Source organism: Psittacula echo, assembly GCF_963264785.1.
Source record: "Psittacula echo genome assembly, chromosome: 2".
Taxonomy (NCBI): Eukaryota; Metazoa; Chordata; class Aves; order Psittaciformes; family Psittacidae; genus Psittacula; species Psittacula echo.
Window position 1 is genome coordinate 2,670,605 of NC_137737.1, and position 144,179 is coordinate 2,814,783.

At 42.5% G+C, this 144,179-nt stretch overlaps 1 protein-coding gene across 2 annotated transcripts; it reads right to left on the bottom strand.

Moving 5' to 3' along the window:
* Window positions 1-5,231: 5,231 nt before the first annotated feature.
* ARPP21 (cAMP regulated phosphoprotein 21) lies at window positions 5,232-101,684 on the bottom strand (the record flags this gene model as incomplete). Of its 2 annotated transcripts, XM_080611753.1 has the most annotated exons (20): window positions 5,232-6,161; window positions 7,296-7,447; window positions 41,432-41,558; window positions 49,172-49,435; window positions 51,614-51,718; window positions 53,185-53,354; window positions 57,529-57,759; window positions 64,204-64,433; window positions 66,275-66,334; window positions 68,403-68,440; window positions 75,000-75,101; window positions 76,853-76,961; window positions 92,279-92,419; window positions 93,215-93,274; window positions 94,581-94,659; window positions 95,894-96,038; window positions 99,703-99,792; window positions 100,709-100,750; window positions 101,140-101,181; window positions 101,517-101,684. In XM_080611753.1, the coding sequence occupies 20 exons, from the start codon at window positions 101,682-101,684 to the stop codon at window positions 5,904-5,906; spliced, it is 2,613 nt and encodes an 870-aa protein (XP_080467879.1). In that variant the 3' UTR covers window positions 5,232-5,903. The 2 variants fall into 2 exon arrangements, with proteins under 2 accessions (XP_080467879.1, XP_080467880.1); XM_080611754.1 differs by lacking the exon at window positions 101,140-101,181.
* Between the last annotated feature and the right edge of the window lie 42,495 nt (window positions 101,685-144,179).

Genomic DNA, 144,179 nt, shown 5'->3' on the forward strand with positions numbered 1-144,179 from the left:
TTTCCCTGTGCTTTCTGAATGCTTCCTCTCCGGAGCTCGTTCCACTGCTGTGTGACACAGCTCTGACGTCTACAACAGCTTTATTCACACATCAGCAGTAGCTCCTTCCACCACATGCCAACTACACATAACCCTCAAGTCCCAATGGACTGGGAAGACAAAAATCAAGAAACACTTAAACCAAACCTTTTCCCCCTCGCTCTCCTTCACCAGGACGGCAGGAAGGATCCAGATTTATCCAAGCATCCAGATTTACCCGACTGTCCTATGTATAATTTGGACCCCTTTGTACTTTCTGAAACACTCCCTGTTAATTTCAGCTTGGTGGAAGACGGCAGCGAGCCCCATGATGTGGTTTCTTGATATCCATGCCAATAAAAGAAGCGTCAAGCTGTGCATAGCCCATAGTCATGGGAATATGGTGCCCAACAGGCTTATGCACCCAGTAGGAAGCAGGGCTGTGGATGCCTGAAGCAGCTCTGAATTAGAGCACGCCGTGTGTTTCATCTGTACAGATGAAACAAAGTGAAAGAGTGGCCATTAATGCAAGCAGGAGCTTGGCTCAAGTGCCACATGTGAGCTCCATCCAAATTCATTCTGGCTTGCTCCACACGACAGAAACCTCACCTCAAGCTTAAGGGTGGTCAGGCCTTGGCCCTCACTGAAAATCTGGGTCAGGGAGATTCTGGATGCTCCCTGGCCTCTGTTTTACTTCCTGTTAATGAGATTAACTGAGAGTGTTTGTGTGCATTGCTCTAAACTGCTGTTTATAGGAAGCTTACAAATATCCAGCACTTACAGGTGTGATCTCCCTGCCTTTACAATGGACAGTGCAGGGTGAGGCACTGACAGTGATTTGTTTTCTTTTCCCTGTGGAAATATTCCCTAATGTATTTGAGGAGCTTTTTTATCTCAAAGGCAGAATTTGTCCAGATTTACCCTTTAAAGTTCAATCTCAACGTCAGGTTTTTCTTCCCTCCTTGGTTCTTAGATAAGATCATTTATTGTGCAAATAACTGCATGCAGTTTTGCACATCAAAGGACTGTACCGTGACCACCCACCTCCTGACAGCACGCCCCATGACTAATCATGCCTTCAACGAATCAGCAACACTGAGCATGAGAAAACAGGTTCACAAGGAATTCCGTAAACCCTTTGTTTTTAAATTAAATGCTTCAGGGAAAAACAAGCAGTCCTTTTTATTCCACCAGGAAAGTTCTTACTTTCACACACACACGCATGCACAGGAGCCCTTTTCCCCTACAAATTCCACCTGGCAATGAGATTTGATCCTGGTGAGATCAAAGTTAACAGGAGATAAGCAGAAAATTTCCAGCCTTGTCTACTACTGGTTCACTTGGTTTTCCTGCCACATTCAGCGGCCGCTACCTACAACAACAGAAATTAGCAAAGTGTTTCATGTTCAGCTGTTTGCCATGTAGATAAAAGCAGGTTTTTGTGATGGCGGGGATGATCTGGCATAAATCTGCAAGCAAAACCTGGGTATGGCAAGTGCCTTGATTCACACCCATATGATTCACCCCCAGGGTTAAAAACCCCAGGTAGCCTTAGGAGCTGTGAAGTCTGCTTTTTATCTCAAGATACACAGCACTCCAAGAGGCTCTTTTAAAGTGTTCCTCTAGGGAGGTATCCAGTAGAGTTCAGAGGAGATAATTTCTGTGGGGTGGGGGGGGGGCATATCTCTTTGCTATAACATTGTCTTCTACTTACATTTCCTTTCCATCACTGCCTTTTGCATCTGCGGCATTAAAGGCAAAGAGGTTTTGACTTATTTTCCTAAATCTGCAACCTCCAAAAATTATTCCTTAAAAACCCAAGGATGAACGGAGATATCACCATATAGCCCAAAGGGTCAGCATGTACCGTAGCTCAACAGCCCTGTGAGCTGAAAGAACACTGACCAGTGTGTGTTTTGCATCACTTTAGGGAATGCCAGTGAACAGCGGCACTGCAGGGCTCAATGGCTATGCCAGGGCCACACTGCACAGCAGCTAATGGGGCAGAGAGCAAGAGGCTCCGGGCATGCTACAGCCTCGCCACACGTTTCCATTGCTTGCTGCTGGGATAATTCATGCAGTCTTCCTTCAGTAAAGGAAGCTGTTCACACAGAGCTAAACAGAAACATAAGGGAATGCAGTTTCAGAAGGAAATCATTGACTTCTCAGGCAGCACAAAGGGCAAAACAATAGCAAATAGGATCTGGGTTCTATCAGGATGTACAGCCTCTGCAAATTACAGCCCAAATGAATTAGACCCATCTAAAAGGCTGATAGTGTCAACTGACGCAGGCAGCTTAATTCAGGATATGCCTCTTCCATTTCTAAATGCAATGTAACTTAAAAAAACAGTGGTAAATTAAGTCTGTGCGGGGCCTTGGGAGAGCTTTCCATCAGCTTCAGCATACAGAAAAGGCGAAAGCAATATACAACTGTCAAAGCAAGTACGCAGCAGGTAAAAGGAAAATGCACACAGTCCCTAGCACTGCAACAAGGCTGAGGCTGCCCAATTCCAAGGGAAGAGCAGAGAAAAACAAGGAGAGGAGCATGTCCTGCACATCACTGCTACGAGATGAACTCTGAATCTAAGGTGACCTATTGCCAAGTTGCTTGAACTAAGTTGGGCCAAGTGAGTGTGACAGCTCTCCTCTTACAGAGAGTGCTATAAAGGATTTCAAAGGACTGAGAACAATGGGCTGAGCTTCCCCTACCAGTTTTTGTTACATGGATTTGCAGGTCATTTTTAACTCCTCCTCCTCCTCACCTTTTGACAATGCTGCAACACCTCTGGTTTAAGAGCAGAAGGCCACCAAGCAACCCAGCTCAGAAAACTTCTATTAATGAACAAAAACTTTAGGAGAAAGACATGAAAATATCGTATGAATAAAAAAACCAGGGAATAATTTTTGTGCTTCACTTGATATAGACACAGAATTACTTCACTGCCTTCAAGTATAAATTCTTCAGCATAAAGCAAATCTGTGCAGCACCACGGGAGATTCTCCCCCATGTATATGATACCTGAATAATTAGGGCACTCTCCACAGCTGAGGGAGATCAAATTCAGTTTCCTCATATGCCTAAGGAGATTCAAACTCTTTGGAGAGATAGAGGATGTAGGCCATGCTGGGGTGGATGGCTGTGACCTTCTCCTGAAACTGCTCAATTTCACCTAAAATAAGTCTCATTTCAGCAAGAAGGTGCATTAATGTGTAGGCAGGAGCTGCTGCCGCAAGGCTGAGATGTCAATCAGCAGCATCCCTGTTCCCACAGCCACCTATGGGTTTTATACAAGCTGGTCACTGAACTGCAGAGACAGGTAAATCATGGGAGCTCATGGCCATCATCATTGTCAAGACCATGGTCAGTCATGGGATATGCTGTTCGCTAAGGGGACATGACCAGGAGTGGCATGAAGACACGAGGACGGAGATGTTCTCCTTACAAGAGCAAGATTCCTAGGCTCTGCTTTTTGACTCCCTTCCCCATCACTACCTGAGACCATCTACAGCCCAGCTTGTCATCGACTGATGATGCTGACAGCAGACTTTTTCCACCAGGCAACTCATTCATAGTTCTCTGACAACAAGGAAGATCAATAAGGTATCAGCAGTGCTTCAGAGAAGAGATGAGAAATAAATATAGTGATTAGCAATGAGTCTGTCCTCTCCAGACACTGCGTTCACAGAGGTTGCCCTCCCTCCGTTCTCCTTCAGCCTGGCTACACACAACCTGTCCTGCACAAAGTCACCTGCAGGTCCTTCTGCTGGACTCTGGAACCTGCATGGAGGAGAAGGTCACCCATTCAATCAACTGTCAGTCATTCGGCAGCAGCAACCCCATGATGTGTCATTACAGGACAGAAACCTCCATAGGATATAAAACATTATAGTATATAAATACTATATATATAAACATATAGTATATAAAACATTAAAAGGAAATAAGCCATACAATGCAGGGCATCTGAAACAAGAGATCGGGGTCATAAGCAAAATTCAAATGCAGTATCTCCATTTATAAAAGGAAAATCAGTAGGCTCTCCCAAGGCATTTCACATCTAGTTGAGGAGTGAATTGTGTTTACTTACCTGCTCATGTTCTCTACTGTTTCTTAGCAAATGATGTGATTACACTACATAAAATTCAGTGTTTCTTACAATCCCACAGACTGGATTCCACACCTTAAGACACATATATACAAAAAAACCTGAACTCTGGAAGATACCTGTTCATTGCATTGAAAAGGAATATGTTTGGTTTAATTATGGGTAGTAGCTCTTCCACTTTAACAGCAGAAGTGTGTAAAGGAAAAGCCACCCATCTTAAAAGTAAAGCAAAACCTGTTTCACATTCAGATTAACAATGATCAACAGCCTTGCAGGCTGCTGTCATCTTGGGTGCACCTAAACTTGTACTACCACACATAGAGATTTCACACATAGAAGGATCTCAGGCTTTTTCATGATGCATCTGCGTAGTTCTGTAGTGCTCAGCTCACATTTTAAAGGCATTTAAAACCGATCAAAAATGCAGCTCAAGTGAAAAACAACACAGGTTTTTGCCTGGTAAACGCATTAGAGACTCAGATGTTGCCATCACTGAAGCAGAATGGGGAATTCCATGCAGCATTTATGAATGAAGAATAATTTATCAGCACAAGCTGGGAATTGGAGTGAACATGGACATAATAATGAGAAATGCCACAGGAAATAAAAACAAAGCTCTAAAAATTCCTGGCCAACCACTGCGCTGCTTGTTTTAAGAGACATTGTTCATCCTCACCACTTGAACATGATGGACCAGACACCTGGGTTGCCATCTTTTTGCTGCAAAATGGCTTTATACTTGGAGTAGCAATAACTGGGTTGAGTATCTTTATGTGGCAGAAGAAGTGTGGTTGCTACATCAGTAGCAACCGATCTTTCAGCCAGTGGATGGGATATCATGGAACGTCTTTGTCTTCCTTCTTCTTCTTAGATACAATTGTTATACGGCCTCTTGGAGAGGTAGGACTTAGTAGAGGCTTGTAGCAGTGGTGAATTGTGTTTGTGACATTACAGGTCCTAGGGATTGGAAAAGCACAAACTTAGTTGAAGATGATCTGGTACATCCTGCACTGAACACTTTTTTAGTGTCTACACTGTAGTGGTCTTAGCTGTTATGGTACTGCATGCTGAGAGGCAGGCACATCACCTTCTCACCAAACCCCCATTGGCCCAATAACCATTAATCAACAAGACAATGCAGAACCAAAGGGAAGTTCACTCACTCAGAAACAGAGAGGAGACCAAGCAGGTGGTAGAAACATGACCTTTCTCCATGAGGTCAAATAGCTTTATTGTGATTAAGCACTACAATACAGTATATATCCATAAAAAAACCTCTATAGTGTATATAAATTATTCCTTCCATTCAGTAATTCTTTTTTTTTTAAATTTCTTTTATTTTACCATTTCCATTACAGCTTTGGTACAATGTGATTTTCTTATATTTTTAAATACTTTTAGCTTCACAAACTCAACACAAAGTACAAAACTAATCCGAATCGGGGATATTACAATCTACACAGTGGTGTTCAGTGGTAGGAAAAAATCTTACCTCAATGAATTCATGTCACTAGCTAAGCTATAAAGGCATACCTAGCAGACATGACAAAAATATGCACCATTAACCAGCAAACATCTTTTTTTTTTCTTTTTTTTTTTTTCAAAATTCATTTTATTTTTAGTTTTTTTACAGATTTTTCCAGCAGCAAATCACTTGAGCATAGTCAGTACTTCTGTCCTCAATCGATTATCCTGTTGTGTTCCTCTTCGTTTGAAGGCCATGAGTTATTAGTCAGATAATGCACCACTATCCTCGTGTATCCACACTGAGCCAGTGTCAGTACTTGACCTGCCACCCTGCACTGTTAATGCTCGCACAGTTTGTCCTGCAGCTGGCAGAAATAACTGGAACGTTATTGGAGGGGCAGTGTGGGGCGATCAGCCGTAGGTTGTTCTGTGGGGCAGGAGGTATGACATTACAGTAGACAGGCATTCCAGTGGCTGTAAGTGTTCCTTGACCTGATTGATTAGGTAGCATGATTGGTTGTTGGTATGATTGTTGCGGCAATCCTTGAGAACCCTGGGTCATTGGCACCTAGGCAAGAATAAGGAAAGACGTAGGAAACAGAATAGTGGTCACTAAACAAATTAAAGCAGGTCCCATGTGTTCCCTACCTTCCTTCTAGCTGAACTTGAGTATACAAGATGTTCTGTCAAAAAAGTGTCATTGTCTGCTGCTCAGAACTGTTCCCACCCCAAGGACTGTGTTAGAGAAGGGGTTCAGGAGAAATCCCTCTGCTACCTGCCCTGTCATGATGTAGCTGAATATGAATTTCTGGGATCAGTGCAAGCAGAAGACTCAACCCTGTTGTATCTAGGCCATCTAAAAGGTCTAAACCCTTTACCTTGGCCGTTAACCTTTAAAACACGTTTTCAACATGGCAATTCTGAAGATGTAAGGGGGAAATTTTACCCGCAAGCAACTCCCCCATCTCCACCTGGGTTGCTGCAGCGTTTTCAGAGCAGCCAGGGGAAAGGGTGAAAGGCTGCTCACCCAGTGCAATCTGTTAAAATTAATTTGATGCCATTTAGATTCTGAAACTTCCAGAAGGAGCAGCAGGAAACAAGCACAGGCCCCCTCTCAAGGGGTTCTTGGTGTATCTCACAGAAACCAGGTACAAAGTCTGGGTAAGAATCAAGCCACTGCCTTCCCTCTCCTCAAACCCCAAATAGCAGAATTCTACCTGCCTACAGCTTGTTATAGGAGGCACGGTGAGATCCTTGGCAGGACTCTCCACAGATGAATAATTTTTATTGGAACAGGAAAGCCTTCAGCTTCATTACAGGAAACAATACTGCACTGGCAAAAAAACCCTAACCAAAACCCCCAAACCAAACCACCAACGATGCTTTGCCTTTACTTTCTTTTAAATCCACTTTCTTTACAGGAAGAAGTAGAACTCCTTCATCCTTTGTGACGTTCTACCTGCACTGCAGGCGGCAATAAATAGTTCAGTTGAAGTATTCCCAACTCAGAATGAAAATCAGGAGTAGTAGGAATACACAGACAGGAAGCAAAGAAACCAGTTTCAGTGAGAAACCCATTTATCCAGAGGCCTCCTGCCACACACTGCCCTAATGAAGTAATAAAACCATTCTGTGATATGAAAGCTTGATTCAATTAAGCACTCGCCAAGAAAAGCGGTCTTCCTTTAGGCCCCCCGAGTACCTGATAAGACGACATGGCTGGATACTGCACCATCATGCCTTGCACCTGATTTCCCTGTTGATTATTCATCAGGTTCTGGCTTTGGGGTGGCTGCTGCATTCCCATGAGACCCTGGAACCCTTGCTGCTGGTTCGGCAGGACAGGCTGGTAACCTGGAAGAAGAAAAGACATCTTCAAACGTCCTGTTGCTACGAGGGGCAAGATTGAAACTGTTCCAAGGAACAGCAAGTGATCCCATCATTTCTCCCCGCATTCATCAGAAAGTCGCTCTGTTTCTCTTGAAGCGTTACTGGAAGTGAAAATGGAAGGGGAATAAATAAGTGCTTATTTGGCCTTCACAGTTTAATCTGGTAGTCTTCTTTCAGGCCATGTTTTTTCTCTTACCCTCTCACCTTTATGGTAACACAGCTCCCCGGCATCATGTAAACAGAGAAGGCTCTATTTAATCAAGAAGAACATCTGTATACTCATTGGTTTCTATTTGGCAAAGGCTTTTTACACTATTAGAGAGTATTTTCCATCCTACTATAGTTTTGTGTTTGGCAGAAGAGGAAAATCATCAATTGAGGAGTGTCTGTTCCTCCCCATTGCTTGGTGGGAACACTGCTGACACAGAAACGACTGCACAGGAATGAGAAGCTGATGCTTCTGCTTCAACCTGAAACTGGCTCTGTGGTCACCACAACACTGCAGGTTTTTTGCTTGCATGGCTCCTCTAGGTCTAACTGAGAAATGGACAAAGTCCGGATGATGCGAAGGGCAGGCTGATGTGCTAGTGAGGCAGGAGCATGGATGGGAAATGAAGTTTGAGCAGTGAGCTGCTCAGCAGCGACACTCTCCAGCCTGAGAATGAGCCTTGCTGGGTGGAAGTAGGCTGGTGGGGGATGCTGCTGGATAGAGATGAGGGATTTTGCAGAAAAAGTTGGAAAAGGGAAAGGGGAAAAAGGGAAAGAAAAGAAGGGGGGAAAGGGAAAGAAAAGAAGGGGGGAAAGGGAAAGAAGGGAAAGGGGGAAAGCCTGAAAAGGGAAAAGGGGAAAAGGAGGGAGAGGGGGGAAAAGGAGGGAGAGGGGGGAAAAGGAGGGAGAGGGGGGAAAAGGAGGGAGAGGGGGGAAAAGGAGGGAGGGGGGGAAAAGGAGGGAGAGAGGGAAAAGGGGGAAAAAAGGGGGAAAAGGGGGAAAAGGGGGAAAAGGGGGAAAAGGGGGAAAAGGGGGAAAAGGGGGAAAAGGGGGAAAAAAAGGGGGAAAAGGGGGAAAAAAAGGGGGGAAAGGGGGGAAAGGGGGGAAAGGGGGGAAAGGGGGGAAAGGGGGGAAAGGGGGGAAAGGGGGGAAAGGGGGGAAAGGGGGGAAAGGGGGGAAAGGGGGGAAAGGGGGGAAAGGGGGGAAAGGGGGGAAAGGGGGGGAAAGAAGTTTCCATCCTTGAAAAATGCAGCCAGCCCCAGGCACTACAAATCCATGAATAGTTTCTCTTTAAGACATCCGTGCCCTTTAGCACTTGTAGTTTTTTAACATGCAGCAATGCAGTGCACTGCTGACTCTTTGGTGGTGTTTTCAGAACAAGCATATTTCTGGCAAAGAAGAATTATCAGAGGGAGCAACGCTGTGTTATGCTATATGAAAAATGTGTGCCACGTCTGCTCCATTGATATTCATGACTACAGTGCACAGCCCAATATACTTCCCAAATTGGAAATCATCACCTGGGTATTTCTTCATTATGTAAGAAAAATAAAGCACAGAATATCTCTGTTTCTGCCAGCCTATTGTCAACTGACAGCTTCCCTTCAAAATCTCCCTGATGCCAGAGAAATGCCAGGCATCTCTGATCAATTTTTTGGCATTAAAGATGCTTTTCCTCAGATATGAGATCAATGTCTCCGGTCAACTGAGCAAAAAAGATAAATTAATTCCATGAGTGGTTAACTTGGCTGGGATATAGCAGCAAATATCTCCCAAATGCACCAGATTATTATACATTCAGATTTGCTGTTTTCCCATGCACAAACACAGTGTCAGCAGCTTTTTTAGTCACAAAAATTACCAACATCAGAAGTGCTGTAACTGAGTTTCCAGAAGGCTTATGCAGCAATAATAAAATTACAAGTTCTCTTCTGCTCCTGTGCACCAATTATGGGGGGGAAGGAGAGAAAGGACAGAAATAAAAGATTTAGCACTACTATTCTGGTATTTGCAAGACACGGTTTAAGCAGAGAGGAGTCAACTGACAGCAGAAGCAGCAACAGACAATTCATCTTGTGTCACATGCGGTTGTCAAAGTAAGCCCCAGATGTTGGAATGAATGACTGATGGTGAGCCATGGATCAAGTGATGCTAAGTTAGGGAATGCAATCAAACATTGGGTCTGGGCTCACAGAGTTGGATTGTGATGCACAGGCCCAGGGTACTCTGCAGGGACAGGAGGACACTGCTAGGGTCAATCAGAGAGAAGTCCTTCTGTTACTTCTAGTAAATATAATTGCATTACCATTACTTTAGTGATAGAAACATCATCATGGTATCATAGAATGGTTTGGGTTGAAAGCGGTCATAAAGCACATCCAGTTCCAACCCCTGCCACGGGCAGGGACCCCTTCCACTGGAGCAGCTTGGTCCAAGCCCCTGTGTCCAACCTGGCCTTGAACACTGCCAGGGATGGGGCAGCCACAGCTTCTCTGGGCACCCTGTGCCAGCGCCTCAGCACCCTCACAGGGAAGAGTTTTCAGTGCACAGCCTATCAGAAATCACTGTTTCCCCAAAATTATTAATCTTGTAGCTTCAATCCTCAAGTCAGCTCTGCCAAGCTTTTGACATGCGATCAGCTTGGGAACTGACCACAGTGCCTGAAAAGCCATGCGTTGCTGAGCAGAGATGGATGTTTTGGAGCTGGACACTGGTGTCAGGAAACAAGTGAGAACAGGAAGTGGCACCATGCTTTCTGCAGCAATAGTTTGCTTCCTACTTGCCTTTTGCTCATTAGCTTTCATACTACATAAAGTGCAATCCTTAAAAGCCTCTTTACTGTCCCCTGAGAACATACATACGTGGGTTATTTTCTAATGGCAGTACACATCAGATGAACCATCCTATTACTGCAAGCTCCAGGGCCTCTTTACTGCAATTATACCATCCTGCTGTATGTTATCTCTGCTACAAAGGAGGATTTCTTAAATCAGGGCAAACATGAGAGACATTGTTAAACAACCAGAGGAACAAATCACACATAGAATTTCAATGAATACCTCCGAGAAAAAATGAGCCTTGGATTGCAGTCAAAATGGAACACGCCGTCATTCCATCAAGGTAATTCTCTGAACCTCTACAGCCTCATCACCATGCCTACAGTCAGCTACCTTAAACATCCCAGGAGAGAAAGACCCACATATGCTTTAATATCCTAATGAGGCTACGGAGCTCAAACCCCAAAATGCAACAGTCTTATACCTCTGCCAGTAACGTCACCCTGAGCTGTCGTTAGAGCATGTTTGGTGCTCTGCTGGATGCAGCATACAGCCTTCCCGAATGGCATATCCCTATTTGGAGGGACTATTCCATTGCTCATTTTAGATTTGAAGCATATATTGGGAAGAGAGCTTTGCAGTATGTGTATCAGCACTCCAGGTAAAGAATAATCAGCACTGAGCTGATGAGCATAGCAGCCTGGCACGAGTCCCTGAACTCCAGATCTTACTGTACTCTGACCACTTGAACATAGCCCATGCATCTAAGCCCATGCAATGTAAATGCATAAATTCATGGGGGTTTTGATGTGATCTGACAGCTCACCTTCTTCCTTCCCACTTCTCACTGCAGTGCTGGGAGCAGCCAAGCCATTGCCACCAGCAAACTCCAAATGCAGGTACCTTGACCACGCATTGTAGTGGCTTAGGCAAGCAAAGCCCAGTAGAAACTGTAAAGGGAAACCTCAGCATGGCTAACTGGACTGGGTGCGATGCTACATAGACCTGGTCATGCTCCTGCCCGTTCTGCCACCACTGCAGTGCCTTCCTGGTGCCCCAATGTAGACCAGCTCAGCCTGTTCTGTAAGTGCTACCAGGAGCACCAGAAAGAGACTGAATCTGAGCTCCTATGGGAAAGCCAAGGGGAGCAAGCACCACCTCTTGGTGCAGGTGCAAGGGAACACCGTGTGATGTGCTGTAACCAGTGGAACGGTAGGGTCTGCATCCAGTGCTGGGTTTACATCTGCAGAAGACTCCCCAAAACTGCTAAGGGCTGAAAAGAGAGCTAAACAAATGATCTGAGGTCCGAAAGCATACCTCTTCCTGGGAGCCCTAATGAGCTCATTCTGCTCAATGCATTCAAAAGACGAAGAGGAATCTGCACATAGATACTTCTTGAACAGAATAGAAAATGCCGTAATACAATTAAATGGTTGGAAGCTAAAACTAGAACTCTTCAGATTAGAATTAAAATACAAAGTTTCAACAGACCCTATAATTAACAAGGAGGCAATTTATCCAGAGAGGAAACATATTTGCTATCACCCAAAACCTCTAAAATGAGGATGGACAGCTTGTGAGAAGATATTCATCAGTTTAATAGAAGTTCTGGGGATAAAGATATAATTAGAGAGCTGTGCCCAGTATTATTCAGAGCATTAAATTGTATGTTCCAGGCTTGAAATACTCATGAAAATGTTAGGCACTTAGCTCTTAACACTCTTATCATCTTCCAAGGAAAAGGACTAATCTTTTGCATGCGAGACAGGATCCTCTTCCCCGTCTCTCCTTCCTTCGGTCACATACTGACAATGACATTGAATTCACTGCACAAGCAGGCAGTTCATCTCTGTCTGTGGAATATCTGTGCAGATTCCAAGGGCAAACTCTGTCCTATTTTAGTTTACTCTGCCCTGGAGCAGTGCTCAGTAGGCTGCAGAATACGATTGCTATCTATTCCCTTTTGCTAGGCTATGGTTTTCTTTACTTTTTGAAACAAGCTATGGGTAAAGTATTAAAGTGGCTCGATGGAGCTTTTACTCTGTAATCACAGAACCTTACAAACCCCATGACAGTTACTAACCAGAGAAGAAACAATACTGTTGTAAAACTGTAAATCAATCATGCATATATCAGGTAAGTATGGTAAAGTTTTTGGCAACTCATTTGCTGAAAGCTCTGGGCTGGTCCATCCTAAAGTACTTGCAAAACTTCCCTTACTAGGTGAGGCAGGCCTTACTAGGAAGGAAAAAATGAAGCAGTTCAGCAAGATCAAACACTGTATCTTAGAATCATAAAATAGAATCATAGCATTGTTTAGGTTGGAAAAGACCCTTAGGATCATCAGATCCAACCGTTAACCCAGCACTGCCAAGTCCACCACTAAACCATGCCTCTTAGCACCACAAAGAACCTTTCAATTCTCAAACGGACCCTACATGTTACCTGTAAAATATGAGGAAGGGAAGCCACGCTAGGGAACTTTGCATTTAGGATAGTTGGCCAAGCTGTGGAAGGTGCATACTGCAATCCCTTCCCAGCAGGAACTTGAGGCAAGGGGTTTCCAGCAGCCAGAGCAAAGCCCTCTCTTGGGTATTCCAAGGGGTCCCTCCTGCAATGTTCCTTACCTCAAGCGAGCTACTCAAGTACTGTATTACAAACAGACGTCTCGCCTTCTACACGAGCATCAGGATTGCCAGCTACAAAACACACTGCTCACCCTAGAGAAGCAATGCCCCGGTGCATCGGGCTCAGGATTCAGTGTTCCGCACTGGCTTTGGGTGGCTGCTGAGAAAATGAGGGGTTCATTATGCACTTGGGTCATTACCCAGGCAGTTTCACTGCAAACGATGGACTAAAAGTCTCACGGAAAGCATGAAATTAAGCTATAAATTGAAGCTGATTTTGATTGTAGCCTCACCCCACAGTGTCTGCAGTTTGGAAGGCTCCCACAGAAGATGTGCTAATTAATGTGTCCCTACTGGTGTGTTATTTCCTATGTGAGTCTGAAGATTAAAACCGTGTCTTGTGCAGCTGGAATCCAAACCACTTTGTCAACAATTCTGTAGTTTAAGCTTGGATCTCACATCCAAGGCATGCTGCAAACCCAATCTGCTGCAGTTGATCAATCCACTCCTACTGCGTCTGCTTTCTCGCTGCAATACACATAAAAACGTCTTGACCTGGTAAGACAGGCTTTGTGTTCCTTTTGAAGACATCACTTAGAATTTATGGGCGTGAACTGGATACCATGTGAGCTAGAATGACAAATACTCAATAGCTTAATGCTAAAAATCCATCCCTTTCCCCTCAAAACATGCAATTATTTTTCACACACACACAAAAGAAAAGCCAAGAATACCCGTGCCTGGAATAAGAGTCTTAAAAAGCCACAACGAAGTTGGAGGTATGAGGCGGCAGCACACATCCTCCTTTCCCCACAGCAATCCATAGGCTCAGACCCTCCAAACCAAAAGAAGCCTTTTCCCATCAGTGACTTACAGTCTGCCTCCTTTCATTTCAGGCCAAAGAACGTCCCAGCCGAGCAGTACAGCTCCAGGGGAAAGCATGGGGCATGAACACCAGGTTTGTTTTCAGTATTTAAAACTAATGACATTGATCTTTCAAGTTGGGTGAGATCAAAACAGTTTTGCTGATGGCGCTCCAGTGACATCCCCAAAAACACAGTGATATATTCCTACCATGATTACAGTGACAGTGCCTCGAACCATCTTCTGCAGAGCTGGGGTTATAAAACCGCAGGATTTTGAACTCAGGGTTTCAACACATAATTGTTGCCACAATCGAGCTCCCTGGTCCCCTAAATTTGCTGTAGCTTTGCTAAGGCCACATTCGTGCTTCCCAAACCTGGTAACAGTTCGACAGCCACATCTGTTGGCAGACCCACAGAGAAAGAGCCATATTCAGCTGCATTAGGAACTCAGCACGATGTATATGCATCAGAGAGATGAGCCAGTAAGATTTGTGATCACAAGAAGAAAAGTACTGGTTAGCAGACAGCTTGTCTGTCTTCCTCTCCCCTCTCTCCTTGATTTACAAAGCTATAAATCCCACAAAAGCAATAGCGCAAAAATATCTTCATCCAGCTCCAGAAGAAGAAACCAGATTTGGAAATTTGCTGCAATTTTGTGTTATTTCAGAGTGACCCAGTTGCTGGATTTAGTAAAAACTGCTGATGGAAATGCTCTGATACACAATAGATTTTGTGGTAGGTGATGGCTCTGAAATACCCCATCTGGCTACTTCTGCTGCAGCAGGATCTGTCTTCTCTTTGCCCCTCTTTGTCTTCTTCATTTACTCTTCCTCAAAAAGCCATAGGAAATCCTGGTTTTGCTTGTTTTGCAACCCCACAGCCTGGCAGAAACCCAAAGCACAGAGCATCTGAGGCATGGCTGGTTTCATGTGCTACTTGAGACAACATTGCCAACTGAGGGCACTTTTCTACTGCTAACAAAATGGGAAGAAAATGAGGGGAATAACAACTCCCTGGGCAACGCAAACCCTCCCAGTTCAAAAGATGTGCAGGATCAAAGCCTCACAAAGCTGTTATTTTAACTCTGCCTGTCCTATATAAACCAGAATACGGTACACCTTTACAAAAGCTAAGAGCGAGTGCTTTGTGCACAGACGTCTCCTCGAGAATAGTCACCACATAAACCAAACGGCCTTATCCGGGTGGTGGAAAGCCTCTTGTTATGGTGGGTTAGATTCTGCTAATGAGGAATGATGAAAGCAGCTACCTTTAGGGCAAACATACAAAATCAAGGATACAATGGACTTAGGAATCGCATAGAGATGCATACCCAGCCCTCAGTTACTTTTCCACAACTGAAAGAGTTGTTTTCAAACTCGCTGACCTCACTACCAAGTAAAAAGGCTCAGACAAATAAGCAGCATGATTAAATACTTTCATTATACACCTAATGAAATCACATACTGTAACACCTTCTGAGACTACAGGTTTAATTAAGGCAGGCTGGCATTTTGGCTTCCCCCCCATCCCCATGTTCCGGGGGAACAGCAGGTAAGGTCAAACAAAAAGCTTATGTGATAAGATTGCATGCGAGTGCTCCTGGGGGACCTGGCATTATTAACAAGAACATGAAGAAGGGCACAGTTGAACAGTTCAAAAGATAAACGATTGCATTCAGTTTACTTTTCGCTATCAACTGAGAGAGCTGTTATTTGACAGGAAATGTATATAAATAGGCAGCAAAAGAACTTGAACGGACACAAATAAAGGCGATTCAAGGTTGGGGAAATGTTTTTCTTTGGTTTAAAATCTAGATCTATTCTTTTACTTCTCTGCACAAAGGATTTCCAAATTACAGGGACCGCTTTAAGAACAACATGCTTCTAGTAAGTGGCTTGATGCTGAAAATAAACCTGCTGTTGCTGACAACGTAAAACCATATCATTATATGCCACTTTAATCACTTATTTCATCCCCTTTTCAATACACTTTATGTTTTGAGACCATTGAGCACTGTTCCTGTTCTTCAGAAATTATGACACAAATTATTTGCTCTTCTCCTTGAAGATAAATCTGAGCTGAAGAGGGGCACCTCTTTCAGGCACGGTTTGGAGCTCACAGCTTCTGTAAGATTCAGAAAAGAAAATTCTATTTTTAAGACAAAATCCTTTTATCTCACTTCAGTAAAAATATAGAGGGAACAGCCAGCTGCAAGCCAAAATAATTGCAACACAATAATGCAGGCTCCATTACAGCAGCATAATTCTGGTAAAGCAGCTGATCCAGGATCTTGGCACTTACCCAGACCCTGGAGCCTGACTTAAATGCATTAACCCAAAGCATGTGCAGCTGTTTGGTAATCTGAGGCTTCTGCATTTTATAGAGTCCCTCAGCCAGCAAACGACACAGGTGATACAGAGAGAGGAGGGAGGTATTTAAGCCTTTGAACTAAGTTAACCCATGGAGTGACGCGAACAGGCTGGGCAGCTTTGGAGAGATGGGCTTTGGAAAGCGTTTCCCTCTGGCCAGCAAGAGGAGCAAGGGTTTACATTGGAGCACTGCATGCCCAAAGCCAGCTGAGGTGCCTGCAGGGAGGGTACTACAGGACCTGGAAAACATGGTTCTGAGAGGGGTGAAGCTGCTTCATCCCCACAGAGATAAGCACTGAAGGCATGTACTGCAAGCTGTCATGCAGTTCTCGTGGCATCACGGAGGTCCCGAATAGCACTAGGGAAGACCCAAGTGCTTTCAGCCCCTGCCCACCAACCCTGCTGATGTTAATGAGAATCACCCATGGGCAGACAAACAGATCACCCTGGAGAATACGTGGGTTGCTCTTAATAGAGCTTAACTGCTTAAAGACCGAAACAGATGCAAATCTTCTTGTAGTCCTTACCATGGACATAGACTGTTCTACTGCTGTAGTTTGTTGCTGCAATTCCTCTTGATGGGATTTTTGAGTAGCTAATATAGAACTAAATCACCAATGCAAAAACTTGTTAGTGGTGTTAGTGTTGATAGGAAGATTCCTTTGGCATGTGATGTGCTGTAGGTCTTGCCTTGGGTTGAAAAGTGGCCTCTAAGAGAGATGCCCTTGCCAGCAAAACATTCAAGTTTGCATTTAGAATGACTACATAGCATGAAGTTCACTAATTCTGCTGAATTCAGAGACAAAGTACCCACACATTGTCACAGAAAACCTGGATTTTCTTTAAAGCTAAGATTTTCAGTGAACTGGGATGAAATGAAGGATATGAGTAACTATTTTATTACTATCCTTTCTGGAAAAACCAACCAAACCCAAACCAATACCTTTGGCTAAAGGCTGCACAAGCAAATGTCTCTTCTCTCATCCCTCTGCCCAGAAAACTCTATTCTGCAGAGCTGCAAAACATAACTTTTGTTAAAGATTTATTCATTTTCAAATGGGATATTTTTCATGTGAAATGGTAACTTCCTGTAGTTCAGGGCAGGAATATGAATACTAGAGCTGGTGCAAATTTACACTTGGTATTAATTAAAGCCCTGATTTAAACCAAAATGGCACTAATATAACTCTTGGCATGCAGACACATACACACACCTGTACCTGAATCAGTGGAAATGAGCATCAGATATAATGTAGAGCTCAGAAAGTTCCGTAGCAGCCTGTTCATTGCGATTGCTGAGCTGTAACTAACCACCCACTTCATCAGTGGGACTTACAGCTCTTATTTCCAGCCAAAAGTACCTGCAGATATGAGTGACAGGGCTCAAGCTATAGGAAGATAACAATAAATGCCCAAGTTACTGCTCATCCACTGGGCTACGTGAACTGACTGTGTACCACTGCTCTGTGCTGAATGCAAAGCAAAGCAGGAGCTGGGTGAAGCCTTCATGCATAGAGCAGGCTGGAAAGACATATGATCAAGCCCATGTAGCTCATTAGATGAGCAGTACCCCATGTAATACTCCCTACATGTACCTGTGTCTGTGTTTGCAGTTACATGCAACAAATCCTGGTCATATTCTAACAATTATCTGCAATATCCATTGTGCTTGTCAACAAATCCATACAAAAGGTGTGCCATGGCACAAGCCACCCAAGCAAAATCAAAAGAACAAATACAAAACCAGCAGGATCAGATTTTCCATGCAAGCTGTGATCCCACAGATTCACTGAATCCCAGCAGGTTCATCCCTACATCACACTAGTCTGACCTGCTGGATTGTCTACAGATAAATAACAGCAGGTCTGAGCAAACAAACTGCTGTCCCCCATGTATTAATCTGTAACCAAGCTCTTGGTACTGTTGGAATATCTCCAAGCAGGAATCCAGTGAGAACCTCCACCATGCCAGCTACTGTGCAAACTCTAAGGAATAGCTGCAGTCCCTGCGCTAAAGATGGTGCATTCCAATAGACGAGAGAGCTGGAGATGGGGGGGGAAATCACCCAAGAGAAATAAATTGCCCAGAGGAAAACAGCACAAATCATCTCTGGAAAATACACCAGAACCTCTGTGTATTCAGAGATCTTCAGAGGGCACTAATGCTTAGAGCCCTGTGCTGAGCAGGCTGCTGCTCCCCAGCATAGCCACAGAGATGATGGTCCATGTGCCCTCACTGCTTCTGCCATGCTGTTTGCTTCCACACAGCTTCAGGTACAGGCTCCTGCGAACATCCTATGCCCTGGAGGAAGGCTGCAGTGGTGCACGGTTCACCATGCTGTGTTGCACTTTACTGAGGGCAGAATAGGGTAAATAACTATTTATTTAGTGGCACCATCCATTCCCACTAACAGTTTCTGCTTTTCACACTCGCAACCTAGGCTTTGTTTAGTGGCTCAGCCCCAAGAAGAGTCTCCACAAACACAACACCAACTGGAAATACCACCTGCAAGAAAGGCACGGCTTCTGTGTACACCTATAGGTTAATGTACCACAGTGCTGAGCAAAAGGACATGTATTTGTTTATTTACCTATAACATAAGGGCACAGCAAGTTATGGGCTACATCCCCCAGCTAGAGGCGAACAGAAGCAGGATGATACTGAAGCCAACAGGACTTTGATGGAGCATATGTCTGCCCATATGGGTCCAACTGCAAAAATCTCATCTTTTCCAAGTGTGCCCATGCAGAACGTAATCCAAAGACTATTGGGGTTAGCAATCAGCTTTAACTGGTGCTGTACCATATTAGGAGCACTCGCCTGCAACACAGTGATTACACTGGCCCCTAGACAGCAGGGCCCTTAAGCATTTGCTTAACTTTAAAGCATATGATAACCAATAAGCAATTTCTTGATTCAAGAGCAATGATTTGCAGGCTTGAATACACTTCTGGGCTGAGGCTAGGGAACTCAGCCCCTTAAAGGAGGATATCTCCAGCAGGAGAGATACCAGAACATTTATTCACAGTGTATTCGTAGCATCCTTTAAAAGGCTTCTGACAAACTTGACCAGGCAGGTAGCAACACACCTAAGGAGAGAGAGGCCCCATTCCAATAAAATTCAGTTCTACTCTTCTCAACTCTTCTTTTGCACAGATACTCCTTAATTCACAAGCTGGAAAGTGGGGCAAGATGGGACTGAATCTACATTCACACATGACCCAATACACATCTATATGACTGCATCTATGAAAGTGCCATTAGACTAAGCACTGGCTGTGTACCAAGAGGTACTGCCAAATAATAAGACAAATGGCAACCAGGGCTGAGTGTGACCTACTTCACTTCTGTGGCACAGGCACAGAGCACTCTCAGTTGTGTTTACCTTGCAATTAAAAAGCCTTCTCGTTTACTGGCAGACCTGAGTTTACTTCTCTTGTCTTGCTTAATTAAAAAGAGCTGTTAAAGAAATTGGGTTAGGCCTTTCCTGCTATTAAAGCAGTCATTATCATCAAGACCTTCCATTCCCATTACCCCTGGAAGTACAAGGCAAAAGCAATGTCAGGTACAGGCATGTACTTTGTGTCTCTGTTGGAGGCACCTACTCCATTCTGCACCACTGCAGAAATGTGAACAACAATTGCAATTGTGCCGTAGGTACAAAAGCAACGCCCCAGATCACTGCACCAAACCTGGGCTGTATCCTCCAGCTAAAGCTTTTTCTTGGAACGAAGTGAACAGCAAAACTTACAGTTGTAGTCACCCCAGTACCTGGTTTGCTTCACCTGTGCCCAAATCCTTTATCTTACGAAGGAGGGAATAAGTGAGTAAAAGCCAAAAATGTCCAAAAAAATATAAATATTCCCTTTTGACGCTGCAAATAGAATAGAACCAATTCCTAAAACCTCAGAAAGTTTGATTTCCACTTTAAAACATATTTTAAATGCAATGAAACAGTTTAATTGTCCATAGGTAATGTAAAGCTTTTGTTTCATCTTTCAGTTTGCTTTTGGAGGGGGCAGGGGGATAAGTCTCATTGCACAGGAATGTTAGGAGGTTTTGCTGTAATTGGCCAAGGGATCTGCAAAATAACTTGTTGATACAGCTTTATAAGGCCTTTTTATAAATCAGGCAGCTCAATCTGCAGAGCAAGCCTATGTGCACATCCCAGACAGATGGATGTTCAGCTCCTGCGTTGGGTGGGCAGAATAACACAAACATCTCATTAACAAAGGGAATGCCCTGAAGACGGAGACTTTTACCTCTGCCTTTTCTAGGAAGGGTTTAAGTGGCGCTTTTGAAAGTACGAGGGTTAACACCTGGAGACACAAGCCCCTTGTGTATTCACAGAAGAAATGAACAGATACCACACTGTCAGCAGCAAGCACCATGCTTTTCTGCAGAGCTGTGCCAAGACGTCTTCGCCCCAAGAGAGAAAAGGGAGGATTGAGGTGGCTTCCCAAGAGCCTGCTTGGTTTCTACGTCGATCCCTAAGTCTCTGCTGAGTTGGCCAACAGGCTGGCAGCGGTGCCTGGGACACGGTCACCTCACCAGTCCCTGCCTCACTTGCACTAGTGGCAGTCTTTCTGCGCACATGAGCAAGCCTGGAAGCAGAGTCGCAGTCAGTGGATGTCAGATATTCAGCCAGAGCATGGTTTAACTCAGCTACATGGAAAAAAGCCCCTCTCTGCCTTCGCTCATCCCCAGTTGTTCCGGTAGAGCACATTAGCTGGAAAACTCCCACTACAGCTAGCCCAGTGTTATCGCTGCAAGGATGCTTTGGTTAACCCAACCAGGGCACTAGCCTGAGAAGGCTGATCTGCCAAGCGAAAGCGTTTTATGCAGACTTGTTCTGCAAACCCCATAGGATCAGTCCTGATCCCCTTACCTGTGCTCAAAGTCTCTGCAACTGTGCAGCTGTAAATGATGCAAAATTCACTTCATGGGCAAAAACCCGAAGCATGGCACAAATGTAACGGTAGGAAAGTCTCCTGAATGCTTGTGCTCTGTATGCTGTGGGTCTCCCCAGGGTGATGCCTGCTATCACAAATCACTGGGGCAGAGCTGACACCGAGCACTCGCTGTCACACAACACACTTTTAATAGCCTGCAACCCTAGCAGAGCTGCATTTACAGTCTTCATGGCCAAAGCTATCTGCAAACTCTGAACTCGTGAGGGATGCCAGCTAAGCATCCAGAGCTACGGAAAATGCACAATAAAGACCATAAACATCTGGAGCTTTAAACTCAGCATAAATACTGAAGCTCAACCTGGGTGTGTGGCCAAGGTAGATTTGAGAGCCAGCAGCAGAACTTTTTCCTTGCATACACCATAAATTTTGATGGCTTTTTGCCTGCCTGGGACAGCGTATACCCTGCGAGCATCACTTCTCCCCGCATATTAGTTTTCCCATCTGTAAAATAAGGTTTTGAGGGGTGACTTCGTTGTGAGCCATTCTGAAATCCAGAACTGCTGAGAAGTGCTACGCACTTGCTAGATAAAGTCAATGGAAAAACAACTGATCTCCAATACAATATCTAATATGAAGAGACCTTTGAGTGCTGAATTTGCTTAGAGTTACATACCGAGCTTTGTGGAATTTTCAGTTGGATGAAGAACCCGACCTTGATCCAAAAAAGCACCTGCAAGGGTAGGGCTGAATTCCCAGAGCCCAAAGTCTGCCAATGCTGGCAGGAAGGCGAGGAAAAGGACAGCACAGTAAGAGCCATTTGCCAGAGAACAAGTCTTAACTACAGGTCTCGCCAGCCACCAATACAAATGGGCATTTTAAAATGAACCTGGAAGGGTTTGCAAAGGCTCTGCAATGTTCACTAAAGGCAACTGTCAGCTCCCCAGGCTCAGCAGAGAGATGTCATCTGTGAAAAGAGCAGGTTTCTTAGTGGTTTTCCACAGAATCACAAGCATCCTTCACATGTGGTTCCTGTGATCCCATGACATGATCTACGCATGTGGGCAGGAGTATGCATTCCTACACATGCAATCACTGAACTGCACACAGCACCATCATCCAAGTCGACCTTAGGCTAAAATACCTGTTTCTTGCTCACGTGGTCTGGCTGGGGTAGCTGATTTCACATACTTCTTCTGGGGCTGCTCAAAGTCAAACTGCAAAGCAGCTGCCAAAAATGTCTCTCCGTGTACGATTTCCAACACGCATTTCTGAAGTGAGGAGCCAATCTGCTGAAAATGCCTGTGTTGCTAAAATCTCTGAAAAGAGAAAATCACAGGATCTGCAGGCACATCTGCAGAACGCTCTTTAGCAGCTACTGCTCATGCCGAGTGCAAACCTTGAGCACAAACACTGGCGTCTGTAACTTAAAAAGGACAAATGTAAGTCAGCCCTTTAGACTGCTCCTCATGACCAGGAACTCGGTCTGCACCTATACATTTTCCTTACGGCAGAGCCATAGTTCAATTTCCAACCATTAGCATAACTTCTTCAAACTAAAACCCAGCAAATATATCTGCTGCAAATAAATAATTTTCTAATTATAAAGCCTGACTACTTTATAGACCATCTTCTCATATTCTGGAATGAGCTATTGCATCAATTAAAAGAAAAGCTCTTTTTTTTCCCATCATAGAAGAAGCTATGGCAAATTGGTTCATAAATATTCACTAGTATTTTAGGCATGGCCATAAAAAGGAGACATTTTACTGGCTGTCCTGGAAACAACGCATTTAATGTCAGAGCATCCCTGAGAAAGGCAAGCTGAGGAGAGGCTCTTGTTGCAAAGAGTAACAGCGAGGTCCTGAAGCAGCCGCAGGACATGCTCATAGACAGATCTATCACTGTTGCAGGAGAAGAAAAACAGGATGGATGAGCTTGTGTCTGCCCAGAGCTTACAGTGACATTACCAGGAACAAGCATGGGAGGAGGCTGTGCTGGTGGATGGGAGCAATCCCACCCACCATGCCTGGGACAGGGACAGCACAGTTGGTCCGTGCCCAGGAAAGTGGGTTTAGCTGTGCTAGGACACAACTTTCCCTCTCCCCAGGTCACCACATCCCAGCTCCAAGTCCTCATACCACGCATGCTCCTGGCTGTTTGCTATAATTCAGGGGGAAGGACTCGCACATGAAGGAATTAATCAGGCCTTATGCACAATTAACTACTTGTGACTTCCCTGCTATGCTAATCCTGCAGGTCCCAGGTAAGAAGGCTTGTCTGCAAGTGCTTTCAGGATTTGAGAAGGTTCCTTACCTTAAATCCACACAATGATTAGCCTGGTGGGCACACTGCACAGAACAGCAAATAAACTCTATGAGGCGGGGATGCTCTTGCACCCCCCCGCTGTCCTACTCACTGCAGAGACTGAGTAGGACAGAGCCTACTATCACTATGTAGCTGCTCTTCCTGCTGCACAGAACAGTGGAAGAGGAAATGACCTACAAAAAACCCCTACCCCAGCCTCATGAACTGCTTAAAAGAGTGAAAATTAACAAATCAAAAACAAACTGCAAGTGTTCTGAGAAATAATAATCACAATTATAAACCACATCCCATAAAAATGCTCTCTTCTTTAGAGAGCAAGGCAAAGTTTCCATTAAAACAGAGTCAGGGCTGCTCAAATTTGTTTGGCAAACTAAGTTATGATGCGTTACAATTTACACATATAAAAGTCCCGAACACTATCAAGACTATAAAGCATGAAGATAACATATTGCTCTGGCAAGTGATAAAACTGCTTGCAGTGACAGCTGTGATTTATTGGAGCAATTCAAATACACTTTGAAAAGTATATTAGCTTTGCCTCTGCCCACAAAGGGCACGTTTCAGCAGGGTAGGCCGTGCCGGTGATAAATTACACACCAGCAAGGACTGAAGGCAATTGGCAACATCAGATGCCCCAAGGCCCTGAATTACTGCGATAATGTGGTTTTTGTGATAATACCTCATGCAACGGCACCCGGGCACCTAAAGAAACACATCAAAGCTGTGTTTCTGTTGGCTTTTTGGAAGATAACATGACAATGGTGAGAGTGGCTGGGACTTCCCAGCTAATGCTGACACACAAAGCGATTACAAATTGGCTCTGGAGCAAAGTTTGACACAGAGGGTCACAGTTTAGACACTACCTTTTAGGTGGAAGCTGGAAAATAACTGCCTTTTGCTTCCAGCTTGTAAGGCACAGAAGCAAACCACAGGCTATGGACCTACATGCTATCAACCTACTGTAGGCCTTGCCTGCACCCATCTGCTGCACCACTTTAACAGGACCAGTAAAGTGACCCAAGTGCTGCTGCACTTCAGTTGTGCTAATACCCAGAATGGGATGGGGACTTGGCCATACTGCGGTCACCACGGCTATCCTGGCACCTGCATCACCACTACTGTGAAGGAAGCACACTCCTGAGCACACTTGTTCACTGGTCACAGCAGTTTAAACTCATGGTAAGAGCCAGGTGTTCCCATGGCTCAGAGTAGCACTGGAAAAAGAGGACAGAAAAAGCACGATGCCCAGGTCTCCTCCTACAGCAAGATTTCATTTCTGCAAAAGCATAGAAAAATTACTTTATTTTAAGACACTTTGGGCTAAATTCTACTCTTTAATGTACCAAAATAGACTGAGATTGACTTCAGAGTCAAGCTGGACTTCAGAAGGTGTCCTTTGAAGAGAACAGGTATTGGACAGTGCCATGGAAAGCCACACGGCAGACTCTTCTCTTTGCGTTACCAGGGACAGTTTAACAAGTAGTATCTGCCCCCACAGTTACAGTCTTCCCATTCTCACACAAGGGGAAGTACATCTTTGTGTCTTTACAGCTCCTAAATTAAGAGCAACAAGAGAAATGAATGACCTGGTGTCAGTTTAAGCCCAGTCGGCAACTCAGCCACGCAGCCGCTCGCTCACTCCCCCCAGTTCCGGAGGGATAGGGAGGAGAATGGAAAGAATATAACTCCCACAGGTTCAGATAAGAGCAGTCCAGTAACTAAGGTATAACACAAATCACTGCTGCTACCACCAATAATAATAATAATGATAAGGGAAATAACAAGGGAGGAGAATATAACAGCTCACCACCCTCCGACAGATACCCAGCCCGACCAAGCAGTGATCTAGCCTTTCCGAGTAACCTTTTGGGTCTTTGAAGTACCCTCTCCTTTGGCAGCAGAGTGCAGGCCACAGCTGGCTTTTACTTGGAGGGGCGTTCAGTACGCTTGGCATAGACTACCTCAGGAGGAGGTACTTCAAAGACCCAAAAGGTTACCCGAAAGGGCTAGATCACTGCTCGGTCGGGCTGGGTATCGGTTGGCGGGTGGCGAGTGGTTGTATTCTCTTCCCTTGTTATTTGCCTTATCATTATTATTATTGGTGGTAGCAGCAGTGGTTTGTGTTATACCTTAGTTACTGGGCTGTTCTTATCTCAACCTGTGGGAGTTACATTCTTTCCATTCTCCTCCGCATCCCTCCCGGAGTCGGTGGAGGAAGGGAAGGGGAGTGAGTGAGCGGCTGCGTGGTTCTGAGTTGCCGACCGGGTTTAAACCACGACACCTGGCCAAAGCAGTTACATCCTGCTGTGGATTGGAAGGAGTTTATCAGCAATTAGACTGTAACTGGCTCATCTCCAAAAGGTAAATAACATTTAACAAGGAGTTTGCTTCTGGTGGGCATTTTTAACTTCTATTTAATCCAAATACTCCATTGAGAAGTGACAATGAGTATCTATTTCTATGATACCCATTACCATATCACATAAGGATCTCAGAAATATTGCATAGTTATAGAGTTTGTGTAACTTTTTAGAGGAAGTTGCCCATTTCTTGAGTTTATGCCAGTAAATACCTGAGAATTGTGTTTCTGTATTTACAGTATCCTTATGGAAAATGCCCCAGTGACACCGTGACTGTAATGGTACAAAAAACCTGCATACAGGTTAATGTTTTAAGAGCAAACTAGCTGAACACTTTTCTCCACAGGTGGAGAAGATGCAAAAAAGGCAATACTTACTGGTTATTATCCTAATTTCCCTAAAGCAAAGAGCTCAGCATGTTTTTGAACCTGCCCCTTCATCTATTTTTGCAGCTCTAATCTAATGATTAGACGAAAGAACCTTTTTTTCTTGGCTTGAAATTGAGGGTAGTGCAGATAAAACAGCACAGTGCATGTTATCGCTTCCACTTATTTATGGCTTTTCAGCACCATTCTTCAAGAAACATTAGCAGGAACTGAATTGATTCTATGTTAAGTGTTATTCTTAATAGTTTTTTCATTGCTACCTAATGGAAATATAGATTCATCATTATTTTAAGCTTAATGCAGTGTAAAAGAATTAGTTTAGTACACTGTAATTATGATTTTTTTACAGCACTTAATAGACAAGGCAGAAATAGATTTCTGAAAGCAACGGAAAAGAATGGCAGCATTTTTGTTTCTTCAGTAACAACAGGCTGAGTATCAAAGCTGTAACAAGGAAGTCGCTCCTCTCCTTTGTTTTTCTTGTCTGCACTCATCAGATTTACATTTGTCACTGATATAAAGGAACGCATTTGCAGCATCCTTCAATTCTACTGTACCAACAGAACAGAAATACATCTAAACTGGCTAAACTACCTCTGAGCAGGGGAGGGATTCTCCCCTCTCAGCAGCAAATAGTAATTTCCACGGCCCCTGACTTAATTCAAAGACAGAAGACGTAAGAACAACCTTCCCTGTCCCATCACCTGCCTGCGCCTGTTGTAGTGAAGCAAGGAATTAACCCTCAGAGCATTCCAGTGATTGGGGCAGTAAAAGCGACCACAAGTTGCTTATTTCTACTCCTCCCACACCCTCTAATCCAGAAAACATTCACTTTATCCCTATTCCCTGGAAAATTTAGCTCTTCAATAGGTTCCAAATCTCACTCCTTCCCAAACACCCATTTCTATGTTGCAGTGAGTGTGATGGACTTAAGATTTCATGACTCTTCTTGCAAGAAAAAGGCTAACCAGAGAGCATCATGCAAAGGAAAGGAAAGGAGGTGGTCTCTGCTCTTGCCGTTTGCTCCTTGCTGTCTTCCTTTCCCCATTTTCTCCATACTGCTCAGAAATCTTACTAAGGCACATAGTTCCCCCCACTTCCCTCCCTTTTCACTAGGTGTTCAATAATACTCAGCCATGGGTCTAGCAATGATGGCAACACAAAGGACGTGTTAACATGAAAACTGGAAATACTCCATGCATGCCAGGTTTCTTAGGGCTCTGAGGAAAACCGTAGCAGGATTCCCCAGGCCTAATTCACTGGTTCTGGAAAGCTGCCATAAAAGAGCATATAAAAGGTATAAAAGCTAAGTATTTTACCACCTGCTTTGACAGCCTAGGAACTGTAAAGCATCTTTTGTAGTGCTGCCCTTCAAATGAAAGGAAAATTCCCCCCTATATGTTCAATATTTCAGTTTCTGTTCTGTCAATATAAGAATCTTTTGTAACAAAAAGACAAAAGCTTCTCCATCTTTTTGGGATCAATATTATTTCTCAAGCAAGGACAACCGGAATCTCTTTGTGAAGGCTCCATTTTAAAGTACTGCCAAAATACAAATACAATTCTAACTCAAGAGATGATACTCAGCTTTCCAGACCAAAGGCTGAAGTAGCCAGGATGGGAAACCTACATATACACTTGTGTCAAGCAGCACCATTCTCTCCCAAGCCCTGCATGCAAATAAAGAATCTGATGGTGCAGGATGGCCTGTGCAGATGCACATGTCCCAAATGTCAGCTTACATTAGCAGAAGGTTAAGGACTGAAGTAAAGAGAAGTCCCAGACTCCTTAAGGCTCCCTCCATGCTACCCCCACTCTTCCCCACAGTGATCAAACAGTTTCACTACTGAAGGACCCTTCAGCAGGGAGCTGCAGTTGTTCCTAAAGATAGGGATGCTCTTGTAAGAGAAAGCCTGATAAATAAACCTGGAACAAACCACACATGGGCATCTGTGCAGAGAAAAGCAAAAGTCACCCCTGCCACCTTATTTCCAGTAACTTGGGCATATGTGAATGAGATGCAATATTTAATTACCTAATAATCATATAGACTGCAACAGAGTTTGCCCTCCAGACTGCTGAAGTGCCCCCCTCAGCAGGATTTCTAATCTTCATATTTCCTATGATGCGAACCACAGGAGGACTTCAAAATGGTTTTGAGCCTGACAGCTTCTAAAGACTCTGCCTTGGCCCCTACACAGGTCTAGACATTGAAGCATGAAAAACCCCATGAGAAGTACGCTGAGCAGGCAAAATGAAGTGCAATAGATCAAGCCTTGCTGAAATCTGCCTCTGCTCTTGCTGGGACACCTCGAAATGGCAGTCATCTTGTCAAGTGTTAACCTCCTCCTCCCCTGGGGAGAGTTGGTGCTTGAGGCCCAAGGTTTTCTTTCCTCCTTGTTTAATTGTATGAGGAATTGTGACTCAGAAGTCACAAATGTGGGATACTGGTCAATCATATAAAGGATGTTCATTTTTGGAAAGAAGCAGATTGACACACAGCACACTGAAAAATAAACAGGCAAAAAAGCTCCACACATACTTATCTGGTCTGGGGTCATGCCAAAGCACAGGAATTGAAGATGTTAAGAAATCAACTGCTGGTCAACTGGGATCAGAACAGAATATGCTGTCCCTTAAGAAGCAGTATTGCTCACTTCCTCTCATGCTTTCGCCCCAGGTACAGGCAAATAAATCCTTGTACTGGAACTGAACAGCAATTCATACATTATGGCTTTTGCTTATCTACAGCAGAACCCAATATTATACATATGACCCCTTCTAACTGTTGGACTTCTGGGTTTCACTCCAAGTTAGCTCTTAAGATCTTTGAAGAGAAGCCAACTCTTGCAAGTTAAGCAGGTGGTTTTCTGAGGACTGATTTCTCTAATAGACACCCAAACATTCCCCTCTTTTGCACACCCAGGAAGCCCTGCCTTCCCTGCAAATAGCCTTCGCTAACCAGGAAGCCCTATGCACCTTGCACTGAACAATGGTTAACTGAGAGTTCTTAGACCAGGTATTATAAAATAAATCTCCTTCTCAAATTGCTGAACAAGAAGATAAAGGAAATATTCTTGAATCTACTAAAGCAGAGCCTGAAATCAACCACCTGCAGAGCAGATGCACCAATGTCCACCCCTGTTCCATCATCACCAGCACGACAGGTCTGTAGCCAACACAATATATACAAAAATCAAGCCAGATCACACTTCTGATGATCAAAACTTACTGAGATTTTCAAATTACCATAGAATCACAGAACGGTTTGGATTGGAAGGGACCTTAAAGCTCATCCAGTTCCAACACTGCTACCATGTGCAGGGACATCTTGCACTAGACCAGGTTGCTCAAAGCCCCGTCCAACCTGGCTTTAAAAACTTACTATCATAAAAACTGGGTTATCACTTTTTTCACCTCCAGATTAAACACCCCCAGACCTAAAGGATTTGAAAACACTGAAGAATGCTGCTATAAAACAGATATTCACAAGTTTTTGACATCCACCCTTTGGCTTACTGAGCTCAGCAGGATTAGAGCTACTACAGTAACTACCAATGTGCTTGCATGCCATAACCTAATGGAAAGAAGATGAGAGAAAATGCGTGAGATAACCTAAGGAGTTATCAGGGAAAGGTTCTGCTTTACCTGCCCATTCTTTGTGCCATTGCTCTTGACTCACCTAAGCCATGCAGCAGCCACTGCAAGTGTATTAGGACGTTCACCAGCCTGTGAGAAATGAGAAATGGAGGATTTCTTTCCAAAGTCACTGTTGCCATCATTCAGCAAAGCATCCTGCTGGGATCGCTTCACACAAATACAAGCACTTTGCTCACTGGAGACTGAGGCTTTCCCCCCGTCTCACTTCCTCAGTTTCTACTTGACGGATGTGCTGAGCCTGTTCATTTACAGTAGGAAGCTCAGGACAAGAGTTCTTGCTGATTAATTATGGCCTGCTTGGAAACAGCATTTTGCTAGTCAATTAGAAACAGCTCTCTGAGACAAACTGTATTGTCACATGCCCACACATGTTTCTCCAATAAATCGTATCATCCTGTATTTACACAACAGGCCATATTATAGCACAGATGAGCTGCCTAATGCATTCCAAACACTACCCTAAACTCACGTAACATATTAACCAAGATCAAGTAGAACAAGCAAACAAACTGAACTGTGCCCTCCTCCAGACTTCAAATGATGCAGAACCACCAAAAGCCTTGTGGAAGGCAGCACTGATGAAGGCGTCCTAAGAGAAGAGCAGAAAATTGTTTGAAAGGTGTTAATACACCCATGCACCTTGGACATCACCTTCTCCCTCCATATAACAAGTCCTATCACGAGAGACCTGATGTCAGTTTAGCTGAGAGAGCTCAAGAGCATTTTACCTATGCCTGCACTGCAAGGCAATGCATTTGGTGATAGCTTGCATATAAAAGGTGCTTTGTAAAACCCAGCTCCAGAATTTTATACACAAATCACAGACAAATTCACTCTTTCCTGGAATAAAGAACATCAGGAAACCTAATTCAGATTTTGTAATTCCCTGCATTAAACGATAATTCTATTTCACCAAATTACTTTTGCCTTGCGATGCAGCTGCATTCATAATTATTTATTGCCCAGCTCAAGGTTAAGCAAACGAACAGCCTCACTGAGATCCTGTATAAGCCCTTATTTCTCACAATGTACTACAAAAGATTAATTGCTTTGTATTTCTCCAATAGAGACAGAATTAAAATTGCCATTTCATACAAACTATTAACACAGCAACCGCTTTGAAGTAGCCCATTGCTTCTTGCAATCTAATACATTTCCCCTCTCCTGCTTACTCTATAAAGTGCTACTTGGCAACCTTAAAAATGTAGTTTGTGGAAGTTCCTTTGCAGGACCTCTATAAATCCAAGCTTTTGCACTTTTGCAGACTTGGTACCAGATGAAAGGTAGCTCTTGACAAAGAGCAAACTGGAAGCGCAGCTTTGTTGAGCAGATGCCACTGAAGATGTTGCTTTACCAGCATGCTACTTGGAAACCCTGAGGACAGTGCTGAAGCATATAATAAGTTGTTTTGATGGCACAGGCTGGCAAAAAGAGCATGGAAATATATATATATTTTATACATATATATGCACACACACACAATCTAAATATTTACAGGCAAAGTCCATTACTCAGTTCTGGGTTTTCGTTGCATAAGCAACTATAAGAAACACCGAGACTGAAGATGATGAGAAACCCAAACACTTGCAAAGCCATGAATTACTGCAAGTGGCAACACTCAGGAGTGCACACTTAGGGATCCTACATGTCCGATTCCAAAGACTACAGCAGTCAGTGGAACTGCCCAAAGTTTTACAGAGAGTGAGTGAATGAGCAGCTGCCACAGTAAAAGCTTCTTCTTTTTCTGATTTACCTAAAGGTGTCTGAGGAACTTTTTAGAGACCATAGAATCATAGAATAGTCAGGGTTGGAAAGGACCTTAAGATCATCCAGTTCCAACCCCCCTGCCATGGGCAGGGACACCTCACACTAAACCATGTCACCCAAGGCTCTGTCCAACCTGGCCTTGAACACCGCCAGGGATGGAGCATTCACAACCTCCCTGGGCAACCCATTCCAGTGCCTCACCACCCACTCAGTAAAGAATTTCTTCCTTAGATCCAATCTAAACTTCCCCTGTTTCAGTTTGAACCCATTACCCCTTGTCCTGTCACTACAGTCCTTGATGAAGAGTCCCTCCCCAGCATCCTTATAGGACCCCTTCAGATACTGGAAGGCTGCTATGAGGTCTCCACGCAGCTTCTCTTCTCCAGGCTGAACAGCCCCAACTTTCTCAGCCTATCTTCATACGGCCCTGAATTGGATGGCCACTGCGGTGCCTGACCTAATGCTCTTTAAACAAGCTTTATGCTGGGTCCCAGGAAAGGAAAAGAAAATCTCTTCACATTGACATATCCAGTTCTTAGCACAGAGGGCTCTTGGGCGAGCTGCGGCTCCTTGGTATGACTATGGGACAAAAATCAGTATTGGACAAATTGGTGCAATAATGATTTTTCTTTTCCTTTACTTGTTCTTAGGTGTTTCTATGACAGGAGTCAAAAGCCTGTATTTGTCACTAAAATATTAGGATACTGCATTGAAAATGAAAAAGCAGCACATAAAAATACAGAAGGAAAATCTGCGTTTTCGTACTTCTAATCCCAGCTCTTTCCAGATAAACTGGGCAAAAAGCTTAGCTTCCAATTATTCAGGTATGGTCGGGTTAGGGATTCAAACTGCTGAAAAAAGCAGTGTGTAAAAAGGAATTTCAGTTCAACCTTTTAAACAGTGTGCTTATTTGTCTCTCTCTCCTGGAAATAATATTCCTGATGAGGGTATACTCGTGCCTTGTCAGCAGCACACAAACAGGAGCAGAAACAGAAGCTCTGAATAGCATTAACCAACCTCTATTTGTCAGTTCTGGAGAGAATTAATGTAAAATGACTTGCATTTACAGCTGGGTCTTTAGACTGGCAGCAAAGGGGGAGTGAAGAATCACCTCTTTCCCTTCTCAATCTACATCCTATCAGCCATGAAGGAACCCTCAGAAGAGTCTGCAACAAGAAAAGCTGCGTTTATCCTTATCATTCATGATGATAAATGCCAGCGATAACCACTGGAAGTGAAGCCTCAGCAGGGACTATGCATCACCAGTAATAACAGGAATAATCAAGCTGTTAGAACCAGACACGCAGACAGCAAACTCAATTCTTTTCATTCTCTGTCCAGCACCAATGACAGCTACCAGCCACCATGCATTGCAATTAGCTCACGCTGCAGGAATGCTCTCTGCTCTGGTACATAATGAGCAAGCTGCAACAGGGAGCAGGACCTGGGGAAGAGGTGAAGAACTATTTGGAGAGGCATCCCATAGCCTTGCTGTTGCTAAGGAAACCAGCTCCTTTCTTTGGGAAGACCCAAGGCCTGCCTCCTTCACACCACCACTCTATCAGCCTCATTTCACTTGCAAAAAAACAAAAGAGAAATTGAGACAACTGCTCACTAGCTATAGAAATGCATGCAATCTATATATTTAATGTTGGTGAGTCAAAATGAAAACGTCCCTTTCATTGCAAAGGAGTGAATGGCTTGGGTCAATGGTAACTGGCTGTAACAAAGGTTGAACGAAATTCAGCACTGGGACCTTTTTACAGATCAGGGCTGGCCAGCCGAACACTGCTTCAGTTACCAGGACATGGGTCCTGAGTTCCTCTACCCTAACACTGAACACACAGATTCATAGAATCAACCAGGTTGGAAAAATCCTCCAAGATCATCAAGTCCAACTGTTACCCCAGCGCTGCCAAGGCCACCACTAACCCATGGCACTGAGGACCTTGTCTACATGGTCTGTGAACACTTGCAGGGACAGTGACTCCAACACTGCAGCCTGTTCCAACGCCTGAGCACCCTTTGGAGGAGGAATTGTTCCTAATATCCAGGCTAAATCCACACGCTGTGGCCCTTCTTTCAAGCAGCTCATAATACTCACACGCATTTCTTCTGCTGCATCCCAATATCCGTAAGTGTCCTGTTCTATAAGCTTTACAGCGGCAAATGGCACTTCAATTCTTAAATTCTCCATCAACAGCAATTGTAAGGCAGAGGCCCGCTCCCCACCCCACAGTGCAGATCTCTGGTGTACATTTGGAGTATTTCTTCAATTATTAGCTCAGACCCAACTGCCCTCCTGCATTTCTTCTTCCCATTGCATGCCTCCATCTGCAGGGCAAACCAAGCCCCGAAGCCTGTATCCATACTGTGAACAGCATGCCTGAATCAAAGCCGGAGATGGCCTCTGCCCTTCTGTCGATGGTGGGTCTCCACTAGTTCTAGCTTAGATCTGTCTTTGCTCTCAAGGACTCCAATATAAACCCTTTGAATTATTCAGTGCTGGAAAATTCCATCTCAAGAAGCGGGAGCACCGCGCATTGATCCAACACAGAATTAGCGATAGAAATGGTGTCTGACACTTTCTGGCAAAGAAAAGGAATATAAAGATCCTTTGTAGACACTGTCGAATACCTCAGAATGTTCCCTACATCCTAGTGTGGCCTTTGCAGTTTTTACAGAGCCTATTTTGAAATCCTACCCCCCTGCACAATGCTCTCAGAAATCTTTTCTCCCTAAGCTTGCTCCTGTACATTAACTTACATGGGATTAACACATACTAATTCTCTAAAAAAAACCCTAATTTTAAATCTGTATTTCAGTGTGAAACCCCAGGAATGCTCTCAGAAATGGCTCATATCTCAGTTAGTGCTAGAGAAATTGAACAGAACTTGAGAAGCCTTGAAAGAAAACCACAAATGAATGCCTGTCTTAAGATGCTTACGGCTGTTGAGCCTGCTGGTGTTCTCTTCCCTCAATGTTTGCTCTCTCTTGGTGTGAATGCTGAATAATTAAACAAGTCACTTGAGGAAGAACAAAGCTTTTTGACGGAAGTGATTTTGTCTTTCAGTTTTCAGAATCAAGTATGCTGTAGGGAGTGCGACAGTATTAATTCTGCTATTACTTTAAATTACAGATACTCTGTAAAGCCAAATACTGGTTCATTACTGGTGCAGCTCTATTGCTTAATGTCAGAAGGACAGCAGGATTTAGCGTTTCTAAGGCTAGAAACTGAAAAACTTCGAAGCCCCAGTCCTGGCTTTCTCAGCAAGCTTCTGAGAAGTCTTGAATGCAGTATTCAGTCACAGCATCCTCCTCCAGCAGTACAGGAACGAAATCCAGGGTGCAAAACTCTAGGGAGGAAATTCCCTGCGGCTAGCTAATAGGAAACACTGAGGAGGTGGATGGGTCTCGAAGCTAATCTTAATCACACACCATACACAATAGCGAAATACTGTAAAAGCAAGACCTTAAAATTGCAAAAAGGAACATAAAACATATAATCAGAACTAAGTTTCATGCTTTACGCCCTTCTTTGTCATGCACTTAATTCCTTCACACCTTTAAAGAAATCACTGTAAGAAAGATGGAGAGCACCCCTGCACAGCAGAGATCTCAAGGAGTGTTTTCCCTGCAGTGCACCACATGGGTTAAAACCCTCTCAGGCCAAGGCATCTGGGTTTCCCATACAACGGGAATGCCTCACATTGGAACCACATCTCTAAGACAGCTGGCAGGCGCTGCGCTCTGCCTTGCAGATGCTCCTGGTCTCAGACACAGTACTGTCCAAACAAACAGCTTGTAGATAAAGCTTAAAGTTTCTGGGCAACTTCAATGTAAAATACTTGCACAGAAACCAATGATATCATCAGGGATCACTTCCAAATCACAATTCTCAATTTAACCTTCCTATTGCAACTGCGGCGAACTCTTCCTTGATCTGGCCCTACTATTCCATAAAATGCCCTTAAATTTCAAAGCCTTACAACAACGTTAATGAACACAGCACTACATCCAAGCGTCTAACACAGTAGGGCTTTGTCTGTCCCCTTCCTATCAAGCCCCTGTAAAAATGGACGCGCATCCCTTGCAATCCAGTACCTGCTGAAAAAACCCCAGCATTGAACACAGATGGACACCTTCAGTACAAAGCTGTTTCACCAGTGCACTGCTGGAGAAATAGTTACTGTGGATAATTAGATACTTAAATATTGAAGTTGTTTATGTTTACATAAGCACAGAAATTATAGGGGGGAATTATGCAAACAAATCTATCATGGACCAGGAGCTCCTGTCGGGTTGCTAATGAAGGTAGAAAGCGGCAATCTTTCTTTATAAGGTTTTCTAATGACCATGCTAACAAACCAATCTTAATATTAGTGCTGCACATTTCCTTTCCCCCAGTTTCTTTCTGTATCAGCTTACAGGGACAAATGCTTTCAGAAGACAAAGGGGATGAGAGAGATGGGAAGATAACGCTCCTCAATTATGCTGACACCTAAGAGATTAAATTAAGCAAAACCTCAGTATTTCATTGTCAATTTGACTCTGATTTCTACGTAAAGAGATTTATGGACTCTCTAAAGGTACAGTTTGTCTTTGCTTAAATTTGTTTCAGGAATGCCTTAAAAAGACAATTACCTCTTTCTCCTTACTGGAAGCTGTAAAGGCTAATACCACAGTACTCCAGCAGAAGTATTACCTTTCCTTCAAGACAAATATTTGCTACTTACAGAAGTAAATACTTAATGTATACTTATGAAGAAAGGATTCTACACCCAGGCAGTGCTCAGACACGGACTTTGCTCACATAACAACCTCCTTTGCCTACTGTACACAACCAATAAGAACTGGAATTTTAGGAAAAAGCAGAGATTTCTTATGCAATTTGAGCCTTATGCTACCTGGGCACTGAAACAGGTTATAATGGCAACATTTGTGGATTCTCAAATGCATGGGAAACCCTAAAATCATTACATTACCTGCAGAAGGGACAGACCATCCAATTATGCCAAATACCATCTTATTTTCTCTGGAAACATTGTAATGCAAACCTTTGGCTGCAAGATTGTTTTAACCAAATACTACAAGTCTTAGCCGTAATCTCCTCTAAAGATGATCTTCATCACTGATGCAAAACAAACACCACAGATCTTTACCTTACAACTGTGTGATAAATAGAGTTAACTGCCTTTTAGAACCGTGATCTAAATCCTTAAACAAGGATCTAAATACTATTATAATCTTAAAGTTGCACATTGAAATTATCTGGCACATGTAAGGTACAGACACAACAACGAACCAAAGTAGGAGAAAAATCACGAGTTGTTGCAGGTTGTTCATTTGTGAACAGCAATAAGAACAGTTGCATATCCCAAAGTAATGCTCATGTACTTATCAGCTCATGTTTATGAAGCACTTTAAAGATGAAATGTCCTTGCACTGCACAGCACTTGTTATACAGAAAGAAAATAGACACAGAGGTATAAAAGACCCCATTGCCAATTTCTTCTATCATAATAAAATACAAAACATTACTGATTTATCAGCAATATATCTCTAGTTTTCTATTCAAACACAATACCTAGAAGTGAAAGCTTTCAAACAATCAATACAGAGGTAATTACTGAAGAATGAAATACTAATGATGCTAGACATGCAATTTATTATGTGCTGTTAGATGAGAACACAGAAATAGCATTTTCTTCTGCACGGTTACAGAACTGGGCAAGTCACAGTATCTTAAGTATCATCTGTTAGAGAGTGCAGAAATGAGTAATGACAACATACCCCAAAAGTACTTCTGTTTACAGAGCAGGCTACCACACTGTCAGAGACCACATTTTTAGCCTGGAGAAGAGAAGGCTCCTTAAGGGGAGACCTTATAATAGCCTTCCAGTGCCTAAAAGGGCTACAAGAAACCTGGAGAGGGGCTTTGACAAGGACATGCAGTGATAGAGACAAGGGGCAATGGCTTTAACGTGACAGAGGGGAGATTTAGATTTAACATTAGGCAGAAGCTCTTCTCTGTGAAGGTGCTGAGGCGCTGGCCCAGGGTGCCCAGAGAAGCTGTGGCTGCCCCATCCCTGGCAGTGTTCAAGGCCAGGTTGGACACAGGGGCTTGGAGCAAGCTGCTCCAGTGGAAGGTGTCCCTGTCCGTGGCAGGGGTTGGAGATGGATGAGCTTTAAGGCCCCTTCCAACCCAAACCAGTCTGGGATTGTGTGATTTTGACTTGAAACAAACGTAATTCCAATGGCAGAGATTTTTACAAAAGCTTCATGGAAATCTCTTTTTGTCCCAGGCTGATGCCAGAAATGGGTCATTTACATTCTCATCTGAGCCTGCACTTAAGGGGAAAAAAACCAGCAGAAGGAGTAAAGAAACCCCCACAGAAGTTCACATGCTTCTCTCCAGATGATCTATTGCTGCCAGAGCCCTAATCTAATTTTAGGTGAGCTCATCTTTTTTTCTGCCCTGGAGCCACTTTAACTTAATATTGCTCTCCTTCCAGAGCCACGAGAGAGCACAGGCTCCCTTTCCCACCACAGATGCTGTGCTGACATTTTACTTTAGCTGTTTGCTGTAGAAGCCATCAATATTGCTGCGCTCCTGAAGAGACCTTTTCTAAGCAAAATGAAAACAAATAGCTGGCATTAGATCAAACGTTGACCTCTGCAGCCCAAAGGTGGAGAAAATAACATCTAAATTCCTTGCGGCTGCTTCAAAAAGCTCCTCTAAGCATGCAAACTTCTGTATGTTAATGAAACACCTTCTGAGGTGCCAGGCTCCCTGTTCACACTGCAGGGCACGCCACCCAGCAGGTATAGGCAGGCAGTATGTGCAGGTAGGGAGCCTGGCCTCCCATGGGCTCTCCTGCACTGCAGTCATCCTCCCTCTGAAGCATCATCAAGCGTTGTGAGGTCTTTGGGGAAAGCATTTCAAACATCAGTGTTTCATCTGCCTCCTTCTCGTTTGTTCCCCCTTTCCATTCACAGCATTCCTGACCTGTTTCACCAGTCCTCCTTCACCTCTTCATTTTCCTGCCCTCTGTTATCCCCAGCTCCTCCACAACCTGCTCACATGCTAATCTGAAGCTAAGTCTACATGGGAAGGGAAACCATAGCCTGAAACACTCACTTGTTGCTTGTCATTTTCCAGCCACGTACACGCTTTTAGGAAGATTTAAAAAGGCTTTTTGGTGGGTTTTTTGGTTTGCTTTATAAAAATGTGCTTTCTTAAGGGAAAAGTAGTGAGGGTACTCTGCCAGTTTTGCTCAAACAATCCTCATAGCAGTAACATTTTGAGTTCATCGTCTAATTTCTACCCTATTTGACTGAGAGGTGAAAGCTGCAGAGAGATGACATGTCTGAAGTTTCATAACAATCAGTGTCTTGGAAGAGGAGAGGTGCTCCCCAGCTCCCCTGCCCTCCTGTTGATAGGCTGCAGTGTGAGCTCGCAGGGATTTGCTCTGTTGAGTTCCCACCACTCCATCTGCTGCAGTGGCAAAACACCATCTCTTGCCCAGTGAACAGCTACTGGACATCAAAGAGGAGCCCAAAGAGATGAGGACTTTGCAGGTGGACTGAGGCCACAGGTCACATGAAGAGAAAAATGTAGTGTGTGGGGAGGCTGATGCTAAGGAAAGCAGATACGGTGATGCCAGGCATGAAACCACCCGAGATCATCGCTGAATCATTTGGGGTTTTGGTGTCTCAGTGCTTACAGTGAACCTTCTGCAATAAATCATAGCATGAACAATCATAGAACCAACTAAGTTGGAAAAGACCTTTAAGATAATCAAGTCCAACTGTTACCACAGGACTGCCAAGTACACACTAAACCATAGGCTTTCCAATGCCTTAATTTCTCTTTAAGTATAAATTATGTGACATTTTAGAAAACTAGTTATTGTCCAAATACCCATAGATGCAGTGGAACATAAATTCACATTATCCTTCCAGCATCTCCAAGATAAGACCTGTAGAAAACTGCAAATTGTTTCCTGTCATGCCTATCATAACGCTCAGGTGACAACTATGGGAAAAGGATGTATCTGAGCCCAAAGGGATGGACCAGCCTGAGGAATCTGTTCTCAGCCAAGTCTCAAGATCTGAGAAGAGCTAAATGTTTAAAATCACCACCACAGCGGGGAGTCTAAACCGTAGGCACAATGTTTTCAGTTTTAAACAAGAGATGAAAACAATGCTTCCAACTGAGCAGGCAGCTGAAAGAGTGAATTGCAGGGAAAGGCTGCCGTGCTAGAGATTGTACACAAACTCCTTGACTCATGTTTGCCAAACACGTAAGGAAAATGATGCAGTAAACACAGAAACAAAATTAACATTTGCATCTCTGCATTGTCTGCCCCCAAACGTAACAGCTCCTGTGCTACAATATACCTTTAAAACCAGGATTTCCTCAAGATCAAACAGCTGGATCTTCTCCAGAACATCACTCAAGTGCTTTAGACCATCTCTTGTGCACTTCATTTACCATAATCTCCATTATGCTACGGATGTAGCATTAAACTTATAAATATGGCTTTATAACAATACAGTAGACCCAGATAACGTCATCTAGGTTGATTTGCACTGAGGTTCAAATGCCCACTATATAGAGATAATAAACGTGGTACTAGACTGTTAGGTAATAGCAGCTAGAGGAGACAGATGACCTTTGTGCAATATTTCACCCTCTCCCCTCTCAGGGACGTATAAAGAAGAAGGTATGAAAGCAGACACAGTCAGGCACCACTGACACTGACCAAAACGCCACCATTTTTATTAGAACAGCTTGAAAAACAAAGCCAAAAAAATCCCCAATCAATCGCTTACTTATAGCTGTGTTTGCTGCGTCTGTTTCCCTGAGCGTGAACAAAATTGCCAGCAGTCACATTAGAAAGACAGGTTGATGGCTGGATGACCCCATAACTCTTGTTCACATCTCATGTCTGCGCTGCTGACTTGCATCCTAAAAGACTTCCGTATCAGAGCCTCTGCAGGGAACCTGCTTTGCCATTCAGAATGGGTTTTGCCAAACCCAGACAGAACAATGAATGCTTTGTCCTACCCAGCACGTCTGTAATTGCAAGCCCTACCAGGAAACAACATCCCCTGCACCTTGGAGTTACTGTCTGAGACACTGAATGAGGGGAGATGTGCACTAAAGAAACACACAATCAATAACTTAAACAGAAAAACCTCCAAAACCAGAAAAACTCTTTATTCCCTCGAAAGGTGAGGATCCCTTCACAAGCACAACCCCTGCCTTCCCCCCAACATGCACCAGCCCAACTCTGCCTGTGTCCCTCTTAATCTGGTGTCATCAGGAGTGGCACGACACAGCAGGAAAAGAGACCGGTTCACTGTGAGACCTGCTACTCACTCTCTTACAGTGTAACGGCCCCCCTTCCAGCTGCACCCTTCTGCGGGGAGCTGGTGCTGATGGGCATCAACCACATAGATCACCTCGCTGTTCCTCAGGCTCAGGGAGAGCAGAAGGTGATGGGGCACCTTCTGCATCACTGCAAACCTGTCCTCCTTGTAGAGTCTTATGAATACTTGGGGATTTTGCATGATGAAGGACAAACTCCGACAGTTGGCTTGAACATGCAATGCACTGCTCACACCTGGCCCTCCCTGTGCCCCAATATGCGGAGCACGGACACTGAGGACACAACACTGTGTCCAGGAAAGCAGTAGTGAAGAACAGAACACCTCTGCTCTTCCATTGCTCAGTATCCCCAAGCAAAGAGTTTCTCAAGTTGTAATTTTCCCTGTATTTTCAAACAGAACAGCAACCAGCTTTCTTCTCTGCTGTTCAAATTCAAAATGAAAGCACAACCAACAGGTTTCACCAGCCAAAGCACTGTGAGCTGCTGAAGAAATGAGTAACAGATGTAAATACCTGCTTGCTGTGCAGTCTGTGGGATCTGTTGACTCCGCTGTGCATTGTACTGAACTGAGGCAATGGGTCTGTACTGCTGAGTTGTTGAGGTAGGGTACTGACCAGATGGGTAATAATACACTGGCATCTGCAAAGAAAGAGAAGAGCAGCTCACTACAGGCCCTAAAGCTCCAAGATTCACAACATGAAACACAACTGGAAGGGGAGCAGAAGTTCAGGTCAAGCAGATTAGTGGTAACAGTAATCAGGAGGAGAGGTTTGCATGGTGTCACTTCAAAAACTGCTGCTTGCTTCTTAGCTTTGCTAGGAAAAGGACTACTGGTGCCCAGATTTCTTCTCAGATACTTTAAGAAACAGGGAAAAAAGAATTTAATTGGAAGAGACAAAACCATACAGGTTGCATAAAAAGCATGTACCAAAGAAATCACAGGAAAGCAGCAAATACTGCAGAAAAGAGGATACAAACACCACCTTCCGTATCACAGTACACATAGAGAGCATGTTGACCAGTAAGTGAACTCTGGCAAAAACGGTCAATTCGCAGCAAAGAATAACCTGAAGTAAAAATACATAGAAGCAAAATAGAGGGGAAGATGGAGAGCGTGTGCCCTTAACACTTGAAAGAAACAAAGATTAAATCCATGTTTTTAACAGCTACAAGAACGTTTCCCTGCAGCCTCTCCCACGCTTGGTGTGAATACAATTACAGTTCAAAACACAACCATAACTTCTTTCTTGCAGGAGCTAAGGGTAAGCACTGAGCCAGCACGTCCTGCTAGGTGGGCTTCTTTTTTCTATTGTGATTGTCTTATAGACCAATGTGTACTACACCACCTCATCACACAGGGAAACATGGATGCTTGAGGGTGACAGGAGCTGCGCATTTTTCCTATACGTGCCATAGCACTGTACGACACACTTGAGCTGAACAGCTTTCCACTGACCTTTGGCAAATTCAAAGCATTTCATTTCATTTACATCTGCAGTGGATGCTGTAGTTAACAGAGGTTGATAGCATATGGTATCATCAAACTGCAGAGGGACACAGCTCTGGCTGAACATTGCTTCTCTGTTACATCCCTAAGCATTTCTTTATACCATTTACTGATTTATTTTTCCCCTTGTGTGTAGCATTTATCCTACTCAGACCTATGCACAGAGTCTTACCAAATGCTTTTGGTTTGGGTTTGGTTTTTTCTTTTCATACAAAAATAAGAACTATTTTTGCCACTTTCATTTGCATGGAGGAAATGCTAGCAGGACAGCTCATTCAACTTGATCATGCATAAAGTATTAGCAGAGTAAAGGTAATAGCTCCTTGTGCATACTGCTAGGACATCAACAGAGACACCAGCAGTTTTCTTAGAGGCGATGTCAGATGAGAAAGCACAGGCATAGACACAAAAGGCTAGGTAAGGAGAGGGTATGGATGGCTACTTGGACAAGCAGAAAACTGCTGAATGGGTAACTGGTGGGAGAAGTGTCAGGATCAACAAAGCTGAATTTGGTCTGGTTGGTGAAGTGAAACCCCCAGACTGACAGTCAATATCACCTGTCAATCAAGAGGCTGAATACCAATTCATTCTTCAAGGTTGATTCATTTTGCCTTCAATCAATGGAATTCTTCCCCTCACTAACAATATCATCAAGATTCAAACAAATACCAGAAAAACAAGAACACTTTGATTGAAAAATATAAGCTCTCCTCCCTCCAGACCTATCAAGTGGTACGTAATGGCTACAGCCTGCCCTTGAGCCATTTGTTTTCTTAGAGACTAAAGTAACCAAAGCAAAATGCCTTTGTAAAATGGACAAAACCAGGATGAACTTTGTTTCCCTCAAAGCAAAGCCACAAGGTATAGGAAAGCTGACCCAGACATTTAAGTTGCAAAATCACTCTTTAACCATCACAGCCGTGTGAACTGTGGATCAGGCAAGTTCAGTGTGATAAACCCATTTTGTGGAAAGGTGACTGCTTTCAGCAAGACTCTACAATAGGAGACTCAAAAGAAGCGAGAAGACTCAGCTTAAGTGAATTCAATGCAAAGAGTTGATCCTGCCTTGGAGCAGGGGAACAGAGCAGACATTCTGGCAACTATTCTATTTTCTATTACCACATTCTACAAATCAAAGAATATTAAACCCCTGTGGAAATACTCCCACTTCTCCTGCCAGCAGCTTAATCTCACTTAAAGGATTTGAATTTATTTGATTTACCCTCAACTTCCTCATTTCCCTTGTACAGATAAGCCCCTAGATATTTGAGAACACATGAGCATATGAGAACAATGTGAATTATCTCTTGTGGAAAGATTCTGTAGGTATTAACTTTAAAATGTAGCCTAAAGAACGTAGGTTTTGAAGTGACATTTGCATTTGAACATGCTCAGCACAAAACCATCTATGCTCGCTGAAGCATTTAGGGTAATTTGGAAATAGGTATTTATTTTTACCACACAGATAACACCTCAGTGAGTCAAAGGGTTTTCTCCCTTGCTCTCATTTCCTCAATTCATTGGAATACAGTGGCTATATGCCTCCAGTTAGAAGCTTGTCAGAGTGCAATCTATCAGCCTGAAAAATGACAGTAGTAGGAGTGTTGGGTAAAAAAATCATCATTTCACTGAGATTCATGGATGAATATGCTACTAATCACACACGCATGACTTGCAAAGAAGACGTTTAGGTTTTCATGGGATCTTTTTGTTGTTGCTGTTGCCTGTAGTTGGTTTGGGGTTATTTGTAGTTGGAATTGACTGGGTTTTCTGGGTTTTGTTAAGAGGTCAGCCATTAAAAGAAAGGCTTGGTGTAAAGCATCGACACTGGATAAAATAGGTCTTTCATGGTTGGGGGGCTTGGAAGGATCCATTTTCATTTAGCTTGAGTACATCTCTGCATCAGTAGTCGAAACGTGTTATTTGTTCTTTCTGCTGTTACTTCAGTGTACAGTGGAATTAGAGGGATCAGAGATAACAAGTATCACTTACATCGCCTGCTCTGACCCTACTGAATTTTTTAGTTTCTCATTGCATCAGTGTTACTAACACCTTGCTCATGTGCTCTTCACCAAAAACCATTACATTTCTGTAGCAGCCTACTGACATACCGAATTAGACTTGAGTTGCTTTCCCATGTGAATGCACAATCCAGCCTTGGACCTCTTGCTCATGTAACGTATTTCATTTACAGAACCAAGAAGTTTCTATTGCACTAAAAAGCATGCCAACACAGCTATATGGTCATCCTAGATTTAAAAAAGCCCTTCTAAGACCACACCTTGATAAATGCTGCCTTCTTCAGTCTAAAAGCAGTTTCATGATCTTAATCCTTGACACTGTAAAAAATCCCTCCTTTTTAATAAATACCATAGAAACAGATGACAGATGATCCTTACCCCCTTGGATATTCTTATTTTGAAGGTGAATACCTTCCTTGTTTGCAGGTTGACCATTCCAAAACATTCTGGTTTTTCTCTCATATGCAGCTTTTTCTGACTGGGCACATCACTTCAGAGACACTCATGAAATGGCACAAACAGGCATTTCTTCTTCCTCCTTCTAATGTGCTTTGTTCCTAGACAATGGGCAGAGACTCAATACAGCATTGGCTTTCTGCTTTGTTCTGTCCACATACTGTTCAAAACCCATTTCCAGGCTGGGTCTCCCTGCACTGATCTCTGCAGCATCCCTTCAATTCACAGTGATGTTGTTCATTTCCTCATGGTAGAAATAGGATTCCACACGTTTTTCAGGCTGATTTTACTTTCCTAAACTCTCTTCCTACTGACTTACAGCTTGATTCTGACATCAGACAGGTCTTTTGTTTTCTCTTAACATTCCTGATATCCAGTTAGCTTTGGATTAACAAATTCCTCCGGATGATTAGTGACACTGACACTATTGCTAACAGCAGCATAAATGGGAGTGAAGACAACAGAAATCACAGTGATGTACAGACACATGGAGGTACCATTTCTCCCAATATCTATTTTTCTCTTCCTTCCTTCTCTTCTCTCCTCCACTCTCCCCATAACATAATGGCCTGTATACAACTATAGGATGTCCTCCAATACCATTTTCTGATATCATCAAGGAAAGACCCATTCACTTGCAGTGACTCACCAATCTTCTTCATGAAAAGCTTCCTAGAGGAGACATGTTATAAAGATTTTTGTCTTAAGGCAGCTAGCGACTCTCTTGGAGGGGTCTTTTGCAAAGACACAGCTGAGACACAAAATGAACTCAGATGAAAAATACCTGCACATGCGTATTACTTCTCCAAGCCTCTCCAAGGCTTCAAGCCACCTCATTTCTGGACATCACATAGCCAGTTTGCTTTTCAGGAAGAATGACTCCATGGGGGAAGTAATTTTTAAGGGAGCATATCCTTTTCCATTGGCAGGGTACTCACAGTTTTCCCATTTCTTCATTTGCAGAGGCAATGACAAGCACCATGGAGAGAGTACTGCAAAACCCAAATGTGGACCCTTGTTGAAGTGCCTGGGCCCATAAGTGTTATAGAAGTACCAGTGAAAGAAGAAAATTGCGAATAGAAGAACGCAGAGAAAGTAAAGATTTATGTTTCCTATTTGTGATATAGAAAGCAAACAGGCTTTAGTTTCTAAAAGTCCCTTTCAGCAAACCCCGGCTAATGGTTAAGGTTTGTTTGTTTCACTTTGGTTTGGATTTTTGTTGGGTTTTCTCCTACTGGCTGAACAAAGATCATTACTTTCAGGTTATTAAATCCTTACTCTGTTAGCAAGCTGGGGAATAGCTGTGATGAAAGAAACAGCAAAAGGAACGTAAGGGGTCCTCTTGCCACTTCTTAGGCATCTTATTTCAAACTCAGTCTGATGCTGCTTTGATGCAGCCTGGGAGAGAGAATCTTGGAGAGCAGCCACAGAGCCATATTTAATTGAACTTTAATACAAAACCTAATAATTTAAATGCAATACCATAGGGTTTGCAGGCTTGGAGAGCATTTCTTTCTCCTCCTTGAAGATCCCAAAGGAAATGATCACACTCACAGGACCTCCACTCATTTCCAACAGCATACAGGACACCACAGCCAGCCCACTAGAACCTTATCAGCAATGCATTTGCAGGAACTAATTACCCATTAGAGTCAAGCCTCTTCTTTACTGGTATAAGTTCAAGAGCAACTTGTAAGATACAGAAGTGCTTTTACATTGACCGCATTGATTAGTACATCACATAATGTTTTACAGGCATTACTATCTTGACTGCACTTTTGAGCAGTCTCACTACTGCATCTAAGCCCAAAAGAGTAAAGGTAAAGCAGAACGCCAATAGCCACCGCCACAGTGAAATTTTGCCACTGGCAGGATGGCGAGCTGGGTTGTAGGTGCTTTACACAGAAAGCTAAGCTATTAGGGCAGAGGAACTACTATTTCCCAAGGCTTTGCACATCTTTTTCTATGAGGAATCCTCTATTGCTGTACACGTGCTACAAGTAGTGCACAAACCAAAGTGCCAAATTCTAGGGCTGAAGAGAATGAATTAAAGCTTGAGACATCGATCAGAGGTTCCTATCTGTGCATGCGAATGCTGTGACCTGCTGCACCCTCTTCCCTCCCTGCAGACTAAAGCCACTGCTATTTCACAGTACAGGGACACAGGCAGCAGGGACTGACATATCACACACCCTCTTCCACATCGGTACCTGACAAGGATCTTTCAGAATAGCAATAAGCTGGAGATGGATGGTGCATGCAGTGCAGTAGATGCTGACACCACTGAATTTCTTGCCTTCCTATGCCCCTCCGAGGACAAACCATTCCCCAGTGAAATAACTGAGGTTGCTGCAAAATCCGAAGATATTTTTCTGCCCTTGGCAACTTTCCACTTTGCTATAACATAGGAGGAAAGCGCCTGCACATATTGTATTTGGGGTACAGAGACACACCGGCCATTGGACACACCAGTACGGTACTGGTCCTACAGCATCCTCTACATGAAAAGACACCTCCTCATCATTTGTCCTCTGAAGAAGTTCACCTGACCCTCCAGTGGTACCAGAGCAAGTGTGAATGAGGGAAAACAGCCTCATAAGGTAACGCTACGCCAGACTGAGTGAAAACTGGGATGCAGGATGCTGCAGCACCCCCCCCCCCCCCCCCAAGCAAACCCCATGCCACAAGGCTGGGAAACGTATCGCATTGTCTGCTGCAGTGACAGCTCATGAAATGGATGTGCTCACATTGATCCGGTTCACTGGGAGTGTCGGGAGGTTTGATTAAACGATGCCTGAAAACACTGAGGGCACTGAGGGGTTGTACGTGAGGAGAGAAGCCCAGCCAGCCTCCACTTGCTCACTAAGGAGACTGAGGCCAGGTGGGGAGATGAAATCTGCTTGTCAGGTCACCTTTTTCTCCCAAACATTTTAAAAATATGCTACTATATTTGGCAAACATTGAAATATTTTTCCATCAATATTATCATTTTTTAAAAAGGAAATAATCACATCACATTGAACTTCAGCTCCTTAGAGTTGTTTTTATTACAAGCCTTCTCTCAGAAAAAATGGCTGCGTAGTTTCTAACTACGGACGTCACAGTCCTCTATGGGGTGTCAGCATCCAGCAGTCCTCAGGTTTCTTTCATTTTTAATTAGTGATCTAATTAACCGGATCTCTAGCTCACTTAAAACACTGTAACAGTATAAATTCTTCATTACTGTGGCAATACAGAATCCCATTAACAAACACAATTGGACATTTCCAGTAAGAAGTGGCAAACAAAAAGCCCAGTAGGATTTACACTACTTCTATATTAAAAGAAACAGTGATTTTTGTTTTATTTTTCATACGTTTTCTTCCAAAGGATAAAATGAAACCAAGAAAAATACTATTAATACCATTTGAAAGTAGAGTTTAAATGAAGTTATCCATAATTGCATAAAGAAATCCATCTTTTTAAAGTGTATGCCTTGAAAATGGGCCAGGAAGTCATCAGTGCATTTTACTTCTTGACAGTAATCACTTTCAATATTCTGTAAAGGTACCCAGGAGACAAGTGGAGATGTTTGGTAGTGAACAGTAAAACATAATCAGTCTTCAGGAAGACAGTTAAAATTACTGATCTATGACATCTCACATGTTCAAGTCAATTAAATATGATTAACGACTACCTGGGCTGATGTACGTGTTGCTCTTTTGGTGTATATATACAGGGAAAAAGGACTGTGGATATTTACTCACCCTCCTTCATATTCATAGAATCATTTAGGGTGGAAAAGACCTTTAAGATCATTGAGTCCTACTGTAAGCCTAACACTGCCAAGTCCACCTCTAAACCACATCCCTAAGTGCCACGTTAGTGTACTCTGAATAGGGAAGCAGGGTAAGAACAGAATAGCCTCCAAGATCTTCCCCCAGTTCCTTAACCACATTTTAAACAAAGAAGCTTCTATATCCACAAATCCTTTTCTCCCTTTTTATTAACTTTTTCCCCATCTTGCATTTCTAATTGAGCTGGAAAATGATGTTCATAATCTGAACACTTATGTCAGTCACAATGCCAACACAACGCCCTGACAGGAGAACTCTTCCCTTATCATGTGCAGACATATCCTGGAGTACAAACATGTGTTCAGAAAATGGTGTGAGGATAAGGAAGGAATTGCTGAAACCCAGGAAATGATAGAGGCTTTGCAAGTGTCTTGCTACCTAAAACTGTTATAATGAGCAACACGCCAAACCAATAGCAAAGGCTATGCGTACCTGAGCAGGTGGTGGTGGTTGTTGCACAAAGCCCTGGGGTGGAGGTGGTGGCTGCAGCACTGGTTGAGATCCTGGTGGACCTGAACCTGTAAAGCCTCCTGGGGGAAGCTGCTGACTTGGAGAAGCCATAATATAACCTGTCTGCTGGGCAGGCTGCTGCAAGATAGGTGATGGGTACACAGGACCAGACGGCGATTCAGGGTTGTCTCCTGATGATTGACGACTCAAGCTCATCTGGTTGAACTGTGTTGTCATGTCATCTCGCTGCAGGGCAAAAGGCAGTAGAAGATGATGCAGGCATGATGTCTGCAGTAGGCACGCAAATAGGCAAAACAAAACAGGTTCAAACAGAACACAAAGGGGGAAAGGAATCACTTGGCTCAAATACCAAACTTTGCAGAGGGATCTATAAAAATTGAGGCAATTGAAAGCACTATAAATGCTTTGGAAAAGACGTCCAGACTACAAGGGAAATGGCACCACATGGCACAAAAGCCACTTAACAGTGTTCAAAAGAAGACATTTTGAATATAAACGGTATGACAATAATGTTATGAATACTTCTTCCCCCAAACACTGAATTCCTCAGCCAAACACAGGCTGGCAATGACACCTGTGTTTCAAAATGATCCCCAGAGGAAATCAGTAGGATTCAGGTGCAGACCTTTACCTTTTTGGACTGTTTTGAAAATCCAAGGGTGTAAACACAGAGAAGGTAAAAAAAGCTGAGCCTTTAGTTGCTATTTTAAGGCTTTTTATTCAGCATTAGAAAGAAACAAGTACTTTATCTGACCAAAGCGGAAAAAAAATGAATCTATGGTAGGATGAAAGTACCAAGTAAAGTCAATGGACCTCAGGTTCATTAGTGCTGGTAACGATACAGGGATTCTAGACAGTATCTGTTCAGTCTTGCAAAAAGATCCATACTAATCAACTCTCTCAAGTTTATTCTGTGAAGGTTGAAGATCTACAGACGTGTTTCTATGCATCTTCACTTGTATCCGTATCACAAGACTTTTAAATACTCAACATACTCTATATTGCAATAAATCCAGCATAAAACTCCTTTATGCGCTGATATGCAGATTATGGTCCCTTCCTCATACGCCCTCATGGATAGGGAATATGTACTACAAAATGGCTTTTCACTTAGAACATCCATGCTATTTGACTTAACCTCCCACTCTGAGAGCAGGTATCATGGGAGAACATTTCAAACAGCCTTGGCAGATCTTTAGATGATGTAAGGAGGCAATGCTATTAACTTCACCATCATCCTGCATCCGTATTTAGGTACAGAAATGGTTTGTCTGAAGTAGTCTCTTTAAAAAGCTACCTGGATGGTGAGCAACCGCAAACAAACCCTTCATTGAGCCTGGAATGTCTCTGGTTTTGTATGATAGAGACCTAGAGCTTCAAAGCCCTGTAATTAATCCATTGTGTGTACAACGCAATGTACCTTGAGGACATTAATTCAGGTGAAGCTTCACTATTAGATTAGCCATTGAAAATACCAGCCTTCCTATGACTATCACTAGAACAACCTGAGATGCCTGCAAGATGCATTTTTGAGCAAATTAGCATTGAGATACGCAACTTATGTTCAGCATGGAACATTTTTTATTGTCCTTTAAATGGTACTGCTCAGCCACCAGGCATTAATAACGCTATTTTAGCTGCAAGGATCCATTCAGCTTTGTTTCCATCTCTTACTATAACTACATGACATCTCTACCTTGGGAAAAAAAATACCAGTCATAAACAAGATTACCAGAGCGAGAATAAAAACATTAAAAAAAGAACCTTGTAGTGCCTCTTCAAATGTCAGCTTCATTTTACAACAGCATAATGTTAGCCCTGTAAGCACCAAGCCAGATGCAGACTCCAAGGGAGCACTCTATTTATCTTTATTACATGTGTCCATTGGTGCTTTCTCAGGACACACAGTGTAACACACCTTCTGCAGTTGATTTGCCACTACTCTGCTTCCCAAGTGCTCTGGTACCACCAGGGAATGAATCCAGGCAGTGGGTTTAATATACTGAGAAAATCATATAAAACACAAAAGAAGGATTTCTGTAGTTCTCTCCTCCAGTCTTTACGGATATAAGAGGCAAATAACTCAAATCTCGAATGCTCAAGTTAGCAACTTAAGCTTCCTCGACACAAAGTGGGAAGACACAAGTTCCTATCACAAGCACAAGAAAACCTTATCTGGATGCTCTGCTAACCAGGTAGACAGCCCTGCTCTTGCCATCATCCTCCAGGTTGGAAGACCAGAACCAAGGGAAAGCTTGTCAGTACCAAAAGTGTTATGGCAAATGGGGCTTTCACATGGGACACCCCTCTCAGTGCTACCCAGAGGCTCTCGGGCATACTCATGCTTACACACCTGACTCCAACATCAAGGAAAGGAAAAATGAAAGGAGAAATCTTTAGTACCACAGAAAACTGCTGCGTTGGAGAGACTGGCAGGAGGTGCTGGGGAGGATAAGAAACTGCTGGATATTGGACTGACTGAGAAGATGGCTGCATTGCCTGAACGGGCTGCAAAATAAGCACAGGGAAAGACAATAAATACACATAACACCAACCACCCCTGCCACCTCTGTTATTGAGAACAAAGGTCTCAAACATAGCTCTGAAAATGCAGGCGACTCATTGCCAGCCCAGGTACAAGAGGTCAGGTACTGCAATTTTCATCTTCATCTTAGCCTTATACCAAACTATTCTTTATCACAGATTTTTCTGCCTTTTTCACGTATTTGATGGCTGCTAGATTAAATAAAGGCACAGCTACACCTTATTACTGATGGGAGGCACAGCCAAATTATGACTCTACATTTAATTTATAAAAATAAAACGAGAAAGCAGCACAGTGTAAGTGTATATTTGAATTCTGATAACAGCTGATTTAACTGATTAGGGTGTCATAGGCAAAGGAATAATGACTGTAAAGCTGCTTTGGCAGAACACAATAGCCAAAAAAGATAAATGACAAAGAACAGGTTGTGAGTTACCAAAAGACAGACCCATCAGCTTGAAGCAGATGTTTATCTGCTGTAGATGTTTATTTAAGTGTGGTTTTCTACAGCACTATTGCCTTGGAATATCTTTATTATTCCTTCTGGTTTAATCTCTCATTTACTATGAGTCTTACACAGGTTTGGTACCACCTCTGTCTTCAAACACTGCTAAAACCAAATCATGCAATAAGAGCCACAAACACACAAATCGAAACCCAGGAGAATCCAAGCAACTTCACCACATTTTAGCATTGTATTTCTGGGTAGCCTGGGATAAACTGTGCCACATTATAAAGGCACACAAGAACCACAGTAGATCTTGGCTGCTCTGCGAGCAAGCAGGATGTAGGGTTCTTGCTTGAGTAGTTCCCCCCCCCACCTCTCCTCTGGGACAGTGGACACACAATCCATCAAATTAAGCTTGTAGCAGATGCTGACCATGCTCAAGCACATCTGGCCACGCGCCACATTCAGCCAGGGGCCAGAGAGCTGACACACCATGGCATGTGCCCAAGCTACGATGCTCTTCCCCACCCCTGCTGTAGATCATAGAATCATAGAATAGTTGGGGTTGGAAAGGACCTTAAGATCATCCAGTTCCAACTCCCCTGCCATGGGCAGGGACACCTCACACTAAACCATGGCACCCAAGGCCTCATCCAACCTGGTCTTGAACACCACCAGAGCTTGTGGCTCAGAGCAAGGTCACGGCCAGAGCATGGGGTGCAGGCAGAAGACCCGCAACCTTGAGCAGGGGTGTACAGAGAGTGGGCTACCCATAGATCAGGCCTCATATAAGTGGACATGGAAGAGTTTGTAGAATCCTGTGTTTCATACACATTGAAAATAAAAACCATGGGCCCCATTTGCTTCAAAGAAAAGAACAGCCTGATACTTTGTCTACCTGCATCCTTCCCTCCTACCCTTTAGGCCATCCTTCATATCCACAAGAGCTTCCTCGCTTTTTCCAATGGCCACCACACCTACCTGCGTGACAAGGTGACTTGCCATTTGCTGCTGTGGCTGTTGAACCTGTTGAGGCTGCTGGGATGAAGGCTGCTGCTGAGACTGTCCCACCATCTGGCTCCTCATTGTCTGCTGGCCACTGGGAGGATTGTATATTGCCGGTGTCCCATCAGGATTTACAAATGGTTGACCTGAAAGAGAGCACCCTGCCTTTGCTCAGCACCTTTAAGAATGTTTTCTGTATGAAAGCATGCAACCTTGCTTTGGCTGATGGCTATTTAGCTGACTTGCTACACCAGTAGAGTACTCATCGCTCTCAATGCCCCATTACAGGATCAGTCATCCTTTCTTTCTTTTTCATTTGCAGGCAAAGCAGGCAGCAGATATCTGTTTTGGGAGCAGACTTCCCAAGGAATGGGTGGCAGGTTACCATGGCTATGAATCAGATGCGATGGTTACTTGGAGTCATTCAATGATGAATCAATTAATGCTAAAATTGAGCTCTGAATCAAACACTGGAGGTAGAGAATATTCACGTACATTTTATTGCCATGCAATAGCAGTCAAATGTGCACAACTACTCCTGATACATTATAGTTTGTAATGAAAGGAAAAAAACCCAAACCCACCCTCATTACTAATTGATTTACACATTCTAATGACATAGTGCTGTGCTTTCGAGAGCTGTGCCCTGTGTAATTAAAGGAGGCAGCACTGGAAGTTATCAAGGAAGCAACGCTTACACTGTCTTTGAAAATCTCTTATATACAGCACAAATCCCGGCCAAAGTTCTACCAAGTTGCTGAACATTTCTTGCTCGAGATATTTCAGCTGGGCATGAGCAATGTTTGTGGAAATATAAATAAATTTACCCAAGTTATTGTGTTATGAACAAAAAAGAAATGGTATTTTTCTGTAAGGAAAATGTTTTCCATGACCTCAGTTCTCTTCCATCATAAATTGGTAAATCAAAGGAATTACAGATGTTTCCTTGAGAAGAAGGAATTTTAGCAGTGATATCATGTAATGTAGGCAACTAAAGTACGAATGTTTGAGAGAAAAAGGGAGATCTGAAGGAACTTGGTGCCTGAGAGCAACAGTGAATTAATGAATTTCTGGTCTGTCCATCACAAGCATCTCTACCTGTTCTGGGTACTCCTCAGCCTTTTGGTTCCTCCCTCTTATTAATCAAGGTCAGAAACACATGAGGAGCACTGGCTAAAGAAACCCTGCTACCTCTCTAGAGCATCAAGACTTCCAGGATGAAGTCTCATTATACTGGGCACATCTCACACACTGAGAAAGGTTATCATTAGAGTGAATGGAAGCAAAGCACAGGGCAGTTCTGTCCACTAGCTGATTTCCTGCTCCTTGCTGTGAACATACTGGGTGACAATGGCATAGACTCCCTAGATTTGGGAGTCTCAGGCTCTAGAAGTACTTTAGGAGACTGGGGAAGTCAGATTGCGTGAGCAGAATAACAGGCTCCCAAAACCTGTGCCAGATGCTCAAGGGAAACTGTAAAAAGCACTTCCTGTGTCTCAATGAAAGATGGCAGAATTGGAAGGGAAAAGGTCTAGAAATGCTTTTAAAGATGAAAAAAAGACCTTTTATGAAGAAACCTTGAAACAAGAAATGAAAAGGAAAGATCATATGGTAACAGGGAAGACATCTGTAAGTTATGAACTGTGGCCCAGAGAGAAGAACACAGATTGTGATGTCTTTTAAAGGAGTAAGAATGAAATGTAAACGCTCTTAAATTGTCAAAGGGGTTAAGTCAATGAACGTGGCAACAAGAATCCTTTAAAGGGTAAACCAGACTGCTGAAGTGGGTGAAACAGAGTAAAACAGCACAGCCACATAAATGGTGCTTTCCGAAAGCAAGCAAAAAGCATCTTCAGCTAGGGAAGGAGAAGGGTAAAGCAGAATAGAGGAAACAAAGGAAACTATAGACATGGAAAAGAAAGTGTGGATTGCCACCACCTGAGGAGGAGCTGAGAGGTATAATCAGATCAGGGACATACTGACAGCACCTGTGGATGCCATCAGAGGCTTGCAGAGTCAGTGACTATGCAGTGTGAAAAGAAGCAAGGATCTTTAAAGGACATGGTGTTATGATCAAAAGCGAGAAAAAGACTGGAAGTAGCCACTTTGCAAGAACAGAAGAAAGAGCTAAAGAATGGTGGTACATAGGGAAAGAAAATCTATTCATTACAGGAAACAAAGCTCCTTTTCCCTTTTCTTTAAACTATCTTCTCTTCAGCTATGTTTCTGACAGCATCCATCACTTTGATAGTTGAGCACAGCATCCAGCAATCTAAGCCTCCTCCCTACAGAGCTTCTTTTGTAGTGTTACCCTAATAAGATGCAAAGATTCTGAGCCCAAAGAGTAGCAAATTTGCAGCATGTATTTTGCTGCATGTTAAAACCACAGCAGACACTGCAGTACGCCCTGACTTCCAGCACAGGTAGCAGCGTGAAGCTATACATGTGAGACAAGAATTCCAATTTCAGAACTGCTCCCTCCATTGTCTTTAGCACGTATGTATTTACAAGGGAGCTACAGAAACAAAACAGAGTCTGAAAGAAACACTAAATTATGTTTACACAAAAACCAATTGCTCCCTGAATGTTAAACATACTAATGCACATGGATCTCCCCATGATGCCTCTGCAGATAATGAGGAACGCTAGAAGGGAAGACAAGGTGCTCTGGTCTAGTGTCAGTACTGAAGGACATTATACCTATAGCAGAAAATTATTTCCTAGGTACCAGGGAAAAATACGAGCTAGCTGCTGCAAATTGCTAAATGGACAGTTCTATCACCTGAATTATGGATGACTTCTGTGCGGAAATGGACCACATAGCACACAGACTGCTGTCTTCTCTATTGACCAAGGAATTCCAGTGTTACAGACAGAACCGTCAACTTCCAAACCAACAGTAATGATGGGGTTTGTCTTATGCCCGTCTCCTACTCTGTCCTTTCCCCCGAGTGTTTAAGAAATGCCCCAAATCCCCATTTATGCTGATTGTATTAAGCTCTCATGTCAATACTACAGTAGCTTGACAGGAGGACACCTAAGTAGTAAAGGCTTTAGAAAAGCACTGATTTGTGCAAGTTACAAAGTCACCTCTCTGGAAAGAATGTACCACATTGGAATCTAAGCAAACAACAACTAATACCTGATTTTATATATACTGATGTATATTGATCAGCCCCAGACGCAACTGTCTGTAAGTATCTGTGGAAAGCTTCTTTTAATAGATTGTCAAGGCTATGTTTTTCTCAAATGCTGCAATTTTCAGTTTTTCTGAACTGAATTCTGACCAAAAAGAAAAATATTTTTAGCGTGAGCTTTATGTATTTGCACCAAAACATTGGAACACGGGGGTGTAAGAGACATAAAATACTGGTTAGAAGCAAAAACCTCCACACAAAAAGCTCCATTAAAGACTTTGAAAAACTAGTTTGGAGTTCATCCTCAGCTCCCAGTATAACAGAACACATACTTCACTGTAGGCTTTGTTATTTTAAACCTGGCATAACTCAGCTCAGGTTGACAGCACTGCTAATCATAGTCACTGAACTAACCCAAACCAAACGATCACGGTCTCAACCTCCCTGAATCTTTGGAATCCTCCAAAGTACAACACTGTGGGGAGTAATAGCAGAATGCAACCTGGACTTCATCTGGACCGAGGAGGTACCAAATTGCCTTTATCTTCCATCAAGCACCCCGGTTCAAGCTGAGCAGTTTCTGAAGCATCCACAGTGCTGGGTGACTCCAAGTGCCTCACTTGTGTGCCACAGTGCGGTTAACTACCAGGAATTGCAGAGGTTACAAGTTCCTTTCAGCAGAAAATGTCCGGTTTCAATACAATGGCTAATCACAGAGCCCACAACAAAATTAACTCTGATGTGCTAATTCAAATGCAACCTTTAAGCCTTTTGAAATTCTGCTGTCAAGCACAATGCCTAAGACCTTGACATCGTATTTTGGTTGCACCGAATCTCAGCATGCTTGGTATGGAAAAGTATTTGTCGTTATTGAAATTAACAGAACCTCAGAGGATTCACAGCCAAGGAGTACTAGGACTTCACAAGATTAATACCCTCTCTGGAACTGCACAAGTGTGTTTTGTATCACTTCCTACTTGCCATGCCACAACAGCCTCACAAAGCCAACCCAGCTTTGCCTGCGGATTTGAGAAAACACCCTGCCAAATGTCACTTCCATGTGTATGTGCTTCCTAATGAAGTGTCTCAAGGAAAATATCTCCAGAAACAAGATATTTGTCAACTCCCAAATTACACTGGAAACACTGAAGGGCAGCACCAGGCAGGAAAGCATTGTACTGACCTGTGTGCGGGTTCAGAAGGATGCTGCCAGGCGGTATCCCTGCAGCTTCAAGTGGAAGAATGATATAGCTGGTGTTACTGGGGGCCACCTGGCCACTCATCCCATTCTCAGGGTAGGACACGCTGCCTGAAGAGCTGGCCGTCACCCCGGGGACAAGAGATGCACTTTGGAGAGGCTGATGTAACCGTGACAGTGACCCTGAGGAGCCAGCGCTGCTGGAAGACTCTGAGCCTAAGAGAGAGACATAAACACGGCAGAGGGGTTACAAGGGACCCCAGTCCCCATCAGACATGAGGACAGCCCTCACCGGCGGCAAAGGCAAGCACTGGTCCATGCCCAGCAGGCAGCAGTGGGGTTCTCGCTCCCTGCTGAGCTCAGCATCCAGTGGCATTTCTACAGTTCAAATGACCTCCCTCCTCCAACAACCGCTTCCCCCCAGCCAATAAATAGCTTTATCAAACAGAACGCAAAGCACCCAGCATGTATTTTTCATTCAGCAATATTGGTTCATAAGGTATAAAAAAAGGTATAAAACCTATAAATATAAAAGGCACATTTATATAAGGTATATATAATATAAAAGGTGTAAAAACTCTATATAAAGGTATAAAAACTAAACATGGTGTTTGTGAAGGAAAGAAAAACCAAGCAACCAATGAAAAAACCTACACAAGAACAAATGGAACATTTTCTGTAAAGAAAAACAAAACAAAAACCCAACCCTGCAACAGCAATTGTCAGTCAAGTAGCACAGTAGCTGTGCCACAGTAGCTGTGCCATATGTATATTAACTTAAACCTACCCAAGCCTTTTGCCACTTGGGTGTTTCAGCACCTAGCCTATTGAAATGGATCAGTCAAGATGAATGAAACATGCTAAAATGCATTCCTGCCTGGAAGGATGGGGAGATGCATTATTTCAAACAACAAATACTATTTCCAAACTTCCGGGCTTTTACTTGTTCAGATTTCAGTTTCCTTCGTGTAAAAATGACACGGATCTCTGAGACAATAAGGCTCAAGTGAACAGCTTTCCTGAAGCAGCATGTTAGGACAAATACAAGGGAGGTATGAAAGCAAATACCTGTATGGATGCTTCCTCCCAAAAATAAAGTATATTTTAATTGCAACTTCTGTTATTTTACTTCTGTGCACTGTCTATGCATCTTACAATAGTTATTAACCTCCTTAGTGCCTTTCTGCAGGTGCATACTCAAAGAAAAGACAGAACCCAGACTTAGGTTTTAGCAAGCATTTTAAAGAGCAAATTACATCCTTCGTATTAGGGATACTACAGGAGGATTGCAGTGAACTGCTTAGAGCCTTGGATTGGTTTTCAGTAAAATCCATATTGAAATTGATTTACTGCCTCATAATTAGACCAAAATAGGTTTCCTCTGAAGAAATCACACCAGCATCCTGTTACTTAACACAGACTTTCCACAGACTAATACGGATTATTGCATAAAACACATTTTTATCCATCTTCTTTAAACTTTATATTCATATGGCAGTACTGTAGACAGTCCTCTTTATGAGCTGTGCATTACTTGCCATCAGCAGGAGCCTAAATCTGCTTCTCCGGTACCTAATTGAGAGATTGGCAGAGATTTTAGACAAAATGTTTCATTCTCATATACACAAGCAAAGTTGTATTAGTTGCTGTATTTTTCCCCCTGCTTGTAAACTGAGGCTGGGAAGTTAGGAAGATTATTCCTGCAGGGATAGTTTTATTTATTGGATCATTTCAGATTTCAGTGTTCCTACAAAGTGCAGAGATATTCCTGGTGGTCATCCACCAAGCTGCAAGCACTATCTGGCATCTTTCTTGCTCTACTTTCTCCTCTCTTTCATCACCTATTGAATTCAACAGGTTAGAAGGCTAACTGGAGATGCAGGAGGGGTGATGAGATTTCACAATCCCTTTTCTCCTAAGAATGCATGCAATATCAAGCCTGAGTTCAGACTTTTCTCTCCCCATTTTGTGCTATTCTGGAGAATGTCGTGAGCATAAAAGCCACTGCAGCTCTGACATTCAACTGTTTGCTACTTCTCCCCCTCTTCAGCTGTTTTCATGGCAGAATCGTGGATTGATCTTTACCAGCTTCCGAATGTTAAAAGCCAAAGGACTGCAATGAATTCAGATGTACTCATCAAATTGTAGACAGAAGCAGTGGAAAAACCTCTGGAGCTATCACTCCACCTTGGCCAACACAAGAGCTTTGAGATGTCTGCCTTTAAAATAGAGATCTGTTTTCCTATGGCAGTAGATCAAGGCGGTGATTTAGAAAGACCACAAATAAGACACAAATCCATATCAGTGATTTTCTGAATATAAAAGAAAAATCCCAGAAATTACTACTTAACCAATTTTGCCCTCATTTATAATGTATAAGAATGATCGATTTTCATTTTTTTCCACCATTATAACTTATTTCCTATCATTTTAAGTCTACACATATTCAGCCAAGTAAATTCCAAGACTAATGTTTAGAAATTAACACCAATTAATCTTGTCCTTGTAGCTCTGATTAGCTGCTTTCACAGTGTCTAAATGTGGAATAAGAAATCACCACATAATGAATCCAGTACTGTAGCAAATGAAAAAAAGAGTGAACTATTTGACTTTATTCAGATTCACATTAAGAGATGTCTTGCTAAAGACTTCTGAAAGGAACTTGGGCTAAATGAGATTTTTGCCCCCATTCCACAACCCAACCTCTTCTTTTTCAGTATGTAATGATGGCTGCTTCTAGATTCTTCTATAATTTTCTTGCTGCTTCACAGCTGACATAATAATAACCTTTATATTTTCATCACTTTCCATTGCTCTAAAGTATTGAGAGATACAGCAGTTCAAAAAGAGTGATAAAAGAAAAAGAGACAGAAAAATCACCACAAGCACTTAATAGTCAAGAGAGTTCTTGGAGGGAGAGCATGGAGGTACCATTAACTTTCCAATAATCTGAGTGCCAGTGAGTGATGTGCCGTATCTTGCTCTATTTTCTTTGGGACAGCGTTCAGTATCTGATGACTCTGCTCATCCCACCTTCCATGCCTGAGGTATTTCCTTTCTTATCAACTGGACTCTCAAAATCTACCCACTACTTGTTCCAGACAATTTTTTTGGGATAGTAGAGCACTGAACACTTCTGGAAATAATTCTTGTCTTAGATACAGTTTCTTGGCTTGGGAATACTTATTTATTACTTTTGTAAAGCACTTGCATTTCTGTGTATTACAATGTACTTAGGTTTTAGGATAACGATACCTGCTCATGTGAACACAATCATTTCTCTGCAAGTTGTGCTTTAAGAATAGGAGTGATGTTTCAGTACAGTCAGTTGGTGGGTAGAGTATGACTGGAAGCAGTTGGCTTGGGCTTTATTGCCCATACATCAACATTCTTAGAGTTTCTCTCAGACTCATACATCAGGCTAATGCTAAAAGGGTTAACATATTGCAATGCCTGCGTACAATGGTCCTTCCCCAACAGGAGTGGCAATGAACATCTAACAGGAGAGATTAGACTGGGGCTCCAATTACTTGGAGCCCGTCCAAGGAAGTTAATGATCCCTACAGATCTGTATCAACACAGCTAATACCCCAGTGCAGACGGCTTTTGGTAAATGGGGAGGAAAGACATCAACTCCGACAGATGTGCATTCCACTGAATGGAAAACGCATTAAGAGAAGCTAAAGATGCAATAGTTACATCTTTTGAGTCTTCAACAATTAAACAGTTATGTAGCTACTCAGAGGACATTTCTTTGAAACACGCTGTCTTCCCTCCTAATAATGTGTATTAAAACCTGTTGTTATGTCCGTGACACTAACATGGCAGTTGATGAGCTAGATTTTCTCTTTATGGGTGTGTTAGAGACTGAAGAAGTACATTTTTTATGCCTACAGGGACATTTTTTTCACTTGCCCCTCGACATGCTTAATCAACCCTGGAAAGCCTATTATATTACTGCAAGTCTAAATTAACCAAGGTTTTTTATCACGTCCTAAGTTGTAGTGTATGCAATCTGATTGCAATTTGTTAAATTATTAACACTCCACTCAATATTGAATTATGGCTCAAAACATCTCTGTATATCTACTAAGCTTCAGAGTAACAAAGACAACTTTATTTCCACTGTATACGCTGTGATTTGCAGTGGAATAAGGCTTTCTAAACCATCAACAGGTGCAGGAAAACAACGATCAGAACCAGTAAGATAACCACGTAATGGGTTTCAAACAGCCACGTTTGTGAAGTTTGCAAGAATGAAATAACATCATTCCTTTGCTAAGCTCTAATTCCCATGCAGCTGGATGCAATTAAAGTCTAAGACTAATTGACACTACTGCACTCTGTTGCGGGAAACAGCACGTTCTGTGATCCATCTTTGCCTAAGGGAAGGCTAACATCTTTCTGTGCCTCAGTTTCTGTTTGTCTGCTATGTACCATCAATTACTGATTTATCAGACATTAAGGTTGAGGGCAGGACATCTAGTTTTGGTGCAAATACTAAAAACGGACTCTAACGCTAATATTGCATCGCTGGATATACTCTAAGGCAGCTGTGCACCATCTGTGAGAATCCTGGAAGTTTTAATGCTCCCATGCTCAAGAAGGATGTTTGTCAATGCTTCTGGATGACTGTCACATATGCAGAATAACTTTCACATTTCAAATGTTCACATTTTCCATCATTCAGCCAGTGAAGAACATTTTAACCTACTCATGACTTCAGACTGATTTCATACATACAATATGCAACAGAAAAATGTGTTGAATTTATTGCTGTGAATCATAAAGCACTTCAGAGATCACACTAATACTTTCTGCAGAGGAGAACAAGGACAGAATTGGTGCCTGCCAGGTTCTGCCACACTACTGGGGCAGCATGGCTAACATTTGTAGCTACACCTCTGCAACCCCATTTCAGTCGCTATAGTAAAGACAACAGAAAATAAACAAGATCCTCCAAAATAAAAACATGATCAGACTTTAAATGCGCAGTGAGCCTGGGGACATCCAGTGCTGCCTATGGCCAGAATACAGAGCAATGAAGATCAAACGCAAAACATGCACCATGAAGTATCGCTTGGTACCTAATGTACCTTAGGAAACATATGCACACAGCATGTGGGGGTTCTGACAGCTCTGAATGCACTCAGCATTTGCCAGTAAAGAGAGAACACTTTATTACCAAGACATATTTCCCCATTATTTTTTGAACAGTCATTCTTAATCTGCTTTAATGCCATTCAATAAGATTTTAGAGAGAAGGACAGAAATAGTGATTCAGATATTATTTCCTATGACTTTCCTCAGGCTGATAGACAGGTTGACTGAATGAGGCCCCCATTATCTAAGACGATAAGGTCAGCAGCCTCCTGCACCACTTAGACACACACAGGTCTGTAGGGCTGGATGAGATCCATCCAAGGGTGCTGAAGGAGGTGGTGGAAGTGCTCACCAAACCACTTTCCATCATTTATCAGCAGTACTGGCTATCCAGGGATGTCTCATTCAGTTAAGGGATTCATTCACTCATCTAACCCAAATGATTCTATGGTTCTATAAAATTTTACAGTTCCAGAATGTAGTTGCCGAGAAAAAAGCTTTATCAATTTATCCTGAAAAATAAAGCATCTCTTCCACTGCATCCTGAATCACGGCAAAAGCTACTGTACAGTTTTGGGAACAGGAGTGAAATCTGACCAACCCAGGTTTGATAAACTGGGTTTAAATGAAACACTGTCCATAAAACACTCTCAAGCTGGAAAAGCACTAAGTGCTAAGTATTGATTACCACTTGTCCCGTACTATATGTATCAAATGAACCAAACTGATGGAATCATCTGATGGGCTCATTATTTATGATGCACTTCTACACATAAATATAATGGAGTAGCTTAATGGCATGGCTTGAAGTTACTGATCTAAACCCTGTGACTCACTCCTATGTTAATGTACCCATGAAGTTAATGCAAATACATGCAGAATTCCCACCACGTTCCCAGTCTCCTTAAATGGTGCTTTCATTTAATGGGAACTAAACAAGAAAATTGAGAGATGGGGGGACCTCTGAGCCCAGCACTGCTGTCTTCTCCCACCATAGCACACTGCCTCATCCACCAGCAGCAAGGGAGAGGCTGCACTCCAAGATCCAGCTGGTCTGAATTTTAGCAGCGACAACAAAATGTTCTTGGATTTCTCATCAGATACATGACATTTAATTCCGCACGATTCAAAAACCTTAATAAACAGGTTATTAAATCTGTGCTTTGTCTGAAAGGAGTGCCACCTTTTCAGGCTACAAGTGAAGACAGTGATCAAACAGGCACACACGTACTCTGCTCCAGGAAAAGCCTAACTCACCGGCGACTTGCAAACCTCAGGCACCAGTTTTCTTCTTGATGCCTAAAAACTCAACACCAGGTACCCAGGTAGCTGCGCCCATAGATGGACATACAGACATGCACATCTGCTAGGCACAAGCAATGCAACTATTCGTGTAATCCACCATCTAGTCAAACAATGGGGATTGGACTCGATGATCCCTGAAGGTCCATTCCAACCTAAACCATTCAGTGATACACCACACTCAAGCAAGTAGCAGTACAGCCATTCATCACCGCACAACAAGTAGCACTGTGAACCCAATACAGTACTAGCTACCTGTTTTAGACAGTTTGCCGGTACTTCTGTTACTTGATGAGCTATCTCCTCTCGTCAGGACGGTTATCCCACCAAAACTGGCTGTCTTTGTTATGGCTGGCTTCAAGTTTCGATTTGAGCTGTCTGAGTCTGTGCTGCTCCATGGTCTCTGGTGGTCTGCCCATTTCAGTTCGTTTTCTGTACTGCTCTGTCGACTGCCAGATGTCTTCCCCATGCTGTCCCTGTTACCCCTACAGACATCAGGAAACAAAAGTTTATACACCAATAAAACCGTATCAGGGCAAAGCGTATCCTTGGGTACAGTGCAGTGAGACTAATAAAGAAAGGAAATACTCTGCATTTACAGAAGCACGCCTGAAATAGGGCATCTGACTCCTGTACCCATCTGCCTTCAGCAAGTGAACGCTACTATACCCTTTTACATGCACAGCACTTACCACTGCTTCCCCTTCACATACATCCTATGAGGACTCCACTGCATGGGGCTGATGCAGCATTTCTGTTTCCTGTTGGCCAGTCTCTTCCCTCAGCAACCCTCTCACTACTTCTCCCTTTGCTGTTGCTATAATATGTTTCTCACTAACTTCACCTGCCCTCTACCTTTGTCTTCCTCCTTGTACCTATCACACTCATCACCTGCTCCGTAAAGTTATCCAAAGCCTTTCCCTAACCATGTGTCTTCCCAGTGTGACCCCAAACTGGCTTGTGCTAACGCTCCAGCTTAGAGATCCACCAGCTGGATGGGTTTTCTGCTTTTTGGTCCTCTGCATACAGCAATGGCAAAGATCTCTGGATGGAGACTGTCTGTCCTTGTACAGCCAGTGTACTGCGAGTAACAGCACAGTAAACCGTGAGTAGAACGTGGAGGTGAACTGCTTGCAATGTGCTGCTAAGATAAAACCAGCATGCCTACCACAGCTTAGTGCTCCACCACCATTAGCCCAAGTGATGTTAATGACACTGGCTTTAGGATGGCTTTTAGAAGACTGGAGAACCTGCCAAGCTCTGTCACTTGGTACATGAAGGAGCAGCGTATCAGAGACGGGATCAGGCTGGTGCGTTCCTTGCCTGTGACCAGAGCCCGTCACAGATGTGATCAGCAGTATTAACCTGGTGACCCTCGCTAGACCCAGACAGTGGGGAAGAGAAACAGCACAAAAGCAGCAACACCAAAAAAAAAAAAAAAAAAGGAAAAATATTTTTTAAATAAATTGTCCTCAAGATTTCACTGGAAAATAAAAATAAAAAAAAAAAAACCAAAACTAAAGTATATTACTTCCAGACTCTGTCATTCTTGTGCTTAGAAATTAACAATGCTCTTAGATCCTAGTGGAAAAGAGAATGCTTCTGTATCCCAGCTGTCAGTGGGTTGGAGTTACACAAAATTCCTTTTTGTTCCCCCAACCCAAACAGGTATTGGTTATTAAGAGTGCCTGTGTATAAAATGGCTCCTTAACCCTGCATGCTCAATCCAAGGCTCTCAGATCATCAAGGCTAGCCCAAAAAAGCATGGAGAAGATTTTTTCTGCCTGCTATCTGTGGACTGTCTCCTGTTAATTCTCTGTGGCTTGGGACACAATTTGGGATACAGGATGCATCTGAATGTTCTCTGGGCAGAAGAAATTGAGTTTGGAGTACAAAGTTCACAGAGAAAGCATTTCAAAACACTGCTGCTTTAGAGAAGGGAACTTCTTGCTTTTATTTCAGCTTTTAATAAACCAATGAAAGGAAGAAAGGTCAGTCTGGGCAGCAGTCTGTGAAACGTGCCTGTTGTATAGACTAGAGCAAAATGAACTTCCACGAGTCACAGTCACCCCTAGACTGTGGCGGCCAAGCAGCTGAAAATCCATATGGCTCCTGAGCCAAAGAGCTGTAAAATCCAAGGAAAGGGTCTCGTTGTGAGCTCCCCATTCACAGAGTGTGGGATGAGCAGGGTCAGAATTCTGTTGTCCATTCTTCTTTCCATCCAGCAAACTGACATACCCACACCTGTCAGAGCATCCCTCGGCGAGGACATAGAATCATGAGTAAGAGTTACAGGGACTTGAATGTTAAATAAAGCCATACAAACCTAAAAAGCTGTCTTTTCTTATGGGTATCATTGCATATGCTATTGTCTTCCAACAGCCTACTGAAAAACGAAAAGAAAGATTATGGTAACAGACATGGCAATTCAAATTTATCTCATCTCTAAAGCTGTATTTCATTTCTAGCATCATCTTCCAACTTGTGCTAGATTCATAGTTTAAACAGCCAAGGCTAAAATTGCACGCCCCGTAACCGTGCACAGTCAACTGGACACAGACATGTCAGCCAGGGAGGCTGAAGGCCATTTAACATATCCTGTTACTGAGCAAGGTAATGCTCAGAAGCTGAGAAACCATATATCTACATCCAAATGAAAATTCATAAAACCATCACTCAATAAGAACATAAAAAAATGCAAACCAGCAAAATAGTGCATTTATCATCTTAAGCACTTGCTAAGTCACTTGGAAACCTCTGCAGCTTGGAGAGATGCTCAGGTTCTCTGATGAAAAAGAAAGGCAAAGCACTTAAACACATACTCAGCTTCCAACACAGCAAATCAGCAAGATTGCTCACGTGCATGGAGCTAAGTACACGTGTAAGTGCTTCACCTGGCCAAAGGCTGTAAGGCATGCAGCAACAAAAAGCAGTGTTCTGAGGAACGCAGCTGAAGCCTCTCTCTTGACAACGAGAGTGCAGGCAGCAACAACAGCCCAGTCTCCAACCTGGCCTTTTGCTGGTCTCTACTGGGTATGCATCCTCACACCAGGAAGCCAGCTCACAGGTCTGAACAAGAGGAACCATGTGCAGACAGCAGGACTGGCTACATTCTCCTGCAGGCAGGTGTGGGATGGAATGCATAAACCAGTGGAGGGCTGGCTGGGAAGTTCCTGGTTCATCCCATCAGGGTCCCCACCTTACCTTCAGCAGTGCAGCATCCGAGCACTTTCCATACTGACATGGGAATGTGAATAACTACATCATGCTTCCTGTCCCAGTCTCTCCAGAGAGGGAGAAGGAGGTTTATGGGAGCATCTGCCTTTTACTTTTTGGTTTCCTCTGTTGCAGTTTTGATAAAATCTATTTCCATAGTCATGATACAGAAGCAGCAGCTGAGGAAATAGCCTTGGCTCTCAGAATAGGGGTTGGTTAGATAATGGTGGCCATTACCTCCTGCGGGCTTTCCCTCATTCCACTCACAGGACTGTCCATCGGAAAAGCTGGTTTATACCATTACTGTGGAGTCATTTCTGTGAGAACAGCCTCACCCATAAACCCATCTGACAGATGTAAGGATGGACAGAGACAGAAATACCATAAAAGATAACCTCCCTTTCTGCAAGGGGATGATAAACAGTTTTAAAACCTGCACAGGGCAGACCTGGGCCAGCACTGCTCAAACACTCACCAGTGAAAATCCCAGTGTTTTGGTTAAAATCCTTACTTGCCATAAAGGTGCACAATTCCCAAGTTTTCCAATGCAGTTAAGCTGATTTATGGCTGCTATGGACCCAATACTTCACATTTTGTGGATCTTAAACAGTTTCTTCTTCCCTTTAAGTGGATTTATGATAATGAAAAACCCTCATCCATAAGAACCACCACACAGTCATGCAAAGGAACTGCGTGTCAGGTGTCAGCATTTCATTACTACATAATAACTACAACGCAGCAGGAAAGCCGGTCTGGGGCATTTGGCAACCTTCACGCGCACCAAATGAAATCAGTGCTGCTGCTCAGCCCCACAGGAGAACAGGTTAAACAGCAGAAACACAAGCGTGATGGTTCATACACACCATCAGCCAGCCACTACCAGAGTGCTTTTTAGAGATCAGTGAGTTAAATGCTAAGAGCACTCCAGAGACAGAGTGGTCATTGGAAATGAAACCTTAGGTGGGTTCCCCCCTCCCTCCCACAACCTGCTTTTCAAACTGAAATGCCCCATCTTGGGAAAGCAGCAGTAGCTCCTTATCTGCTCAGATACAATCTGCAAGGCAACCTCTTTCCCTCCCCCTCTTAAAGCACAAAATCACTGCAGATAATATGGATTACAAATATGCTTAGTCTTCACATTAAAACAAACAACTCTACAACTAGAGAGATATAAAATAATAGAAGAAACAGCTAAGTTTAACATTAAAAAAAAAAAAAAAAGCAAGCTATTTTTTTACCTGTTTTCCACAAAAAGGTTTTCCTGGGAGCAAACTGACTGAAAAATAAAAAAGGCATTGTATCAGACGTTCTAGATATGCTCTGCTGTCCCAATTCCTTCTTTGAGTTTAGAATTACCTCCCCTGTTCAGGCTTAAGGGGATTTCAAATCATGCATCATTTGCATTTGCAGAAGACAAGAGGAGGGGGGAAAAAGGTCAAGAATAAGGTCAGGCCAATAAAATCAATTCCATGCATTACAACACATTGCCAACGAGGGGTCTCAGTTTGGAAACAAACTGAAACTGCTCAGTCCTGAGATCAGAAGAAGGTGGGATGTGCAAAATACTGGCAATTCAAAGGCGAAAAAGGCTTTTCCTACGTAATGAGGCTCCAGTGGTCTGCCCTATCACCTCAAAAGGAGATTGCAGAATAGCACAGAGCTGCAGGTAGGAAGGACAAACAGGAGGAAAGCATGCGGAATTGGCAAAGCTCTTCAAAGGGGGAGAAGATACTGCAGTACTGAAAATACTGTGTGATTTCACACTTTACAGCTGGAGAGGAAACAGTCGTGCCCACATTGAGATACAAAATGATGATAATCACGTTAGCAATAATATTAACATCAATAATAGCCTATTTCAAAAAAGTTCTCAGCTGGAGGACTTAGATCCTGTGAAAGGTGAAGGGCTCAGAAGAAATAAATCCTATGGGCAGCTGCATAACTCTTTCAGCATTACTTGATTTTTTATTTAGAGAAATGAAGCTGTGCTCAATTTCCCATGAATAATTCTCCCTCTTTGATTTTTTCATTTCCCTCCTATTTCATGTTCACTACACAAAGTGCCTCGTAGCTGTCACTGGATTATATCTCCATGATGTAGAGAAGAAAGAACAATCAGTACTTGCACTGATTTTAAACAAAAGGGAGGAGGGCACCAGAGATCGTGCCCATTACTTCTGTAACAGCAGGACTCAGCTCAAAGAATAATACAATGCCATCATTAGCTGTGTCAAATTTTAATGGTGTGGGATATGCAAGGATTAGGAATGTTTCTGTTTCAGAAAAGGTGAGCTAATGACCTACTCAGAGAGCACTGGCCAACACCAGAAGCTCATTCCCAGTGCTCGGCAGATGCCTGAGCAAAGTTTCCCCTTGGCACCATAGGCAGTGCCATCCCATCTCTTCGCACAAGGACAGAGTTTAATGCTGAGAAGGAAATGTGGTTTCTCATTAAAGCTGTAATTCTCCTATCCAGCATCCACACCAGGGAACATCTTACAGCTCGGTGGGCTTCCCAATTGAGCTCCCACCCTGCACCCCTAGTAAACATGCAAGGCTCTGGGCAGCATCTGTGGCAAGTGTGTCTCTCCTTAAGCATCCTAAGCACAAAGCCTTAGGATGTCAAGAACAAGTTCTTCATTCCCAGGGACCAAATTCCCACCATCCACAGCAGACCTAGGGTTTCACCCCAGTCTGAGAAGAGACACAAACTCTTCCCTCTAAAACCACTGGAATCCTTTGTACAACTATGACACTGCCTCTTCTCTCATTTTATGTACCTTACTCACAAGGTTTCATGAACAAAGGTGGCTATGCAGACTTCAGCATACTTTAAGTACCTATGAGCATAGCAAAATCACCCCGTGGGCTTCTACAGCCTCAACTGTGGGGCTGTCTTCACTTTGAGGTTCATGACGGACATTTGTGCATTGACTTCACAGTTGTCACATTTCCAAAGCAGCACTATAGCTACTCTTCAAGAACAAGCAAGTAATCTCTCCTTAGACCAGATTACTGGTCTGTGTTCTCACAAAGTCACAAAAGCAAAGGGGCATGCACCTGCCTGGGATTTTTTGCCAAGGTTTTATAGAGATTGGGGCATCAGCAGGATAAATATCCAGGATTTGTACTTGAATCAAGCAAGCGGAGAGGCCTGCTCCCTTTTCAGTATCTCAATGGGAATCACTATCAACTGCATTACAGACTTAAAGACAGCGCCCATAATAACTCCATTTGTCTTCCTGACTAATGTTGATGGCACAGGGCCACGACATCCCTGGAAACTATATTTCTGTACCGGTGTGAGGCAGAGAAGACAGGCACTTCTTTATTATATTATTCCTACTGTTAAATATCAGATAGCTCAGCAGCTCTGGGTAGCAACTGAGATACTACAAGGTCAAGACTCACTTTCCCGGTCTATATCATCAACAATGCTCAATTTAAAACACCAGGAAAGCTTAAGTAGCCAGCAGAGTACCCATGAGAGCTGGAGTAAAAACATTCTTGAAACACTTGGCTCTTACATACTCAAAGACACTGAAAACAAACCTAAAAAAGGAACAGAGTTTTGTAAGATTGCCTACAAATACACCTCTCTGGAGACCTCTGCGGGCAAGGCTTCCATTAGGGTGCTCTGGATGACTGTCGTTTATGAGAGGAGTATTTCACTCTTCCAGTTTCCCAAAACCTTTTAAAGTCTCAACTGGAAAACACGCATCAGCTCTGCCAGCACCTTAAGTATACTGGGGGTTGCTGCTCTTAGTTTTAATTACATTAACCAACATAGATAACTATTAACATGCAGCAATATCCTGCTCTGGATACCATCAGGTAATCATTTTCACATCAGTTAACAAGATGTGATGGATCTCAGGCTTCCAACTGATGCTTATTGCTTGCTCTGCAATCACAAGCGAAGGCTCTGTACAGTAGTGAAGGGGTTTTAGTACCTGTAGGTTTCTGGTACCCAATACAAGGTGTGTCTGTGTTTTGTTTCTATTCATTTTAAACCTTCTTCTTTCTAACTTTTTCCTACTAGAAGGATAGCAAAGTCTGAAGCCATGTTTTCAAATATTTCTTTCTTGAAACTCTTTAATCAGAGCATGATAAAGATCCTCAGTGGTTTCTTAACTAGAGGAATCATGATTTTTTTTATCTTAAGGATCTGGCTCTTCAGAGTACACTCCTTAGTCAAAACCAGCCATTACAATTAACAAGAAAAAGGAAAAAGCATGGTGTATTTCCTTTAACACATCCCATGCGTGCCCTGGGCAATTCCAGCATTTGTGTCAGTTGTAAAACATGGTTGTTTTTCAGTGAATACACAATGATGACTAGAGAATAGAATTATCAACAGTGTGGATGGTCCTTACGTGATTCCAGTTCATGAAGTTATACACTGTGTTAACCTTGAAGAATGACATTTCCCCCACATAATTCAATTGCTAGTCTTTAGAATCAATTTTCTGCTTGCTTAAAAGCCAAACGCAGTGTGTCATTTACACACGCATTTGGGATTTTCAGTTATATCTACAACTTGACTTATCAGACAGGGAAAGAACATCTACCTTTTATTCTTTTAGGTTGTTCTTTGTCTTTCTTGGACAATTACTTTTCAACCTTGTCAAAGCAACTAAAGCAGTTCAGACAAGCTTCCCCTTTGTAAGACCCAGGTATTTGAGGTCCTCTGTTCCAGTGCACTTAGTTGTAAAATTCATGGACTGTTGTAAAACGAAGTTTCCAATAAAAAACATGTTTTAAGAAGGAAGGCTGTAGGCTTTGCAACATAAAAAAGAAACCCTTGAAAACAGCTTTGAGCATAACAGAGCTCATGCAGTGCTGCTTTACTATTAGCAGCCTGAAAAGTTGGAGGTGCGTTGTGGTAGTTCTTATTTCAGTGAGCTAGAATGATCACATTTATTAACTACTCATTTCTTCATCAATTCTTTTATTGAGATATCCCATTAACATGCTTCTCAATCCCTGCCGCTTGTTATGACTCTACACAACAGGAGTCATTAAAACCTCCAACTCCCCTTACCAAAATTTATGATAGCCAACACAGCAGATGGAAAGCTTGCTGGATGGAAGTGTAATTTAAACTAATATCAGACTGATCATCACAAGGACTATCAAAATGATGGCATTATTCATGAACGTATTTATTTTGTTAAAACCTCCCCACTTGGAAAGGAAGGTATCTGATGCACTAGAGGGCTGCAAACTCAAAGGCAGGACAAGCAAGCCTTCTGTTGGCTGGGATGGGAGGTCCGGGGTAAGACATTTCTCACAGCACTTGAAACATGCACAGAAGGTTTTGTTGCCATAATCAGACTGCCAATTCCTCCTGAATTTTATCAGAGATCTGACTCCGGGGCTGATACGTTAATCCAAGGAGTTTGGGGTATCTTGAACACGTTTAGAGAGGGGGTGCTACGTGCAACATGTTACAACAGTATTCTTGACCTTTGCGGCTACCCTTTGGAGACCTCTCATGCAAGCTCTCTTCATGCATCCTCTAATTAGAAGTGAAATATCTATAATCCATTTGCTAAGGCTCATAAGCAAGGCACTGAGAAAGGCTTGGCTACGGCAATGTAAACAGTATGGAGATAATAAAAATGCCACATGGTTAATCCCTCTTTGCCTCTCTTCCTACATATATAATTTGCAGGATGACAAAGCTTAGGTACCTACTTCAGAGAAAACTGGGGAGAACTGGAATGATTATTGCAGAGGGGCTTAAAACTATAAAAAGCCTTACATGCAGTAAGTGGCTACCTATAATAGGAAGCCATTGCTCTCTTTCCTAAAGCTGACAAAGCCACCACCTCAACCACTGTCGTCCTCCTAAAAAACACTGCATATCTGGGAGTGCTCCACTCAAAACAGCTCAGCTGAGACATATATTCCTAATATTATTCATACAACTTGCTGAAATTCATCGCCCTACGATGCTCACTGACACCTGCAATCGCAGAGAGAGAGCTCAACGAGTGGATATGAGAGAGAGAGGGAGAGATACCTAACAGTGCTGATCTTTGAAAGTGCTCACTCCCAGTGTGTTTGAAATGCTTGCCACAAACCACACTGTTACTTAGGTCTTGCCACTCGGAGATACCAACCCAACGGACCACAACCACCTCCTGCTATGGACAACGAAAACGCTCACTGCTTGCCTGTCGTTAAAACTCAAGTATCTAAAGACAAAACCAGCAGCACTCGCATTGTGGAGTGAGTTTCAGCACTGCTCTAGCCACCTCCATTGCCCAGCCTGGCATGTCTACCTGCTGCTTATGAGAGAAACTACGCTGTACGGGGAACAACTGTCCATCTGGTATTTTTAAACAACATTTTGACTCATTTGAAGTCTGCTCTAAAACCCAAAGATATTTTGGGTTTGCACAAGCTCCTTTGCAACCTGTTTCCTACAAGAAAGTTGCTGGTTTTAGCTTATTATAAAAAGGCTTTTATAGCCCTTGAACTACCCAGTAACTCTACCATATATACTGTGACAGTATTTACATCGGAGCCACATGCTGAAAGCAAAACACAAACTGAAGGGCCTCTGCTTTTACTGGAATTGTCTCAGCCAAGGAAGAAAATATGAGGCTAAACCCATTCTGATGTGGCAAGCTACTTATTAAACAGCAAAATTACTTATCACAAGTCAGACAACACACACCTTAACACTATACAAGGTATTCTGCTAAAGAACTTGGATACGTGCAACTCCAAAACCAGAGCAAAATAAAAGGATATCTAAACCAATACTATTAGGCCTGCAACACACGAACAGCTTGAATTTAAATGGACACTGCCAAATATGATTTTCAGTAACAGTTTTAATCAGGTTTATCCCCATATTCCTCTAAGTGGCAGAGCTCCTGCTGAGATGTGAGATAAAACAATAAAACGCTGACTTTCTTTTCCCTTTTAGGACCCCATTATTACAATATTACAGCAAACGATGATTTTCTTCCTTCTTCAGGAACAGGAGGTATTGCTCACAGATGTTTCACATTTAAATGTTTTCCTCTGTCTAGCAACATAGCTTCCTGAGCAAGTTCTGATTTGTTTGGTAAGGGCAGGAATTAGAATGCCTGTTTCATTGTATTCCTTTCAAAATAAAAACAAAAATGTGACTTTTTCTGATGGCAGAAACACAGTTCCTTAACTGGTCATTTAAATAAAAACCCCATGCAACTCCATGTTAAACCTCTGGCTTATCTTTGTTCTTAGTGTCTTAGTGCTAGAGCACTGCTCCAAAGAAACAAACCCATGCAAAAGGACACTTAGAAAATTTGATCCAGCTAGAAACAAATATCACAGAATCCCAGACTGGTTTGTGTTGGAAGGGACCTTAAAGCTCACCCAGTTCCAACCCCCTGCCATGGGCAGCAACACCTTCCACTAGACCAGGTTGCTAAAGCCCCATCCAACAGGCAACCTGGCCTTAGTTTACAAGGCTTTGCTTTATTGAGAGTGTCCATTTAAATCACTGCTCTTTGTCTGTCAGAAGGAAAACAGAAGGAAACCTAGACCACACAAACATGAACATTCAAAGAAACGGGATAAGCGCTCCCCAGACAACATGCTGGGCCTGCTCTTTCCTCTACCCTTCTCCCTGCACCACTCATCACCTCCTTCTCCAGAAGCCAACCTCCACACATCTCAAGCTCCTCTCGGACCCTCTGCGACAATCTCCCTTCCCTGGCTCCTCCAGCCCCACAGGGCAGGTCCTGCTGCAGTGTTGGTGTTGGAGGGGGGCAAGACTGTCTGACTACCGGCGAAGGTATGGCACTAAAGAGGCAATTAAAACAACTACTCACATCTTGTGCAAATATTCTCTCCCTCACTCTCTGATACTCCTCTTCTCTCTCTTCAATTGATTTACTTCGTCTGTCATCTCTAAATGGAAGAATTCTGTTTTGCTGAGCAGAAAGAAAACCAGGAGGATTATATAAGTTGAGCTGTTAGAAACTGCCGTTAAGTAACTGTCAGCTGAGAATAATAAATGTTCACTCAAACAAACGAAGCATGGAAACAATAGCTGTAGTTCCTGCACGGAGCACCCTGCGAGGATGGGCACCCAAGGGTTTCCAGTCCACAGAGCAGGAGGCCAAAACAAGGCTTCCTGCATGGCTTTTGTGGACCCACCATCCTAAAACTGGGTGTTCTCACCCCAAGCCTAAGTGCCCTTGCTCTCGACCACTAAGATTTCTCAACTCTCCTACTGCTGCAAGGAGCAGGAGCACAGGTAGTGCTCGCAATCTGCAGAATCAAGGAAGGGAAGAGGGGAAACTAGGCTGGAAGAGTTGAACTGCAAACCCTAGAAGAAACCCACCAAAGCCTATGTGTAACAAGGAGGAGAAGTACCAGACATTCGGCACAACACTTCCAACCATTTCCACATGGCAAGGAACCCTCAACTTCAGTCTCATTGGGAAAAGAAGGGAAAAAAGTCTGTGCCTCTCAGGAAATGGTTGTGCCGTGGGAGAGAAGGACCCTCAGCAAGAAACACGTTGTTGGCAACCGGGTTTCAATACTGCTCCTTCTCCCCCTGCACCCCAGCTCCCCGTGGCAGAGGTCATGCCGCTTTCCTTTGGCTGATGCCCATATTCACCGTACCCTAAAAACGCTTGGGGTTTGTGTTCAAAGGCAACTCAGATGCAGCACAATTGGCGATGCTACTCTGTACCACTGGAAGCCAAGGGGAAAGGGAAAAATATAAAGGAAAAAGGCAAAAAAATCAGTCCTTTGCTGAAAACATGGAACGTGGCAATGACTCAATGGCAGGTCCCTCCACAAACACAACCTAGGCAAAGAAAGCTGATGCTGTCTTCTTACCTGTGAGAATTCTCTCATAAAAGCAATTCATGTGAGAAACCCTTTTTGATTGTTTTTTTGGTTAATATATTCCACATAGGCAGCTTGCACTGGATGGGAACAGCACAGCACCCGCTTTTCCAAGCAGCACAAACACACTCATTTCCCTGGCACTCCCTTACTTGTCAGGCTCACCTCAGGTAAGGTCGTGTTATAGCACAGGCAACACAGAGGGGAACGTCTGCCACAGTACATGCACAACAAGCAAGTAAGTTACACAGACAGTAAAAGGTGGCGAAAGCACAGGAGGAGGGAGGGAACTAAAAGGTGAAACTGATTGATTTTGGGTCAAAGCTTAATTTAGGATGGGTTTGGTTTTTTTAAATGAACCTGGCCTCACCATCACGTTTGTTTGGGGGATTTTGATTTTAGTTTATTTCCTCTCTCCTTTTTAGGGCTACATCAGTTTCTCATCAGTCCTCACTGAAATCCATCACTGCATGGGTACCACGGGAGGAGGAAGCTGCAGGGAGCGGCACAACTGCCATAGTTAGGCGAGACATTGGGAAACGCGACTGACACAGCCTTCCACAGAGCCCGGAGCCGCCGGCATTCCCCCATCCCTTTGGCATGCAGCACATCCTGCGCCAAGCAAACCACCCATGCAAACCCACACACTGCCACGGCTGAAGCGGCCACGCCAGGGCTCAGTGCTACCCATGGTACGGATGCCAAAGGAGGCGGGAAGGGAGCAGGGGAGGAGGAGAAGAGCAACAACAAAAGAACAACAATAACATCAGTCAGCCCACCTTCGAAAACAGAACAAATTTCAGCAACTCTCGAACCGAGAACCAACCTGATTGTCTTCTTTATCAATACTAGAGTTATCTCGCTTCAAGATAAATCGCTTCTGGGATTCTTCACCTTTTTCATCTTTTAAATGTTCAGAAAACCTTTGCTCTGGTCTGCCAGCAAAGTAAAACATAGCAATAAAAAAATCTTTCTTTTGCTTTCGCTTTGATCTTTATTTCTCAGTGCTCTTTTGTTTTCACAGAGGCATTCAGTGCAAAAGCAGTTAACAGTCGCGGTCATGGTGAGACGCTGCCTGTCGCTGTCTGAGGCTGCTGTATCGCTGCTAACTGTTATTGCTATAAATAGCTTTTGTTGTTGTTGTTGTGTAGCAAGGAGCAGGAATCCAAAGTCTCGGTCACTGAAATATTTAGGACTCTCCTCACTGTGACTGAAGGACAGGGAAAACAAATTAACATACTGCATGTTAATTTGCTTCCTTCAGTAGCTGTGGCCTCCAGCAACACTGCTGCTTAGGGAAGCCTGTCTACCTTTGAAAGTCAGGAAAAACGGACAGAAATCTTAACACAAACCCCAAAGTTTCCTCACTTCTAATAAACACAACCGGTAATGGGAGGGACTGATAGTGTATTGCTTAAACAACATATTGTCTCATCACCATGAAGCAAAGAAAACACTCCAGAACAATCACAGAGTATCAAATATTCACCGATTCAAACCCATCCAGACATCCATTCATTTATTTACTTAATTTTAAGCCAAACCCCACTGGTTAAGAAGTTCAAGCGTGTCAGGTTCGGAAGATGCCAGGATGCTGGTTCCGCATTCTCACATGGTGCAAAATGCAGCATCTCATGGCACCTAACCTGGCACAGAAAAGCAAGTTTTAAGAAGTATCTGTTGTCACCGGCCTGGTCATTGCCAATGCTTTGTGGCTGTCAATAAATACCACTCCGATCTGCACCACCCCCAGAGCCAAACCTGTCACCTTTTAAGCCCCAAAGATGTCAAGAAGCAGACCAGGGGCCTCAAGAACTGAGCTGGGATTCAAACGTTGCTCTCAACCAACTGAGGGGCTGCCAAGGCACAGGCTGGCTTTTGAAAGCAGTAATTCCCTGTGTCATGCTGTGAGGTTTCTATCAGGGAACCCAAACTTTCTCCTCTGCACTGAAGGAGCTGCTAACAGCAGTACTGGTGACAGATGCTCTTGTCTACAGACCTACATAAACAAGGCACGAAACATCCCCTGACGTTAATGGACCAATTGTGAAGAAATCAAAGGGTAGAATTTACGGACATCAGTGACTTCGTAAATGAAAGTCCTCTGCAAACTCTCAAACAAAGCCCTCCTCTTTGTCTTATTTCAGAATGGAAAAATCGCACCAGATGTGTAAATCCGCCACCATTTTGTTGTTAAAGCATTCAGATTTGCGCTTAACTAATTAGCAATTGATCTGAAATCAAAACACAGCACATATTCACACCATAATTACAGTCCGTTCCAATTCATTGTCAGATGTGCAGAAAACATTTGTAATGAACTGTTAGAAATACAACATTGAGAGACAGAAGCTCTCCCACCCCTCTTTCTGTGTGAATTTGAGGGACTCCCACTTCTGCTCACAATTTGCTTCCTTCTGACAAAGTGACAGAACAAACCAGCCCCATTTCCAAGGATTCTGAGCATTCAGGAAACCTTTGTCCATCATCTGTAAGTGCTAGTGCTAAGAGGTATAGAGCTTAACACAGGAAAGACTGTTGAGATGCCCTACTAGCCTTCTTTTGAGCAAGCCCAAAGAAACATGGCTCTCCACACAGTTTTCTAACTTAATGGATGATTTCTGACATTCCCTCATCAACAGAAAGGCTACAAAGCCCCATTAACACAGGCTAGCACCAGCTGAGGAATGCCATTTTCCTGGGTTTGCATCCTAAAGCACAAGCAAAATTCCTGCAATTATATATCAGCAGTATCTGCAATTATATCAGCGTATAAATGTATAGCCGTGAACTACGTGCTGAGCATCTAATACACTGTATACCAAGTGTAATAAATAACTGGGATTTTAACATGCAGAGGGGAAAAAAAGTAATCAAAAATTAAGAGAAAAAAGCTTGAAAAAGCAATCTGAGAATATGTCTCTTCCAACCACTAACTCACTTACACAGCAACACAGCTTTAATACTTCATAGAGTCACTTTAACTTTTAAATCCCATTTCCACTTCATTTACTATTTATAAGATGTTTCCAATTGACAGCAGACAAAAGGAGAAGCACAAGAACAAGCCACAAGCCTGAACTAATGATCCTGCATGTGCCTGTGAATAAAGTTAATCAGGTGGTGATTAATGTCCAGTTGTGAAAAGAAGCTTGCTTGGGCAGAGGCTCTGGAAAGGTGCAGAGCATTATGGAGCATCATGGTAACACCAGCACCATGAGAATGCCCTTCCCTCCCCATTGTCACTGCAGTTCCAGGTCACCACTTCCAGTGAGGTTGTAGGTATCAAGACAAGCTCAGTTAATAAGGATACAAAGCCTGAGGGATCACTGTCAGGTGAGGAATAAGATACATAGCAACAAATAGCTTCAGGAATGCCTCCCTCAACCATTAACAAAAATACTTTAGTTGAAATAAATACAGCTTACTATAAAGAATAGTGATGTTTACACACATTTGTGGGTTTTTCTTCAATACTGTTTACTGCCTTTTCTTTTTTAAGATCTGTAGCAAAAAACGTATTATTAGTAGGATACAGATGGCAAATAGTTTAAAACCATTAAGTGGAACCAAATGCTCTCATCCTTTAGGTAGAGAAGAGGTTGACTCCGTAAAGATTTGTGTCTAGTTCTCTGATGGAAGTGGGTGCAAGTTCCACATTCACAGCTTTCAAGTTCCCTGTAACCATATTAATGCATTTGCTAAAAGGAAGCACAGACATTCTGGTTGTTCCGGGGAAATCTGTTGCATCAGTTTATGAATTTGCAGGCGAATCAATTGCTTGAAAATGGAAGAAAACACTAGGTAATTTTGTGTAAGATGCAGTACACTGTCAGTGTACTAATACAGTCCATAATTACAGTAGTACAGCAGATACAGTGAATCTATCTCATGTGAGTCCTAAATTAATAATAATCACATTCACTGCTCTTCTGAGCTTTTTTAGCCTTGATACTATCGTTAGCAGAGTCTGCACAACCTACCAAATTGTGCTCATGCATGTAAGGGAGTGAATCTATCACGCTTATTTTCAGTACTGGCATAAATAAAGATCTTATTCAAATTAAAGCACAGTTTACAATTATTATTACAACTCCATGTAAAATGAGGAGGAATATTCACTATTACCCCATTGGGTATGGCATCACCTAATCTGCATCTTCAAATCCTCACCACAGCTCAGTTTAATTTTAAGTGGTAAAAATGGGATTTGCATAGCCTTTTGGGAGAGACCCTGAGCACTTCCGAAGACCTCATCACTAACTCAAGTACGCTAAACTATTTAAGGAATCTTCTGCAACAACACACCCAAAACATCCTCCAGTAGCTATCCTGAACTGCTGCATTGACCCTGGCCACATGGAGCATCCATCTGCATGCTAACAACCACGTGCAAAAAAGCAGACAAGCCAATATCTGCTTACAGTGTGCTGCCCACCTCTATGAGATTCAGCATTTCATTTAGCCCCCATGTCCAGCATCAGTAGATCACTGGAGAACCTCAAACCCCAGTACTCCAGAAAAAGCTTAGGGAGGAAATAATTCCCTTTTAAGTCAGTAGGATTTGTGCACTGAGAAAACCAGACAGTTTTCCCCCTTATACCTTAAAGGCCCAGAAACCAACACATGGAGAGAGGGAATCACACAGGCTAAAAGATGGAAAGTTTGGGGTGGTTTCTGTTTGCTTTGGTTTTATTAAATATAAATTTTTGATCATCAAACATTTTATTGCCTGACAATAATGGGTGGAAGCAAAGCATCTGTGCCCTAAAAATGCAACTTCACCAAAATATAATCGTGTATGAACCCATTTAATATTTCATAAAGTTGTCAGGTCGTTGTCAGCACAGCAAAGTGCGCTCCCATCACCCTATCTCTGCAAACATCTTCCTCATCATTTTCTTTCCCAGTGTACAGAAGGGAGAGGATGGATTATGAAATAACCTTTTGGCGGGTGATCAGTTTACCCAATTGCCAGACACGTGGAACAGGCATCATTAAGCTTCCCATCCACTGTTCTTCCCTGGCTCAGGAGCACTTCTGAATACTTCACTGCAGTATCAGGTCCAGACTAGGGGAGAGTATCCAGGCAAAACCTCAGGACAATACTGCTTTGCCATTTCTAGAGCCTGTGCTCCCTTGTCATGCAGCCAATGGTCATTTCACCTCTTTCAGCCCCATCTGTGTATTGGGAAATCATTGCAACAGTTACCTGAAGATATGCATCAAGTTTCTTATTTCTGTGCTTGGAATCCTTTCACAGTGAAGGTGATCAAGAACTGGCACAAGAGGCATCCTTGGGATGGTCCTGGGCATGGTCCTGAGCAGCTGGTTGTAGGTGGCCCTCCTTGAGCAGGGGTGTTGGACATAAAGACCTCTAAAGGTCCCATTCAACCTCAGCCATGCTGTTGTTTTGTCAAACACTGAGGCAAATATATAGCAACAAATCTATAGCAGAACAAAGCTCCATCAGTACCTTTTAGATGCTGTGTCTGCTTTCTCTGTTAAAGTGGGCTATCATTTACTTTTCTCATTTTATAGGTACTTAAAAGCCATCTACAGCCCTTAAGCAGAAAGCCAAAAAAGAACTTTTCTGGGCTCATTCCTTACAATGAAGCCTGTATTTTGGAATGGTAAAGTTGGGATAAGTAGCAAAATATTTGTGTGTGTCAGAAAGAAAAAAAAAAAAAAGTTAAGATTTTGATCACATCCATTATAAGATTTTTCGCTACTATCATTATGGAGATTTTAATGGGAGCTACTTCCATTCACTTCAGTAGAGTTCCTCTCAATTTATCTCTCTATGACAGAAAACAGAGTTTGCCCCTCAGGCTTATTTTCCACATGGACTCTTCAAGAAGAATTCCCCATTACATGCTCATTTAATGCTTTTGATTGCAAATCAACCGTTGTAGGTAGTAATGAAAAAAGAGACCCAAACCTTAAGTACCTTAAACAGGTATTCACTCCTTAATCAAATTCAATATTCTTAAAACACATAGCAGCATGGTAATAGCTATCAGGAGACATGGACTAATGAAGTAACAACACATTTCCTTGCATCTGCCGTGTTTAGAAGCAAGCTAATGCAGTTTCACAGACCTCTATTTGCATGAGAGATAAGAAATGAAATACTGGGGGGTGGGAAATCTTCACTTATTTCAAGTAAGTTTATCAGCTCTGAAATAACTGCCTGAGAAACAGGAAACACAGATACCACACCAGAAGGACAAATGGAAAGAGACAAGCATGGACTTTGAACATTATGGTTCTGAAGACTTAGTCACTGTATTAGCAGAGCACACAAAGAGTCTGGTATTGTCAGGGCTGACATATACAGCACATAAATCCTTACCATGAGGCGCATGTTTCTGACAGCACCGTAGCGCACAGGCTGTTGCAAAATGCCTTTTGAGACCAACAACCTCACCATGTGTGAAAAGATGGGTTTGCCAGTACAGGGCCTGATGCAGGTAAAAGCCTGGCAAGTGCTGTAGGGCATGGCATCTGCAAAAGCCCCCCAGGTCAATAGTGAAGCAGCAGTCCACAGGAATGCAAGATAGGAAAGAGAGTTCAAAAGTGGAGATCCCTGCGGTCTGATCAGACAAGAGTCTGAAAAGATGAACTTGGTATTTACAATGCAATGGTCATCTAACCCATGTAATATGGGACAGCATGGTAATATCCCTCTCCTGAACAAACAGCAACACCAAGTGAAAAATAGGAAGGGTAACGGGGCTAGGAAGATGCAAAATACCCCCCTGGGTACCTGCAGGACCATCATCTGCCAAACAAAATGAGCAAGCAACAAAATGCTCTTACACAAGGATGCCATCAGAAAAGCAATGGGACAGTAAGAGCAGAGCAGCAAAGCTGCTAACAGGGTTCAGGGAAGTTGTGAAGATTCAGGGCATTCTCATGCAGGTGTTCTGATGGTTTAATGGCATTTCCTTGTTATTTGCACTTGTCTAATTACACTCACTGCTCAGTCTAACATCGCATCGGCCTCTATTTTGAAGGCCTGCCGTGCCACAGTGTGGTGGCCTTTCTTGCTTTGCTAGTTTCTGAGTATCTACTGCATCTGCCTGCTGTGCTTCTTTGGTTTGATGCTGGAGGCTTTCCTAGGCCTTTGCATTTAGCACCACAGCAAAACTACATAAGCATTACTCTATCTTTACCTTGAGGGCTAAAGCTTTATTGTCTGCAGTACAAACAACTGTTCTGATTATGCAGGCATGGGAATATATTCTGTGAGTTCAAGAATTTACAGGACTTAGAAGCAAGTATCATCATGGTCAAAAGACCCCAACTCAATGACGAAAGGTACAATTCCAGGCCTACCTGTTAAATTATTTGATTAAATTATCTCAGAATAATGTTTTTCAAGAACAAGGGCCTGGAATTACAGCCTTCAAATAGGCTTTGAGTATTTAGGGGCTGATGGATGCTGAAACTCGGCTTCAAAAAGTCAGAGTGGGAATTTAAATACAGATAATTGTTCAAGTACAGTGCAGTTATATTATCACAACTTAAAACCACTCAAGATGGCATTTCAAGCATTTGAAGGTAAATGCCTCATTAACAGATTGCTGCTTTTATAGTATGAGTCACTAAGAACTTCTGTTGCGATGATAAAAGCACATTAAAAGCCATCAAAAAGAAAAGATCAGCCGTGTACAAGACAGTTCCTTTAAGGTGCTGCCTTTTCTGTAGCACAGGGCTGAAAAAACCCAAACCCTCAATTACCAAATGCTACATTGCTCCTGGCTAAAGGCTGTATCTTCACTAACATTAACAGCATCTGAGCTCTAAGCATGCTCTGTATTTATTCCTAAACAAGGATGTGAGAAGTCACAAGCTATGTTGACAGGGATGCTGCCCCTCAAACTGCGGTTGCAGATAAGCCTGGTGGGACTGAAGAGCCAGAAACACTGCATGGCAGTGATACCTCCCAGTGTTCTTTGTTCAGTGAGCGTGACGTTTATCCTGTCACCCTTGCCCACTCACTCTTCCAGATGCTCGGCTCTAGTAGCCCAGCAGGATGATGTCAGTGGGGCTGGCACCAGTAGCATTTCCCATGATGAAAACCACAGTGAAGCTGCAGGTAAAAGTCAATGTACACCGAGTCTCTTCCATGTCAAGTTATTCTGTGTGTGACTGAAGCAGGGGCCTTATCCTGAAGGCTTTCAAAGTGGACAGTATTTAAAGAAAATAATCTAATGTTGAAGTATCACCATAAAACTCTTGACCCTCATAAGCTTTTCCAAAACTGAATTCCAGAAAATCATCCTGGTTTAATCTACGGATGCAAACCCACAGCGTATCTTGACTCTCTTAGAGGCTGCCCGAGTACAGGCTTCAATATTCAGCCCAGTATTTTGGGGCTAGAACATGAAAATCTAGCTCTTAACTTAAGGGAGAAGCTAGCAGGCCAAGGCACATTGAGTTACCAGCTCTGCTGCTAGATGGGGCTGAAGTGCAATGCCTCAGACAGAGACCATTTTAGGAGCTTCAAAATGCTTTGCTGTCCTATGATCAAACTAAGATGATTTCTGGACCTGAAGGACCCAATTCTCCTGCTCCCACTCTCCTGGATTGGATTGAATTCTTGATATTCAGGGTGTCAATTGACACTGAACATCTTGCACAGCACTGATTTATTTCCAGCTAGTAGGGGCTCGTCAATGGCAGCACAGTTTATTACCGAATTCATTAATATTTGATGCTAAGGATGTGGCAAGTGGCTGAAAATGACAGTGTTACATAACTGCTGTGATCTATTTAAAATTACATTCCTCTATCTTAGAATCTCAAAAATGAACAAGAGAGAAAAAAGGAAGAAATTCAAGATTTGAAGACTCCCAATGAAGGCAAGCCAGATCCCCAAAAGACAAAGGGCTAATGAAGAAACTATGAGTCCTCCTGAAACGCCCCATGCATGCAACTTAAGACCAACACAAATTCTTGTGCTTCAATTCAGCTTCAGCCAATGGGCACTTTCCCCCATCTCCACCAGGAAGACTCAATGGATCAGAAGTCAACCCCTGAACGATCACTGGCCTGAAGAAGATAAACTGTCAGAGACAGCGCTCACCTTGGGAACAGCCAGCAGAAACAACAGACTTTGCTTATATAGACAAAGGTTTCCTAAACCTCACCATGCTTCTTTCATTTCTAATGTATGTATTTCCTACATTAAATACAGGGCAGGCAACAGCAATGCAAAAGGCATTTCTAAAACCAATTTGGACCACCTCCAAAATTCACTCGCTTGCCTATCAGCACCTCACTTCTGAAATGCCCAGATTTAAAGCCATTATTTCACCTACTACTGATGTACAGTCACAGCTGAGGAAAGCACAGGGGCCACTGCAGATTTCCAGATCTCTCTCCAGTGGTTTGAAAGCATAAAATGACCAAACAGCATCTTGATTAATGGGCATTTTCCTACTACTGCTTAGACATGCACGTAAAGATATGGGTTAATTATTCATGCAAGGAAGAGCTTCCCTCAACTGAATTACCTACTTGTTATTCTATAGCATTCTCTTCCTGGCTCACCTCCCATCTCCACTCTAAGCAGGTGACAATAACCTTCTAGGTTTAGCAAAACTTACACTGTTAAGTGGCGTGATGGTAAAGATTGTAATAAAGAAATAGAAAAGAGAAACACCATAGATGTATCCTGATTAACATTTAACTAGTATTTCATTACAGTATAGAACAGCTGTAAAGTACATGTCCACCTTAATTATAAACAATTTACTTTTGATAAATTACACTAGATGAAAATTTAATTTTGGAGCTATTAGAACTGGTTCATTAACCCTAACATCTCATTTACAGAGTAAGTAATTTCCATGGGTCCAGTATAAGGCTTACAATGACTGAAGTAAGAACAAAGCCAGGAATCAAGGCTTTATGAAATTCAGCTCAACTTCAAGTGTACCAAGTATTTTTTTTCCCCCTATTGTATCTTCCATTTAAAACAGGCATGTGACTAAAACAAGGGAATGGTTGCTCAGAAAAAAGGCTGTCCTAATGCAAGTATCATTAAAGAAAGTAAACATTAAAAAAAAAGGTTGGGAGGGGAGAAAAAAAACCCTCAGTCTCTTCTGGATGAGCATTGAGCAGTGAAATGCAAATATGCACAACCTCAAATAATTCATTTAGCAGAAAAGTGGCAACTTTAGGTCTGAAACAAACGCCTGTAGCATAAGAGCAAGATATTGCTAAAATCCCCACCATTTATTAACATATGTGCATCCTGAATCACTTCTCCAATCACCATGTGACTGGATAAAAGAAAGGCAACTCAACTCCTCCACATCAGGTGCTTCTCTCCTGGGATAAAAAGCCAAGGCACTGCAGTGCAGCATTTCTCAGGAAGTTCCCCACTCTTTCTGGGATGTGACAGCCTTTCCCTGCTCGGCATGCAGGGATGCGCTGCCCAGCTCTGGGCTCCAATAAGAAAAGCCAAGTAGGAGCTAATAGCCATCACCTAAGATCACAGCAATGACTACTGGGACACTGGGCTCCTGCATCCTAAACACAATTCCTATTGCACTGAAAAAGGTGTTTTTTAATAATCGTGTTCCTAATTTAATCCTAGGCTGAAATAAGCTCACAGTTATTGTTATACATTCTTGGTTTATTGATATTTATACTAAATTCTTAGTTGCATCATCTATTAGTTCATCTTAAACTGGAACAATGTCTCAGCCAATTCCAGTGTTATTTCCCAGTTATACAGTTTTTCCATGTTAGTTGCATACATTCACCATGCACCTTTATACCTCTCTACGATCATATACTGACTGGGCAGCAGCAAGTGTAAACCAAAGGGAAAGTACAGATATCTCCAGTACAGATAATTCCTAATTTCTGCTTACTTCTTAGCAGTCAAGGAGCAAACATTCTCTAGTAAAGATGGGAAAGAGGAAACTACAATAGGAAACAAAGGAATTGAGTTGACTCCACAGTCCACTGAAAAATAGTAATGCAAGACTCCAATGAAAAAGATAAACCCAGAAATAAGGGTATTCACATGTTTTCCTGCATTATGTGGCTCATAAAAGCAATTCTGCTCTCATGAGATCATTACTCTGTGTACATATATGATAACCAAGGATAGCATTAGGAGCTTAAAAGCTTAAAAGCAGATGCCATACCATACAGCAAACCATTTGCCAGGTAACTGCTCTGTATTAGAACAGCAGGAAGGGAGCCAAAATTGTGCTTCAAACCCTCTGGCAAACATTGAATTGCTTTGACTGAGATTTACAAGAGACACATGCGTTCAGGTATGCAGTTGTAACCACCACCATACACCTAGATAAGAAAGAGCCATTACAAATTGTGTGTGGAAAACGTCCCATCTTTCCCAGCAGCAAACAACTGCTTAAAGAAACTGAATTGACGCTGGATATGTGATCCAGTCAAGGGGAAAGACATACTTTTCTGCATGCTCCAAAGGCTGTAACAGTTGGCATCTCAAGGAAATCTTCTTGGCACTTCAGCCTGGGGTAACAAACATTTCTAGATAATATTCCTTATGGAACCTGCCAATGTTCAGTGAATGCCATGTTAGTGGCATGCATGTAGGATCCTGTACCACAGTTCAGATCCTTATCTTAAGGTGGGAAAACTGGCACAGTACGCCTCTATTGGCATAGACATTATCCACAGCAAAATCACTCGCTTAATAGAAACCCAAAGAGAATTTTGCTTGCATTTCAAACCACTCTTCCATAGAGGAAACAGAATAATACAGCTTCCATGCTGTAACTGTGAAGGTCTTATAGGTTATCCAAAGGATATACTCTATACTCTGTCTCCTTCTGCTGATATAGTTACAGCTTATAAGGAACCCTTGTAATACATATCCCATCTGAGTACTGCCCAAAGTTTTGGATGTATCTCAATGGCACCAGAAAATCCTTTTGACTGGGCCAGTATTACATTAACATTTACATATTAACAGAGTAGGAAGAAAATTAGATATTACAAGGATCATAACTCATGATGCTCTTGAAGAAAAATTAGTCATAACTGAAGATGAGTATAAAGTTCATAATAGGTGTGTTCCACCCTCAGAATATATGAAAATGTCTAACTACAACCATTATATATCATCAGCACTGCACCACTCCACCTTCTCAACTCTGATGAGCCCTGTCACTCATGCTGATATAAAAATGTACATGAATGCACATGTGGGCTGTGGTACAGACATACTTGTCACACAGATGATGATCTCAACTAAATGAAAACCCTTCCCATTTACCAAGCACACCAAACACACTTCCCCTGTATTTCTCCACCTATCTACAGATAATGAGATGAATGAATCTGACTGAACCAATATACATAATGATATGAATATGAACAGTGCCGCAAAAAATCTCTAAAGTACTTCCAGTTGTTTGATAGGAATTGATAGGCTCCAGTTTATGATGCCCCATGTAACACATTGTCTCAATTCCAAACTTCTGCCTGTATCATATTTCACTGCCTTAAGTTTCCCTTACGTTTCTCTATCTTTAGATAGATGACAGGCAGACACAGGTGACAGGCCAATATACATTACGATGGTGACACAAGAGCCGTTTCATACTGAACCAAGCAGACGTCCTATTTTAAGCTGTATTTGAGCTCTTTGACTATAAACCCAAAGCAACAACAACAAAATCCTCCCTCATTTTCTGATGAGCTTCTCTCATGTATACTGCTGAGATTCCAAAAGTTGGACAACTCAGGCAGGACCTTTGTAATTACAGACACGAGACCATGAAAAATTGCATCTAAGTTCTTTTTCTTAGCCTTAATTTCAAAAATCATACAGAAAGATAATGCTTTTAAAATCTACTATTCTGTAATGACAGAGAGGACAGAGACTTTGCTTTATGAAGGTTAACAAACATTCAGGCAGTGGAGGTCATCTCTGTGCTTTAAAATTCCATTTCACAAAAAAAAAGCTTATAAAATACACATTCCAATAAATTTCAATAGGCACCTTACATTAAGCTGATCAATGCTTTTCAGATGGCTAAATTGCCATTGTGGTCTGAGTGGACAGTTAAGAGACACTTCACTGAGAGTTCACAGAAGCTACAGGGTTGCAATCCCACAGAGATTCAGGTCCTGGTGTATTTTTACCATCATTTACCCCTCTCTGTAAAGCAGCATGGATGGCCAGGCAAGCCACAGCCCTCCTTCCAGCTGCAACCTCTTCAATAAGCCCTTTCTCCAATACCAAACCCCTGAAAAGCAGGTACTTGATAGGCACGGGTATATAGGGGTGGATATACATCACCCTAGGATGGCAAATTGATGAAAGAAATGAAATGCTCTAATGCCCTGCTTGACAGAGCCTACTGCACCTCGAAGGCAGCATTACCAAATCTTCCCAGCCACCCATTCGTCTCAAAGCTATTCACTCTTCCGCTCCTTGTACCTTGCAGGCAGCAAGATGTGTGCTGAACAGAATAAAGTTACCTCGTCGCCTGGAGGCAGGGAATAACCCAGGGTCTGCAGGTGTCAGCAGAGATGTGACACGAACTCTCACTCAGCCAGAGAAAAAAGGCCACAAGCTGCTTATTCAACCCACATGGTGACTGCACAGAGCCATATGTTCTTCCCAAACAGATACACGCACATGTAAGTCCCAGCCTGTGCAGGCTTTATGAATTCTTGAGCACGCAAGAATGTTCCTGCCTCTCCTCAGCTCACAGCTGAAGTACTTTGGAAACCATATGCCATAAAGAGGAAATTCTCATGTCAAAATGCAGACCTTCAGGACACCTGTCTATGGAGCCTCTCCATAAATTCACATCAAACTACCAAGGCTCAGGCTTGCAGCACAGCATGACCACCTTGAACAGCGTTTCAGCAGCTCTCCAGATCCTCCAGTGTTCTGGGTACTGCCCAAGAAATAATTAATAGAGTCAACACATTCCCAGGGTTTGGTGTTGATTCTGAACCCACAAAATTGCCCTTGTGAGTACGGAAACGCACAACACATGAAATCCTGCCGGCCACTTCCAGATATAGAACTTAATGTTTGCTGCAGATAATAAAATCTCATCAGCTCTTATTCAAGCAGGATAATAACAATCTATTTCATGTCAGAGCCATGTTTAAAAAAAACGTGCCATCTCCTCCGGTTATTGAGGAGAAAGAGCTACTTCTACAAAGCTTTATTTTACAGTAGTACCAAAATAACACACTGGAAGCACCACGTTGCCATGAGAGCTTCGCATAATCCAGTTACCTACCACCAAATCACTGCAGACGGGAAAGAACCTGCAGTTTGTGCAGTGCTTACAAAACAGCTGAGATCACAGTCAACAGAGGGGCAAAGCCCTGTGCTTGTTTCTGGAAGATCTACACAGAATCGATTGTCTGGCTCTCTGCCTCACCTCCACAGCTGGAAGGATCATTTGATCCATTATACCCCTGCAATGTCCTGCCTGCTTAAGCTTGCCAGGTCATGCCTGCTAAAGAGCCTTGCTTGCTCACTCTCACCACGCAAGAAGCCCCAGCTTCACTAGAACACTCAGAGACAGTTTCGACTGTTGAAAGCAACTTCAGGGTCCTCTCCATAAGCACCGCACAAGCATTTCCAGCAGCGCTTCCGGCACTGCCCATCTCTGCGATGCCCAGCCACACAACCCAGAGAGGCGTTATCAGATATCGATGTGATATTATCACATTATCAAGTCAACCAGGAGAAGGCAATGCTGAGAGGAATGAGCTGTAGCAGTTGGTGTGCTACAGAAGTGACACAGATGTGAAGGGAAAAAGGAAGGCTGTGGAGAAGAATGCTTAAAAAACATTCAAATATGATCGCCTGTGTTTTGTTTGAGAGGAAATGTTTCTTTTTTTCCCCCTAATTTACAACTCAAAAATGAACACTGGTTTGCTGTGTACCCAGCTTTTCCTTATCCATACCAACATAGTCCTTGCCCAGGGGCAGGTATCACCAGACCCTGAGGCTAAGCCTTCGCAGCCTGTGTGTTAGCTTTATCGAGCTACTGTAATTCTCCTGACATCTGAAGATCACACTGTTGGTGCACGCTTTATTCCAACCTTTAAAAACATTACGGTTCAAGTGGCGTTTCTCAGGGAAAGGCCATGAAAAGGATCTAAAATAAATTGTCCATGATCTAAAATTTACTTAATACACATGGAGCATATTCAGCACTCAATGAAAGAACAAGTACCAATGTGCTTGGCTCAGGGCTCGATCCTGCAATATTAGTTACTGCTTCCAGCCTTTTACAGGAGAGGCTAAACCATTTAAAAGAATACTCTTTGCAACAGTATCTAAGCACTTCATCTAACTATTGGACATGTAAATGAAATAAATGGTTTTATTTCTCCTGCTAACTGAATACAGGAAGTACACAGTTTTCAAATGCGGCTTTCCTGTCCCAACGTTTCGGTACCACCAAAACTTCATTACCCAGTTGTAATTATTTCTTCTTCATTCATAGTGTATAGGTAAAGAGGAAGAGGAAGGCTCCGGTTTCTGTGATGGTTCATACACATGTGGCATTGGGCAGAAGTGATGCTGGTTAGACAAGGACACACAACTGCATCTTTGCTGAATTAGCCAGGGACCTTGGTATGGAGCTTTTGCTAGCTTGCTACGGGTTCATGGAGGAGAGCATAAAGCATGCCAGCACATGTTGAGCCTGCCAGGAATTCTGCAATGCCTTTGAACCATCAGAAGGAATTTGTACCCACAACAACTCTGGTCAAACAATGAGGTTTGGAGAGGAAATAAAGTGAAACCAGGAGGGGCGAAGAGGAGGAAAAGGGAGTGAATGGTGGCAGGCGGTGGAGGGGACTCAACTCCTAAATATGTAGGTTGGGCAGAAAGTTACTGTTGAAGCAGGGAGAGCCAGAACAAGGGAAGAGGCGACCTTCCAAATATATTTGGGCTATTTAGGAATACAGCCATATGGTATTAGGTGACACGTACAGCAACAAGCTCATTTCTGTAGCCTACCAGCGGCACTGAGGTGTCAGGGAACAAACCGGGTTGCTTTCCCCTTTTGCACCTTTATATCCTTAAATAACCTCACAGTGTGAGCCCCGCTGTCCCCTCCCTCCCTAGAAAGCGATAAACAGCACTCCTCTTGCTACAAAAATCAATAATGACAGTAAAGCAAATGCCACACAGCCATGGTACAAACCAGCTCTTGTGAAAGGGAACAAGTTAAAACACAACAGCGCTGCTACTTACATTCTGGTATTGCTGGTCTTGTTGATAATTACAGATTTCCCAGTCTGATCCACATTGTGATCCATCCCAAAGTAAGCTGCCACTCTGTGCACCAACATCCTCTGGTAGGACGACATCTGAGGGAACTTTTTATAGTGATTACTGGAAAAAGAAAACAAATCACATTGATAATGACACTCCCCCTAAGCTATAATTAAATGAGAAGAGCAACATATTTAATAGTTCTGTGCACAGAAATCTAACCAAAAACTTGTCCTTTGTGCATCTACATCTGAGTATTTGCTACAAGAAGGCAGAAAAAAGGAAAGGAATTATTTTTTGAATGTCTAATAAGGACATTTCCATGTGCTGCACTGAGACAAAGCTCACGCTTCATGGTATCACCGGTGTTCTGCCTATCGGGAAAAGCTTGTCTCCTGACCCCATGCACCCTCTGCACAACCAACCCTGCAGATGTGAAAGACACTGACTGCAGCTCTCTGCCTTTCCCCCAAAGGGCAGACGCAGGGTGATGCTGAAAACATGCTTGGCAAACGTTCCTTTTTATTCTCTTATTGACGAAAATGCTTATTTCCCATCAGCATAACTTCTCCTCTGCTATTATTCTGACACTATTCTCTAAAGCTGCAGACACATTTCATTATACAGAGCACGTGGTAGCAAGAAACCCTCTACCCATGGTCAGTTCTACTTTACACTGATTTATAATAACATGCACACAAGGAAACCCATGGGGCAGTGTATTTGATCATCCTCTGCACTGAAAGTTTCAATTATATTTTTGGACCTAAAAGAGCAGGGCCGGTGCAGTTACAATATCATGAAAAGCAAAAGGTATCTCCTGTATTTTAAGCAATACCGCCACGTGTCAGGAAATAAAAGCCTGATGTGGTCCGCACGTGTGACTCCAGAACCAAGCGTGGAAAGTCGACTTACTTGTTGTCACTAATAAAATCAATAATTTCCTGTTCCATTTTCAACAGAATCATTCTGTCCCTGTCAAAAAAGAAAAGCAAGGATTTGTAGCATCAACCACCATCAGACATTTCAGATGAAAAAATGGATATATCAATGTTCATAAGGCAACTTTGCAAGTGCTGAAGCCATCCTGATTCAAAATGAAAGATGCTTTGCCCTGGCGCATCTAGAGAAGGTCGCTGCCCGCTTTTGCTGACATACGTGACCGATTTAGATCTTTCTGAAGCTCAGCTATGCTCTGAGAGTGCTTTCAGCCACACCAGGCTGTGAGCAGTGCATTACTGCATAGAAAGACTTTGACTCCTATGGATAGCTTTGCTCTTTTTTCACCTTTTTGTTTGCTGGAGAAGGAGGTTTCCAGCTCACCCAGCTCTTGGTGAATGAGAAGAGCTGTTACCCACAGAAACTTCCAACATTTTTGTCTGAGACACATCTTCCAGGAGGCACTGATCTGCAGGTGAGAAGACTGGGCATACCTAACCTAGATAGAGAGCGCAATACAGAACACCTTTGGACTTTGGCTTCCCAGGAGGCAATGATGCAGCATTTCTCAGTCAAAATGCCCTGGTTTCAATTGAAGGGCTCAGATGTGCCTTTTTCTCCTTCTTTTCTGCCAAAAACATCCCAAAATTTCCACAAACTCATTTTTTCCTAAGCTTGCAAATTCCATCACTCCTTAGTTCCTCTGAACAGTCTCATTTTGTGCAGACAAACCAATTTGAGGACCTTCAGTCATCTCTACAACAGGTTATGCAAGCTGTTAGGTACCCAGTTATCCCTAGCTTTCCTATCACTGCAGATTTACGTGGTACCCTATTTAACAGGTCCAATTGAAATGAACGTTGAAAACAAACATATGGTAGATATCTTTCCTTAAGACATTTAAAGGCAAATTTAACAATGAGATAAGCCTGTTGATCCAAGCGGAAACCATGGGAATACCAAGAACAGGAACTGGCACTGTGCACAGAAATATAATTGTGTACAGCACTGTCAAAAGAAAGCTACTTTATATTTATACACAAATCTCCCACTGCAATAGCTATAATATGTCACTGCTAACATCATGCAGAGCTATAGGCAAGAAGGTAAGGACAAAGACCAGATGTTGCTGAAAGTGAAGTGAAGCAATGGGTGGCTGAACAGGGGAGGAGGAGTTGATGACTTTTTATAGCTTTTTGCTCAGTTAACAGCCTACTTCCTCCTTTACATTTTCTTTCATAACCATCTCCAGAACTAATACAACACAGCACACGGTTATGGGAGCTCCAAGACTGCCAGCTATAATTTCAGGAGTGCCAGCTCTAACGCAGAAAATACCTACCTGGGGTTATTCTTTAATGTGTTAATGAGAAACTCGTGCAAATCTATGCCTGTTGAGTCCGTGTACTCCTGACTGCAATCTGAAAGATAAAAAACAAACATCCCCCCCCTCATTTATTTCATCTCAGCAGTTCTGATTAAGCCATGCTATAAATCAAAATCCATTTTCCAGCAACAATCCGAGAGCGTACACTTGGAAAGAAAATGTTCACGTGGAGTTCAGCCAAGGAAGGTCCTTGCTCGGAAGCATGGCGTGGACTTTCACAGTTCCTCTGTGCTGTTCTACTGTGAACATGGCACCAAAACCAGATGCCGACAGAAACCTCTCTAATTGGAAAAGCATAGGAAATCTTCAATGCCACTGAAGACTCTCCCAAGTTCTTCCTTTAAACTACTAAAGAAAATTTGATAAAATAAGAAAACCCCCACCTTTTATTCATCAATGTCTCTTTGAATCACTTAATAAATGCTGTACATGTGGCAAATGAGGCATTGCGCCAGCATGGATTTTATTTGCATTGACAGGCTGAAATCCAGTCACGCCTGAGAGTGGGTGGGTAGGAGGGATGTGTGACAGTAGGCAGAATCAGTTTCTCAGCCTTGCTCTATCACCTGACTCAAAGGCACACACAGATCCTCACGCTGGTGTGAACTGCGAGAGCTCCATTGAAGCCAAGTGACAATTCACACCAGCTGTGGATCCACACCCAGGTAAGCAATGATTATTACATTGTACCTTTACACCATGGGTTCATAAAGAGATTCTGGGTTTGTTTTAAATACCAAATTTAGACACAACATCTTTTCCGAACAAGTCTTAGTAGGTGATAATAGTAGACTGCAGGTTAAATGTCATGAATGGATTTCTTTATAGCATCTAAGAGAAATTCTCCATCTTCTCCACAGTGAAGAAGATCACTCTCTATTTGCATTGCACAAGTGACATGCCAATATGTTATCAATGGGGAAAAAAGTGCATCAATTTTGCACTTACCTTATTATAGAATCAAACATACATTACCTTATACAATCACTTTTACATATATATGTGTTTATACCAACACAGCTAAGTATTCAGAGGAATGATTTTCCATTAAATGAATAGCCTCTAACACCAAACCTCAATTTGAAATGTTTCGTCACTCTCAGAACCCAATGTTTGTATGTAAAACACTCATGCATGCACATTCCAGGTTCTGAATTTTCTCATTGTATGAAAGCACTTCTTCTATGTATTTATACATAATAAAGAATTGCATGCTTATAGAAACATACCAGCAGTAATTACAACAATATAAATATCTTTAAGTTCACCTTTTGATAACATTCTGATCTTGGTTTTTTCACTGTTTTTATCTTTATTTCTTTCCTTCTCTTTTTCTTTCTCGGACTCATCTTTATTAGATTTATCTTCTTCTTGCAAGCTAGGAAAACTTGAAAGGTGTAGTTGGATTGATTCCTGTAGGGAAAAAGAGAAAGATAAATTCAGGGCCAGATTCAGTAAGCTTCCCATGGCTCCCAGCCTGCAGAGATTTGTACTTAACTAGGTGTAATAGTAACTAGAAAAGCTAAAGCCAGATACATTTCTTTCCTATTTGACAAATGATTTTTTTTTTCCAGGAGAATAATGATGTTTCCAATGCCAGATTCTAGTGGTAAGTGTATTTCTTCCCTCACATTTGAATACTATCAACTTTTAGTCCACCTCTATTAAAGGCATCATGTTGTTCTACACTTTAGCAGTTCTCACTTAAGACTTATAACAGTGACATTCATTTTATATGGGCTTTAAGTAAGTCTAATTTAATTAATACTACAAGTTAGGTGATGAGCGATGGACAGATGTCTGAAAAATAGAACTTTTTCGCCCCTCACTAGAAGTCCTGCATGTTCATATGAGCTGCTTTGGACATTGCAGTATGGGTTAGACTCAGACTGAGCTATTGAGCTCAGATAGCAGAGGAATGACTAAAAATTATAACTCAGTTGTATACAAGAGGGCTTACTACCTGATCAGGTACCTTAAACACAAAGGCACGCGCAGGCGTGCCTTTACAAAAGGGATGAAATGTGCCCTGCGATTTTCAAACAAGTTGTGCTAAGTGAACTTCTCCAAGGCATCACAAGTGTTATCCTCAAAAATGCAGCATTTCAGAGACTCTGAGTCCCTTTGAAAGCATACTCTGGCTTTCTAAAGCTAATTAAAATTGAGAATTCAAGCTGGTTTGCATTTGCTTTAAAGACGTTGGTCCCCACTTAAACCATTACTTTATACTGGCTCTGCTTTAACAAAACACAACTTGTTTTCTTCTGCAGTTACCATGGCATTATTTAGATATTCCAAGAAAAACCAGTCTGGCTGGTCAAAACTGAAGGAAGCATACTGTGTGGGCATGTGCTTTTGGAGAAAAAGATGGACAAAATAACACTATATGCTTAAGTAGTGTCAAACCGCAGATTTGAATTAAGCTGTCCCAAAACTCCCTCATAATTCAGTTTTCTTTAATAGAGCCCTGCATGCCTGATAATTATTCCTTTTGGGCATTACCTTAATGAAAACCAAATTCAGCAACACTGGAGAAAATCGAGTTTCTTGAATGCTAGTAAATCCCTTTCTTCCATAAGCTTTCAATGAATACTAGCATACCAAAATACCAACACAACACTCTAAAAGGGCTGGGTTTGTTTTTAAGCAACCAGACCATTATGAATTCAAAAGATGCTTTCAATCAGTCATTATCACAAATATTAGGTTCCTGAATTTTTCTACAACTACAAATCAGCCACCACAACACACGGAAGACAAGCTCCTAACAGAACGAGAGCAGCATAAACATGCCACAGGAAGACAGAAATTCATCATTTCTCATCAAGTGACTTTGTGTGAGGTTTGAATGTGGCACAAAAGACTTGAGATGAAAAGCACTGTAAAAGAGAAACAAAGCTCTAGAGCCAAAATTTATCCTGACCTACTGCCCTTAATTCCTACTCCTGCTAGTTTTAGCTGACAGCATTAGAAAAAATTCAGCCTACAGAGGGAAAGAGTGGGAAGTCTTGGTCATTAGAGGCAAGGATCACAGGACACATAAAACAGTGTTTGCTAACCTGCTTGGTTGCATTTGGAGGACTAAGGTTATGCCTGCTTTCTTTCACTTCAAATGGCAGTTCTATTTCTCATTCAAACAACAAACTTCAGATCAATCCCTGGCAAAAGACCCCAAAGGATAACTCTGATTCCTGCACTGCCCGGAGCAGAGCTTTTCAAAACAGGAGAAAAATGTAACTGGCCATGCTGTTCCCAGGATATTAATCCTAACCTTGACAGTGTCCCTTAAAATGCACTTAGGAAAGGAAAAACAAGACTTTACATATAAGCACAAAGAGGAACATACAGTAGCTACTGTCTTACATGTAACATATTACTCGTATATAGGCACTAGATGAAACACACAAAAAGGCTGTCGCATCGTGAAAGCAAAGCTACTATATCTTTTCTTAGATTTTTATTGATTTTTTTCTCAATAATAAAATACAATGTTAATAAATACATTGATACAAGGTAAATATAGTGAACAACAAAATAAATGTTCAAATTGCAATAATACACTTCTTGGTCAATAGTTTAACATTAAAGGCAACATTCCTTTTAAGTAAGGACATAGTGAACCATCAGGTAAGCGTTCAAGATCAAGTAATACAGGTAAACAAGTCTTTTCCCTATACAGGAAAATGAAGGCAAGTGTTCAAATATAAATACAAACATCAAGTCTGCAGTACAATCCATACTCAGTCGTTCTGGCAATGTACCGTACATTCTCTGGTAATCAGTTCCCTGTGCTTTGTAAACCATTAAGATAAAATAATAACGAAAAAATAAAGGAAGAAAATGCAAACCGAATTATAAACTACCATGCGCTGCTTAATACAATCTCTTGATGCTATTCTCCTTTTCATTCCCCATCAAACAATAGAAAATACAAATGAAAGCAGAACAAAAGCCACACATCTTGAGGAACGCGAGTTGAGCAGAAAGCGGATACCTACGACAGAACAACTGATAAAATAACCTGCCCGTCTGCTGCATAAGCATCATTGTAGAGCAGTAGAACATCTATGTGTCCCCCTGCTAAACAACCTGGTTTTTGGTCTTTAAAAAAACAATAACTTAAAAAAATAGAAAAATCTCTCCATACTTCCGAGCCAAGAGGAGAGCTGGATTTGTTCCATTTCAAGTCAATAGAAGAACAGTGAGAAAGTACACTTAGATGTGATATTTTGTTTTTGTGCTAAGCTCACAAGAAGTCACTTGGCTCAAGCTCTCTCGATGGTTGATCTCATTTGCACACAAACAGCTCATATATTATAGGCAGTGCTCTTAATAGTTAGCTTTGGGTTCTTTCAATCCTTGCCCTTACCAGGCAAGCAAAGAGTATTTGAGGTTTTTCCTTTTGCTTTTTGGGTTATTTTTTGCAGTTGGCCTACAAAGACTGCCACCAGTGTTACTGTCTGAGGGGAGGGGTGCAGGGGACAGAACTCTGCCAGCTGCTGGGAATACAACACTACCAGCACAGATAAAAACTCATACACACGCTTTTTGATACCAGGAAATCTACACCAAGAGTTCAGAAAACAAGTGCCACTCAGGAGGAGGCATCCTCAGCTCTACCAAGGTATTTCAGAGAGCAAAGCACCTGTGCATTATGTGTGAAGTGGGACACTGATATGAACTGGAGTCTCAGAGGAACCAGAAACCAGAGCATATTCATAACTGTATCTGGTGCAGCCCCGAAAGAGACAACTTTAGAGGAAAGATCATATTAATATTCTGATTGTTACTATGTTTTAATTTTAGAATCTGAATTCTTTTGAATTCTTTTCCATTTGGTGAAATTTTCAGGGGGTCTGGAAAAAAAAGCAAACAACACCCTGTGATATGGTATAAAACTAAGATTTCAAAATAAAATTCACGCTAAACCAGATAACTTCATAAAAACACATTCATTGTCGGACGTAATGCTTCCCCCCCCAAGAAAGACATTGTTAAATGCCCAATTAAGTAACATAATCATGCAACTGAACATAGACATCAACCATGCAGCTAAGGGCAATGATTGTAAGTGTACCTGATTGTCATGAAGATTCTCCGCCGCCGGGCGCGGGGATGACTCTTCACACACAGCAAGGCTTCGGACAAGTTTTCCTTTAGCTCCTGACTGAATGAGAGAGAGAGAAAACAAACCAGACAACACTGCTACTGACCCCAAGTCACATCAGCTGCACCTCTCAGCTGTCCCTAAATACCCCAAATAACAACTAACACTGAGCCAACAAAATTGGATCTGCCTTCGATGCACACAGAAGAGGATTCCAAGCAGCAAGTCATTTGCCACACAGGGGAGGTGATGGGTTTCAGTTTTGCTTTTAATAAATTTCTGCTATGGTTCACCCACTTCCACCAAAAACTGTAACAGCGAAGAATAGGTAATCCAATACTGAAGGCAATTTAACCTTCAGTGCTTTAGTACTTCAGTATTTGAACTCAAAGCTTCCTTTTGTAATCTGGGTTTTGGTTAGTTTGTATGCTTGCTTGGCCTGCCCCCCATCTTCTTCTAGTAGGATTATATCCAAGGAACTTGGACAATAAAATGGGCAAGCTTTATGGATCTACACTTGGAAAATTAAAAGAAGGTTTTTAGGGGCTTTTTGCTCCTAACAGCTCATTCCTGCCCTGCTTAGGGAGCTACTCAGTCTCTGCTTCTTTATGTCAAGATTAGTCCATTAAAATTAAATTCAAACAAAAACATTAATTACTAAAGCACAACGAACAAGCGTTTCCCTTTCCCAGTGGATACAGAAGCACACATCCCATGCTGTCTAACACAAGTGCACGGCAAGCCAGGCAGCATAAAATTACAATGGATAAATAAAGGGGAGCCTGACACATTTTATCTAGCAGAAGTCCTTTGTGCAATGAGATTATGGGGTTAGGGGAAGGAAAAGGACCACAAGAACCAACCACAAACCACCACACACATGATGAAAGGCCATCATTTCAACTGCAGACAGACGTTTGATTGACATTCTTTAGCCTACCAAGGCATGTAATGCCAAACAGAGACCGACCCTTACCTTGGATCTCTTTTTCTGCTGGTTCTGATTTCCACCTCGTTTCTGGGGACAGCAAAAAACAAAGCAGTTATCACTTCAGTGGAAAATATGCCCAACAAGAGCATTACCAATCAAGACACTAAATCACTCCGAAATAATACTTTAATCAGTTGATGCTGCAAAAAATAATTCTCCCAAACCCAGTCTGGAAAGCAGGGAAAACCAAGAATCATCTCACTTTATTCATTTTAAGAACAGGTATAAGCAAAAGCCACACTGCAAAGTGTTCTGTAATTTTGGATATAATTAAAATACAAGAGAAGGCATACGTAAGTAAATGCTCCCCCTCTCCAAATTCCTCTTAAATTGCAGTCTCTCCCTTTATTCTTATATTTGTTTGAGCAAAATGGAATAAAACCCCCTCATCCAATAAAGTCTTCTTATCAAATTACCTTCTTAGGCTTTGCATAACAACTTTTTGTTGGCAGTAACACCTACAAAACCAAACCACACATTAAGTAATTACCTGTAAAGGCACGAGATCAAGGTAGTTTTCTGAATCCCCAAAGAGGGAAAACAGTCAAATATTTCACCAAGCTCTAACACAGACGTCTAGCAAATAACTTCTCAAACCTTAACAACATGGACAGCAGCCTAAAGAGCTTGAAAGGTATAACAAATAGCAGTATTTATTTTATAGGGAGATAAAAGAGTCTCAGAATTATAAGAGAAAAACCAGGGGAACTGTAGGCAATGAAAGATCACAGAAATGGAAAGGCAATGGTAACACACTGATATTTAATGTGCCCATTCACTAGTTCCGTCTTACCTGCAGCTCTGTCTTGGCATCACTCAGCTTCTCGTCCTTCTCGTCCACTTCCGAGCTTTCAGATTTAGTAAGGATACAGTTGTCCGGGTTCGCCTCCAAGATGGCAGTCTCCTGCTCCTTCGCAGCTTCCTCTGCTGTCTCCTGGTTCAATTTACCTTGCTCAGACATTCTTCCAGACAGAAATTAAAACAAGATTTGGTGACCTGAAAGGTCAAGATACCACGACACAAACACACACACAGAAAGAACACTGGAGGTGAATTTTTCCTTGAATTCCCAAGTAATTTCATTTCCTTTGATGAACAAATCAAAACATGCAGCTCAGGAGCTGAGAGACATATATACATGTTCCAGTTGAAGAGCTGTACTGAAACGACAATAGTGCCTAACGTGGGTTTTGTACATGGCAGAAGCCCATGGTGCTCACTACCAGTTAAAAAAACCATAGAATTTGAAGGGGTAATAATTCCATGTAAATATGAAATCTAAATTTGGCAATAAAGCTCTCGGAGTCAACGCTTTCAGGCATCAAATTGACAGCTCCATTATTAAAATCCTAAGCCTCTTCCCAAGCCCCACGTTACTCTCCAGTACTATGAAAATCCTGCAGGAAGCCCTTGGCAGGTATTTCTAATGAAGATATCTTCACAGAACTGCATTTACTCTCAGCTCACAATGGGTTGTTTTACAGAAGCTTTAAAGGCTTTTCAAAGTTAAAGCCTATTATTATTTTCTCTCTCTTTCTCTCCCCCAGCTCCCTCTTGAAGCCTCCCCCACTGATCAATTGTCAAGCAAGACTCATGAATTATTTAACTTTTCTTTCCCCATCCATTTGGCTTAAGCAGTATCTTCAGGAAAAACAACTGCAGTTGAGAGAGGGAGTTATTTCAGACAGGGTCTTTTGCAATACCTTGCTGCTTCTCAGCAATGAAACAGCAGCTATGAAACAAAGCCACTCTTGGCCATGTTTCTTTTTACAGCCTGTAATTAACATTCAACAGGTCTGATAACACTTACCTTCATTTTTAAGTGATGTTTCAAGTAAAAAAAACCCTGACATACCAAGTTTTACAAACTCACATCTTCCAATTTTTGCTCTTGCTTTGAATTTGTAAGCAAATACAATAATAAAACCTTTCCTACATCATCTTTCCATTCGAGAAGGGTTGTGGATTTCACAAGAAATGAAGCTGCATGGTTCATAAATGAACCAACCGAACTCTGAAGCTCACAAATTAGCTCACAGCAAGACAAGTCAAGCTTCAAGTGGTTCTCCTCCTCCCACCGCCCTCCCCAGGAAGTCCCATGGCATTGGCTACTCTGCAGTTACTACCGAGACTTGGATGCCTTTGCTAAGAATTCATGAATGGCAAGATCTGAACCTCGCCTGTTAAATAACTAACCCTTCCTTTGTTAATGATTTCCACCAAGAAACGCACACGCATGCACAAGTTCTTCACGTTACCCCATGCCTCATCTACATGCTTACACAGGGTTCACAAAACCAGTTGCACTTAATAGTTTATCAGCTGCACCAAAGAAGCCATTTACCTGAAAGTCTGCTATAATTCCCACTGTCTTCCTATTGTCTTCTGTTGCTCTTCGCTGGTTAAGTCCACACAAGTGATCAATGACAATGTGAGTCCCATGTCCCCATTAACAGTTCAGAGTGCCAATCTCCATGCTGGTCCTTCAGAGAGTTTGACGGATCATAGTCAACCTGGAAAAAGATGCAAAGTAAGTAACAATGGCAACAATCATGGCACAAGGTAAGGATGCAATAGAGAGGACCAGCTTTCTCACACGGATGACCAGCTTCAAGCAAATCACTTTCACAGCTTGATCCAGCTCCACCTGTCTCAAAACTGCCTGCTTCTTCTCTAATGAAGGCTAGAGCCGGCTGTTCAAGTCATAACAGCTCCTACGCAAGGAGCTAAAATTAACAATTGCATTATGCACCGAAGATTACTCACTTCAATTTTAACCTTTTTTAGTGAATTCCAACACTTTTCATTAAAAAAAGCATTTATACATATTTATATATAAGCTCATCTGTTTGCTTCAACAGAAATCAATGAGGGTTTGAGGAAAAAGGACTTGCTTGCTTTTTAACCAAGGCTTCTGCTCCAATTAGAATTTCAATAGCCAAACACTACTGAAAAAGAAGCTGGGTGGGTGCTTTCAGAAAGTGACCTGCTTTGCTGGGATAGTGAATCGAGATGTTCCTTTCAGAAGCTGAACAGAAGTTGGAATGATCCAGAATGGGAGCACAAGAAGGAAGAAATCACATTCCCCGAGAAATGGCCACCAGAAAAGCTTTCTTTCAAGGCACTCTCTGAGGAAGAAAAAGCTCCAGGCTACGGTATGGAAAATAAACCTGAGGGAAGAGTTGCCTCGGCAATGCAATTGATGCTGCTCATCAGATTGCGTTTGCCAGCTGAGCAGCTGATCTGACAGGAAAGGAGCATTTTGGGATGAGTCGGACTCATTTACAAGCCATGGCTGTGTGCCGAACGGCCTCAATCCAACAGGCACCTCTCCTCAAGGCTTGCACATGAATCACAGTTGAAGCAATTAGTGCAAATACACAAAACCAGCAAACAGGAGGAAACATGTATCCTTCTACTTGAGGAAAGGATATGACACAGACCCATGATTGAAAACCATCTCACTCTAACACTAGACCCCTTGTTTCTGAGGCACGTTTTCCATCTTGTGCAGTTGTAATTGCTGCACAGTATGTGGCAGCGCACTGGAACTCATCACACTGGAAGAGCTGAATTTCATGCACCAGAAATGGCATTTAGTCTTTCACAAACCACTCTCTCTAGGAGCTCAGGCACAGAGAGCAGCCCAGCAGGCAGTTCAATAGCCTACCACTGCTATCCTTCACATTTACATACATAAAAGTATTTCTTTTCCTCAAACCACTTAATAATGTACACAGACTAATACAAGTTAAGCCTTTCCACTCACTTTTTGGTATTTCTCAAAGGGCATTTTCAGAAATATTATCTCATTGACAAACACAGGATCATGATGGGAGTGGAGGAACAACATGGAAAATTCTGCCTAAGCAGATGCATTTCATGGAACCAATACACACAGAGGAAAGAGTGAATAAACCTCTGATTGAAAGAAAAACTTCCATCATAACCATCTTTTGTTAACCCTTTCCCTCACACTTCTAAAAAGGGATTTAGGGCAACCAAACCAACCACAAACCAAAAACCTCAATGAAATACACCGCATGCATTACAGATGGAAGAAGACATCCAGGGGATAGACATTTGCAATCAAAACCCTTCTAAACTAGAAAATACGTATCTGTACCAAAATCAGGACACACAAAAATTATTTCAGGATTCTTCAGTGTTAACATGTCCTGTGAATTAACTATTTATAAGGCAAACAGAGCAAAACAAAACCATACCAATCAATCAAAGGGTATCATATCCAACCAGGTAAGAGACCTGCCAAGACTCCAATAAACAGCATTTATGGTCTCGTGCCACAGATGCTTCACATAATCTTACTATGCTTTACTAAAGACATATTTCTTCATAAACTGAGTTCCTCGTATTGTTACACTTAAGATCTCCAATGCCAACATCATTTTTCATTGACAACGGACAAGATTGCCACTGAATCTCAAATTAAAGCAAAAAACCTCCATAAATTTCCCCAAGAAAGCATAAGCAAGTGGAAAAGCAGCTTACAGGGCGCAACGACCACTTTTCAAACCCGCAATGACAGTGCTTCTTAGGTTGATGCTCTTTAAAAATCTTTCATAATTACCTTATTAAGGGAAAAAAACCCAAAGGCAGGAAGAACTGAGACACAAAGCAGTCACAGTCAAGCTCTTCACCTTCCCTCAATATAAATTTCCTCCTCCTCCTCCTCCTCCATTAGGCAATTTACAAGTGATGACTAATCATTTACATACTACGATACGTAAAATATACTTCTGGTTGTTTGGGTGGGTTTTCAAAGGGACTCAGTTTTCTATAAAATACTTCAGGGAGAGCATAAATAGCAAAAAGGAACCAGTCAGAAAATAGCCATTGGGAGTGAGATGCTTTGATTGAAAATAGGCCTGTTTCTGAGATACCTGCTTATTCAGCGATGACAGAACTTGTTACTGTTGTCAGTCCTGCAGTGACAGCACTGCTATGGAAAAATATAGTGGATTGTTCTCTTCCTTGTACATCAACGGAAACGTCAGCAAGGATTTGTCTGTCAAAACCTTCAGTACCAACGTGACGCAAAGGGCTGAACAAATGCTCTTGTGGGTTTGATCCTTAGGTAGAAACCACAAAGCTTGTTGCTAGGTAAAACCCACCTTCTTTATTTGCAAGTGAGCACAATTCCATAGCAGCGTTGGGATCTTGGAAGTGGTCTACAGGAGCTTGAGGCAAAATTGCAGCCCCTAATCTCTTAAAAGAACTTGAGTATTAAACACTGAAATGCAACAGAAAATACAGGTGCCCACCAAGCCATTTGTAGACCCACTTTGGTGGAAATATAATCTGTTTGTATGGAATTTACAAGCCCTAGCTGATCAGCATACACTGTGGGATGGAAATGGTAGGGGTTTTCTTTGCTTGCTTTATTAAGGGGATTTGCACTTTAGAAGCTTAGGGTACTACCCAGCTTGAGCAGCTACTGCCAGAGCTTAAAAACGAGTGGAAGAAGGCGCATATGGTCACATACATTCATACAACACATACCACGCAGATTCCAAGAAAAGTCAGTGGGAAGGAATACACTTCATTTAATACGAAGGAGTTTTAAAGCTATACTCAGAAGAACTGTCAAAAAAGCATAGAACAATGAGCAAAGACATTAGAAAACCCTCCTCAATTAACATCTGATGGCTACCCTGAGAGTATTGCACTTAACACCACAGGCAAGTAAGCCCCTTCTGTACTATGCATCAGGAAACGTTTTGATGGTCTCAAAGGCATCACATGCTGAAGCAGGAATTTTGAGGTCCTTATGCTTCCAATAAGTTTCAACATGTTCTCTCTAAGAGAGGATGAGCAGGCTTTAAGGCCAAACAGTGTACTCCTAACTGAGAACAGGCATCCTGTCAGAGTGAAACCCAAGGGCTTTTCTCTTCAAATCAAGCTGCTAAGCAGAGAGGTAAAATCATTTGAGCCTGAACAGCTTCTGCAACTGAGAACTGCCTGATGTTGGCAGTACCTACATGTCAGGATCCTGTTCATCCCATAGTGATTCTCCCCTCACGTGAATGGCTTGCAGTTACCACCCATGAGGTGGAAGCTGTCAGTCGTGATTTCCACCATGTGATATACACCTCATCCAGAGATATAAAGACAGCTTTGACTCATTATTGCTAACTTAACAGATTCCTGGAAACCATTGGAAACAGACTATGGCATTATCTTATCAGTACGCACAGCCAATGTGGCCAAACTCTCATGGCTTAAAGCATAAACTTCCTGTTATTTGATTTAAATATTCCAGCTCCTGTCATTAAGCAAACTGGTTTCACACTGAAAACTCTGTGCTGGCTTCACAACAAATCTTCAGGATATAAAACCTATTGTTTAAACACCCTCCTTCCCCCCAGAAATATCAAACCAACTCAAATCACCACTAAACCCCCAAAAAGGCAAGTAAAATAAATCCTGAAGTTTCAGTTTGAACACACGACTCCTCCATTGTCAGTCCTAGACTTCAGGACCTACATCATCAGTCAGGCAGTACTGTGTGCTCCCTCTCACTGTTTCTCATATATTCCACAGAAATACATGTATGCGTTGGGAAGCTAAGTTTGCTGCTGCGCATTAGCATAGCAGGGGAATAATCCATGCCAGCTCTCACACCAAAATGCTTTAGTATGGAAAAAAGAAAACCCTAATTAAAAATAAGATAAAAATTAAGGCTGTGAAGTACACAGAATCCCACAAGTTGTTAAGAGACTGAAAACTAAACCTTAAAAACAAGGGGAAAAAGGTATCTTTAAAGGAAATGTTTGAAACATCATTTCATTTCCTGCCTCCCCTTGACTTCATTTTGTCCCCTCTCCATCTTCACTGCAACAACAAGTATAGTGATCGACTATGTTTTCTGCTCCTCTGTGCCACAGACCTCTATGGGTAAAGGGTTATGCAGACCTCCTGTCAGCAGATGCAATTGTTAATCCCAGAACTTAGAGGAACATGAACATTTGTGTACAAGCAACAGCACAAAGTCCACTGACCCACCTTGAACAGGCCAGCAAACAACCATCAGTGTCAACAGTGATCAAATCTGATGAGAACAGGGGGGGACTGGAATACACTGGAGATTTCAGATCCTACACAACAACCAGTTGTCTACTTAAAAGAGGTGATCGGATGACATGAGGAGCAGCATCCCAGCTGAAGCCTCTACCTTCGAATAGCACTGGCTTTCCTCCCAACCTACACATGAAACCCAGCATTTGCAAACTATAGCAGGGATGAGAACAGGTCAGCAACAGAAAAAGAAAGAAAAAGAAAAACCCCAGAAAGATAGCTTTTGTTGTTGCTGTTGTTTGCACCTAAATTCTTCTTCTCAAAGGGGTCCTTTTGTTCCTAATGGATTAACACCAATATTTTCCACTTTAGTCCCCTGTCAGAAAACCTCGCGTCAATGTCATCATCCTTAGCCAAAGAAGAATGATGATGATGTTCCCTCTAGCTTGTTATATTTCTCCAAAGCTAGAAGCTTTATCCAGGAAAATAAATACAGATGACTTATAGGAGAGCCTGTTTTGTTTTAATACTTAAGAAAAGGCTCACAAAAATGCTCTTTTATCTGTCACGATGACCACTTGAAGTCGTCCAGGATCAACAGCCTCAACCTATGAGCCTTTGAATCATCTGGCTTTCAAACACATGTGCCAAGTTGTATCTCATCCCCAGACATAGACCTGACAAATTTCCCTGCAATCAAAGCCATTAAACTAACTGGTCTCAGTGGTAGGGGGTGGAAAACAACTGAGCTCCCATGACTCAAAACACAGACACACAGTGCTTCCAGCCATCCTTCAATGCACTCAAGTCTTGTAAAACACACAAAGTCATTTTCCTCAAATCCTGTAATGAAAACCACAGCCAACAAATGCAACACACAATTCAAAGGGAACTGAACCTCATCTTCCCAGATAATCAGCTCTATTTCTCAGCTATCAAAGATTATTGTATCACAAAGTCCTCTTTAGAGACTGATAGCTTTATTTGGGGATTAGAGGGGGTCTAGGGAGGACGCTTCAGTAATCTCACTGTAAGGATGCTCAAGAACCTCACTGCTTGCCAGGACACTTTCTCCATTAGCCCACTGTATATATCAAATACTTTGTACATTTTAATTCATGTGCCAATAGCTCTTCTTTATTTGAAATAGCTTTCCTGATTTCTCAATGGTTCTCTCCTGTGGGGAATAACTGTACATCACCTCATTATTTACTATTAGGCTTAAAGAAACCAATTCCTTTTAATTGTCAGTTAACCAGGTATATGTTATTTCCATTACCATCTACATCTCATTTAATTGTTATCAATTAACAGTCTGCTTTCACATTTCCTTACATCTCTCTCATGCTCTTCCTCCACCAGGACCGCACTCTGTGGGAACAGGCGTCCCACCACCCACCAGTGCACAGTGGTGAATGCACTAGAGAAGCTCTGTTTTAACAAACACCAAGAAGCAGTTTAAAGACAGTGACTATGACAAGGATATCCCAGAAGGAATGCTATTGTTTCAGTATGAAACACTGATTAATAACACAGCAGAAATGAGCCCTGGTTCCCTCCCCCCCCCAGTGGTCTTGGCAGTGCTGTGGGCAATCAGAGCTACTGCAGAGTCTGGGAGCTGTCACAGACTGAAGTGGTGGGACGGCTGATTTCCAGCACAGCCTAGATGAGATAATTAAAGCCATTTGTGGAAGGCCATGATATGCTGTTATACATAATGAAATCTGGAAGAAAACAGAGCTTACATGAATTCTAATCTGAACAAAATATATATTTGAGTTTAATGCAGATGTTCTAGAAACACATTTTTGTTCCTCTGAGATAAGCTATCCCTACAATACTTTTTCTGACATTTCTATTCTCTCAGGTAACCATGGATGAAGTCCATTTTGCTTTACACACAGGGACTGTAAGATCAACTTAATCTGTTTCTTCATTCAGTTTAAAGCTTAAGGATTTGACTAGAAAACCCAAGCCCCACACATCAACATTCTGAGCATACACAACTTTGAAGAATTCAGTCTAAGCAGACTGCAGGTAATAAACAAGTGGCCAGCTAAGCCATTGTGCTTCATTGAGTGTAACTAATTGTGCCAAACACAAACCAGCTGAGACCAAGGAGGAAACAAATAAAACCCCAAACACCAAACCAACCCTAACACAGAAACAGTATTATACACTACACTACCAGAGTCCTTGCACAGAATTTTCTGGGCAGCTTTTCCCAAAGCAAAGTTTTAAAACACATAATAGTCAGGACATGGATGGCCCATAAGTTATGGACAATTGCTTTATACTTCTTCTATCACTAAGGGATGGACACATAACCGCAATGCAAATGCTGCAAGAACAGCCTGAGACTCACTGAGGTTCAAAGATGCTCTTCCTGATTTTTTTTCTCTCCCAATTTATATAATGGTCCCTATATTTGATCCTGCCATTTCTTGACAAATGAGGTGCATTTTCACTCACACTAGCTTAATTGGCAAACCCTGAAGGAAAATAATTGCGAAGAGCAAAGCAGCATCATGCTGATGAAACAGACCCGCGTTCAACAGCTAGAACTGCCTTAGCAGACAAACACTGACTGCAAAACAGCACAAAGCTTTCACCTAACAACCAGAAGACAAAAACCCCCATGTTATTTCCCTCCAAAAGTCTCCTTTGATTACTGGAATTAAACATAGCAGCTACTCCTGTTTGTCCCAGTACCATTGTCTGGAACAAAACCAGTCTGCAGCTAAAGAATAATCCTTCCTTCAGAAAAGAAAAAGTTATGAGTCTATTGGGTTGGGGTTTTAAACCTTAAATCACACACACATATATATATAGTACTAGAAAATACTAAGAGATATTTCCTCCCATTTAACTTTGCTGCTCTGAACCTTTGCAATTATACTCTCCATGTCCAAAGACAATTGGTAGCAAGCTTATTTTACTTCAGAGTAAGTTTGCCAAGCTCATATTCCAACCCATTTGTATAGCTATAGTTCAAGTCTCACCTAGCAAAGGCAATAAAAGCTGGATCTTGTAAGAGTTCCTAGTACAGTATTATCTTCTGATTTTAAACATATTATTATTAATAATTTATCATCACAAACACTTCAATATTTATTCTTCATTGTGTTTATCAGAAAATACATTGGAATATAAATGCTAGGTTGATGGCTTCTTTTGGATATTAGTAGACTGAGGGGAGACACATTAGTGATAATTTACACAGACAAAAATCTCATCAAGTTAAGTTTCTGACACCACTCTGCTATCCAAACCTTGCAAGAGGTGTAGATGAGATTTTGGCTATTTTCAATCAAATCTGGAGATAATTGCTGTTTTTAACTTGGACTCTCCTAAGGATGACTACTACTTCTTGTCAGAGCCACGTCCCCCTGTTCTTTCATGGTCTGAAGCCCTTGTGAAGAAAAAGAAAATTAAGGCAGATCTTACTGTCCTAGTATCATAGAGAAATAATAAACACAGATATCTATATATTAAAATGAGCATTTTATGTATTTAATTTATATATCTTTGCATTTTAATATACACATATTTGCATTTTAATATACACATATTTGCATTTTCTGTAAATATATTAATCCCATTTTGCTGGCATCCTTTTGGCTGGGATCAGGCAACGCAGTTAAGTATTAAACACCACACACTCCAAAAAGAAGCCTTAAGCATGCTCTGGATTGCATTCAGTGCTCTATATTGCCATGGCTTCAAAAGAAAAATGTCAATTATAAGTATAAATTAGAAGTTAAAATGCCCGATGAGTAAATGCATGTTACAGAAGCCAATGAAACCATTACACATTTCCACACAATGCTCCAAGCCCTTGAGTGCTAAATATCCTCAGCTTATGCTCACTTGTAGAAACAGAAACCAACATTTATATCTTTTGCAAATGCCCTTGCCAGCTCTGAAAATATTAAAAGGTTCTCCCTCTGCGTTAAAAGCCTGATTAAAACATGTACTGATGATGGATGCACCTTACATTTCCTCATTACAATGTATTACACAGCACAACTCGTGAAGAAAAAAACATCCAACAATAAAATACCAATCAAGTATTTTATACTGTCACCCTAATAGCCAACAAGAAGAAATCCTCTTCAAAAGCAGTTACAGTAGTCGAGAGAAAAGGCAGAAACTCAGTTTATACAACCAGCAATGCCAGTTCATAGATTTGCAGCTTTGGCTCCTGCTAATATCTTGCCAGAAACCCTGTGGTTTCTGCATTATGTTTGCCTTTTCAGTGGGTAGCTCGAGGCTCCAAGTGATCCTGTGAACAAAAGAAAAGGCAGGAAAAGTGTTTCGATGTCTGTTTGTGTTTTTCAGGGAAGAAATTATGACATATGTATGAGAGAGAGCCAAGCAGTTCTGTTAAAAATGTAATTGGCCACTCCACATATGCCTAGCCAAGAAAGCTTCATGACACACAAACTAATAAAAGAGAGCAATGAATACACAACAGAAATCAAATATTCAAGCCAGTATCTCCAAGGAATATGTCCTATTAAATTTAAACTAGAAAAAAAAAAAAGAGAGATATTTAATCACAAAGGACATTCAAAAAACAATCAGAAGAACAATGAGATTTTTTTTGACTACTTTAAATCTCGTTACACAGATTGAAGTCTCCACAAGTTCAAATATGATTTTAAGAAAACTTCTATAATATCCAAAATTGTGTTTACCTGCTGAGAAACAATCTGTCTTACTTGGCACCAGGAGCCACTAACTACATCAATGATCTAAAAATACTGAGATTTAAATTACAGGAGAGAAGTGCGGGACTGAAATTCTACAGCCTATAATACGTTCAGTTTCCATTGCAGAATGGCCATAGCATCACTTCTTCTCATCGCTGTGCTCAGCAAAAGAGAGCAAACAAAAACATGATTAGAAAACACAGCACTGGAATGGTAGAGGGGAATATGTTTTATGGAACCTGAAGAAGAAAAATGGAGGTGGTGGGACTTACTGACTATGACAAATTTATACATACACACAGATACATATATATACACACACACACACACACAAATAAGATATGGCTCTATGCTACAGATTCTTTAAAGTAAAGATGTATTTCCAGGCTTGAGTCCCAGCCTGGACCTTAAACAAGGCTGTTAAATGGAACCTTCATTTAATAGTTCTTGGAAAAACAAGGGGCTCTCATAACATCTCAAGAAGGCAATGCTGAGATTTTGGAATTTAATGACTGCTTTGGAACTTCAGCTGCCCCAAATTCTTCAACTAAAATTTCATATTGGCTGGTTATGAACATTTTAGTAGTATCCAACCACATAATCCAGTGACTACTTCTCCCACCACCCTAAACATTTAAGAAAGTCCACCTGTAAATGAAGTACTTTCCACCCATTTAATCATATATTGGGTCTAGGCTGACCTTCCCCTTCCAAGAACCAAAGCCATCATTTTGTGTAAAACACAAAGCCTGTTCGGTCAATACTTCTCTGACATATAATGCTATGCTATTGGAGCCTCAGGATTTATTTTGATACCTTCAAGATTTTAAAGGCTGATGAAACATGACACAACTACGAGAAAGGGCAAGTCAATAACCACTCCTGTCACTGTAAATCCAGCTCTGAGGAACTGTGATCCTGCTTGCAAATCACCCTTCCTAATAAAAAAGACCTTATCCTTTGCATGTCTTATTGTAACATGTCAGAGAGCAATGGCAAGAATTTATGCCCTTGTCTTTTTCTTCCAACATTAAATACTATCTGCCCAAGACCTCCCGCAAAAGACAATAAATGAAGCAAAACGAGCTTGCTGTAGGTTTTGCTTCATTTATGACACACTCTATAGCAAAACAAACCTTCTCATTGAATATGATTAAAAACCTGTCTCTTCTGATTGAATATTGATTAAAAACCTGTCTCTGCTGCACAAATTAAAACCCTGAGAAGAAGGGAAGGGGAGAATCATAGTTTCATAGAGAAGAATAAACCAAACGAACCATTCCAGGGTATTGTAAGTGCTGCAGAATCTCAAAACCACACAAAGCAATTCTGAAATTTGGCACAAATCCCCAGTAAATGCTTCCCTTCAAGATGTGGTTAAAACACACAGGGACTTGTTACCATTCTACTGTATATAGGCGACAACTGCAACCAAGCTCACAGGAGCAAGCATACATGACCCCACACTATCAGCTCTGCTGGAGAACCACTGGACTTTCACCAATGCATGACTTCCATACAGAGCCATACGACGGAGTGAAATCTTTCACCACTTTATGAAAGTTAAATTATCCCAGCCAAAACCAGCCAAACTTTTTATAAGAAACTTTTCTCTGTGACTGAGTCATCACCTCATGGTCTAAAACTGATGATAATATCTTAAGGGAAGACTTGACAGAAATAATCTTACAACAAAATCTATTCGAAGTTGGCTTCAGCTGCCTCAGAGTTCACTTATTTTCCACAATTCTTCAATTAAAATAGTTGTATCTGAGCAATATTCTCTATCTTCTCCTTAAACTTCAGACTTCCAGAACGTCAGCTGGATTTCTTTTTGCTGAACAGGGTTAACGGGGCTGAAGTTGCTTCCTTTTCCTATTGCCTAGGCTTCCATGTTGCACAGGTGATTTTTCACAGCTCTTGCAGATGGGCATTGGCTTTGATATGCATGTACCATATATACAGAATAACCTGATAAGTTTCATTTTCTTCCCCTAAAAGTGCAACAGACAACAATGTTAATAAAACTGTTGCATAAGTCAAGAATAAGGTGTTGGCAGTAAGTTCAATGCTGTGAGTCCCAATTTAAGTGGGTCCATAGTTATCATGAATCAGAAAACTTGTCAGCATAGTAGAGGTTGTCTTCTAAGTATCTAAGTAACTTTTCTTCAGGAAGGACCAAGAACAGGCCCACCAGCAGCTCATGTTACTGCACCATGCAGTCCAACATATTAAAAGCTCAACTGAACACCACCAGCAAAGCCAAGCTTGTTTTGAGACCTGATCCTCAGAAACTCCTGCATGCAAAGAGATCTGAACCCACCTCAAGACTATGATCCCAGTGTTAGAGCAAAAGGATACTTTTGGTGTCAGAGAACAACTACATAGATAAAACCTCAAAGAACAGTAATATTTCTGTCTTCTTTCTACCCCTCTTCTGAACCTTGGTTCTCCTGGAGATGGCTGTTGGGTTAGACAGCCAGCTTATAGGAAACAAACACACAAGTTAGCACCTCCCTGCTAGAATGTGACCATAAAAACAGCTGGTTTCATTAACAGTCAACTTCCTCTTGACTGACAAGCAAGAAGTCTGGAAGTTGTAGCTGTCAGAGCTACTTCCTCACAGTAGTACATCTTCCAACACCAGTGCAAGATTATCAGCAGCTGCAAAGTAGCACCTGTGAAACCATGAAAAGCTGTAGCTGCTTTCCAAATATTCCAGTTAACACCACACTGTTAAAGCCTAATTTACTGTTTCAACTGGAACTACAAAATGAAATGCATGGCATCCTGTCTGATGAGGAAAATACTTTTTAAATCTGTGTTTATCCAGCAGCCTCCACGTTTTGACAGGACCTGCTTGGAGCAGCCATAATACAGGAAACAAAACCACCAGGCAAAACAAAACGAATGCGGTGTGTATGTCCAGGGACAAAACCAAATCTCTGTTAGAAACTGTAAAGTCCTATCAGCATCCTGTTAATCAGTGTTAAACCTCAGTTTCTCAGAATGCAGGACAATAAGGACTCTTACACATTCATTAACCTCCAAGGAAAGTTGAACACTAAAATTTCCTTATGAAAATCCAGCCTCTTATAATAAGATTCAACTAAACAGGATTTCTGCACTTCAACTCCAATTACAGCAAATTAAACAAAATCATTGTAAATGCAATACCCTGCTGTTGATTACAAACTATCCTGCTGCTCCCTATGAACTCTTGATTTCAGTGGGAGTCAAGGAGGATGATGGCAGAAATCCTGAAGCACAACAGTAACACAGACACAGAAAAATGGAGCTGTCGTCTTCAACTGAGCAGAAATAATCAGACCTTTCCACCACCAGTTTCAGGTCAATCCTCCTGGCCTTGTAAGTTGCACATTAAAATCTGCATTGGGCTGACAGCTGAAACATTCAGACATCAGAACCAAATCAAAGATGATAAAGGAAAGATGAGATTGGAAGCAGGCTAAAAGGAGATGATGACATTCAACCACTGTACTAGTGCACAGAGCAGGGCTTGCTATGCTGCTATTGCAGCTTGGCAATGTCTGCTTCAGCAATCATCCAGACCAGGTCAGTGTTTAAATAACCCCCTGACTTCTTCATGGTGTAGCACTGGCACTGGAGCTGTTAGTTGTACAGCAGTACAAGAACCAAAGTCCGCCTAGACTGCAGAACAGTACAACACTTCCCAACCAGCAGAATAGAACTGTAATTTAAGCATCCCTTTCCGTGCGTCTGCAAACCAATATTTCAATCTGCTTTTCTAAAAAACATTTATCAGAGGTTATTTGGAACTTACTGAGATGTAACGTGGCCATAATGGGAGCTCACTGCTTTACACTTTTCATTTCGCTGCATGCTGTTATTTATTTCTTCTTGTATCAGTTTTCATTAGAGAAACCTTAAATGAAGGAGGACTGGCTGCTATGCAGAGTTCACGGGCATAGCAAGGTGGCATTCATGGCCCGATTTTTATCACCAGCGGGCACAGAAAACAGTTTATATGCAGAAGGAAGAATACACGAATGTTACATTTTCAAGGAGATTTTAAAAACACAGAAGTCAAGATTTTCAAAGAGATGGCTCCCACAGCATGCATAATGTGTTATAAGGAATATGGCATATTGCTATATTCCGTGTTTTATGCCTTAATACATATGTGCAACTTAGCCTAGTTATGATTGTTGTGGGAACCATAAGCAGCCATCCTGACAATTTCATTCTCAGCTGTAATGTTGTACTAATGAAGTTTTGGTACTTAATCTCCTTGTTTGTTTCAAAAACGAGGGAGGAAAAGAAAGGAAAAGATAGAGGGAAATAGAGAAAAAAAAAAAAAAAAAAGAGGAATATTATCATTCCTATGTGTTCTAATTATTCAAGTCCATGGTGAATTTGGAATTTCAAAAAGAGCTGAGCCTGTCAAGTATTGGGAAAACCAGTACCTACACTAATGTACTTTAAAGGCATCACGCAGGCAAATAAATCCACTACCCCTTCTATATATGACTTTGCTGTGACAAGTCCAGTGTGTATTATCACCAACACAGATAGATCCCCTTTGTCACATTCCCAGTATGATGCAGACAGCCAAGACAAGATGTGTTTTCTCCCAGCCAGCTTAAAAACCTTGCATTTTCCATTAACAGGACATATGCAAACATAAAGAACCTCAGACCTCAATCCTTTAACTGGAGACTAGCATACGTCTAGTCTCCAATTAGACTAGAGGCACGCTAACACTTGTCTGGATTTAAGATGGTAATGGTGCAGATATGGATTTGGAAAAGGATTTCACTTCGACCAGAGATGGGAATCTGTGTTTGCTGTGGCCAAAGACAGGTGCAAAAGCTGCCAAACATTGCTGGCATGCTACTTTATGCTTAATGGTGCACTTTTAGCTATACAACCACAGGTTAGGATGTAAAAGATTAATGGTCTCCTAAAAGATATTATCTGATAGAAGTGCCCAAATTTCAGCTGTCAGGTTCAACAAAGGTGTTTCTTCTTTCCTGGAATCCTTACTTCTGGGAAACATTTAGATCTCACAAAATCAAAACACCAAGGCACTGACAGAATACTGAGGCAGACTAATCAGCATTCATGCTGGTTGTTTCATGACTCAGAATGAAATAACGAGCAGGACTCAGAGCTCTGAGTCATACCAGCTTAGCAAAACCAACATCTCTCAAATGTACTTGCCTTGACCAACAGAACTTCTACGTCTAGAAAACCAACATGTCCTGAATTATGCACAAACATGTACAGGATCAAGCTTCTTTCACTTATCACCACTTTTATAAAATCAGAGGAAGGATAGCCATAGCAGAGGAAAGGCAATGATGGATCTTCTCAATTACGGTTTTAAAACCAACAGTGAAGGAGAAGCTCAACACTTGTAAATATTCCACCTACCAAGCACCTACCACCTACCAGCCTGAAGCTAGTAGAACTAGAGTGCCACAATGAGAAGGAAGTTTTCACACTTATCAGGATTCGCTCCATTCTTGTCTACCTTGTCTTCAACCCCAAAATCCTGCATCTCTCATGCTTTGGCTACAATGAGAACGTGACAAGAACATTATTGTTCTGCAGGCTCAGGCATACAGCCATTTTCATACTTAGGACAGCCGAAGACATGAAGTACCTGACATTTCAGTATACTGCATGTGCACACATGGAACACGATAGCTTGCAATCTACATGGCTGCCTAATAATAGTCATCATATTACAATATATAGAGCTAAGGCTATTGACCAGAATATTGGGCAGTACTGAAAATAAAACAAACGAGGAAAGAAAACACCAAGGAAAACATGAGTTTCAAAGGTATTCTTACTCCTGCAACTTTCCATAAATCAATTAACTAAGTTTAGGTTTATTATCATCCTAAAGGTATCAATTTTAAGACATACTTCATTGGGAAATGCTTTCTCACAATTAGGAAGAATGTGACTTACCTTCACCAAAAAAAAACCCCAACCAACACTGATGCTACAAATGCATTTGCCTCCCATGCTCTGCCTGCATGAACATAGATCTCTGTTTCTCCATGTGCCTCCCACCTATGCCTGTTCAGTGTAAAGGATCCTTTTTTCAGTGTGTGGGACCAAAAAAGGGAGAAGTTCAATCAGCTTTTGATCTTGGCTGTAAAGTCCAGGCACAACTACAAAGTATAACTGTTATGGCTACTCATTTCGGGAGGCTCAAATCAGTCTTTCGAAACCATTGCTAAGACTTCTCTCCTCCTCAAAAGGGCTTCTCAATATAAAACTTCTGAAGCATCAAGTCTCAGGCAGAGCAGGGGTAATTAAGAGAGGCAGTTACTGTATTTTTGGCGGCTATCACGACTGGCATTGTAGCTACTAACAGGCTACTCCCTGAAGAAGGACAAAACACTTGGCTGGCCAAGCATCATTCATAGAGCCTTGTCAGACGGCTTGCGTAACGTTGGTAGTGCACACACCAGAAGACCTCCTCTGAGGGATAATCTTTCCCTTCCCTTCATTATCAGATGCCTTACTATTACCCTCTGTAGTGTAAAGAAAGGTCTCTCAAGTATTTAACTTCTGGATAGCCATTTTCTTTGGGTTGCCAAGGGTTTAAATGCAATAGGAGAAACCTGTTTCAATTTCAGTGGAAGCAATTTTCTCAATATGTGAACATTTAATATCTTGTAACAATTGATTCAAATATCAGGCTGCATTGACTGCTTGCCACAACAGAATTAGCAGCATTTCAGCTGAAGTTGTGCTTGGCAAAGCTACAATTCCAGCCCTCCCACAGCACAGTCCTGTGCGGCTGCTGGCTGTAATTCCACCCATGTGCTACACACCCTCACGATCAGCTTACCTCCTTCTACACTGAAAATGCTCTGCCTTCTACTGAAATCAAAGCTCTTCTCTTCTAAGTCCAAACATTAAAGAGTTAGCATGAGCAACCTGACAAAACTGACCAAAATATAACAGATTTTCTCTTACAAAATAATTATAAAAACTTCTTCAGGTTTTATAATCTCTTATGAAAAAGGCTTATTGACTTAACCTGCTAAATAGCTAGATCAATCCAAATACGTGAACCAGTGCTGTGCAAGAATGAACTTCATATACCTCATTGGAATCTCTGGCAACTCAGACAGGAGAGAAAACAAAAATGAATTATAGTAACATAGAGCCTGAGGCCTGAAGGGATAATTTAAGTACATTAAAATTCATTTCTGTTTCAAGAGACACAACATAAAACTTTTCAATGCTCTTTAGTTCCTCTGCCAAGCACTTCTCTGAGTATGTTCCAAACTCAAAATTACCTCCCAGGAGAGCACCTCAGGTTGGAGCTTTCTTTCATTGTTTCTGCGTTTGCTCCTATATTATGGATTATTGGTTCCAGATGTGAACTGGGGATGGTAAAAAGCCTTACCACTACCCCCCAGTTTCCTTGGTCTTTAGGAGATTCTACAGGAATTAAAGGGAGTTCAATTTGCTTTTCATCTGTGGACTGTCTCTTGGGGAAGTCTCAGAGATGTACATATAACTTACAGATCTCTTTCTCTCTCAAAATGCACATTTGCGGACACTTCTTACTGTTCAGTTTGGTGAAATCACCAAGTATTTATACAGTAATTTGGAGCCTTTGACCAACCTTTAGAAAATAAAGCCACAACAGAACCTGACCGGGGCCCTTTTTTTTTAATTGAAAAGTGGTATTACAATACTGATGGGTTTTGCCTTTTTTCACAAACACCAAATGACGTATGTGCAACTGGTGTGTACATGTGACTTTGAAGAACTAGAAACGTCACTGGTTTACCTGGTTAAATTTAACCTAACCATTTTTATACCCTCCTTTTATCTTAGCTCTATTTTACTGCTCATGACCACGCAAAACTTTAGTTACAGTGAAGTACAGCTGAGCATTCTACATACATATCTATGCATACATACAAGAAATCAGGGCATGAGTAAAACAAGCAAAACAAGCCACTGAACCATGACTGCAGTGGTATCTCCTTTCACATGTGGAAGCTAATGGCAGCTGAGTACCATCCCACTGAGGACAAATGGGTAGCGATGTCCTCCTGTACCCACTGACACACACGTAATTTAACACTAAAACCTTCACAACTGCTCCAGCAGATCAGACCTAATTATTTTCCAGCATTAAGCCCTAAAGAAACATGGATGCAGGCTAATTAGTGACACATGTGGAAGGCAATTTCTGCTTCTGACACATGATGTAGAAATTTAATGAATGCAAGTGAACTTTTAATCGCTCAACCATTGGATACACGTTCTCACCAGACAATCAGAAAACCAACGCAACAGTCTAACTCAGCCTACACTTCACCAGTGTAGGACATCATCTTTCAGCTCTACTGGATGACACTGAAGGTTTTAGCAGGCAATCTTACCTTTCAAAGAGCAAATTAACGCTAAAAGCATCAATGTTTCACTGCTGCCACAGGCTTATTTGATTACCAAACTTGGCTTTGGGCTTTATGCCTCTGGATATCTGGGCTTTGCAAAATGTAAAATGCATCACACATTTTCAAGCACAAAAGATGCTATTAAAAGAGTGAACAAAGCACTCTGCATGCAAGGGGAGCTGCTCTTGCACAGACAGGGAAGGCACAACTGTCATAGGGGTGTTCTCTCGTTGACTGAGGCATGGGAAATGCATAGTCTCATGATACTAGAAATACCAGAAAATGCAAAGGAACTCAAGGGCAGGGACTCGGGGTGTTACTCAAATAAAAAAGACAAAGACTGTTTGGAGTTAGCTGCAACTGCAGCATTTCCAGTAGTAAAGAAAACTTGGAGACCAGGACAGGCACAATGCTTCCAGGCCAGCTGGAAAAGAGAAAGGGTAACTCCTGGTTTAAATTAACCCCTTTTTTTTAGTGCTGAAGACAAAAGTGGAAAAGCAACCAACACACTTGTCCCAGCCACTTATCCATGGCTGGCACCTCCTTGCATAAGCAGGCAAAGAGGGGATGCAAACTCTGGCACAAGGGAGGGTACCTGCAGCACAGCAGTCAGGACTGCTCCTCAAAATGAGACTTCAGCAGCACTGAGAAGGACTGTAAAAAAGCCTATAGCTAATTGCATGGAGCAGTCATAGAAGAAATAGTAAGTGTAAGAAGAAGAAAAAATAATTGTATTTTTAATTGGTTAATAAAATTGGTTAATAATTGTATTTTTATCCAAAAGCCACTGATTTAAGCAGCACCTCCACATACAAGCACAGAGAACTGGTTATCTCAGTGCACAAACTGCAGTGATGTCCTGGTCACATCCGAGAGATACCCCTGATGCTGCAGAGGCCAGGGGAAGCTTCACAGGCAAAAGCCAGGACCTCTCACATACACAGAGCCCAGCAAACCAGGCAAAGCCTGGGCTTAACCATATGCCAGCTTCCAGAAAAACCCTATCAAGGGAGTATTTTTCCCTTGATATTAGAATCCTTGCAGATTCTAATGCAAAATAACAGCCTCAAGGTAAAAGTTCAAAGAGAGATGTAAAAGGCAATTAAATTCTTACATACACCTATACAATCACTACAATGTCATGCTTAAACTGTTTAGAAAAGTATTCACATTCCAACAGTAACACATATACATAAAGGATCTGGTTTAATTAGCAATTATTATCCAGCTGTGCCAGGACAAGGAACATGTTTGAAACATTCAGTAGAACTTAGCACAAGCAATTACAAATAATCACTGTTTATTAAAGGGGGATGACCATTTATAGACACACCACCCCATGTGCAGATATAGACACAAGAGAGGAAATCACATGCCTGTAACAGAACAGCTCAGGTCTTCTCTGTAACCATTTCCAAAGCTTCCTTCTGGAAATGCTTTGTCTACTACTTCATCTCACAAAACAAACGTCTGCCTCCCGAAGTGAAATCTGTGCGCAATGCTCACAGCTGGCATTTGTGGTTTGACTTGTACGTACCATCAGGGTTTAAAAACACAAACAAACAGCAGCCCCACACTTTGAAAACCTCTCCTGGATATAAGCCACAAGGATGAGCAGGGACTGAAGCAGCTCCTGTATGGAGACAGGCTGAGAAAGTTGGGGCTGTTCAGCCTGGAGAAGAAAAGGCTACGTGGAGACCTCATAGCAGCCTTCCAGTATCTGAAGGGGGCCTACAAGGATGCTGGGGAGGGACTCTTCATTAGAGACTGTAGAGATTGATAGGACAAGGGTTCAAATTTAAACAGGGAAGTTTAGATTGGATCTAAGGAAGAAATTCTTTACTGTGAGGGTGGTGAGGCACTGGAATGGGTTGCCCAAGGAAGCTGTGAATGCTCCATCCCTGGCAGTGTTCAAGGCCAGGTTGGACAGAGCCTTGGGTGCCATGGTTTAGTGTGAGGTGTCCCTGTCCATGGCAGGGGGGTTGGAACTGGATGATCTTCAGGTCCTTTCCAACCCTTATTGCTCTATGATTCTATAACATAAACCAGCTGAGAGAAACCTGTAAAATCCTTTTGAAAGAGCCGATTTTGAAAGTCCAACCTTTACCTCAGGTACAGAAGCTTCCACATTTTAACAGGATCCTGACTTCTTTCCTTTTTCCTAACATGTGATGAGTTTATTTTTCAAATTCTTCACCGTTATCACTCACTAAAACTCCACGAAACACATTATCACATCATTTGTCTGGAAAAGGATCACTGCATAAAAGCAGTAACACCCAACACTGACAGCAGCAGCAACAAGAAAGCGAATGTCTTCACATCTGTGGTGGACTGAAGGACTACACACAGCTAACAACTGTGACGGATCTAACTTGTGAAGGTACCATAACTTGGTTGTATCTGCCAGTATTAGCACAATAGAGGCAATGGGTAATTCCTATAGTGCCTCTTTTATAACAAGCACCATAATCTCTAATTCATACAATCTCAGCCTGGTTTGGGTTGGAAAGGACCTTAAAGCCCATGCAGCTCCAACCCCTGCCACAAGCAGGGACACCTTCCACTAGAGCAGCTTGCTCCAAGCCCCTGTGTCCAACCTGGCCTTGAACACTGCCAGGGATGGGGCAGCCACAGCTTCTCTGGGCACCCTGTGCCAGCGCCTCAGCACCCTCACAGGGAAGAGCTTCTGATTAAGGAGAAAAGGCACATTCAGGGAATATAAGTACAAAGCATGAATATCTCCTTCCAGATGAGGACACTGAGGAATACAGAGGTTAAATGTGTAACTAAATTGGTCAAAACAAGACCTAAAAGGGTAACCAGCATCCCCTTCCCCAGGTCCATGGCCATCACTCTCCAGAGTCTTCCATCCTCCAGTACCCCCTTTAAACCCAAACACTTCTGTGGCAGGCAGCAAACATGTATGGAGCCACTAACCAAACTGCATGCACATTCAGAACTGTTTCTTGTCTATACATGAAGATACAGAGCATCAAGAAGTAACAAGAAACCCAGAAGTTCAGCATTTTTTAACTGTAGTCATAATAATCCAGAAAAACCTTCCATGCTTCTTTTGTATGACCTCCTGAAGCACACTTTAACTTCTGGACCAAACAGTTTAAGGAACTACTACTACTACCACAAGAAAGTAGGTTGGAAAGTGAAAGAGTGAGAGAAATAGATTTATTTATGCAAAATTCTGTCTACAATATCTGTTTTGCTGTGAACCTATTAGACTGAAATAGCACTTACAAGTAATTTATAATAATGGCTCATTATTACAAATGAATGAGCTAAGAAACAAGCAGTGTACAAGCCTGCATCCTAACACTGACAATAAACATGGGGAAAAAACAAGTAATCATGTCAGCATCTAAATACCAAAGTGATGGTATTTTAGTTATCTCCAACAAACGCAGTATTATAATTGGACAGCTATTCTTGATGTTTCTTCTACTGGCCTGATCAGCAGTGCCTGCACTTCCTAAACCAGCTTTTCACATCTCATTTACACAGAAGGAGTATTGCTCTGGAGTATCTTGAGGCTCAAGTACAGCAGATGTATACCCATTAGAGTACACGATAAAGCACCAGTGAAACTCAACAAGGCAATCAGCTCCATTTCACTTCAAGTCTGTGTTCATTACCCAAGTTAGAATTCATTCCTGGTGCTTTCCTAAGCCTTGCTGGGAACATTCTTTTATACCGCTGGGTTATCCTCCTCGTACTAGCACGTAATACAACCATCAACTTATTGAACACTCGTACTTGGGATCACCAGTTAGCGGCTGGACAGCTTCCTTTTCACTGGGGAGTGAAAATGATGCCCAAAGTGCATTTTTGGTTTAAAACCACTTCCTTCTGGTTTGTTTTCTTCCTCTATTCACTCCCCAAATGAATCTTTGGTAAGAAGTTTCACACTGATGAGAGATGGCTGGGTGCCTAGCCTCCTTCCCAAGGGATATCCATGCTTCCTAAAGCTGAGTGTGAGGAAGGGAAATTCAGTGCTTCAGAATGTTAGGAAGAGAAACAAACAAACAAATCTGAACAACAGGGATTCCTATTGCTTCACTATCTTTCTCCAAGTTACTGTTTCATAGCAAACCACTCCTGAAACTGTTCCATGTTAACTCACAACACCCTCATTGATCTTTTCTTCTTGGAAAAGGCTTTTTTGGGGGAAGCTGTGTTTTTTGTGAGGATGTTGGTACAGTAATACAGCTCCCCAGCTGGCAGCATCGGTAGCACTGGAATTTGAAGCTATTCCCACTGTCAGAAAGGCCCCTTTTTAAGACATAAACCTTTTTTAAGAGCCTTCACTGGTAAAGAATAACCCAAAATTACCCAAATAAGCTCAAAAGAGGCATTTGGAAGTACTGAAAATCTGATAAGAAACCCCAACAAAACTGCCATAGTGTTTCACCGCAAAATCCTTTAAAAGGCATTGGTCCCGTTCTTCTGCTAGTGACTCAGAGAACACATCCTCTCTTCTTTGCAGTCTAGTTAGCCCATTTACGTACTCTTATTCACAGTAACAGGATTAGCTCAGTGTCATTCTCCTCATCTTAAAGCTTGGGGTTCCTTGTTTGTTTTTCCCATCTTGTCTTTATTGGAATGCCAGCAAAAAACAAGCTTTCAACAATAAAGCTTCTTTTCATTAAGCTGTCGCTGGCGAGCACAAGAGCAGGGACTGTCCACTCTGCATTTTGCATCTGCAGTCATTCCAGTGGGCTTAAGACCACAAAACAAGGTCACCATTCTAGCAGCATCCCTTACCACACCACAGGATGTTCAACTGTCTGAATTTAGCAGCAAGCGGGAAACAAGAGTTTTGCCTGCCTTCTTCCAAATGCAGTCCAGTGATTCTCCTATCTGCTGCACTGCAAAGGCACTTCAGCAGCAGGTCAGTAATTCAGTCATTTGGGAGCTATCCCTACTTAGTTTTACTCAGAAAGACAAATGTTGTATCTTCAGAGACCACAAAATACATGAATGCACATCTTGGAAGGATCTGCTAGCAATACCAGCCTCCTCCTACAGAAACAGAAATCCAGTTGCATGTGTCTCCTAGTTACAGCAATAGAGTTACAAGGGCTGACAGTTTCATGGCTTTATTTGCAAGCATTAAGACTGGATAATTAAGTGAAAAATAAACAAGAGCTTTCTGAAGTCTACTTAAGCGTAGGCTACACGAAAAAGCAAGCCCACCTCACTGTGGTCCAGGTCTGTGCTACTACAGCCATTCACACACATGCTTCAAAAACACCAAAAGAGAAAGCCCCCCTTCTCTTTAGCAAACAACCCATTATCACTGAGGAGATTAGCATCACTATTTGTGGAATAAGTGATTTGTTAGTATGACATCCTCTGAAACATGGAATGACTCCACACAACACTGAATTTTGCTCATGAACCGGTGAGAGACTTCTGCAATTCAGTGCTGCTGGGGGATAACTGACCGTCCACCAGCCTGGAGATTAAGCCATCAAAATACATCAGTTCATAACTACTATCCATCATCTGCTCAGGCTGCGGGCATCATTTCTTTATTAGGTTTTGGAATACTCAGAATGTTACTTTCATCATAAACTGACAGAGTACAGCGGGCAATTAGTGAACTAGGCACTAATGGCAATCAGATTACTGAAAAACAAATAAGGGAATTAAATCCGTAATTGGCAGCTGAATACAGGCGCTTATCCTGCTCTATCTCAGCAATACAAAACAAACACACGCAAAAAAGGATAAACAAAATATAGATGTAGAAAAAGGATTAGATTTCCAGGAAAAAATACATTTCAGCTTTCAGAGGAGGGCAGCAAACCATTCTCCTTCAAACACAGCAGTCTTCTGCTCCAATAAGGCATCTCAGCCAACAGCTCCTTTACTTTCCTGTCTATACAAGGAACTTTTATATAGGTATTACACAACAATGGATTATGTATGCAGTATATGTTCTCAAAGGCAGACAGCTAGATATCTTTATCAGTAACTATCTTTACCAGCAATCAATCTCCTCCACTTCTGACTGGATCTGTGGCTGCGTAATCATTATAATCACAGTCATGAGAAGAACACATAACCATTAGCTGTTGGTGCTGTTGCCAAGCTTATTCAACAAGCGCACAGACATGAAATCAGAAATTCTCCACATAAGAACTCCATCCATTTTTCCCCTCTTTTCATTGTACAACCCAGCAGAACAGTAAACTGCATCCAGCGTAATGCATGAGGTGCTACACTGGCTGTTGGGATCTCCTGCTCACATGACAGACAACTGCCCATACAAAAGGGCAGAGAGCCAACGTGTAAAAAGCCTTTGACAGCAAACACACTGCCAAAGGCATTTAATTTTGTACCATTTCCATTATGCTTTCTTTTCTAAGCAACTGACAAATACAAAATTTATTGAAAATACCACTAATCCAAGCAAAAAACCCCTCCATAAATAGATGGAGAGTTCAGGACACAACATCTTCCAGGCACACTGAACAAACACACAATTCTATGGAGCTGCTGAATCTGAACAGAGGCCCCAGAGGGACCTAGGCAGACTGATAGGAGCTGCCTACATGAAGAAGTTCAAAAGCACAAGGTCTTCCAGATTCCACCACAAACCCTTTTAGTTCACAAATGCGATCAGGAGCTGTTCTGGCATTCCCTCCTTAGGGGTTACCAAAACAAAGTCCAAGAGATTTGGGAACTGGCCTATTTTGAATAATGATATCATGTTTTATATAACATGTTTATTATAAACTGACTGTCCAAATACCTACAGAAGCAGTTAATTTTCAAAGTGCAGTACTCTATGATGAATAAATCAGTTTTCAGCCATTTCAAACAGGAGCAAGAAACTGTAAAACAAGCTACAAAACGTGAGCAGATGTTGAAAACCCAAGAAGTCAGAAGAGTCAGTTTAACAAAGAGACATTCGCACAAGGGTCACAACTTACATAAAGGAAAGGCTGAGTATGAAGAATGGTCACAGACAACTGATGCGTGCGTGGAAAGGGCCAGGAAAGAGGCACAAAACAAGGAAAGCGTTTATACTGGGACTGCAGTCAGTTGTCTAATTTAACTTCCTGCACTTCTAGCCTTTATGTCAGGCTGGTTTTAGGAAGATCCCTTGTTTGCATGTTACACCTAAGGATGCAGTAAGTCTCCTAACTTCCATGTGCTTTACTTCACACACTGCTGTTGCCAGGATAATACAATATCAGCTCCCCTCCATATCTTTTATTTTCTCTGATGAGGTTGTACGGCTATTTGAAATGCTCTGTTTTCCAGTTTTACAATGCTTAATAGCAATAGCACCTTGAGCTACGTGCCCCCAGGTAAGGTCAAAAATGGAGCCTCTGAATTCCTTTTATTAAAATCATCTGACTGGCAGTGAACAGACATTGGAATAGTTGTACATGCAGCTGCCATTCCGAGCAGCACTGGTACATTACACCATCATCTGCCAGTCCCATTCAAAGTATCAGGCACAAGTAATAAATCGTACATCCCAGGGGAACATTTAACTATGCATCAGAAGTACTCGGACCACTTCTCTGCCTCCTTTGCTATGATCTCGAGCCAATGCAAATCTAGCAAACACATTCCCATGCCACAGGATTTGCTCATAATACAGAATCACAGAATGGTTTGGGATGGAAGGGACCTTAAATATCACACACAAGTGAATGGCTCAGTCTGCTGTCATTCTTGAGGCAAGTCAAAGATTCAGCTATTACTGCAGTTGCTGTCTGAGTACTCAAGCGAACAGAAATTATTTCATTTTCCACGTGTTGAAATTGTGCCTTTTAATCAATAAAATGTTTCATTAAGAAGGGCCGGTATTTCACTGTCCTATCTTCTGACCCGCTCATACACCGCTGCAATTTCATTACAGATGCCTTTGAAGTGTCTGACAACAGCAATAAAGACGTGACACAAGTGTACGTTATTAAATACACACAAACAGGAATAAGTGCCAACAGAATCTACGTTTTGACTTTCATTGCCTGGACACGGAACACAGCTGTAACACAGAAAAGAGTTCGCAGCAATTCTTTGAACATACAGCTCTCTAAGAAATGATCTGTAGAGGAAAAAATCATCATCAGCCTTCGTGAGCACCAATTATGTTACCTGTTCTCCTTCCCCAAAAAACCCCTGAGGAGCAACAAGCACATCAAAGAAATCTGTGGGCTTCGCAAGAGCTGGGTGCTTGCCGCATCTTCCTCCCGCATTGCGGAAATGATCACAGCAAAAGGAGGAGTGGACAGTGTGTCTGTGGGAGCCACAGCCCCACCACTATGGCTGTGTGGTTACCAGCAGCACAACCACAGCCAGCCAAAACGCTGCGTTAAGGTTTGTCTCTCAATCTGCTCTTTTCGACAAATCCTTCCCTGTTAACACAAAGCCCTTCACAGAGAGGTGTGAATTTGTGCAGTCACAGGGCACATCATGCTATTTCAGTAAATACCTGGCTAATTTATGAGGTTACTGGCATGGCAAGAGCTATTAAAGCTAGAAACCAATTTATTCTCATAGAGGAACTGCCTACATACTACAGTCCAGGATCTTACATGCCTCCCCAGGACTCACCCACCAGCTTCACGCCCTGACATTAAGCCAGACCAAGTACCACCATCCACCCTCATGGATGCTGCTGTGTGGCTGCCCTCAAACCCCGACAACAACTTCATCATCTTCCTTTCTCTTCTGCCAGGCAGGTGGCAGAGAGGAGCAATTCTGCAACAGCAAAATCAGAAGACGTAAGATCATTGCAATTCCTGTAACCTCCGATTTGAGGAGACCAAGAGCGACTGCAGAGGAGTTGTCACTTGGTCCCGATCCTCCATGCCAAGACAGGGATCACATTTGCACACATTAGGATCTTTTCTCTAATCAGAAAACAAACGACGCTGAAAGGGGGTCTATAGGTTTATATTTGTATGCTCATTTTATTCAGCATCATCATAGACCATCTATAAATTTTCTCCAGGTGATCCAACACTCCAATTATTTTATCATCAGGGAATATCTCCTTAAAGTCTTCCTTCCCTTTACTGTCCTCCTACTAGTGATAGCCTATACCCCGGTTTCACATTATAAGCAGTACTACTGCTGCTAATCCTCCACTATGCTCCCCCCCCCCATCTCAGCCTCTAGTTTTGAGATGGTTACTTCAAGAAGCAGGTCATTCAAGGACTTCTTCCAAAGGCTGTCATTTTCATGAGGATACAGATTAAACAAGAGTTACATTATCCATCACTAATAATTAATTGTCTTTAGTATCTAACATGACTCTTACGCTGCTTGCCACAGTTCCTGTCACTAGAGATCACTCCATTTCACTGCTCAGATGCAGAACAGATTGCAGTGCTGTAGTGGAAAAGCATAGAGGTACATAAAGCTGGTAAATACAATGCATTTTCCATATAGACTTGTTTTCTGTGAATTAAAGCTTACCTAAATAACATACCCAAATCAAACATGGTTTCATTACCATTTTCCTCATGGTAGTATATGTAATGAAATACAGTACGTGAAGATGCCTTGACTTACTCGTTATGCTTCCCTTTTAGATCTCTAATGTTCACAATTTTCCTGATTTTTTTCTTGGTAGGAGAAAGCTCTGATTTTTCTTAAAGGAAGAAAACCCAGACGCATGACAGTCAGACCTCCTCCCGTCAGATTTCAGGGTTTATAAAATACACAAATTATAAAGCTATCAGACATTTCCTGGGCTTACATTAAAATCTGTAGTGAGCCTTCAGAATGGACCAATTTATTTGATGTGTTACTCCTAAAGCTTTTATGGCAGCATACACATTTCTGACTCCATGACAAATACTTCATAATACATTAAGCAAGCTCATTCAAACTACTTAAACTGTTATGCCAGTGGCAATGTATTTAGAAACAGAACAGTCACTTGAAAACGGAAAAACCTTAAAGTTTAGTCTGAACCACTGCTATTAGGATTTCCTTATGTGCTGCTGAAGGCACAGCATTTCCAGTCCAGTTCAATGGCACAAACACCCCAAAAGCACAAAGCGGGCATATTCTCCAGAAGCACACTGTGCTATACCTATTCCACATGACAGCAGGCTCCCTAGTGAAACAGGAGTTTACTGGGGAGTTTGCCCTCCCAGGAAAACTTCCCATTGAATTCAACATTATTTAGCACAGAGCAGTTAACTATAAGAATTTAACTGTATTTATAACATGCTCCTAATCACTGCAGTTAACTGCATTAGCTTCATTCGACTGAAAAGCCTCGCCAGCCCCCTTTACTCAGGAACACATTGTGATAACTTCCTTCACAGTAAACAAACTATCGCACCATGGGAAGCCCTGCAAGTCACCAAAGATGCACATGCTCCCTGTGAAGAAAAGCACCACAAGCTGGCTCTCATATTTAATGGCAAATCAAAGTTTACAAAATGCTTTCTGTATTGAAGGCACAGGAAAACTTCAACTCACCAGGTAATAAAAATACAACTGCTGCAACAGGGTTAATGACAAAATTATTAGCTGTTCAAGTGTGCTTTCAATGATGGAATTCAATTCCTAGAGCATAAAACTGGCTCTGATGATTTTATGAATCCAGTAAAAATCACTGCTGTGTGGCTCTTAAAATGGGGATGAAACAGAAGCCTGAAAGGAGTTGATTCGTATATACTTGATTTTTATGTGTTAGCATAGATTAAAAACAGAAGACAAAACCGTTGCTAAATAAAAGCCAGAGCATTCAACAGAGGGGGAAGGGGGATGTTTAGGGCGTCCTGTTTAATTGTTTATTATTTTTTAATACCATCCTGCTGACAATTTGAGTATTCCTTTGACTCAAAATCCTGAAGGCTTCCAATTTAGGAAAGAGACAGTTTTATCAGCTGGAAGATGTTACTAAGCTTCTACATTTTTAACACAAGCACTGTATAAACAGCTCATAAATAAATCATATTATTGCTCAAGACTAAATGAGAAATACACTAAAAAGCATTAAGTTACAAGAATACTTTACATAAGACTTGGCTTTCTCATGGTATTCTTCTTGTTAACTGTAACTCTTGGCCTGAAAAGCTCAAGAGCAAACATCTGATTTGGAGAAATCAGCATAAAAGTGTCCCAGTTTCTCTGGGGCAGTATTCTCTTTCACTTATAAAAATGCACTTCTCACCTTACATACTTCAACATACGCTATGTGAACGTGTCCGCCCCAAGAACAGTCTTATGTGGTTACTGCCTCCATAGATTGCCAGAGACTAGAAAACCCTCTAAACCCGCTTCAGGTAGTCACTGGATATCCAAATCATCAGTTTCAAATTCCCAGCTGTCACTGCCTAACTACGCCTTCTGCATTTCAGCTAAGTCATGCTGTATGATATTATCACTCTCACACTGCATAGCTCCCTCAGCATTAGCAGGAAAACCTGTGGGCTCTCTAGGATTGGGTATTTTTCACCATGTTCATCACAGCAATTACCTCATCTAAACAGCCCTTATGTACTCACTGCTGTAAAACAGGTTGTTCTGTTTACTCCTCGTTTCTCTGTATTTCTCCTCATATTCAGACCACTTCTTCCTCTGAGTAACAGAGAATTTAGGTGTAAAAGGGAAGAGGAAAAAAGTGATGTAACGTTTTCATATACCAGTTTATTACTTATTTAGGAATCTAGAACAATCTAACATGGGTTAAAAATCTCACCATAGATGAAAACCCGATACATTTGAATTAAAGGAGACCACTTCAGTAACTCCTTTTTCCAAGGAACCATAAAATAAGCATACAGAGGATGGACTGCCTGGAAGCCACAACAGTGAAAAGGGAAGCAGCAGTAAACATTGGTAATGTTATTAACAGGTAGAAGAGGGCAATTGTGGTAGGACATTATGGAAGTGTTTGCTCAGGGCTTTTTCCCTGAAGGTGACACAGAGTTCCTCCAATACTCTTCCTTTGGAATTACTGCAGTTTGTAATTTCAGATTGCATACGCTACACCTTAAGTATTAATATAGATAATTCATGTATTCTTATAAATGAAAACAAGCTACGGAAAAACATAAAAGACCTCTATATACGCAGCATTCTTACACAGGGCCATCAGCAATGCATCATCATGTTTAGCTACTGTAAAGCAACCATATGAGCTAATGTGAAGTTTCAAACATCTAAGAAAACGATGGGCAGTTTAGCTCTTAGGTCCTGTAGTTAAGTGGTTTGGACCTTCACTGGCAAATGAGGACTTACTTGGCAAGAACCCACCATAGATGTTATTTATAAAACAAAGAGTCATCATTAAAGCAGGAAGTATTGTGGGTTTATAGTGTAATGTCTGGTTTATTCTTCTAACAAACTGTGTGTGCATGCACACTGATACACTCACGCAAACCAGGGTGGCCATTGCTCCGATTTGGGTTTAAATCTCCTTCTTAAACAGAGCCCAGACAAACACATCCCATCCACGAACAGTAATCAATATGTCTACCTGAATTTACAGGCATGTTTAATATACTAAAAAGCAAAAAACCCCAAGGAGTCCAGACATGAGTCATTCCTTGCACTTGTTCTGAAGGCATTTCCTTGCAAGAAGGGCTTGTCATTAAATTAAGCAAAACCGAAACATTTGCAACCCTTAAAAACAAGCACATATAATTTATTTAGATCTACATGTTTCCGAAAGTCATGATTTCATGTATGAGGTGGGAAAAATCAGAAAACAAAGCCAAACCCATCAATTAATCAGGGGTGACCCGTGTAAGGCTGGAGACTGGAATAGATCTCATTTTGATGGCTGTCAAAAACTAGATGCATGACCTCACATGGTTTGCATAATGTATCTGCAACTCAATTTACTCAGCCTTAAAATTGGGAAAATCCTACTTACCTGGGTTGCAGTTTGCCATCAAAAGAGAACGCGCCCTAGAAATGCATGTTACCAAACAGACACAGAAATGTTCATACCCGGCACTTTTAAGTCTTCAGAACCAAGTGCTCTCCACCGGAACACACAGAGTCTTTACCATGTATTACTTGTTTGATGACTGTTTCAATCTTCTAGAAGAAAAAGTGACCCATTTGCTTGACTTACTACCTGCTGAGAGTATTAATGCAGAACTTCAGATCTAATAAATGAACGAGCAGGGGACAAACTGATTTTGCAAGTTTATTGCACAGTAATTACATTGCTTCTCAACTAGCCAATCTTTAATTATATTTTTTAAAATAGATTCCTTAATACCAATAGCATTTCCTTTAAATAATCATGGAAGTTACAAATTCTCTTCACAACCGAGTTAATAAATAGAGCTGGGAGCACTCACTGGATCAAGCCACTCATTTGTGAGTAGTACCTATAAGTAAGGATTTGCCAGTCCACCAAAATCTTTTTCCTACTCTGAAATTAACACAATCAGAACCGATAATACCACTCAATGCAAGTCACAGATCCTGCACATTACAAGCAGAAGGGCGTATCATCAGCTGGTGTAAATCTACACTGTTCTTAAAGCCAATGGAACTACATCAATTTACAGCTGCTGAAGATTTGTCCCTGCATCTGTCTTTAGCACTGATAAAAGGATCGAACCAAACCCTGGATGCACTTCCAAATTTAACACTCCCATTGATGGTAGCAAGAGTGATGCCTACGAGAGGAAACACAGACTGTAAGTAAGCCATCCTAGAAACAGTGCACTTCTCCCCGTTTCAACCAAGTTTAAAGTTAGTTGTTAAATTCATAACCAGGGAAGATGCCGAGAGTGCAGCGGATCCTAAAACTTTCTGGTTTTCTTTTAGGTACTCCCAGAAATTCCATTTAAAAGCAGAGATTTATCAGGCCAAGTCCAGTTTACTGTAGCCATGCCAATAACCCCAGTAAAGCCCAGGGGGAATAGCAACACCACCAGGATTTGGCACACAGCTTTACTCCAGCAGGATGAAGTTTCCAACTGACTGTTGCACCGTTCTCTCTCTGAGATCTACCATAGCACCTGTGTTAAAAACATCATTGCCTTCCCTCTACCGTCCCAGTGCAATTTTTTCTTCATGGGTATGATGCAGCGCAACAATTGCCTGAGCAACCCTCACTTGCACACTTAGCCCTGGGGCAGTCAAAGGGACGGGCATAGAGCAAAAAGAGATAATTGCTTGAGAAAGGGCTTTGCAGGATGGGCACTTGGCCATTTCTTAGACCTGCACCCTGTAAAACTGCAGGCAACACAGAAAATACAGCTGTTTTATACAAGACATCTTTAATCAAGGCAAGTTTCTCTATGCGATTCTTAGTGCGTGCTACTTGCAAATAGCTCGTAAATGTATTTCTGATTGCAGATACGCGGCACTAAACAAGGCAGACTTCCAAAAGTATCTTCAAGCATCGTGCATAACGGTGTACACTGTATTCATCTAGAGGTATTTCCCTTTACACATATATTGCAAGAGGTTTAGAGCTGCTTGCACTCTGCAAGCATTACATGCAACAAGCAATTTTTAATATCAACTGAAATAACTTTTAACTGAGAGGAATAAAACCTCCAAACTCCTGCTTCAGGAGGCTACTGATAAGAATATAAATACTTCATCACTGAAAACAGTTAGCACCAGAACAAATTCAATATTAAGATGCTTCTTAGCGCTAGTCCATTGGAAGACACACCAACATTAAAAAAACCCAAAAAGAATAAAAATGCCATATTCTCCTTTGACTTCAGCATACCCACACACAATCGGATTTATCAACAGCACAAAATCAGCTCCTGTCTGCAGTTTGTTTCATACAACTTTTGAAATCATTTCTTATATCATCTTATACAGCACCAAACTGTCTGACTAACCCCAGCGAACCGAGCGCCCTTCTGCACAGCTGCATTTTATTTCATTAATGGAATAGAAATATTTCAGGGATTTCCATTTTTACCTTTGCATCTCTCCTTTTCCAGTATCCATAACCAATCACCGCTCTGCTCTTCCATTATGCTCCGTATATTGCAGAGTGAGAAGCATCTTCATTAAATAGCATTAAAACCTGCACACACCCGCTCTCCCCACCGGAGCATGCTCCAGCAGTGCTGATCCCACAGCTCTCAAGGTAACCATGCCCAACTGGGAGCTGAGAGGCAAAGGCACTGCGAGATTACCAACGTGCAAGCCTAATTGTGCACACAAACTTGCCTCGATCCGTGACGAAGACTGCTAAAACAAAAACCAGCGTGCAGTTAAATTATGCGACTGAAGAGTTGCAGGTCAGTTTACAGTAATTTGGGTTGCCTTTTTTCCCCTCCCCATCACCCTCAGCTTCAATTTGTTCTTGCCTAAAATCTACATATGCCAGTTACAAGAGTGCATGCATCTACCTCAGCGCAAGGGTAGAGAAGTCAAAGAGAGGATGAGCAAATGGTAGAGAAGTCAAAGAGGGGATGAGCAAACACTTGTGCTGCTCCTGAACGCCTTTATGTGTGTGTCCCCCCCGCCCCGGCACATTCACAGCAATGAATTCAAGCAAAACCGCACACACCTGGAAGCGCAGGGATGGGAGAGCGGAGCCACAAAAGCACACCTAGCAAGGGAAATAACGCACCCGAAACGGGAGTGTGTCTCCCCCACCAGCCAAAACGGTGAATGAATGCCCAAAACTAATTAATTAAAAAGAAATACCACCAATTAAACAAGGCTGCACAATGGCTGCACTGGATGAGTTGGTCAGATCTACAAGAGCTCTCGTTGAAAGGCACAGACATAGAATGATGCTAAACAGAACAACATTCACTATTTTTTTATGAAAGCAAGCTGCTAGGATACCCAACAATAACTCCCGGGCTTTGCTCCTCCTTCACTGCATGCAAAAAGAAGAGATGCTGAGGAAGCACCAACTACATCCGCCACCCGTAAGAACAATGCCAGGCAAACAAGCCCGGGCTTTCCCCCACCCAGCTTTTTCAAGCGGACCCCTCGATGTTGTTCACAAATCAGCGAGTGGAAGTTGGCTTCTGTGGGGCCGGTTCTTCCCCACGCTCCGATGCATTTTAGCTCAAGGGACCGCTGGGAGGAGGGAGATGTCCCCCCCGCCGCTCCCCTCCCCAGCCACAGCCCCGGGGCACCGCCGAGCTCCAACCGCATCACCTCACCCCCGTCCCACCGCGCACAGAGTCCGGGCAAGGCGGCAGCGCGGGGTCCGTCCGCCCGCCGTACCTGCGTTCCGCCACCCGGGCGCTCCGAGGCTCCGGCTCCAGCACTGCTCTCATCCTGCCCCACCACGCTCTTTCCTTCCCTCCCCCCCCTCTGGTAAATACCACATCTCGGCGCCGGGCTGCTGCAGCTGCTATAAATAATTGCACATCGCCCGTCCCAGGCGCACGCCCCAGCGCTCCATGCACTGCTCCTCGCTCCCGTTCCCACCGCTCCACATGCTCAAAGCCGCCCTGACCTCCAAAATTAAAAGCTCGCGGGAGGGAAGGGTGGTGGGGGAACGATCCCAACGACATGACAGAAAACACATGCTGGAAGGGGGAAAAATACAAAGTAATACAAATCATCGCAACAACAAAGAGCATCACGCCACACAGATCCTGGGTTTGGCTTTTTCTTTCGATTTTTTTGGGCTTTTTTGGGTCTTTTTTTTTTTTTTTTTACCTTGCCTGCAAACGCGATCTGCCCGCAGCGCCTCGGGTTAATTTTTGTTTGTTTGGTATTTTGGGGCTGGCCGGTTAGTTTATTTTGCTGCAAATCACGCTGCTGCTACAGTACAGTGCCTGGCTTCCTGTAAGACATCGTCTCTTCCTCCTCCGCCTCCTCCGCCTCCTCCGCGGGAGGGGATCCGCCGCCCGCGGTGTGCTGCGGTGCTGGCCGCCGCCTCTCCCGATGCCCGACCGGATCCCCTCACGCCGCTCTCCCCCCGGCCTCCGTCCTTTATGTGCCGCCTCCCCGGCTGCGCCGCGCCGCGCTCTGCCTGCGGGTCTCTTCCCTCTCCCTTCCCCTCTCCCCGCCCACGTTGCGTGCCGCGCCTCGGACCGCAGGCCCCCGCCGCCGCGCTGCCGGTGTCGCTCCTCGCCGGCTCCGCGCTGCCGGCACCGCTCCGGCCGCCGCACAGGAGCCGGCCCCGCAGCCATTGCGCGCACCCAATGCCCCCCCGCCCTCCCCGATACCCGCCCTTTACCACCCGCAGCCCCACACAGTCACAGGGCCGGCCGGGCGCTGTGCGGGGTGCGGATGTCTGTCGGTCTGCCTGCCTGTCGCTGCGTGTGGCTTCCTGCCCGCCGCTCCCCCTCTCATCCTGCCCGTCAGCCCATCCCCAGGCAGAAGCACAGACAAAGCACCCGGGAGCAGCGCTAATAAGGAGAAAGCTCGTTAATCTCCTCAGATCCCTTGTTATCTGCTCCCTCCCACTCCATATCGCTAGCCCCCCTCCCAGAAGAAAAAAGGAGGAAAGAAAACGGGCCCTTGGCTCCAGCTTTAGTGGAGGGCTGAGGAGGGTGGTTTTGATTATTATTGTTGCTGGTGAAACCTGACAGCATCGGCACTGATGGGTTGAGCTGCTGAAAGGGGGGAAAAAGCCACCAACAAAAAGGCCTGCAGCAGATTTGGGGTATAGGAGATGAGCCACTTAAAATGGGGCACATGATCCCTTTCCCCCTGCCCTCCCCCTTCCCAGCACATCTCTATCCAGGATCTGCCGTGATGATGCTTATCCATCAGCCTCACTGCACACCATCAAGGCAGACAGAAACAGACAATGCACATAAAACACATAAAACCCCTGCCATCCATTTAAAATCTGAGCCTCGCTTTACCCAATTGAATACATCCCGGCGTTCATTCTGCACCCAGCCGAGAAGAGGGCATTTACCTCTTTTCTAGGTGGCTATTAATATGCAGTAAAATTATAGCTGTACAACACCAAATGTAATTGCCATAGATCACTTAGAGCAGATCCTGCCATTCAGCTGCTGGAAATGTATGCTCTGTGAATAACCATGCATCTGATACAATGCTCTCTACTACAATAACCTGAGAGGAAACAGAAGCGTCTGGTACTCGCTGCAATTAGGAACCCTATAGATGAAAAACAAACAGTCAATAAGTAAAAAGCAGCAAGGTCCTAGGAAGTGCAGTCATTGTTTCTGTCTGCAGCGATACAAATAATCCAACTCCCACAGACAGACACTTCTGTTAAAACACATAGTCAAAAACACGCTCCTTTTGTTAGGTACTTCCAGAAAGTCCTTGGTACAGAAGACAGTTTGCCACAATTAACCAGTCATGTACCAGCCAAACACAGACAAATACATGGGAGGCTGGAGGGGAACACGTCTGCTTCAGTGGGAATTCTCCTGGCACCCCTGGAATCCCTCTTTCCCCTCAGAAGCAAACCCTTGCTTTTACCAGGGACTGCTGAATGGAGTCTGACTGGAAGAATACAGTGAGCAATGAACCGTAACAGGGTGTGCATTAGCAGGCTCCTGGTGCACGTCTCAAGTGATCAGTGGCATTCAGCCCGGTGCACCAAAACCTGTTCTACTCATGCACCTCCTGATGGGGCTTTCCCTAGCATGGTCCTTTGTAGCTCCAGCTGCTTTTAAATTCATATCCCCACCCTATGTGCTACAAGTTGCATCTGAAAGCACAAAAAAACCTGGCAGAAAGGCTCTAAATGGCATTAGTGTTCTACAGCACATGGGGGAAGGATCAGTTCTTTGCTTCTGAAGGGCTTCTTTCAGCCATCTCCACTGTGGACCAAAGTTCCTATCCCAAAATGACTATCTTGAACATGCACTGGAATGCAGAGGACCTCTCCTGGCTGCTGCACATCATCCCCCTCCCTCCCAAGCAAGGTACCCAGTTAATGACAGGAACGCAGGCTTCATCAGGATGATCAAGCCCTAGTCACTCATGCCTTCACTAGACAGCCGCAACTCACCTGCAAAGAGGAGTGAGGGGAGTGAACAGCACCTTACCCCAGGCACTGGACACGATGAACATGTAAATCAGCCACGTGTCCACAGCTTGCCTCCCACCGCTGGGATACTGGGGTGTCTTCAGAGTGGGGAGTGCCAGAGCTGTATGTTAGATCTGTAAATAGATAAAAAGGCATCAAGCTGTAGTCCTGGCAGTTCATTCCACTCTCTCCTGTAGGGCAGGATGTGCTTGGGGCAAGTTAGCAAATGCTAAAAGGTATCAGCGATAGCAACACTAAAGCAAATACTGAGGAAAAAAACCCAAGTCTCACCCTAGTATCATGCAAGATATAATTTCAACTGAGAATGGCAAGCAGCATCAAACACAGCCTGTGCAAAGGGGTGAAATTGCCTCCCTTTGTTGAGATGTCACCTCCGACCTTCTCAGTCAGCTACAAAGCTAAGGGAGTATGGATTCTGCATCCCCTCTTCAGGGCTTTTCTTTGCAGAAAGAAAAATCACAATCACTGCTCAATCATAATATTCAAGAGGTGGGGAGCCATGGCAATGCTTTGCAGCTGCATGTGCTGATTTGTAAGCATGCAGAGGGATAACTGTCCATTACAGCTTCATGGAAGTCGGTAGAAGCTCTGTGTTCAGGCACAGGCAGAATCTGATGAACTCTTCAGACCTGTGGCACCTTTTTGTGTCTGTTGCATAGCCAGATTCTGGAAGTAATAGGGAAAAAAAGAAGCCAGGCAGACATATGACCTACTTGTCCAAATACTTTCTGGCATAAAGCATTTAAGTAACCCCCAGCACATGCTTTCTGGGACTCTGGTCCTGCAAAGTGCCTTTATGCAATAAGCACCATGCTACAGCAGTGAAGCGAAGGTGCGCTACAGAATCACAGAATCAGAGGGTGGTTTGTGTGGGAAAGGGCCTTAAAGCTCATCCAGTTCCAACCCCTGCCACGGGCAGGGACACCTTCCACTAGAGCAGCTTGCTCCAAGCCCCTGTGTCCAACCTGGCCTTGAACACTGCCAGGGATGGGGCAGCCACAGCTTCTCTGGGCACCCTGTGCCAGCACCTCAGCACCCTCACAGGGGAGAGCTTCTGCCTAATGTCTAATCTAAATCTCCCCTCTGTCAGTTTAAAGCCATTCCCCCTTGTCCTGTCCCCACACGCCCTTGTCAGAAGCCCTTCTTCAGCTTTCTTGTCAGCCCCCTTTAGGTACTGGAACACTGTTACATGGTCTCCCCAGAGCCTTCTCTTCTCCAAGCTGAACAAGCACACAGAATTCCAATCGGCAGCACCAAACCCTCCAGCTCAAGGTGTTTTCAAAGCATGACAACAACAGACTATATTACTTGTTCACTTTCTAACTCTGTTATCTCAATTTCACTCAGAAATCGAGAAAACCTTAGTGGGCTCTCAAAAACCAACATCAGGTTTTGTAGGGGATGTCAGACAACCATAAGGAGCTTCATGCAGTTCTGCAATCACAGGAGGTTCCTGTAATAGAAGGCATGTGGTGTTACTGAACACATTAATGAAAGCTTGCATGAGTGGCTGCACATTTCTTCTACCTCTAGTCATTTCTCAGTGAAGCAAAGCTAGCGTATAAAGTGTATTGTGTTTTGGAGTTATGGAATGATTCCGATTGAGGCACAACAGTATAATAAGCTAACTGTTGATGTATTTACCATAATCTTCTGTAAAAGAGATCGGTCTTAGTTGTTTGTTTTCTTTTTAAGTTTTGTTCCATTTTTACGTGTTACAAACAAAATAACCACAAATAATTTGCAGAGGAACTTAAAAATACTGTGCCTTATCGGGAATGGCACTTTACAATATGTAAATACAGCCAAATTGCTGTCATTTCAAACACTTCTCTGGAATAGCCCAAATATTTATTCCAGCTATAGCATTACCAATAAAAGAAAATTAAGCAAGCAATTTATGTACAGCTTGTCCTGGTAGCTCAGATTTGATGAAAAAAGAGAAGATTTCTGCTGTTGCCAACTGAAGTCAGCGGGAATTTTGCAGTGGACTTCATTAGGATTAAGATCAGGCGCCTAAATCTAAGACTGTTTCTTTAGAGGAAGATCAAGGAATAACGCTTTACAAATATAATCTGTGGCTAGAGGGGCTGAGGAAGGTGTTTTCCCCTCACATCATTTCTTCGTGTTTGACATTTCAAATCCCCTCTTCTTTTCTTTCAGAAATCCTGAAGTGTTTGATGTGCCAGATCTGTGTCCCTTGAAAAGGATATTCCAGCGTGGACTTCCTTACCCCGCAAAACAGAAGAGTTGTCTGATCCGCCTTAAACCAGAAACTAGCTCCTGCTCAGCTGTGACTTATAGGAAGATGAGCAGGAATTGCAGCTCTAGCTTTGAGAGCTGTAGCCTTGGTGCAGAGGGACTTTCTTGTTGTAGCCTTTTCCTTCCTTTATTTTATAGGCAGGAGGACTGGAGGACTTCCAGGCCAGGGTGTTGGGGAGCAGTGGACTGTTTCATGGGCTGAATGAAGGGTGGCTGGCAGCTCAAAAAAGGATGCTCTGAAGTAAGTCAAATGCCAAGCAGAGGGTTCAGCCTGGTATCCTTCTTAGTTATATGGCAGACAGCATTCAAAGAGCTATGACAGGCTGGGAAGCTCAGGCAGTGGGCAGCTCTCAGTTGCTCTGGATAGAAGCACATCTCTAACATAGGAACTTAGCATCACAGTGGTTTTTATAATACATATATGCAATGTGCACTTTAAGGCAAAGAGATAAAAACAAGCAGTGGTGAGGAAGAGTGGTAAGAGAAGAAAGTCAGCAAGAATGTTGTGAGACGTGGTGTTAGGATTGGGCCGGAGAGAAAATGGTGATGAAAAGAGGAGGAGGGAGAGTCCCAGGCTATCTTGGTTATCTTGAGATCTGTGATTCATTGTGGGGAATGTGCACTACCTACACGTATTAGAGCACTGTAGGGAAGAAATCAGGCTGAGGAAATTCCAAAGTCCTTCAATAGGATTTATGAGCTTTAATAATCCAACGGCTCAGGGTCACTCAAGAGCCCAGGAATTGCTTGGCTTACAAGTATGAGTAGCTCTAAGGAGATATATGACAAACATAGCGTCTGCAAGAGGGTAGTTACGCTCCTCAGCAATAGGAGCCGTAAGAATCACAAACAACTTCACTAGCACAAAGCAGTTTCCCATCAGGATTTTACCAGGAAAAGCCTTTATTGCAGCCCTTTGTCTAAAGCAAAGTATAAAAACCTAGCTTTTCTCCCGGCACACCTAGAGAGCAGGCAAGCATCGGTCACGAATGCTGCTCAGGAAGAGATGAGACCATCCACAGCAGAGGGAGTGAAAACCATCACAATATTCTGGCTAATCAGTTCCCCTCACAATCCACACTAAATGAGGTAGTTGCCCCCTTTAAGGCCATGTGACGCTTTATGTGCAAAAGAGCATGCAGATGTGCCAAAGAACAGGAGCAACCTACAAAAACCCAACCCAAAACTCCAAACCTGTGCTAAACCACGCTTTCCAGAACCAGCCCTGTAGAAACTGCTGGAGGCAATGGCAGCCTCTTTCTACATCTGCTGTATTGTCACATTAGTTTTGTTTATGCTCAGCGAATATGACCAGGAAAGGCACAGATGTAGCCATAATTCAGCATAGTCAGTGTGACTATGCTGAAAGATCCCAAGAGTAGCAGCAGCCCTACAGTAAGCAGAGAATAATTCTTGCTATGTGTCACTTGAAAACCTCAAGTTCTCTCAGTGCTCAAAGTAGCAAAATGTGGCCTTTGTCATGTGCTTGAGAAGTGTTAGGGGTCTTCCAAGGAGCTATGGGTTAAAATCCTATGGCAGTAATCATTTGATAAGGTGTGGAGATTGCTAAGGTGCTGTTTTAGCAATTTGCAGTGTTTCTCTTGAACACTTTGCAATCAACTTTTGTGTTGGTTTAGGGAGCTGCAGAAAAGAGACGGTAAAGAATGAATGACTGCTTATGTAAAGATGAGGTGCATTCAACATGAAGTGATGGGGGCAGTAGGAAATCCCAGAACGTTGTACTTCAGGAACAGAACACAAAGACAGATACTGAAGCTTCCAGCACTTTGAGATCTTGGACCTTTCAGGTCTTGGATTCTTAAGCATGGTTATTTCTCAGTCATTGCCCTTAAAATAATGCAGTTCCCCCCATTTTTTTCCAGCTGCCTTCTTTTTGTTTCACATTGCCTTATCCACTAGACATATTTAAATTTTCCTTTGTTTGGAATCTACGTTTTTTCACACCCTAAAATTACAGCCTTTGCAGTGTGCAATACTGTTGAAAGTCCCTTCATTGAAAGAGCAGAACACGGTACAATTTTAGCATCGTATAATTTCCTCCATAA